This window comes from Nerophis ophidion, linkage group LG11 (genome assembly GCF_033978795.1).
Source record: "Nerophis ophidion isolate RoL-2023_Sa linkage group LG11, RoL_Noph_v1.0, whole genome shotgun sequence".
Taxonomy (NCBI): domain Eukaryota; kingdom Metazoa; phylum Chordata; class Actinopteri; order Syngnathiformes; family Syngnathidae; genus Nerophis; species Nerophis ophidion.
Genome location: NC_084621.1, coordinates 29,341,972 through 29,466,162, shown reverse-complemented (window position 1 = coordinate 29,466,162; position 124,191 = coordinate 29,341,972). Strand labels below are relative to the sequence as shown.

Genomic DNA, 124,191 nt, shown 5'->3' with positions numbered 1-124,191 from the left:
ATTAAAATAAATACTAACCAAATATGCTGTATAAGAAGTGACTTATAAAACCGATGTAAAATGCATTTAAGTATAGTTATGTTGTGCTAAAATAAATAAATAAATTATGAATATGTTTCTGAACTTAACTGTTAATCAGTGGTGTGCTGTCAGGGCAAGCAATGCCTTCTCTGCTGGCCTAACATAACCAGATATCATCGTAGTTAAAGATAACTTGTTTTGTAATTTACTTTCCCTAAATATGTACAAGTATTCATATTCTCTTCATGTCATATGCTCGTTTCAGTGCTGTTGTTTTTAGTTTGTTTGTATTTAATCAGAATTCAGCTAGCTTATGTTGCCATGCTGTACGAAATCTGCCTGAGTTCTTCAGAATCAACAAAGTGGGCGTCCCTGCACTGTAGGTGAATGGGGACATACAGTTGATAGACAGTAGCAATAGCCAATTAGATCGTGAGTTATTGTCAGTAAGGGTTTCTTGATGGCCTCGCTTTGAACTGACATTTATGCGTCCTGTGATTGGATACTCATTGGGACCGTTAGCTGATGTATTTCAGAACACATGGAGTTGAGCAGGGGAAGCACGGTGGAAGAGGGGTTAGTGCGTCTGCCTCACAATACGAAGGTCCTGAGTAGTCCTGAGTTCAATCCCAGGCTCGGGATCTTTCTGTGTGGAGTTTGCATGTCTTCCCCGTGACTGCGTGGGTTCCCTCTGGGTACTCCGGCTTCCTCCCACTTCTAAAGACATGCACCTGGGGATAGGTTGATTGGCAATACTAAATTGACCCTAGTGTGTGAATGTTGTCCGTCTATCTGTGTTGGCCCTGCGATGAGGTGGCGAATATTCCAGGGTGTACGCCGCCTTCCGCCCGATTGTAGCTGAGATAGGCACAAGCGCCCCCCGCAACCCCAAAGGGAATAAGCGGTAGAAAATGGATAGATGGAGTTGAGCAACAGTTTGACAGCCAATTGGATTACAAGGTGTTGACCATAGCCTATGTCAGTAACCTGATGTTAACGAGACTGTGATTGGATACACACTTGTCATTCCAAAGTGAGTATCCATTCGCAAGTTTCATTTTAGCATCTTAGCCAGACCGGGATAGCAGAGAAAGAGAATAAAATGTTGATTAAGTGGCAGATATATATTTGCAAGGCCATTTTCAAGAAGGATATTTAAAGAGAAACTACATCTTGTGAGGCGATGTCGGCCAACCTCGGAAGCTGGCTCAGCTGTTCTGGCGATGAAATGGAGAAATGCCCGCCATTTCCACTTGAATAAGCTGCCGACGAGGGGTACCACTGGCTTTTATGGCTCAAATAAGTCCTACAAATTGTAAGTACAAATATTTAATTTTTTCACTTTTAATGTTTTTTTAATTTTTAGTTTTGACAGTACCACATAGGATATGTTTTAATTTATGCGCCAGAAAATAACTCATTTTGTATACGATTGATGTGATTAAATGCCCAGTGTTCCTCTATAGTATTTCTCCAGCAGTGGCCATGTGGTGACATCAATTATGGTATTTTTAAAGGTAATCATTGAAGTCGGACATCACTGAAGGCCTAAGTAGGAAACACACGGCCTGCCACTGCTGCTAATACAATTGAGGTGCAAATGAAAATACAGCTTCATCACTTTAGTCATAATTTTTGCAATTAATCAAGAAACTTCTATGACTGTAGCTGTAGAGGTCTTTTGATTGTTCGACATTGTAATGACTGCCACAAGTGGTGGAAAAGTGTACTACAATCCAGGTACTGCTGTGGCCTAAATGGACCACATCTGAATTTTTTTTTTTTTTTCGTGGCTCTCTTGGAGGTGCTCGTGACCCAAAAATGGTCCCTATAGTTACGAGACACTGCATCACAGTACACTCGGTAGAACACAAATATTTAATCTGTTTCAAAGTACATGGAAATAGTATTTAAAAATACTAACTACAGGTGGCAACCAACACTGTCAGGTGTCAATTAAAAACTACATATCAAACAAAATGTTGGTTCCTGGTTCATCCAATTGCGGCCCGCGAGACGATATTTTGCGGCCCCCACCTTTTAATATAAAAGTTTAATGTTAGTGCGGCCGCAAGTTTTGTATGAATGGTGCTTGACAGCGTTATGTTATTTGGGTCCAAAATGGCTCTTTCAACGTTCTGGGTTGCCTACCCCTGCATTAGTGGAAAAGCGGCAAATGAGTGAAAGCGACAGAGACGTTGCCATCGAGACGAGGGTTTTCTTATGTGCCTGGTTGCAGTCGCACTACGACACTAGTCTGTCAGTAATAACAGTCCCCAATAACCTGGACCAATTCAAATAGTTTTTGTTTTTTTTTACATATATTTTACACACACACTACATATATTTCGATATGACGCCGGATCACACTCCGGGAGACAGGAGCCGTCACTTTTTTGCGCTCGCTATCCTGGTATTATTTATTATCCGCCAACCGCCGTGTTTCTGTAGGGAGGAAAAGCGGAAAGACACACGTTGCGGGAATAACATTATTCTCTGTGCTTTGGCTGAATACAAATATATTCCACAAACATGTCTTTTTCAAAGCCTGCAGTGAAGAGAAAGGTTTGTGACGAGCAAAGCCAATTCCAGGAAAAGTGGGAGATGCAATATTTATTTACACAGAGAAAGTTGCGGTGCACAAGGGATACAATTTGAAACGTCATTATACAACTAGACATGCTGAGGAGTATGCAAACATTTTTTAAAGAACTCTTTTCTTGTGGCCCAGCCTCAACCCAGACTCTGCATCCAGTGTCCCTCTGGTGAAGTGAGTTTGAGACCTGCTTTAATGGGAATGTGGGACGACAAACCAAATTTTATTCGTCTTCACTCTGTAAAAGTTTATCGCAAAAAAGCCAGCTTAACCTTTTTTTTTCTTTTTTTTACGAGTGCTTAAAAACCCAGGAAAAAAAATCAGCTACCGGAGGGCATTAAAGGAACATTCCAACAATTACCCATGTCAAAGTCCTTGCCTTTGAAAGCACTCGCATCAAGATCTGCGTTGATCTCCCAATCTAGAAGACGTGGACCAGGCAGAGAAGTGACAGCTTCTGGCTTGGAAAAACTTTTTCATTTCAGGAATTTAGAGAAAAAAAAAATCCCAGTTCTCCTTTAGTCACACATGTAAACACGTGTTCATGATGTACGATGGCCATTTTTGCGGCGTCAGGCCTGCAGAAGTTGTCCAGCGAACACGGGGTTCCGCTCTCGTATCAAGGCGGACGTCATCTCTGCGACCTTTGACACAGACCTCTCCCAACACTCGGGGTCCTGAACAAAAAGCAGTCAAAGAAACAATATTATGACGCATGAAGTTGACGGCATTGGTAGTCTCCCTTGTAAGGAAGGCAGAGTCCTCCATGGGTCTTACTGAGGTTTGACACTTCATTCTACAAAACAGGACTAAGTCCAAACAGCAACGTTGGAGGGAAGCCCGAGCAATCGAAAGGTCGGGCGATTCAGTCTCTCTAGCTTTTGTAGGTTTACTGCGCTTTTGGAAGGAATCTAAACTAATGCACAGCCATTCTCACTCCAGGCCTGACCCCATTATTATATACTAAGCTGACCATATTCTGAAATTCCAAAAAGAGGACACATGTGGTGGGCAGCACGCCAAGCAACGCTAGGTGAAAATTTGCCAATGATACTCGAATTCGCATTATAAATAATATATTTATTTAAATAAAGCATTTTTTCTCCTCTGTTGACTGCTGTGTTGGCGCTAGAGATTTTTAAAATGGGATCCCAGGGACCCCATCAAGTCATAAAAATGGGGTTCCACAATACATTTTTGGGGTCCCACTTTTTGTAAGCACTTTGAAAACAAATTATAAAGATTCATTATCCTGTTGTACCTCACATTCTATACCGTGTTTTGGAAAAAGGTTGTCATAAACGTTAATTCATTAAAAAAAATAAAAAAAATAAAACGTGTATACATATGTAATTGTATTCATTTATAAACATTCATTCACTTTCTTCTTTCCTTCATGGATCTAAACTTTACCGCTGCTGGTAGTTTTTTCTATTTTTTTATTTAATAAGTTGTAGTTGTATTTATTTCAGTATTAAAAGTGTAAAAAGTGTTTTGCTTGGGTCATGAAATGATGATAATGGTGTGCCAGGGCATACATACATTTTATATTTAACGCTTAAATCTCTGGAGTCTACATCAACTTCACATCTATCCCTCATTTCAAAATGTTTTCGTTTTTATTTGTTTGTTTTTCCACCATTTTTTGTCAACACTGTTTTTAATGGCAAACACACAAAATAGGCACAATCTTCAACCACAAATATTTTTCTTAGTGGAATATTTGATGTGAAGTAATGGGAACCTTGGATAGGTCAATAATTCATAATATTGATTTTCCATCCATCCATCTTCTTCCGCTTATCCGAGGTCGGGTCGCGGGGGCAACACCCAAAGCAGGGAAACCCAGACTTCCCTTTCCCCAGCCACTTCGTCTAGCTCTTCCCGGGGGATCCCGAGGCGTTCCCAGGCCAGCCGAAAGACATAGTCTTCCCAACGTGTCCTGGGTCTTCTCCGTGGCCTCCTACCGGTTGGACGTGCCCTAAACACCTCCCTAGAGAGGCGTTCGGGTGGCATCCTGACCAGATGCCCAAACCACCTCATCTGGCTCCTCTCGATGTGGAGGAGCAGCGGCTTTACTTTGAGCTCCTCCCGGATGGCAGAGCTTCTCACCCTATCTCTAAGGGAGAGCCCCGCCACACGGCTGAGGAAACTCATTTCGGCCGCTTGTACCCGAGATCTTATCCTTTCGGTCATGACCCAAAGCTCATGACCATAGGTGAGGATGGGAACGTAGATTGACCGGTAAATTGAGAGCTTTGCCTTCCGGCTCAGCTCCTTCTTCACCACAACGGATCGGTACAACGTCCGCATTACTGAAGACGCCGCACCGATCCGCCTGTCGATCTCACGATCCACTCTTCCCCCACTCGTGAACAAGACTCCTAGGTATTTGAACTCCTCCACTTGGGGCAGGGGCTCCTTCCCAACCCGGAGATGGCACTCCACCCTTTTCCGGGCGAGAACCATGGACTCGGACTTGGAGGTGCTGATTCTCATTCCGGTCGCTTCACACTCGGCTGCAAACCGATCCAGTGAGCGCTGAAGATACCGGTCAGATGAAGCCATCAGGACCACATCATCTGCAAAAAGCAGAGACCTAATCCTGCGGTCACCAAACCGGAACCCCTCAACGCCTTGACTGCGCCTAGAAATTCTGTACATAAAAGTTATGAACAGAATCGGTGACAAAGGACAGCCTTGGCGGAGTCCAACCCTCACTGGAAATGTGTTCGACTTACTGCCGGCAATGCGGACCAAGCTCTGGCACTGATCGTACAGGGAGCGGACCGCCACAATAACATAGTCCGATACCCCATACTCTCTGAGCACTCCCCACAGGACTTCCCGAGGGTCACGGTCGAATGCCTTCTCCAAGTCCACAAAGCACATGTAGACTGGTTGGGCAAACTCCCATGCACCCTCAAGAACCCTGCCGAGAGTATAGAGCTGGTCCACAGTTCCACGACCAGGACGAAAACCACACTGTTCCTCCTGAATCCGAGGTTCGACTATCCGGCGTAGCTTCCTCTCCAGTACACCTGAATAAACCTTACCGGGAAGGCTGAGGAGTGGGATCCCACGATAGTTGGAACACACCCTCCGGTCCCCCTTCTTAAAGAGAGGAACCACCACCCCGGTCTGCCAATCCAGAGGTACCGCCCCCGATGTCCACGCGATGCTGCAGAGTCTTGTCAACCAAGACAGCCCCACAGCATCCAGAGCCTCAAGGAACTCTGGGCGGATCTCGTCCACCCCCGGGGCCTTGCCACCGAGGAGCTTTTTAACTACCTCAGCGACCTCAGCCCCAGAAATAGGAGAGTCCACCACAGATTCCCCAGGCACTGATTCCTCATAGGAAGACGTGTTGGTGGGATTGAGGAGGTCTTCGAAGTATTCCTTCCACCTATCCACAACATCCGCAGTTGAGATCAGCAGAACACCATCCGCACCATACACGGTGTTGATAGTGCACTGCTTCCCCTTCCTGAGGCGGTGGACGGTGGTCCAGAATCGCTTCGAAGCTGTCCGGAAGTCGTTTTCCATGGCTTCCCCGAACTCCTCCCATGTCCGAGTTTTTGCCTCAGCGACCGCTGAAGCCGCACACCGCTTGGCCTGTCGGTACCTGTCCACTACCTCCGGAGTCCTATGAGCCAAAAGGACCCGATAGGACTCCTTCTTCAGCTTGACGGCATCCCTCACCGCAAGGTAGATGGTGCCCCGACAGGCACCAACTACCTTGCGGCCACAGCTCCGATCAGCCGCTTCGACAATAGAGGTGCGGAACATGGTCCACTCGGACTCAATGTCCAGCACCTCCCTCGTGACATGTTCGAAGTTCTTCCGGAGGTGGGAATTGAAACTTTCTCTGACAGGAGACTCTGCCAGACGTTCCCAGCAGACCCTCACAATGCTTTTGGGCCTGCCAGGTCGGTCGATTTTGATTATTGATTTTGATTCAATATTATGTTTTGAGCAATGACAGTTAAAAAAAACAGCTTTGTTTTATTAGTCAACATTGCAACTTTTTCTAAATTACATTTCACCTTTAAGCTTTTTTATTTCACTTTTGTTATGTTTTAGTTTATTTTAATAGTATTTTTAGAATGTGCTGTGGGCCTTTAAAACATTAGCTGTGGGCCGCAAATGGCCTCTTTGGCACACTTTTGACACCCCTGCTATAGATAATAAAAAATGTATCTGATAAATCTATCGCGTTCATCATAATACACAGTCACCATCTCTGTTTCAGTAAACAAAGACGGTGATGACGTCACTGTCAGCGAGGCTAACTTGTCAGCCACTTCTTCAAAAGACTCCTTTTGAACACTCCTCACACATTAACACTTCAAAAGGCAAACAACTGCCCTGTTTTTTTGACCTGCAAAGTATGTTTTTGAGGTGGAGGAGTCTGCTCGGGTGCTGGTTAGCTTGAAGCTAACAGCTAGCCTGTCTTCATCCTCGAATGATGTGGATCCAGCGGGAGATAAAAGTGAAGTTTCCATGGACTCACAAATACTAAAATAACTCATTTACTTACTTGAGTTAAAAATGTTGACTTTACACTCACCTTAGTGTTTACCAAGAAGTCTATTTCCTTTTCCCGGCAAAACTCAAACCAACGCTTCCTGTCAATGGCGTCACTTCCCTAACTTCCCCGTAAGTCCCGCCTCCCAGCCAAAGCCATTGGCTAACACCCCGTAGCCAGCCACTACAATATTTACAGCTAGAATTCACCAACTCGAGTATTTCAAATATATATATATATATATATATATATATATATATATATATATACACAGTAACTTAACCTTGGACCTACATTGAAAATACACGCAACCCTAATTCAAAATGCCGGATATTTGATGCATTTAAAAAAAAACGACCGCAAAAGAGAACATGTCCGGGGAAAAAAGGACGTATGGTCAGCCTATCATATACCCTATTTTCTGTACTATAAGCCGCTAAATTTTTATTCCAACGCTTTGAACCCTGTGGCTTGATGGAATTTTTTATTTAGTAACAGCCATAATGTTTTGTATTCCAAAAAACTGTTATTGTTTGTGCTATGGCGCCATCTTTTGGACGAGTTACAAGTTGAACGTCTACAGCATTTCCTTCTGTTTAGTGCCTTGAAGCGGAAGTGCAAGTGCCGTCTCTAGTGTGTCTACTTGTATGGATTCTTCATTCATTACCCAAAGCAACGTTCGTATGTTTTACAATATAACTAAAACAATGCATACTTACTAAACAGTGACATGTTTGATAATAGAGTTTTCATGCATGTTTGGACGTGCGATCGTACTGTAAAATCAAGCTAGCGCCGTTATCATTAGCTAATATGCTAACACGTTTCAGAGTGTTAGTATTTTATAACTTACAACGGCAAGATTTTTGTCTTGTTTGAGTTTTCGTAATTTCTCCAAAACGTCACCGTGGGGAGCTGATTGGAGAGCTAGCTTCCGCAGCTAGTGGGTCTATTACGATGACTTCTGTTTTGTTTGATCAGCCGTTTTGCTGCCGTGTTGCAGACACTGTTTGGTAACAATTAAGGTATGTAAACAAATCTTTCTGTGTTAAAAAAAATTATTTCACAACGTATATATTTGCGTCTTATAGTCCGGTGTGGCTAATATATGGAAGATACTGTTTTCTTCTAAAATGTAGTGGGTGTGGTTTATATGCCGGTGCGCTCTGTAGTCTGGAAAATCCGGTATGTGTGTGAGAGTGCATAAATAACATTCATCGTGTTCGTATTCTTCTAACACAACAAAGGTTAATTCTAAGACGTTGCCAACAACAACTGGGAACCTCTATCTTCGTTTATGCGCGACTCCCGTGTTCCATTCTCGTTCTTCTAACACACGAGAACAATTTCCCAAAAAGAATGCGAGGAAATTAAAGCAATTTCTCACCCTCCCAAATTAGCGCTGACGCGACGTCCTGTGAAGTTCAGATCTGAGAGAAAGCCACCAATTGTTGACTTTCTCTTAAGTCTGCTGTAGTTCTTTTGGTTCTCCTCGTGAACTTTGAGAGCGTTTCACTCCCCCAACATTCCTCGCAGGACACAAACTCCCTGCTTTGATTTACTTGGACCTGCTTTCCATCTTCCCACAGACAACGCTCAGAGTTGACCACGTTTCAACCTTCTTCAGCGCCACGCCTCTAAAGTCCACTCTCATGGGGCTTTGCTTCTTTTTACGCTTGCGTGCCACTCACCACTGCTGCGGAACCCAGGCTCCCGTCTCGTCTAATCTAATCTATTGTAAAATAAAGTAAAGCGGGCCTTCTGGTGTACGTGAGGATGTGAGAGGGACGAGCGTGGAATCGGGCCTGACCGTAACTAATGTCGCGTGGCCACCCGAAACCCTCCTCAAGTTCTCCGCGCTAATCACAACCAGCATGGAGGAGAGGTCACATGACACTTGGATGAATAGGTGAAAGAAAGAAGGGACTGATGGATGTGTGGATGAGGGTACTCATGGTTTAAGGATTGGATTTACTGACTGATGAGTATGTCTTGATGAATGGCTGAATGAAAGCATTGCTTGATCGGTGGATGAATGGCTGAACCATGGTCGATTGACCCATAGATGACTGGATCAATCAACTGATGAATGAGTGGATCGCTAGGTGAATGCAATGACGGATGAAGAGATTGTTATATAGTAGAATGAATGACTGAATGTTTGAATTGATGTATGCACAACTGAATGAGTGGATGAATAGACTGTTCGACAGTAGAATGGGTTAATTCACTGATGAATGACTGAATGTTTAAACTGATGAACGTGCAAATGAATGAGTGGATGAATAAAATGTTGCGTAGAAGAATAAATTAATTCACTGATGTATGTACAACTGAATGAGTGGATGAATGGACTGCGAGATAGTTGAATGGATTAATTCACTGATGGATGACTGAATGTTTGAGCTGATGAATGCACAAATGAATGAGTGGATGAATGGACTGTTGCATAGTAAAATTGATTACTTCACTGATGGATGCACAACTGAATGAGTGGATGAATGGACTCCATATTAGTTGAATGGATTAATTCACTGATGGATGACTGAATGCTTGAACTGATGAATGCGCAAGTGGATGAATAGACTGTTGCGTAGAAGAATAACTTAATTCACTGATGTATGCACAACTGAATGAGTGGATGAATGGACTGCGAGATAGTTGAATGGATTAATTCACTGATGGATGACGGAATGTTTGAACTGATGAATGCACGGATTAATGATTGGATGAATGGACTGTTGCATAGTAGAAAGGATTACTTCACTGATGTATGCACAACTGAATGAGTGGATGAATGGACTGCGAAATAGTTGAATGGATTTTTTCACTGATGGATGACTGAAAATTTGAACTGATGAATGCATAAATGAACTAGTGGATGAATGGATTGCTGCATAGTAGAATAGATTACTTCACTGATGTATGCACAGCTAAATGAGTGGATGAATAGACTCCAAGATAGTTGAATGGATTAATTCAATGATGGATGACTGAATGCTTGAACTGATGAATGTGCAAATGAGTGGATGAATAGACTGTTTGACAGTAGAATGAGTGGATGAATGGACTGTTGCATAGTAGAATGGATTACTTCACTGATGTATGCACAACTGAATGAGTGGATGAATGGACTGCGAGATATCTGAATGGATTAATTCACTGATGGATGACTGAATATTTGAACTGATGAATGCATAAATGAACGAGTGGATGAATGGACTGGTGTATAGTAGAATAGATTACTTCACTGATGTATACACAACGGAATGAGTGGATGAATAGACTCCAAGATAGTTGAATGGTTTAATTCACTGATGGATGACTGACTGCTTGAACTGATGAATGTGCAAATGAGTGGATGAATAGACTGTTTGACAGTAGAATGAGTGGATGAATGGACTGTTGCATAGTAGAATGGATTACTTCACTGATGTATGCACAACTGAATGAGTGGATGAATGGACTGCGAAATATTTGAATGGATTAATTCACTGATGGATGACTGAATAAATGAACGAATGGATGAATGGACTGTTGCATGGTAGAATAGATTACTTCACTGATGTATGCACAACTGAATGAGTGGATGAATAGACTCCAAGATAGTTGAATGGTTTAATTCACTGATGGATGACTGAATGCTTGAACTGATGAATGTGCAAATGAGTGGATGAATAGACTGTTTGACAATAGAATGGGTTAATTCACTGATGAATGTGCAAATGAATGAGTGTATTAATGGACTGTTGCATAGTAGAATGGATTACTTCACTGATGTATGCACAACTGAATGAGTGGATGAATGGACTGCGAGATAGTTGAATGGATTAATTCACTGATGGATGACTGAATATTTGAACTGATGAATGCATACATGAACGAGTGGATGAATGGACTGCTGCATAGTAGAATAGATTACTTCACTGATGTATGCACAACTGAATGAGTGGATGAATAGACTCCAAGATAGTTGAATGGATTAATTTACTGATGGATGACTGAATGCTTGAACTGATGAATGTGCAAATGAGTGGATGAATAGACTGTTGCATAGAAGAATGGATTAATTCACTGATGTATGCACAACTGAATGAGTGGATGAATGGACTGCGAGATAGTTGAATGGATTAATTCACTGATGGATGACTGAATATTTGAACTGATGAATGCACGAATGAATGAGTGGATGAATGGACTTCTAGATAGTTGAATGGATTAATTCACTGATGGATGACTTAATGTTTGAACTGATGAATTTGCAAATGAGTGGATGAATAGACTGACAGTAGAATGTGTTAATTCACTGATGGATGACTGAATTGTTGAACTGATGGATGCAGCAATGAATGAGTGGATGAATGGACTGTTGCATAGTAGACATGATTACTTCACTGATGTATGCACAACTGAATGAGTGGATGAATGGACTACAAGATAGTTGAATAGATTAATTCACTGATGGATGACTGATGCTTGAACTGATGAATGCACAAATGAATGAGTGGGTGAATAGACTGACAGTAGAATAGGTTAATTCATTAATGGATAACTGAATGTTTAAACTGATGAATGTGCAAATGAATGAGTGGATGAATAGACTGTTAGATGGTAGAGTGGATTAATTCACTGATGGATGACTGAATGTATAAACTGATGAATGCACAAATCAATAAGTGGAAGAATAGGTTTCCATAGTAGAAATTACTAATTGATGGGTGACTGAGTGCTTGAACTGATGAATGCATAAATGACAGAGTGGAAGAAAAGAATGTAGTAGAAGTGATTGATTCAATGATTGATGACTGAATGTATGAAGTGATGGATGCATAAATGAATGAGTAGATTAATGGACTGCTGGATAAGAGAAATGATTAATTAATTGATGGATGACTGAATGTATGAACTGATTAGTGCACAAATGAATGTGTATGGATGGAAGGACTGTTTGGTAATAGAATGGATTATTTATGGATGACTGAATGTATGAACTGATGGATGCGCAAATGAATGAGTGGATGAATAGATTGTTGGGTGGTAGAATGAACTAATTCACTGATAGATGACTGAATGTATGAACTGATTAGTGTACAAATGAATGTGTATGGATGAAAGGACTGTTTGGTAATATAATTGATTATTTATGGATGACTGAATGTATGAACTGATGGATGCGCAAATGAATGAGTGGATGAATAGACTGGTGGTAGAATGGACTAATTCACTGATAGATGACTGAATGTATGAACTGATTAGTGTACAAATGAATGTATATGGATGAAAAGACTGTTTGTAATAGTATGGATTAATTAGGGATGAATGAATGTATGAACTGATGGATGCACAAATGAATTAGTGGATGAAAGGACTGTTGGCTAGTATAATGGATTATTTATGGATGACTGATGAACTGATGAAGTGGAAGAAAAGAACAGTGGGTTGTAGAATGGATTAATTATGGAAGACAGTATGAACTGGTGAATGCACAAATGAATAAGTGGATAAATTGACTGCTGGATAGTAGAAATTAAAAATTCATTGATGGATGACTGGATATATAAACTAATTAGTGCACAAATGAGTAGACGATGTTGTGATGAAACATCTACTTGATGTAGATCACCCAAAGATGACGTAAAAGTTGCAAACAGGTCACATTTTAACAAATCAGACTCCAAAAGGATGTGGACTACCTCTGATTTGGCCTGAACCTGATGCCAAAAGATCAGATTCGGAGCGTTCAGACTGTCAAAAAAATATCCGATCTGTGTCACTTGAGGGCAAGAACATCAGATTTGGTGTAAACGCCGCCTTGTTTCCTACGGAGGGGCAACGTGATCCCTGGTGGATTAACGTGTCTCCAGGTTGTCATCAGAGTTGATGGCCTTTAGCAAAAGCGTTTTTCCACAAATCCGTGCTAACGTGAGGAAATGATTAAACCAGTTTGCAAGCAGAAATGCACCCAGCTGGCAAAGTTGAGTCTTCGAGAGGAAAAACCGTGGCACACAAGCTTGTGGAGATCACCTGTTTAAAACCACAGGTTCCTCCTCGTAAGACTGAACCAAAGTGTCGTCAGCTGGTTGCCATTTGCTTTTATTAACCACTTTCCACCACAAATCTTCACTTCATGGACCTTCAAGCCAAAAGTGTTTACAGTTATTTACTTTAATAGAAATATTGTCATTGCAGATTTGGGATGCAACAATATGAACATTTCATATAACGGTTATCGTGTGCGTAAAAAATTTCACAGATGAATTGATTTACATGAAAGCAGTGTGATCAGACAGTTCTTGTCAAGACGATACTGCTGATACAAGATCATGTTCCTGTGATAAATGCTAAGAAAAATATGGATTGTTAAAAACGGCGAAAATGCACTCGATCCTGGTTAACTTACAAACCCCGTTTCCATATGAGTTGGGAAATTGTGTTAGATGTAAATATAAACGGAATACAATGATTTGCAAATCATTTTCAAACCACATTCAGTTGAATGCACTACAAAGACAAGATATTTGATGTTAAAACTCATAAACTTTTTTTTTTTTTTGCAAATAATAATTAACTTAGAATTTCTTGGCTGCAACACGTGCCAAAGTAGTTGGCAAAGGGCATGTTCGCCACTGTGAGTGTTTTTAAAAGAAAAGACGATGTAACAAACGTTTTGGGAACTGAGGAAACTAATTGTTGAAGCTTTGAAAGTGGAATTATTTCTCATTCTTGTTTTATGTAGAACTTTAGTCGTTTAACAGTCCGGGGTCTCCGTTGTCGTATTTTACGCTTTATAATGCGCCACACATTTTTGATGGGAGACAGGCGGGCCAGGAAAGTACCTGCACCCTTGTACTACGAAACCACACTGTTGTAACACGTGGCTTGGCATTGTCTTGCTGAAATAAGCAGGAGCATTCATGATAATGTTGCTTGGATGACAACATATGTTGCTCCAAAACCTGTATGGACCATTCAGCAGTAATGGTGCCTTCACAGATGTGGAAGTTGCCCATGCCTTGGGCACTAATACACCCCCATACCATCACAGATGATGGCTTTTGAACTTTGCGCCTATAACAATCCGGATGGTTATTTTCCTTTTTGTTCCGGAGGACACCACGTCCACAGTTTCCAAATATTATTTGAAATGTGGACTCATCAGACCACAGAACACTTTTTCCATTTTGCATCAGTCCATCTTAGTTGAGCTCGGGCCCAGCGATGCCAGTGGCGATCCTTGGTGTTGTTGATGAATGGGTGTTGCTTTGCATAGTAGAGTTTTAACTTGCACTAGCAACCAACTATAGTTACTGACAGTGATTTTATGAAGTGTTCCTGAGCCCATGTGGTGATATCCTTTACACAATGATGTCGGTTTTTGATGCAGTACCACCTGAGGGATCAAAGGTTTGTAATACCATCGCTTACATGCAGTGATTTCTCCAGATTCTCTGAACCTTTTGATTTTACGGACCGTAAATGGTAAAATCCCTAAATTCCTTGCAATAGCTCGTTGAGAAATGTTGTTTTAAAACTGTTCGACAATTTGCTTACAAATTGGTGACCCTCGCCCCATCCTTTTTTGTGAATTACTTAGCATTTCATGGAACCTGCTTTCATACCCAATAATCAATCAATCAATCAAAGTTTACTTATATAGCCCTAAATCACTAGTGTCTCAAAGGGCTGCACAAACCACATAAACCATAATGGCACCCACCTGCTCCCAATTAGCCTGCACACCTGTGGGATGTTCCAAATAAGTGTTTGAGTATTTCTCAACTTTATCAGTATTTATTGCCACATTTCCCAACTTCTTTGTCACGTGTTGCTGGCATCAAATTCTAAAGTTAATGATTATTTGCAAAAAAAACAAAAAATGTTTATCAGTTTGAACATCAAATGCTGTCTTTGTAGCATATGCAACTGAATATGGGTTGAAAATGATTTGCAAATCATTGTATTACTTTTATATTTACATATAACACAATTTCCCAACTCATATGGAAACAGAGTTTGTATTAATACCAAGTAGGGCTGGGCGATATGGCCTTTTATTAATATCTCAATATTTTTAGGCCATGTCACGACACATGATATATATATTTCTATATTTTGCCTTAGCCTTGAATGATAATAATCAATCAATCAATCAATCAATCAAAGTTTACTTATATAGCCCTAAATCACTAGTGTCTCAAAGGGCTGCACAAACCACATAAACCATAATGGCACCCACCTGCTCCCAATTAGCCTGCACACCTGTGGGATGTTCCAAATAAGTGTTTGAGTATTTCTCAACTTTATCAGTATTTATTGCCACATTTCCCAACTTCTTTGTCACGTGTTGCTGGCATCAAATTCTAAAGTTAATGATTATTTGCAAAAAAAACAAAAAATGTTTATCAGTTTGAACATTAAATGCTGTCTTTGTAGCATATGCAACTGAATATGGGTTGAAAATGATTTGCAAATTATTGTATTACTTTTATATTTACATATAACACAATTTCCCAACTCATATGGAAACAGAGTTTGTATTAATACCAAGTAGGGCTGGGCGATATGGCCTTTTATTAATATCTCAATATTTTTAGGCCATGTCACGACACATGATATATATATTTCTATATTTTGCCTTAGCCTTGAATAAACACTTGATGATTAGAATCACACCAGTATGATGATTCTATGTGTCTACATTAAAACATTCTTGTTCATACTGCATTAATATATCAATCAATCAATCAATGTTTACTTATATAGCCCTAAATCACTAGTGTCTCAAAGGGCTGTACAAACCATTACGACATCCTCGATAGGCCCACATAAGGGCAAGGAAAACTCACACCCAGTGGGACGTCGGTGACAATGACTATGAGAACCTTGGAGAGGAAGAAAGCAATGGATGTCGAGCAGGTCTAACATGATACTGTGAAAGTTCAATCCATAATGGATCCAACACAGCCGCGTGAGTCCAGTCCAAAGCGGATCCAACACAGCAGCGAGAGTCCCGTTCACAGCAGAGCCAGCAGGAAACCACCCCAAGCGGAGGCGGATCAGCAGCGCAGAGATGTCCCCAGCCGATACACAGGCAAGCAGTACATGGCCACCGGATCGGACCGGACCCCCTCCACAAGGGAGAGTGGGACATAGGAGAAAAAGAAAAGAAACGGCAGATCAACTGGTCTAAAAAAGGAGTCTATTTAAAGGCTAGAGTATACAAATGAGTTTTAAGGTGAGACTTAAATGCTTCTACTGAGGTGGCATCTCAAACTGTTACCGGGAGAGCTCTATAGCCCGCAGACTTTTTTTGGGCTTTGGGAATCACTAATAAGCCGGAGTCCTTTGAACGCAGATTTCTTGCCGGGACATATGGTACAATACAATCGGCAAGATAGGATGGAGCTAGACCGTGTAGTATTTCATACGTAAGTAGTAAAACCTTAAAGTCACATCTTTAGTGCACAGGAAGCCAGTGCAGGTGAGCCAGTATAGGCGTAATATGATCAAACTTTCTTGTTCTTGTCAAAAGTCTAGCAGCCGCATTTTGTACCAACTGTAATCTTTTAATGCTAGACATGGGGAGACCCGAAAATAATACGTTGCAGTAATCGAGGCGAGACGTAACAAGCGCATGGATAATGATCTCGGCGTCTTAAGTGGACAGAATGGAGCGAATTTTAGCGATATTACGGAGATGAAAGAAGGCCGTTTTAGTAGCACTTTTAATGTGTGGCTCAAAGGAGAGAGTTGGGTCGAAGATAATACCCAGATTCTTTACCGAGTCACCTTGTTTAATTGTTTGGTTGTCAAATGTTAAAGTTGTATTATTAAATCGAGGTCGGTGTCTAGCAGGACCGATAATCAGCATTTCCGTTTTTTTGGCGTTGAGTTGCAAAAAGTTAGCGGACATCCATTGTTTAATTTCCTTAAGACACGCCTCCAGCTGACTACAATCCGGCGTGTTGGTCAGCTTTAGGGGCATGTAGAGTTGGGTGTCATCAGCATAACAGTGAAAGCTAACACCGTATTTGCGTATGATGTCACCTAGCGGCAGCATGTATATGCTGAAGAGTGCAGGGCCAAGGACTGAACCCTGGGGAACTCCACACGTTACCTTAACGTAGTCCGAGGTCACATTGTTATGGGAGACGCACTGCATCCTATCAGTAAGATAAGAGTTAAACCAAGACAGGGCTAAGTCTGACATACCAATTCATGTTTTGATACGTTCTAATAAAATATTATGATCGACGGTATCGAAAGCAGCGCTAAGATCGAGGAGAAGCAACATAGATGACTCATCGGAATCCATCGTTAGCAATAGATCTTTAGTCATTTTTGCGAGGGCTGTCTCCGTAGAGTGATTTGCCCTGAAACCGGATTGAAAGGTTTCACGTAGATTGTTAGACGCTAAGGGTTCATTTAACTGCTTCGCAACAATTTTTTCGAGGATTTTTGAAATAAAGGGAAGGTAGTTTACCATAAGGTCAGGATCGAGGTTAGGTCTTTTAAGGAGAGGATGAATAACCGCTTTTTTGAAAGCTAGGGGAACAGTGCCAGAGGAAAGTGATAAGTTAATATATTTAGCACTGATGGACCTAATAATACAAAAAGCTCCTTGATAAGTTTCCCAGGAAGAGGGTCAAGTAAACATGTTGTTTGTTTTATTCCATTTACACGTTGTAACAATTCCTCTCATGTTATTTCCTCAAAACGAGAGAAACTATTTTGGAGGGCAGTATCTGCCGTATATACAATCGTATCTGTGTTAATAGAACCCAGTTGTAGCTGGGACGCATTGTCTTTAATCTCCTTTCTAATGACTTCAATTTTCTTATTAAAGAATTGCATAAAGTCATCAGCTGAGTGGGTGGAGCTAATGGAAGGGGTCCCTTGTTGGGTTAGCGATGCTACCATACTAAACAAAAATTTAGGATCGTTTTTATTACAGTGGATGAGATTTGAGTAATATTTAGCTTTAGCTAAGGTAAGCATCCGTTTATAAGTTATTAAACTATCACTCCATGCTTGATGGTGTACCGCAAGTTTAGTCGTGCGCCATTTGCGTTTCAGCTTTCTACATAATAATTTCTGAGCTCTAGTTTCTTCTGTAAACTACGGGGTACGCTTTTTTGGAGCCTTTTTTAACTTTAGCGGTGCTGTGTTATCAATGGTTTCGCGCAGGGCGTTCGCGCAGGACGTCGTTAAAGTTGTTAGTGAGGTTATCAATAGAGCACACATACTTTGGGAATGGGGCCATTACCGAGGGCAGTAGGTCAGCAAGAGTTGTCGTCCTGGCCGTATTAATGTTGCGGCTGCTATAGCAGTTATTATTATTATTAGTTTGACGAACATGCGTCTGAACCTCGAATTTTATAAGGTAATGATCGGACAATACTTTAGTATACGAGAATATCGTAACTTCGGAAACGGTGATACCCCTGACAAGCACTAGGTCTATCGTATTACCGTTGCGATGCGTGGGTTCATTTATTATTTGTGTAAGACCACAGCTATCAATTATACACTTGAGCGCTACGCACGGTGGGTCTGATGGGGTATTCATATGGATATTAAAGTCCCCCATTATAATTATATTATCGGCGTGCGTCACTAGATCAGCAACAAACTCTGACAATTGATTGATAAAGTCCGAATAGGGCCCTGGGGGGCGGTAGATAACAGCCAAGTGTAGAGGCAGCGGTGTGGCAGACCTCATAGTAAGCACCTCAAAGGATTTATATTTTTTATTTATGTTTGGACTAAGGTTAAAGTTTTCGTTGTATATTAGTGCGACCCCCCCCCCCCCTTTTAAGGGGACGGGCAATATGCGCATGTGTAAAGTTAGGAGGACATGCCTCATTTAGCGCAAAAAAGTCGTTTGGTTTAAGCCAGGTTTCGCTGAGACCGATGATTGTTGTCTCTGATGATATCATTAACTGACAACGTTTTGGGATACAATGATCTTATGTTTAAGAAACCTATATTATAGGTAGTGGGCTGTTTTAGGGATTTTTTTTATCAAATTATCCGTAGTAGCAGTATTAATATTGTTGTGTTTATTATGCCCAGTGCATTTAGTATAATTACGACCAAATCTAGGAATTGATACGACGGGAATTTTTCGATTGTTTGTTTGTTCCTTTGATAAACTGCACGCATCATAGTTTGCCAACTCAGTAGAACGCATGTTCCGATTGTTTGTTCGTTGCTTTGATAAACTGCACCCATCATAGTTTGCCACCTCAGTAGAACACATGTCCAACTCTGAAACAATCAAAGCAGAAAAAACTTGTTCTAATTCAACTGACTCCTTACCCAGACCAGTAGTCTCGCATCTTCCATTTAAATCCGTCTTCAGGATGGAGGGAAGTGGTGTTCTGTGGGGATTAGCCTTTAGCTTTGTTTTTAGCCCTGCTCGGCATCCGCGTTTCCGATCACACCGCTGGCGTCTGCTCCGTAGATGGCCCCCGCTGCTACTATACTCCCCTGCTTCAAAGGCCGCTGGATGTAGCCGCCGAAATAGTCCCGTGCTAGTTAGCAGGTCTAGCAAGCACGCGTCTATCAGTCCAAAACGGCCGATCTGTCCACATCCAGAAGTGTCTGGCGGTCGTAAGTGATCACGAAGTGACCACGATGTGAGCCAGCCATGAAGTTTGCAGAATTGTCCGGTATTACTGGCAAATTTTGCATCTTTAGCAAGAGCTCCGCGATGCTGCAGCCCGTCCGCCATCTTGGAAAAGGTACTTTTAAACTTTCATGCAGAGAGGGAAATCCCAACTAAGTCCATCCATCCATTTGTACTGCTTATTCCCTTTTGGGGTCGCGGGGGGGGGGGGGGGCGCCTATTTCACCTACAATCGGGCGGAAGGCAGTGTACACCCTGGACAAGTCGCCACCTCATCGCAGGGCCAACACAGATAGACAGACCACATTCACACTCACATTCACACACTAGGGTCAATTTAGTGTTGCCAATCAACCTATCCCCAGGTGCATGTCTTTGGAAGTGGGAGGAAGCCGGAATACCCGGAGGGAACCCACGCATTCAAGGGGAGGACATGCAAACTCCACACAGAAAGATCCTGAGCCTGGGATTGAACCCAGGACTGCAGGGCCTTCGTATTGTGAGGCAGACGCACTAACCCCTCTTCCACCGTGAAGCCCTCACCCCCAACTAAGTCAATTGACCAAAACTGTATTTATTAAACAGTTATTAAGCAGTAGCACAGACATTAATGTAATTTCCAAAACAGAAAGTGCAAGATTATCAGACATTTTAAAACAAGCTATAAGTGCATGATGTCACTAAGATGACATATCAAAACAACACTAAATTAAAGTGTACTTTTTGTACAGAACGCAACTGCAATAGTAAAAACAAATAAAGTGCACTTGTGCATGATGTCACACAAGATATTTCAATAACTGTCGAATAAAAATGAACTGCATATTAGGTTCCTGCGGACGTTATCTCCTTCAGTTGTTGACTTTTTTTTTTTTCATACGGTGTTGATCTGGACATAGTTGCTTCGGCATTTTGTTGGTGTGGCACAGAACTGAGATGTTGACATGCGAGTTTCATGCACTCCTCATTCTCTAGCGGGTGACTTTCCAAATGATGCTACATTAGCAGTGCTGCTACTTTTTGTAGCAACGCTTTTGCCGCATCAATTTTGGACATATTCCTGCTTGAAGCCAAACCACCGCCAGACGCTGTTGTTCTTGGAAACTAATTATTCCTCCACTTGTTACCAGATTGGCGCCTTCTCTCTCTCGTATTACCACCCGCACCACTACGCTAGCATTACAGTTAATGTTACCATGTCGCCACCTGTCTGCTCCGCGGGAGCGTGTGACATTGCACACGTGACAGCATGTGACGTATTTAAGAAGGTGGGCTTTGTTTACGTTTCTGTGAGAAGGAGAGACAAGAAAGAGTGGGAAACGCATGCAGTGTAATCCCGGCAGCTAAAAGCAACTACGTGAGAACGTACAGTATACCGTATTTTTCGGAGTATAACTCACTCCAGAGTACAAGTCGCACCTGCCTAAAATGCCTAATTAAGAAGGAAAAAAAACATAAGTCGCACCTAAGTATAAGTCGCATTTTTTGTGGAAATTTATTTGATAAAATCCAACACCAAGAATAGACATTTGAAAGACAATTTAAAATAATCAAAGAATAGTGAACAGGCTGAATAAGTGTACGTTATATGACGCATGAATGACCAACTGAGAACTTGCCTGGTATGTTAACATAAATCATTCATTCATCATTCAAATAACTATAACATATAGAACATGCTATACGTTTACCAAACAATCTGTCACTCCTAATCGATAAATCCCATGAAATCTTATACGTCTAGTCTCTTACGTGAATGAGCTAAATAATATTATTTGATATTTTACGGTAATGTGATAATTTCACACATAAGTTGCTCCTGAGTATAAGTCGCACCCCCGGCCAAACTATGAAAAAAAAAAAGCGACTTATAGTCCGAAAAATACGGTACTAGAATATCACAATCGAGTAATTTTCTATATCGCACAGAGACAAACTCGCGATATATTGAGTATATCGATATATTGAGTATATCGATATATCGAGTATATCGATATATCGCCCAGCCCTAATACCAAGTCAATGGAGCACAAGATTTTAGGTGTGACCTTTTTGTTAAAAATGTCAGAATTTTCTTAATATTTACCCCATTTTAGAAAAAGGTTGCCACCATTGGAAAACTTTCTACACAAAGAGACAGAAAACAAGGTTTCACAGTTAAGGTGGATTTTTAATTGACTAAATTAATGAATTCAGCCGTCGAAGTGACGAAAAATTTGAGTAAACATGGCTGGTCGCACTCGACTTGTGTATCACATCACAACGACCTGGAAATCAATGTAAAAGATGCTTGGCAGACTCACCAATTCATGTACAACTTATAATAGTTTCCAATGAACATTTTGCTCTCCTTTTAGACGTTTTGTCAAGTGTAAACTTGGAAAATGTGTTCAGAGATTTGTGGCACGTGTACTCTTTTCCTCCGAACGTCTGGTGTTCTACGTCATCAGTGTTGACGACGTGAACGCAGTTGAACCTTAAATGCAGCGGCTCGGTCGCCATTCCGATTGTGCGATCGAGCGTGAGAGGCGCTGAGTGACCGCTGCGGAGATCCAGTTGGTAACAAATACACACATACCTACACTAAAATAATCCATATCAAGGTATTGTCAAATGTATCGTATTTTCCAGACCATAGGGCGCACCGGATTATAAGGTGCACTGCCGATGAATGGTCTATTTTTTATCTTTTTGGTGTTGGTGCTCGCGGGGTGTATAACATAGTCAGGAAGTGTCATGGATGCAAAGGATTCTGGGTATTTTTTGTGTGCGTTTATGTTGTGTTACTGTGAGGATTTTCTCCCGAAATGTGTTTGTCATTCTTCTTTTGTGTGGGTTCACAATGTGGCGCATATTAGTAGGAGTGTTAAAGTTGTTTATATCACAACCGTGATATGTACTCTGTGTCACCCAGTATGCCTTGCAATCTCATACATGTGCCGATAGAAGCAGCAAAATGCATTTGTCCGGTCGGTACGCAAATAGCATTCCGTGAATGGCGGGCGCGATGACGTTCAAGAGGATGCAAATTGCATTCCGTGAATGGCGGGCGCGATGACGTTCAAGAGGACATTAAGAGTAATATCATCACGGCACGCCCTTAATATTGTAGTCCGAGTGAAAATTGGAGAACGTTGACTCCGGGTGATATCCGGGAGAGGCCTTGAATTCCGGAATCTCCCCGCAACAATCTGGGGGGTCGCCGATTGTGCAGCTGAGCCGCATCAGAGTTGCCAAAGAGCCGCATGCGGCTCCGGAGCCGCGGGTTGCCGACCCCTGACATAGGTAATTAAGCCGCCATTTTCTCAAACACATTACAAACACCGCGTCTCAGCTCTGTTATTTTCCGTTTTTTCGACTATTTTCTGGAACCTTGGAGACATCATGCCTCGTCGGTGTCCGAGGGTGTAACAACATTAACAGGGAGGGATTCAAGTGGCACCACTGGCCCAAAGATGCGAAAGTGGCAAGAAATTGGACGAAATTTGTTCAAAATGCGAGGGTGTGTAGAAAGCCGACAAAATGGTCAGTCGTTTGTTCCGCACACTTTACCGATGAAAGCTATGCTACTACAGAGATGGCAAGATTGTGTGGATATCCTGCGACACTCAAAGCAGATGCATTTCCAACGATAAAGTAAAAAAAAAATCTGCCGCCAGACCCCCATTGAATGTGCCGGGGTGTCTGCACATTTTACCGGCGGTGCTAAGGCAGACATGGTACAGAGATGTATGGATAACCTGCAGATAAATTTCCAACGATAAAGTCAACTAAATCACAAAGGTGAGTTTTGTTGATGTTGTTGACTTATGTGCTAATCAGACATATTTAGTCGCGGCATGACTGCCAGCTAATCGATGCTAACATGCTATTTAGGCTAGCTGTATGTACATTTGAAACTATATTTTCATCCAGCGTTTCCCTCCACCCACATTTAATGGCAACGAAACACTTACCAATCGATGGATTTAAGTTGATCCAGTGTCACAAGATGCGAAACTTCCGATCGTTGGTCTGCACATTTTACCGGCGATGTTAAGGCAAACATGGCCGAACAGCATCAATAGCTATTCGCTCAAAAGCTTCAGTTTCTTCTTCAATTTTGTTTTCGTTATCTGGCTCCATACTCCAACCATCCGTTTCAATACATGCGTAATCTGTTGAATCGCTTAAGCCGCTGAAATCCGAGTCTGAATCCGAGCTAATGTCGCTATATCTTGCTGTGCTATCCTTATTGGCATCACTGGATGACGTCACAGGAAAATGGACGATGGCTTCACGGCTAGCGAAGATCAGGCACTAAATAAAGCAATAAAGCTTTTTTAGGGATATTCCAGGATGGGTAAAATTTTGAAAAAAACTTCAAAAAATAAGATAAGCCACTGGAAACTGATTTTTATTGGTTTTAACCCTTCTGAAATTGTGATAATGTTCCCCTTTAACTAACAAATATTCTGGGGGAAACACTGCTTTGTATTGTGTTCAAGTGTACTAACCCTAACTAAAATATGGACTTTTGTTGAGGCTGGAACCAATTATTCATGTTTACATTGCTTCTTAAGGAAACATTTGCTTCACTGTACTAAGTTTTTTTTATTTACAAACCATGTTCAAGAACCAATTAAGTTTGGAAATGGATTATGGACTAATTCAATCTTGATCTTTTTTCTTTTACAAACGTTCCTTATAAATACCAACAAGCGTAATATTTTTAAATGTAGTCTGCAAATGATGGAAAAATCACTGAGATAAAAGTCCTTCAAGCCTGCTTTCCATTGAAAGTTGCGTGCCAAGGCGCCAGGCTCTCATCCAAGAGTGAAATGAGGTGACAGCTTTTTGTGAGTATAAATAAAAGTCGTAGAAAATACCAAAGTGACTGGGCAGCGGCTGAAAGCAAAATATATTCCGTACACTTAAACACAAGCAAGCGCCTCGTTATTCCTGCTACGATCACGAGTTGCGGCTAAGAAACTTCGATCAAGAGCTGCTATTTTTGCCGCCGAGGCGTGAGGCGACAGGTCTTTGAGTAGCAGAGCTGGACCACACAGCAGGCCGTGCCCCGTCTGTTCCCGCCCTTAAATGCCGCCGATGCAATCAACCTTTCCATGAAAGAGGAGCAGCTCTCCTGCCACACAAGAAGGAGCCGCTTTGAAGTGGAAAGGTCTCTTGGAGTAATTAGGAGCTCCACTAGTGACAATTTTCATGCCTCCGTCGAGGCATTCCACTCCCTCCCCCTCCATGACACGCTGGGAGTCCTAATTGAATCCTACTTGACTTCTAAACGCTATTTGGTGACGTCGTTGGGCTCTTCCTCGGTGGAAGGAAGCATTACCAATACACACATTTCATACAAACGGTGGAAAGGTGACGGGCGCGAGAGAAAGAGTGACGACAAGTGAAACTCATCTAACAGCTGTGTTTGTTGACAGTGGAAGTCATGGCTTTTGGTTCTAATATTAGACACAAATCTGTTTGTACTGTTCGATGCGCGTAACCCAGGGTTGTCCAGAGTGCGTCCCGGGAGCCGTTCGCTACCCACACCTCATTTTTTTAACAGCCCACAAAAAAGCCGAATAAAAGAGTATAAATGTGAAACGTAACGAGAAAAAGTTGCAATGTTGACTCTAATGCAGGCTTTTGTTTTCATTGCTCAAAAAATAATAAGGAATCAAAATCAATGTTATGAATTATTGACCGATGAAAGGCTCCAATGACTTCTAATTAATTATTCCACTGTGAAATATTTTTTGTGAAAATATTTTTCTTTTTGTGTGTTTGCCATAGGGTTGTACGGGATACCGGTATTAGTATAGTGCCGGGATACTAATGAATCATATTCAGTATTATACCGCCTCTAAAAAGTACTGTATCTAGTCAATACTACTATGATTACGTCAAGATTTTTTGGCATCATAACATCTTCTTTTGTTTTTCAAAAATGTATATTATGTTTATAAACACATGAAGACTTTGAGTATGATCAATGTATGATCCTGTAACGACTTGGTATCGGATTGATATCCAAATGTGTGGTATCATCCAAAACTAATGTAAAGCATCCAAACAACAGAAGAAAAAGTGATTACATTTTAACAGAAGTGTAGATAGAACATGTTAAAAATAGAAAATATTAGCAGAAAATAAACAGGTAGATTAATCATTCATTTTCTACCAATTGACCAATATTGACAAAAAATAGAATGGAAAATGACACAATATGTTACTGCATATGTCAGCAGACTAATTAGGAGCCTTTGTTTACTTACTTAGTAATAAAAGAAAACTTGTATGTTCAGTATTTTATTTAAGGACAAAATTGCAATAAGAAACATATGTTTGATGTACCGTAAGAGTTTTTGCTAAAATAAAGCCAATAATGCAATGTTTTGTGGTTCCCTTTATTTAGAAAAGTATCAAAGTACAAAATATTGGTATCGGGACCACACTAGTTTGCCATTAAAAACAGTTTTCGGTTTAAAAAGGGCATTAAAAAAAACACACAAATTGGCGTGGCGCAGTGGGGAGAGTGGTCGTGCGGAACCCGAGGGTCCCTGGTTCAATCCCCAGCTAGCACCAACCTCGTCACGTCCGTTGTGTACTTAGCAAGACACTTCCCCCTTGCTCTGATGGGTGCTGGTTAGCGCCTTGCATGGCAGCTCCCTCCATCAGTGTGTGAATGTGTCTGTGAATGGGTAAATGTGGAAGTAGTGTCAAAGCGCTTTACAAGTACAACCCATTTATCATTTATTTAAAAAATAAATAAATAAATAAAAAATGAAAAACGCTTGTAATTGACAGAGCTGAAGTTGATTTAGAAATTAATTGGTTGAAGGTAAAAAAAAAAAAAAAGGTCTAATGTATTACCTATTTTTAGCACTTTATGAGAAGGGCTCTTTTGCTGGGATTATTTTTTTATTTGCTCAAAAAGTAATAATATAGCAAAATGTTTTTATAAAATATTGACCTTTTGAAATATTTTTTTTCAAGGGACAATATTGACTGTTTTGTGTGTGTACCATGCAAAAAAAAAAGTCTCCTTTTACTTAAATGGCATCAAATAAACACACAAAAAACGAAATACTTCAGATCGATCTGAAGTTGATCTAAATATTTATAAATTCAAAGTAAATTTATTTTTAACACTTTAATGACTGGAAGCCTGAGCCCGGATTAAAAAAATTATTTATTTTTTTATTTTTTACTGTCATTGCTAAAAATAATAATAAATCAGAATCAATGTTATGAATTATTGACCTATTTAAAGCTCCGATTATTTCAGATCAAATTTTCCACTTTAAAAATGTTTTGGGGAAAATATTGCATACTTTGTGTTTTTGCCGTAAAAACATGATTTTCTTCAACAAAAAGGGCATTATAGCTAAATAAATAATTATATCTAAATAAATAAATAAAAAAACTTCAAACTTTTTATCGAAAAATAGATCTGAAGTTGATCAAAGATTCAAGCATGAAAAAAAACACTATTACATGACAATGTGCCCACGACCAAACATGAGGGAAGCCCTAAAGTTTAAAAAAACAACTAGAAATGGTATTTGTTTTGAAAATTAAAAATATAAAAATGGCCGCCACACGCTTTAATTCTAAGTGTGCGTTCCTCAGTGGCAAATGTTTGGACACCCTTGATGTAAACCACTGGATTATTCAGGATACATGTGACAATTACACCTTTTGGACACATAACATGGCTATTGTGAAGGTGGATGCTGTATTTTGCACATCTCACAGATGAACTTCCTGCAGGAAAAGTGGTCATTTAAACCCATGCAAAGTACAGTAACACCTTTGCCATTCATTGCAATGGTTGAAACGGCTTGAAAGGGGTCATAATATGATTTTTTTTTTTTACATTTAAAGCACTTCCATGTGTTCTACATAACATGTAATGGTGGCTCTTTGCTTGAATGTTGCATAGATTATGTTTTACAGACCGTCTTCAGGCCGTTTTGTGGGCGGTCTTATTTACGTGCCAAAGCCCCCTCTTTTTGATTGATTGATTGATACTTTTATTAGTATATTGCACAGTTCAGTACATATTCCGTACAACTGACCACTAAATGGTAACACCAGAATAAGTTTTTCATCTTTTTCAACCACGTTAATCAATTCTGCATCCTGTCCCGGTCAGCCATGTTGTAGTTTGTAGCGCTTCCATAACGAACCTACTGACATAAGTTACAAATATACGCTACTCTGTATTAGAAATAGCAACAGGAAAGAAAAGAATGAAATGTCAAAAGCGCAGTATTTTAGCATGCATGTGCATGTACGAGCCAGTCTGCCCCATAACAAGAGGATATATAAAAATGAGGAACTTATAAACTACAACGTCCGACTACAATTTGAAAAAGAAATGGTGGACTCGAACAGAGGTCTTTGGGTAAACTTCTACCATTTATGGAGGTATTGTCACGGCGCATGCACAATCCTGCGTGTAGTCTGCCGCAAGCTCTGCCGACAACTCTCGCTCTGCACGCATCGTGACCACACGCCTGCAAGACTGCAGACAATCGTCAATCAGCGCACTTGGTCCTGATTAGGGCAGGCAGCAAAAAGACAAGCGGACCCGAAGATCCAATGTCGGAACGTAGTTCAGTCTTGCAGTAAGCATCTCGTCTCTGGCTTCCCTCCTGCGCACTTGCTCTCTCAGTGCTTTCTCCGTTTCCATGCCTTATGTCGTTTGTGTTTCCAGTAGTGCTTCCCCTGTTTCCAGTGATAGAGCTGTGCGCCTTGACTGCTCTCGATCCTCGACCCCTGCTTGGACACGGACCTCGTTATTCTCTCCAGCCCCCGACCGTTTGCCTGCCCACGGACTGCCTTCTCGCCTAGCCCATTCATCCGCAGTGCGCTTTGTAATCCGGTGCACCCTGTGGCTGTTGATCAAGTATGCCTCGCATTCACTTGTGTGTGTACGTGTGTGCATGCTGTTTGTAAGGAGGGAAAACAGACGTGACGACAGGAAGTAGAGGACATTAAAGGCAGTGCCTTTAAGGCACACCCCCAATATTGTTCTCCGGGTAGAAATCGAAGAAATTTGGGAGAATGGTTGACCCGGGAGATTTTCGGGAGGGGCATTGAAATCCGGGAGTCTCCCGGGAAAATCTGGAGGGTTCACAAGTATGCCTTAGTAGCTCACGTTTAAGTATTCTGAGCAGGGCTACAACTAACGATTATTTTGATAGGCAATTAGTCAACAATTATCTTAACAATTATCGGATAATGAAACGTCAACATATTTGAATGGCTTTTATTTTTGCATCGCCTTCTAATTCAGCTTAAGTTATTTTAGGCGTGTGCTTACTAAAAACAAAGATGGCTAATTCATTCATAAATATGTATTTTTACTGTAACTGTGCTGCTAATTTAGCTGTCACAAAATCACTAATAAAATACAAGAAAGAAAGGAAAGGCTAATTGCAAAAAAAAAAACTATTAACCTTGTTTGTGTATTAAAAAAACAAAGAACAAAACACAAACTCTAACTTCCCCAAAATGAAAAAACATTTTTTTGTGATGTTTGAAAATCTGCACACCGGTACATTGATTATTCATTAACTCTTGGCAGTTTTAGCAATCTAATGTGTAAAATTGTATCTTTAACTATCAAAATGTTGGCTATAAATTAGATTGTACAAACCCCGTTTCCATATGAATTGGGAAATTGTGTCAAATATAAATATAAATGGAATACAAAGATTTGCAAATCCTTTTCAACCAATATTCAATTGAATGCACTACAAAGACAAGATATTTGATGTTCAAACTCATAAACTTTATTTTTTTTTTGCAAATAATTAACTTAGAATTTCATTGCTGCAACACGTGCCCAAGTAGTTGGGAAAGGGCATGTTCACCACTGTGTTACATCATCTTTTCTTTTAACAACACTCAATATAACGTTTGGGAACTGAGGAAACTAATTGTTGAAGCTTTGAAAGTGGAATTCTTTCCCATTCTTGTTTTATGTAGAGCTTCAGTCGTTCAACAGTCCGGGGTCTCCGCTGTCATATTTTACGCTTCATAATGCGCCACACATTTTTTCCATAGGAGACAGGCCAGGAAAGTACCCGCACACTGTGGTAACACGTGCTGAATGTGGCTTGGCATTGTCTTGCTGAAATAAGCAGGGGCGTCCATGAAAAAGACAGCGCTTAAATGGCGCCTTCACAGATGTGTAAGTTAACCATGCCTTGGGCACCAATGCACCCCCATACTATCACAGATCCTGGCTTTTGAACTTTGAGTCGATAACAGTCTGGATGGTTCGCTTCCCTTTTGGTAAGGATGAAACCTTGTCGAATATTTTCAAAAACAATTTGAAATGTGGACTCGTCAGACCACAGAACACTTTTCCACTTTGCATCAGTCCATCTTCGATGATCTCGGGCCCAGAGAAACCGGCGGCGTTTCTGGATGATGTTGATAAATGGCTTTCGCTTTGCATAGTAGAGCTTTAACTTGCACTTACAGATGTAGCGACAAATTGTATTTAGTGACAGTGGTTTTCTGAAGTGTTCCTGAGCCCATGTGGTGATATCCTTTAGAGATTGATGTCAGTGTTTGATACAGTGCCGTCTGAGAGATCGAAGGTCACAGTCATTCAATGTTGGTTTCTGGCCATGCCGCTTACGTGGAGTGATTTCTCCAAATTCTCTGAACCTTTTGATGATATTATGGATCGTAGATGTTGAAATCCCTAAATTTCTTGCAGTTGCACTTTGACAAACGTTGTTCTTAAACTGTTTGACTATTTGCTCACGCAGTTGTGGACAAAGGGATGTACCTCGCCCCATCCTTTCTTGTGAAAGACTGAGCATTTTTTGGGAAGCTGTTTTTATACCCAATCATGCCACCCACCTGTTCCCAATTAGCCTGCACACCTGTGGAATGTTCCAAATAAGTATTTGATGAGCATTTCACAATTTTATTAGTATTTATTGCCACCTTTTCCAACTTCTTTGTCACGTGTTGCTGGAATCAAATTCTAAAGTTAATGATTATTTGCACAAAAAAAAAAGTTGATCAGTTTGAACATCAAATATGTTGTCTTTGTAGTATATTCAACTGAATGAGTTGAAAATGATTGGCAAATCTTTGTATTCAGTTTATATTTACATCTACCACAATTTCCCAACTCGTATGGACACGGGGTTTGTATGTTTAATAAAATACCTCCGCATTGATGCCTTATGTATGTTTTCCTGTGAGTGTTTGTTATTGTGCCTTTTTTTTACAGCATTGCAAATTGGTGCTGCTTTAAGTACTTGAATTGATGACAAAGTTTACCATGAATTGATTGATGTGGACCCCGACTTAAACAAGTTGAAAAACTCTTTCGGGTGTTACCATTTAGTGGTCAATTCTACGGAATATTTACTATACTGTGCAATCTATTAATAAAAGTTACATTTAATCAAAAATCTGGCTGACTTTGGCTAAAGTGATAGTAAAATTACAGTATTTTTCACACAACTTCATCTCACTCTTGTTAGTTTGCCGGTAAGGTACAAGCGAACACTCTTACCAAGGTTGTCCGACATCATGCCTCCGCTTTAAATGCTGGCGTATCACAGATGTGCTGCCATAGAAACAAGGTCCGCTTTGCAAAATGAGCCAGGGACTCATGTTTTTAAAAAGAATAAGAGGAACTTTAAATATACCTTCGAATGTTCTCATTCATCCAGGTCCTTGTCATCTCGGAGCGTTAGTGTTTTCCCTAAACCAATATTTTGGTAGTGGAAACACAAAAAGTTGCATTATTGGCCTTATTTTAACAAAACAATCTTAGGGTACGTTAAACATATGTTTCTTAATGCAAGTTTGTCTTTAAATAAAATAGTGAACATACTAGACAACTTGTCTTTTAATAGTAAGTAAGCAAACAAAGACTCCTAATTTAGCGGCTGACATATGCAGTAACATATTGTGTCATTTTCCATTCTATTATTTTGTCAAAATTAATAAGGACAAGTGGTGGAAAATTAATTAATCTGCTTGTTTATTTACTGTTATATGCTTACTATGTTTAACCTGTTCTATCTACACTTCTGTTAAAATGTAATAATCACTTATTCTTCTGTTGTTTGATACTTTACATTATATACATTTACCATTTAGAGGCGGTATAGTATACCGAATATGATTCATTAGTATCGCGGTACTATACTAATACCCGTATACCGTACAAACCTACAGGGCGTTTAATTGTTTGCACCTGGACTGTTTGGTTTGTTTTGGAAGACGTTTCGCTGCTCATCCGAGTAGGCTTCATCAGTTCATGCTCACAAACTTAGAATGGTCAGATCTAGTAAGAAACGGTTGGTACCAAAACCCCAACTATTTATATTCCAAAAACCAGGAGTGTGCGCCTGGGCAAGGATGGTTTTGCCCGATCGTAGTGAGAAAAACAAATGTTTTTATGCAAATGAGCAATCCTAACTGCCAAAGACAGAAAGTGAAATTTCCCCTCATTAGCATTGAAGTATTGTGTGGCGGGACGATCGATGTGGATCGACTACTACCAGTCCAAAATAGTCGGACCCCCCCGCGTTAGCATTCCATTCAGTTGTATACAAATGGCACACTGTGACCAGAATGTTTCTAACTCCTGTTATTTGTTGGAGGCTAAATTGCAGAGTATTTTAGGAATGGTTGAAAGGACAGTGTTGTATGTGGGAGACAGGTGGTGTCGCACACCACCTCCGCTGTTCAGGGATGGTTTTTCAACCTTGACATAGATGGTTTTTGAAGTATAAATATTTGGGGTTTTGGCACCAAGAATTTGGACAAGATCCGAACAATCTAAGGCCACGTCCACACGAACACGGATACATAATCAACGCATACTTATCCCTCTGCGTTAAGGCTTCTTGTCCACACACAAACACATACTTTTGTCTTTAAAAGTGCAGACTTTTACAAACGCTGGTCAAAATGTAGAGATCCAAAACTCTCCGCTGAGCGTATGCGGGTACACGGCACAAAACAGAGACTTGGGATGACGTCACGGTTGTACGCTGTCATTTCCAAGCTCAACAACACTGACTTGCTGCCTTTAAACACATAAGAGGATTTAATGTATCTTTGAACGTAAACATGCTGTTTTTTTTCACTCAACATTAATAAAAAAGACACATCAAAATGGCCGTTGCGATGCTCCCGTCGGCGCAAATGACAGTTGTTTTGGATACGATCGCTGTGGAACCTCGTCCTGATGGGACAACTTGACAAGCAAGACTTTTTGCTCTGTGTCATAAGAAAGTTGCAACGTTATCTTATGTTTTAGTCCTTGTTTAACGACAAATCATAAAGTTACCTTACGTGTCTTGCTTCCAGGTAAAAAAAAAAGATTTATAACAGCAAAACAAAGTCAAACATTTGAAAATGAATTAATGCACTCAGTACTTGGTTGGGAATCCTTTTGCATGGATTACTGCATCAATGTGGTGTTATAGATGTCCAGGATGCTTCAATAGCGGCTTTCAGCTCATTTGCATTATTGGGTCTGATGTCTTTCAGCTTCTTCTTCACAATACGCCACACATTCTCTATGGGGTTCAGGTCTGGGGAGTTGGCAGGCCAATCGAGGACAGTAATGCCATGGTCAGTACACCAGTTACTGGTGGTTTTGGCACAGTGGGCAGGTGCCAGATCATGCTGGACAATGAAATCCTGTATACACATGTACAATATCACTGTATCCATAATTAAATGGTTTATAATTCCCTTAAAAGGCTGAGTTGGCCACATGCGTGGACAGCACCTTTTAGCTCTTATTTACAAAATTGGGGTCTTATGGCCCTTATGGCCCTTATGTAGACACTTATACTGCTATCCGGTGGTGTCAGAAGAGTGTAACATGCAAAGGAATTTGGAAAAAAAAGTTTAAAAATGAGAATTAGCATGTCACTAAACATGAAGTACACGTTTCTCATCATATAAAAAGATGATTCTTAGTTTTTATTCTAATTAGGGTCCAATAAGCCCATATAGCAAAAAAAAAAGGCTTGGGCCTTATAAGAGGTTTACATGCAAATGGGTTTCACTTGCTCGTTAGTGAGTGCTGATTTTAGAAATAATGTGCACATGTAATACATCACCGTGTTGCTGACCACGTTATAATTCTATGAGTGTTGGGTTTCAGCAGCACGAGCGTGCATTCACTCTTTATTAATGTTCCCAGGGCTCTGTGTATGTGCAGGCTGGTTTTAAAGATAATGTACATGTCATTATCTAGTATATCAAAATAAACACAATAGGAGGTGTAATGCTGCACCAAGTCAGCTATTGCTGCTTTTTTCAGGCTTCTGATTGGACAAAATGTGCATGACAGCAGGTGTACGTGTTTGTGTGTAGACATAGACATTTTTGGCACTACACTTATGTGGATGGAGATTGTTTTAACCCCAAATATGTGATTTTGGAACTTTCTGTATTCATGTGGATATGGCCGGAGTCAATAAGCACGAACTGATAAAGCCTAATCAGATGAGTGAACAAACCAAGCAGTCCAGTTGCGAACAATTAAACACCCTCAGAACACACTTTTAAATGTTTTTTTTGCAAGTGGCAGCGCAGAACCGTTTTCGCCCCGAAAAACAAGAGCGATGACCCCAAGACTCTTGCCGGCAAATATAATTGTTGACAATCGTTGCACCTTTAATTGTGCGTTACGAGCTCGGTTGTGGAACACGATGTGCTCGTAGGTAGAGGGACAGCCCAGAAAGTCTGCGCTTTAGAAGCACGTGTCGCTCCCAGTCTGCCTCACTTCATCTGAAAAGGAACCGCAGTAACGTGAACACGTCCGCTTACGTTTTGCGGCCGCGAACGCTCATCAAAACTTTCCAGCCGTTAAAGAAAGCAAACCTCGGCGGTGGTGATAATAGCTCTTCAGACCTAACTGTGAGAACAATTGCTAGAAATACACACTCACACATACAGTACACTTAAATGCACACGCGGAGCTCTTTCAACGCTTGTTTGCAAAATATTCCAACCTAGCAGTTTGTTCATCACATCGCACGTACGCCGTCTTTCCACAAGGCCAAAAGCTACTGCGAGGAGAAGTTTCACTGGAAAGCATGAGTTAAGAGGAAGCCTCCAACAAGCTGTGCTGACAGACAACTTTGATGCCTGCTCAGAGACGGACATACCTTGCAACAACAAGCCGAACGCGGAGTTGAGGTGCAATAAACGCAAGCGGCCATGAGTTGGAATTTATGAAGTGGGACGACAGAATTCATACTTATCGCACTTTATTACTTACATAAGAAAAAAGAACAAATGCAGCCATTGGCTTTCGATAAAAACATAAGACTTTTATTAATATTATTCGGCCCCTCCAGGATTCTTCAGGATTTTATTAAAATTGTTGCAGCCTAAAATGGCTGAATTCATAGCAGCTTTTTTATTTAGAAAATTGCTGACTTTTTTTCCAATAACATTGAATCAAGTTGTGATGTTATGAATTTGTTACCAATGTTTTAGGTGTTGCTTGTAAACTTCATCTCAGAAAGCACAGGATTTCAACAAAAATTGGAAAACAAATACCGTATTTTTCGAAATATAAGTCGATCCGGAGTATAAGTCGCACCTGCCGGAGTATAAGTCGCATTTTTGGGGGAAATTTATTTGATAAAACCCAACACCAAGAATAGACATTTGAAAGGCAATTTAAACATAAATAAAGAATAGTGAACAACAGGCTGAATAAGTGTACGTTATATGACGCATAAATAACCAACTGAGAAGGTGCCTGGTATGTTAACGTAACATATTATAGTAAGAGTCATTCAAATAACTATAACATATAGAACATGCTATACGTTTACCAAATAATCCGTCACTCCCAATCGCTAAATCCCATGAAATCTTATACGTCTAATCTCCTACGTGAATGAGCTAAATAATATTATTTGATATTTTACGGTAATGTGTTAATAATTTCACACATAAGTCGCTCCTTAGTATAAGCCGCACCCCTGGCCAAACTATGAAAATTTTTTTGACTTATAGTCTGAAAAATATGGTACTGTATTGATGTTTTACTCATTTTGTCCCACACGAACTTGGGAGTAGACACTTGATGGCAGTATGGTTGTCTCGATACCAATACTTTAGTACCGGTACCAAAATATATTTTGATACTTTTCTATACTTTTCTATACTTTTATAAACCATTTTTTTACCAAAAAATGTTAGGGTACATTAAGCATATGTTTCTTATTGCAATCGTAGAACAATTTTGTCAGTACTAGACAAATTGTATTTTAGTAGTAAGTAAATGAACAAAGGCTCCTAATTAGTCTGCTGATGTATGCAGTAACATATTGTGTCATTTCTCATTCTATTATTTTGTCAGAATTATGAGGGACACGCGGTAGAAAATTAAATATAAATCAACCTGTTCATTTACTGTTAATATCTGGTTATTTTCCGTTTCAGCATGTATTATCTCCACTTCTGTTAAATGTAATAAACATGTATTCTTTGTTGTTTGGATACTTTACATAAGTTTTTGGTGATACCACAAATTTAGGTATCCTATCTGATACCAAGTAGTTACAGAATTATACGTTGGTCATATTCAAAGTCCTCATTTGTCCAGGGATGTATTTTTTGAGTTAATGAAGATATTATACATTTTAAAAGAAAAAGGAATTTGTGATGATAAAAAATATAGATGTAATCATAGTAGTATTGACTAGATATGCTCTTGTACTTACTATCATTACAGTGGATGTCAGGTGTCGATCCACCCATGGCATTTGTTTACATTGTGACGCTGGTGAGCTAGTGTTCTACAGTGTGTAGTGAACCATGTTTAGCTCTTCCTCGTCCAGCAGGGATGATACTTTTAAGAAACATACTTTATTTGTCACAATGGAGGCGAGGATTAGTGATTTAGAAGTATCTAAAAAACTGCTAATTGCGGATGGACACTAGCCACTAGCTAGCTAGCCATGTCTTAAAGCACCTCTTCCTGAGGGCGTTTCAATGTTATCCCTTCACCTTTATCGTTAGTTTTAAAGCCAAAATGCATTCGTTCTCTCTTTTCTGTCTACACACTGTCTGCTTGTGAGTACTCTGTGATTGTGTGCTGCCGAACATCCTCTTTTGCTCGTAAAAACAGCAATGTCACAACGCGCCATAATGTCTGTAAAAAAAAAAAAAAAAAAAAAATATATATATATATATATATATATATATATATATATATATATATGGCGAACTGGTACTTTTCAGTATAGTACCGTTTTTGTAAACTGTTGAGAGTGATTTATAGCGCACATTTTTGTTGGTAAATGAGAGACAATGAGAGATTATCATCACACTTCAACATATCTGCACATGAAAATTGGTTCCTAATCGTCTTACCCTGCATACATAGTTGAAATTAATAAACACATGTAAGTTGGAAGTAAGGCCACTTGTGTGTTTAATATTAACAAGACTTAGTGCTGTAGTAGAGGAAGCTCTGAGCTTCGTAGGAGGTCGACAATTGTGCCGCCTGAGCAAAAAAGTGTTCTCATATTGGTAGACATTGTTGTTCCTGCTTTGTCTAAACAAAACAACAAACATAAATTTTGATTAGAATTTTCAAATTCCTGGAGTAACTGATTAGCACAAACGTCTGTGTACCTGGGCCGATATTCGATAAGTCAATTAATGGAACGATAAACGAAGATGAACTCGATGAATCTACATGTACATGCGTTGTTACGGGCTGCAAGAGCCGTCTTTATTTGCATCAGTTTCAGCAGCTGCGGCCGTTTGTACTACACGCACATAAACATTAATAATGATAACCGCTTTTAAACTCCCGATGGTTATTATCGTATTAAATTAAAATTATCGAAAAACCGTGATTGAAAAGCACTCTTTGATAAAAGTATGGACTGAATAGCGTTTGCTTGCTCGCTCGCTTAAATGCTAACATGAAAACAAGAGACATTAACGTCTTTCTCCATTGAGAAACATCATACCCCAATCTAAGGCACAGTATTCACATTGAACATAAAGGCTGCACTGTCTATACACAAAGTTATCGATACAAACTCCACATTGTCGAGTTGACGGATAAGTGTTCAACAGTAAGTGAACTTGCGTCAAATCACCTAAACTGGAAGTAAAGCAAAGTCATCACCCAATTTGCATTTATTAAAAAAAACATTCAAATCTATTTACAAATAAAAATGGAAGAAAATAAACATAATTACAAAACGCCAGAATCATATTTGATGTTTCCTCAGCCAAGAAAGTGTTTATTTATTTATTTTTATTTTTTTTTAAAAATACAACTTGGTGAAAAGATTTTAGTGTGTGTATAAGTACTAGAGATGCGCGTATAGGCAATTATATCATCCGCAACCGCATCACTAAAGTCGCCATACACCCGAACCCACATTTTAGCAGAACCGCAACCGCCCGACACCCGCCCGTTGATGTATATCCGGAGTCTGCGACCTTTACCACTAAAAGAGCAAGTTTGACCCGTGTCACAAAGTAAAGAAGGCAATTGGAAACGCCAACGTTCTCGCGAATATCCAATGTTGATCGTTCAGATAACGGGAATAAGGGCGTCCTGTGAAGCCATTGCCTTTGACACCTTCAACAACATGTACAAACCGTTTGCCAGTCCAGCAACATGCTGTATGCAACTTACGCAAACACACATACAAGATTGAAGGGCATACTGGGTGATACAGAGTACACTAATGGTTGTGATATAAACAATTTTAACACTCTTACTAATATGCGCCACACAGTGAAGCCACACCAATTAAGAACGACAAACACATTTCGGGAGAACATCCTCACAGTAACACAACATAAACGCAACACAACAAATACTCAGAATCCTTTGAATCCATGACACTGCCTGAATATACTTTACACCCCCGCGCCCCCAACCCGCCCACCTTACCGGCGCACGGGGTTTGCTGCTAGTGGGGTGTATAATTTAGTCAGGTTTGGTCATGGATGCAAAGGATTCTGGGTATGTGTTGTGTTGCGTTTATGTTGTGTTACTGTGAGGATGTTCTCCCGAAATGTGTTTGTCATTCTTGTTTAGTGTGGCTTCACAGCGTGGCGCATATTAGTAAGAGTGTTAAAATTGTTTATATCACAACCATTAGTGTACTCTGTATCACCCAGTATGCCTTGCAGTCGAGTGCGGGTGTCAGTGGAAGCCACACACAACATATTGCTGGATTTGCAAGTAAATTGTACATGTTGTAGAAGGCGTCAAAGGCAAAGGCGTCATAGCCCGCCCTAATATTTATTAACTGGGTGACCGCCGGCAGACATACTTGAGAATGTTTACGCCAACTAATGTCTTCTTCGCTTGTGACACGGGTCCAAAATGGCTCTTCGAACGGTAAAAGTTACCGTTCTCTGAACCATGTATATCATATATTTCCAAATGGATCAACCGCCACCCACCCGAATCTATTTAAAATCTATTTTTTTGTCATGTCACCCGCCCGACCAGCGGTTTATCCGCGGACTCCGCGGATGAGACCGCAAACCGCGCATCTCTAATAAGTAATTTTTGAGCACATTCAGCAATACAGTGATACTATTGCTAACCATTACAGAGAGTATATTTTATCATTTGTTTTATTTAACTTGGATATTTCAAAGTTTACAATTCAATTAGTTTATTGTATTTGAAAGGGTATACGTGCATTATCATTATTTATCATTACATCAGTGGTTGATTTGCTCTCAAAATAATATCTTTTATCTGCAATAATTTGTAGGTCAGCATATCGTGCAGCACAATTAGTTATCGGCCCAGGCCTGAACGGCAAAAATCACTTTGGTCCAGGCTTTGTTTTCTTGCATAACACATTGGATTCTCATAAAACATCCAAGCAAAGAAACTGTGCTTTCATCTGCTGTCCAAAGACCATAACAAGACGACACGTGCTAAGAAATATTGATACATGGACTACACTGACTGGAAAGTCTGCAAGGAATTGGTTCCAAGGACAAGGTGACAAATCACAGCTCACCAGGAACCAAAATATGGAAACTGAAATGATCCGCGTGTTTATTTGTGTGATAGCTCTTGACTGGATGCTGTCCAAAAGCCAGGGAGTCGTCGCAGTTGTCCAGTGTTTGGCCAAAGCCCTTGCACTTGTGCAACATGTGCTGAGTATCAGCCTCCATTTTCCAGACTATTCCATGAGAGCGAAAACTCCAGATGTGTGAAACCGGACTCCGGGAATGACAAAAACCCAAACTTTGCTCAGCTTGCTGGATTAAAAACGACCGGCAAGTCATCTTCCAAGATGGAAGTTACGTTAGGGAAGAATTTGCTCATGTGGAAGATTGTTGGTTTGTAAACAACTCAATCACAGCCAGTGAGAGGAAAACGTTGCATGCTTGTTTTGCCGCTCACGTTGAAGAGTTTATGACCACCCAGCTTCTGCAGAGATTATGTGCTAATTTCATCGTAGGTTGTTTTCATGGAGCTCACCTTCTTCCCAGGGTTCTTGTACTTACATTTACATAAACCCGGAGGGGGAAATCACTTTTACGTCTATTCAGACCAAAGAAAATGCAACCAGATGCCTTGAATGCCACCTTAAAGTAGCAGTAGAGTGGAAAAATAAGTTGCCTTTATATTGAAGCAATTATCACATATATCTGATTTATGACACCAAAAGACTTCCAAAGTTGGTGAATAAATAGATATGATCAAAATAGTATCAATCTCAGAGATTCCTGAGCCATATTGAGTGATAATGACGAAGCCAATAACGCGTTTCGCGACGTAGCGTTGGGAACCACAGATCCCTTCCCCATCAACAACATCCTCAGACTTTGTAAGCGGCAACAATGATTAATTTGGGGAAAATAATGACTTATATTTTTGATCCCGGACACAAAGAGTATGAGCAATAAGTTTTAAAAGCCGACTGCTAAACAGATGTCGCTTCATTGTGACATAATAGCATTCGCATCGCTGCTCCTCTTGCCTAAACGCCGCACTGAGTTGCAGAATTGGGAGACGATCGGGAGCACCAAAACAAGCTTGCTAGTTATCTAACCATCTAGCTCTCTTACTTATTGTCTCCTGCGTTGATGGCTGTCGACTTAGCTACTAATCATATTTGGATGATTACAATCCGAACACTGAGTTCCCAACCAGTTGTAATTCGAGAGTATTTATTAGTAGTAGAAGGGATATTATTGACATGATGAATGTAAACAGACGTTACAACAAAGGAAGTATATTACCAAAGGGGGCGTGGTTACAGGATAATCTAGCATGCATGTTTTATAATTTCCCAATATATTTTGAATGATAATAAAGTTAGTAAATTATCTACTAAAACAAAAAAAAATAGGTGGTACATATGAGTGTCAAAAAGACAAGAGAGGTCAATAGATGATAATCAGTCTAAAGGTATAATATGGTGCAGAATTGTTGTCTTGATTAAAAAAAAAAAAATGTGTGGTTTGCATGGTGAGAGAAATGTTCTTTTTTTTTTCTCTCAATTTTCGTCTTTTTTTCCTCAAAGTGTGCTCACATCCCAAATGCATTGTATTGTGTTAGATCAACAAATTAGCATACAGGGTACACCGTCAGTGGCAGAGGCGTTAGTGCGTCTGCCTCACAATACGAAGGTCCTGAGTAGTCCTGGGCTCGGGATCTTTCTGTGTGGAGTTTGCATGTTCTCCCCGTGACTGCGTGGGTTCCCTCCGGGTACTCCGGCATCCTCCCACTTCCTAAAACATGCAGCTGGGGATAGGTTGATTGGCAACATTCAATTGGCCCTAGTGTGTGAATGTGAGTGTGAATGTTGTCTGTCTTTCTGTGTTGGCCCTGCAATGAGGTGGCGACTTGTCCAGGGTGTAAGCGCCTTCCGCCCGATTGTAGCTGAGATAGGCACCAGTGCCCTCTGCGACCCCAAAGGGAATAAGCGGCAGAAAATGGATGGATGGTTGGTACACCGTCAACAATATCACTATGCGGTAGGGCTGGGCGATATCGACGAAAAATTATATCTAGATATATTTTTGCTTAAAGTCGATATTCGATACATAGCTTGACATTTTTCGGTGAAAGTATACATCAAAACATATTCATTTTTGAGCGAGATTCACTGAAATTGAAGTGAATGACAACTAGAGATGCGCGGTTTGCGGTCTCATCCGCGGAGTCCGCGGATAAACCTCGGGTCGGGCGGTTGACATGAGAAAAAAATTGATTTTAATTAGATTTTGGCGGGTGGCGGTTGAACCATTCGAAAATATTATATATACTGGGATCGGTATCCTTTGCCATTCAAAGAGCCATTTAAGACCGGTGTCATAAAGAGAAGAAGACAATAGGAGACGCTATTGTTCTCTTGAATAACTGCCGGCAGTCAACCAGATAATAAGTGTTAGGGCGTGCTATGAAGCCATTGGCTTTGTCGCCTTCTACAACATGTACGTTCTGCTTGTCAGTCTAGCATCATGTTGTGTGTGGCTTCCGCAGACACACGCACACGACTGCAAGGCATACTGGGTGACACAGAGTATACTAATGGTTGTAATATAAACAATTTTAACACTCTTAGTAATATGCGCCACGCTGTGAAGCCACACCAATTAAGAACGACAAACACATTTCGGGAGAACATCCTCACAGTAACACAACATAAACGCAACACAACAAATACCCAGAATCCTTTGTATTCATGACTATTCCTGACTATTTTACACACCCCGCGAGCAGCAAACCCCCCTCCCCCCCAAGATGTACCACGGATACAAACGATTCTGGGTATTTGTTGTGTTGCGTTTATGTTGTGTTACTGAGAGGATGTTCTCCCGAAATGTGTTTGTCAATCTTGCATTGTGTGGCTTCACAGCGTGGCGCACATTAGTAAGTGTTAAAGTTGTTTATATCACAACCATCGGTGTACTCTGTATCACCCAGCATGCCTTTCAATCTTGTATGTGTAATTGCGGAAGCTGCACACAACATGTTCCCGGACCAACAATCGGTTTGTACATGTTGTTGAAGGTGTCTAAGGCAATGGCTTCACAGCACGGCCATATTCTTGTCATCAGAATGAACGCTATTGGATAGTCGCGAGAACGTTAGCGGCTCCAATTGTCCTCATTACTCTGTGAAACAGGTTTAAATAGTTTTGTGTGTGGTAAAGGCGGCCAACCTCTGATGTATTTCAGCGGGCGGTTGGTGAGCGGGTACGGTCCTGATAAAAAGTTGGTTCAGGTGGACGGCGGGTGAATGACGACTTTGGTGATGCGGTTGCGGATGATATAATTGCCTATTCGCGCATCTCTAATGACAACTGTACTGTAATAAAGCACAGAAAATAAACTGTTTAAGTAACACAGAAGTACATAACAAATGAAACAGAAAAATATTATTTGTACGTTAAATAAATAACATAGCTGTGCAAATAATACAAGTATCAAACTCCAATAAAAAATTTATTTGCAGGCAGGCACTTTTTAATTCCCAGTTGACGATGTAATGGACTGTCACACACGTACAGTTCTGTGGTCCGACGAGAAGTGGTCCGCGCAAAGTAAGTGATTTTACTTAATTGTGTGGTTATGATCTTCTTCGCTTTGTCGTACATTTTACTTGAAAATTCTCTCTTCTCCGACTCTTTTGTCGTCATTTGAGATGTCTGTTGTGATTTCACTTCCTGGTTCGAACACCAGCCCTACCTTGCCTCAGATTGGCCTTTCCGTAATGTTTTGCCCTACTCTTAACCAATCGTGACCCATCATTTCAAACCAACCAACCAATCATGGATTTTCTTGTACGTAAACCAACCAATCATTGATCTTTCCCATATATTTTGCACCCTGCCCGTGGAGTTGCACTAGTCCAGTTCTTTCTCTTTTTTCTTTCTCTTTCTCTACCACCTCCTCTTCTCTTCTCTTCTCTTCTCTTCTCTTTTCTCTCTCTCTTCTTTTGTAGCATATATTTTCAAGTATTTTTTATAAATCATATATATATTTTCATGAATGAGTACATCCCTTCGGCCACTGTGTTCAATGGAGAAGTCTGATCTACAAAATTTGCAGGCAGCATACCCCTTTCCCTTCGAGCTGTCCTGTTTGAACTGAAATTATTTTTTCCAATCATTTTGGAACTTGTAATGTACTTCTTCTTCTTACTCGTCGTCGCCATGTCTCTTCTTCGTTCTTCTGCTTCGTCTCTGTTATGATTTTGGACATTACTACTTGCCGTAGTTTTGAAGCAATGCATGTTGGGAATCTGGATGTTGTGTGTCAGTGTATTAACGCGCCGGCTGGAATAAGCACACGCTGAAAAATAACTCCTTGCCTGCCTACTTTATGGGTTATAGATAAACCTATGGATAACAGAGACATATATAATAGTCTCCTTTTCAGGTGAGAGAGGACGCTTGTTGTCCGAGTGGAAGTCAGGAGAAATTCGAGAGAAAGGTTGCTCCGGGAGATTTTCAAGAGGGGCACTGAAATTCGGGAGTCTCTCGGGAAAATCGGGACGGTTGGCAAGTATGGTAGCGGGTGGTGTCACTGCTGATTGCACAGTCAGGCTTCATATTTGCTTGTGTTTTGTTGTGGGTCAGTGCAGTGGGGGGGGAGACGACAAGTACCGTTTGAAAAGGGTGAAGGGAGGGGTTTAATAGCCCTTGGACTATTGCGGGGGAGAACAAGAAACACAACAAATAAGAAGTGTTTGGTCATTGTAACGTGAAAAAAATTATATGGATATTTTCTTAATTCATATCTTGTTTAAAAATATATCGATATATCTTACAAACTCAATATATTGCCCAGCACTACTACACTGTATGAAGGCCTTCAAAGGGAACCTTGTGGCTTTCTGCAAAATAAACTTTCAAGCTATTCGGTTCCACCAGTTTATTCAGCACGGGGACAACCGTCAGGATTTATCCTGGAGAAAAAGGTCGGGAGTGTGCTGAAACCGCAGAGACGGCACTTGTCCCTAATCTCCCTTGACCTAGGGTGCAACTCCAAGGGTGTCACAGCAAGAGCTTCACCGGACGGTGTACGGTTTCCCCTGTCTACCTTTCAGACCTTGATGTGAACAGGTCTGGGAGAATAGACCACTGGGGTCGCTTTCACTGCCTCCCCTACCCAACTCCCTCATCTCCATTCTCTCCCTCTCTTTTCGTCCTGGCTGGCTAATCTCCTCTCAGGTTTAGGATTCCTGGGACGGGCTCTTTGAGTAGGAGGAAATATGGTGTTGGGTAAACATCAGGGCTCTCAGTGCAGGGATTACAGCAGCCATACATCACCGTGACAACTCGCTTTTCAGCGGATGACAAACGGCCAGGACCGTGCATGGCGAGGGATCCAATGACACTTCCTATCGCCATAGTGCATACCAACGCCGTCTACACAACACGGTGTCAGTTTGGTGGTGGGGGGAGTTAACTTTGGTAGGTTTGTGGTTGTCACACCTGATGTGTGCGAGCGCCTTCAGAGGGACAACCACGCAAAGAGGAAAGTACTGCACCCCAATTGTTCAAAGATGTCCGACCATTGACCGCCTCGTTGGACAACATCTGCTTTATTTTAGGCATGTAACGGCAGGGCTGTACGGTGCGACAAATTTACTCGCAAATGCGCCTTAAAATAGACCTGTCGCCCATGAGCGAATTGGGATTTCAACCCTGTCAAAGCATTTTCATCCAAATTTGATCAAACTAGAGTCACATTTTTGTCCATCTATATAGCATGTTTGAAATAAACTTAAACCAATGGACAAGTGATTAACACGGAAGTGTCACTGATTACGCTGTGCGCGTACCTCTCTCCGTGCCCCGCTCCTCCTATTTCACACACTCGGCCTACCAACATGGAAGACCCTGGACAGGGTCTTAGTTGGAGGACCTGGTCAGACAACCTTTTTTTCACCACCTTAAAACTTGACACAAACTGCACATGGCGCTAGTAACTATGCAGTTCGGAGGGAACGTTGAACAACAAATCAACAAGTAAAGTGCCAAACATCCAAACAATACCCCGTCTGTTGTCAAGTACATACAGCCATGGAAGCACATTCAATCTGTTCGTTAATCAGAGGTAGCGCAATCCAGTGAAAAGTTCAAAAGAGCATCCGTCGGGGCCAACAAATTGCCGCTGCTAGCCTGCTAAGCTAACAAAAACAGCTCAGGCTAAAATGGCTGTGAGACTCACACACACACTGCTCTCGTATGAAAATGATCTCAACTGCATAATGCCAGATATTTGAAGTACTTTCTTTAGTAATTAATTATGGGTTAGTGGTTAATGATTAATTAATGTTGAATGGGTTAGTTTATGGGCCAAACTATATTGGAATATGAGTTTTGATCCATGTCGCCCAGCCCTACACTTGTGTTAGCTTAGATGAGGGATGTTAATTGTGTTTGAGCGTTCCAGTAAGCTTTATGATGCCTTTGTGTTTACATGTATTAGTGTACATGTGTGCCTTGTTCGAGTGTTAATAATGAAACTAGTATTGTTTTGCATTGCTACTAAATTGTTTCTGTGCTACACAAAAATGTCTGCTACTAATTTTTGTTCATTTAGTAGCACCGGTGCTAATAGTGAAAAAGCTAAGCATGCAGCCCTGAAACGGTATCAAAATCAAAATCTCACGGTACGATATGATCATGGTATAAAGCCCACGGTATGATATTATTGTGGTATATGTCCAAAAAAAAAAAAGGGACTTAAAAATGTTAAGTGCAAAATAAAGTGTCAGGAATGTTTAGGATGAACACACTCACTGTAATTGAACACGAACATAATACTCAGATCTTATCATGTTTATTACTCCAAACAAGTGTATATAAATCCATCCATCCATTTTCTACCGCTTATTCCCTTTAGGGGTCGCGGGGGGCGCTGGCGCCTATCTCAGCTACAATCGGGCGGAAGGCGGGGTACACCCTGGACAAGTCGCCACCTCATCGCAGGGTCAACACAGATAGACAGACAACATTCACACTCACATTCACACACTAGGGCCACTTTAGTGTTGCCAATCAATCTATCCCCAGGTGCATGTCTTTGGAAGTGGGAGGAAGCCGGTGTACCCGGAGGGAACCCACGCATTCACGGGGCTGACATGCAAACTCCACACAGAAAGATCCCGAGTCCGGGATTGAACCCTGACTACTCAGGACCTTCGTATTGTGAGGCAGACGCACTAACCCCTCTGCCACCGTGAAGAGGGGTTATCAAGGTTATCAGACTATTTAACGTTTATTAATGTGAATACATCACACATTGATTATTGGCCTCGCTGGCATAAACCATATTTTCCGAGTGATGGTTAATCAAGTATAGCTTCTCATATTACTTGTGTTTCCTGCAGTGCAGTGTCACCAAACTTAGCGCATTTTCTACTTAAAACACGGATAACAAATCCATTTTAACCACGAGGTGATTCAATGTTATTGAAAAAAACAAACAAAAAAACCCCCCAAAAAAACCAAAGGTTAAAACATCCCGTCATCCCGCTTTATGTGTCGTCTTGGAAACGCTCCAGACGAAGGCTTTGCCTTGCAGTACGCCGACCAAATAGATTATGCTTTGGCCAGGTTTTGTTTGTCTGTCTGTTAGCAACATAACTCAAAAAGGTATGCAAAGATTTAATTTAAAACTTAAGGAAAATGGCGTAAAAAAAACCCCTCCTTAACAACCTGCCACACACGGACCTCGCATACTTGCGCTACGCAGGGAATTTTGTGAGATGTACAGTAGTTTACTTCCAGACCGACTGACCAAATTTCCATTTCATACTGCTACATGTCACGGCATTATTGTGATGATTTTGATACCAAAATACCGCGGTATTTATAAGTCCGTTACACCCCTACTTTATTTGTCTCGAAATGTTATTGTCTACAACAAATTATTGTCCCCAACCTCAAGTAAGAACAAATACAACCTCTAAAGCCACACAATCTATTGCAGGATACGAGTCACTTTCCAATGTCCTCTTTTTCAAACTATTTCTTTCAAAAGAATCTAAAGAAACACTCTGCCAGGCCCTGTCTCCCAATGGTAAAATAAAATCCTGAATCCAGACAGTAACCTGGATCACTCCCAAAATGGAATCACTTGTTCCCTATCCAACTTCTCACATTTCCTGCAAGTTTAATCAAAATCCGCCTGTAACCCCAGCGGATACATACAGAATTAATCGAAGCATAAATACAATTTTTATGTCCGTGCATGTTTGTTTTGCTCATCTGTTCACTCTTAGCTCGGGCCACAGCACCTGGGTACGTTTGTTCTGTAGCCGAATTAAATGAACACTCCACTCTCCCTGTCTCTGTGGGTGTAGGCAGGGATGCTAGCACACACTAGAGATCGACAGATTATCGGCGCCGATATTTGGCATTTTGAGGTACAGTACCGGCCAAACGTTTCAACACACCTTCTCATTCAATGCGTTTTCTTTATTTTCATGACTATTTACATTGTAGATTGTCAGTGAAGGCATTAAAACTATGAATGAACACGTGGAGTTATGCACTTAACAAAAAAAGGTGAAATAATTAAAAAAATATATATTCTAGTTTTGATTGATGATAAATTTAACTGGAAATCTCATTAAAAATATACAACATGAAGTAGCAAGAAACACGTCAATAATGAATAAAGCTAAGCCTTCCGCCCGATTGTAGCTGAGATAGGCACTAACGCCCCCTGCGACCCCAAAGGGAATAAACGGTAGAAAATGGATGGATGGATGTTCTAGACCAAAAATAACTTCATATTCTTTACTGCTCGCTAGTGTTACCATATCTGAGTTACTGTGTAGACATATGGGGAAATAATTACAAAAGCACACTTCATTCACTAACAGTCTTACAAAAAAGATCAGTTAGACTAATACATAATGTTGGATATAGAGAACATACAAATCCTTTATTTATTGAATAAAAAATACAAAAATTCCACAACATAGTGAATTTGCAAACAGCTAAAATTATACACAAAACAAACTATAACCTGCTACCCAAGAATATACAATTATTCTCAACAAAAGAGGACAAATATAATCTTAGTGAAAAATGTAATTTAAAATATTTGTACGCAAGTACAACACTTAAGACCTTCAGTATATCAGTATGTTGACTTAAATTATGGAATGGATTAAGCAAAGCAATCAAACCATGTACTAATATGATCCACTTAAAGAAACTCTTCAAACTTAGTGTTTACAAAGAAGAATTATGATAAACATTCTGAATTTATTCATCCATCCATTCTTTCATTCTCAAAATATTCTTACTTATCTCATCGTACGGAATATAATTTACTTCATCAATTATTTATTTATTTATTTTAATTTTGATACTTATGGGGTATATTGTGAATAAATTGAGAACAGGAATTGAACACAAGTTTTAGCAACTGTTCAGTAAAAGAAAAGGGGTAGGATTAAATAAGCTCTGCTTCTTCCTACTCCTTTTCGAACATGTTGAAAAGAGAAACTGGAAATTGTGATGTATCATGTATTCTTGCATGTTCGAAATAAACTCCAACTCAACTCAACTCAACTCAACACAACAGTTTTCATAATGTGCCAGACATTTTCAATGAGAGACAGGTCTGGACTACAGGCAGGCCAGTCTAGTACCCGCACTCTTTTACTATGAAGCCATGCTGTTGTAAAATGTGGCTTGGCATTGTCTTGATAACATTGCTTGGATGGCAACATACTGTAAATTCCTCCAAAAATAAATGTTTTTGTCTAATCTTGAATGGGATTGTGCTGAAAATCTAATTTCCCCTCTTGGATTAATAAAGTACTATCTAATCTAACCTAATCTAATGTACCTTTCAGCATTAAAGGCCTACTGAAACCCACTACTACCAACCACGCAGTCTGATAGTTTATATATCAATGATGAAATATTAACATTGCAACCCATGCCAATACGGCCGGTATAGTTTACCAAATTCCATTTTTAATTTCCCGCGTAGTTTCCTGTTGAAAGCGTCGCGGAATGATGACGCGTATGATGATGCGTGTTTGTGACGTTATTGGTTGGAGGGGACATATTAGCCCAGCACCACTTACGGCTAAAAGTCATCTCTTTTCATCGCACAATTACACAGTATTCTGGACATCTGTGTTGCTGAATCTTTTGCAATTTGTTCAATTAATAATGGAGAAGTCAAAGTAGAAAGAAGGAGGTGGGAAGCTTTTAGCCTTTAGCCACACAAACACACGGTAATTCCTTGTTTAAAACTCCCAGAGGTGAAGCTTTACTATGGATCAGAGCGGTCAAGCGAACATGGATCCCGACCACTTGTCAACCGGCAGTTTTTGGTGAGAAAATTGTGGTAATAAGTCTCCTCTTACCGGAGATCAGCGGAGCTTCTGTCCTGCTGCAGCTTTGTGACTTCCCTCAACACTTCCCTCAACACACCTGTCAACACACCCGTGGCCACACTCCTCTGACTATCAGGTACTATTTAACTCACTAAAACACTAGCAACACAATAGGCAGATAAGGGATTTCCCAGAATTATCCTAGTAAATGTGTTTAAAAACATCTGAATCGCTCTCACTGCAATCGCCTTTTTTTTTTTTAACTTTTTTTTTTTTTCCTAGTCCTTCACTCTAAATTTCCTCTTCCACAAATCTTTCATCCTCGCTCAAATTAATGGGGAAATTGTCGCTTTCTCGGTCCGAATAGCTCTCGCTGCTGGAGGCTCACATTATAAACAATGTGAGGATGTGAGGAGCCCTACAACCAGAGACGTCACGCGCACATCGTCTGCTACTTCTGGTAAAGGCAAGGCTTTTTTATTAGCGACCAAAAGTTGTGAACTTTATTGTCGATGTTCTCCACTAAATCCTTTCAGCAAAAATATGACAATATCGCAAAATGATCAAGTATGACACATAGAAGGGACCTGCTATCCCCATTTAAATAAGATCTCATTTCAGTAGGCCTTAAATGGTGACTTCACTGTGTAAGTTACCAATGCCTTGGGCACTAATACACCCACATACCATCACAGATGCTGGCTTTTGAACTTTGCGCTTATAACAATCTATATGGTTCTTTTCCTCCTTGTTCCGGAGGACACAATGTCCACAGTTTCCAAAAAAAAATAGAAATGTGGACTCTTCAGACCCCAGAACTGTTTTACACTTTGCATCAGGCAAAGCTGGCGTCGTTTCTGGGTGTTGTTGATAAATGGCTTTCACTTTGCATAGTAGAGTTTTAACTTGCACTTACAGATGTAGCGACAAACTGTAGTTACTGACAGTGTTTTTCTGAAGTGTTCCTGAGCCTATGTGGTGATATCTTTTACACACTGATGTCGGTTTTTGATGCAGTACCGTCAGAGGGATCGAAGGTCACAGGCATTTAATGTTGGTTTTCAGCCTCGCTGCTTACGTAATATGAAGGTGATTAACGCGTGTCCTTTCAACATTATTAGGTGTCGTGAAAAGAAGTGGAGTGCTAATATTATCGAACTTTCTAACAAAGATGCGTGCGGTGACGCTGGAGTCTTTGAATGCGAGTCATGTAACGTCATGTCTCGTCAAAATAGGAACATAGAGTGCAGATGTCCACCAAGGCCAATGTAACAATCGTGTAGCTGTAGTTTCTGATCAAACATGAAAAGCAACCACGTCCATTTTGGCAAAAGCATCTTGGCAGACGCGTTAAATGAAAAATAAATGTGGTCTTTTGTGGTTAGTGCTGATTGTTTTAAGTAACTCAAAGTGAAAACAACATTCTTTGCTGGAACATCTGGAAGAAATCATCTTTTGACGTCATCATAAAACAGCAATGTATCCAAGTGTGTCGTTTGTTTAATCTGCTAGTGTTTTGCCACAGTGACTTATCTTCATCCTCTCCCTTCCCTTCCCCCCGTGAAGCATTGGTACTAATTATCAGCATTAGTCTCCATAATTGAGACGAGGAGCATCATGTCCAACGTCTGATCAAACTCAGATGTGACCACAGAGAAGGGAGACCACGTTTTTGTCTTATCATTCCTTTTGAATGGAGGAGAAACCTCCTTGAACGTCTCCTTCCTCGACGCCAAATGTGTTAACCTTTGACTTATGGAGACGTGCTTCGGCTAGGCTGCCTCATGTCCACACCACTGTCGAAGGTAAATCAACATGAACGCCACCAAAGCGGACAGATATCCTTTGATATTTCTCACTTGCTTGGATGAGTAATTCCATTTCACAATCCTGCTATTACCCAGCAATGACTTGCAGGTCGGCCGCATCCAACCGTCCATCCCAGACAGTCCAACCTACAGTACTCATGCGCGGGTCAAAGTGCTCTAAAGTGAAAGCAATTCAACATCCCCCTCCGCCCTTTGAACTTCACTTCAGCACACCGAACCCAAATGGAGGGAGGTTAAGAGTTTACAATGGTTTGGAAGCGCCAACGCATCTAATGGAGAGTTGGGACGTTGATAAAAGACAGCAGGCATTAAAGCGTGACAAGGCACAGAAACAAGACATGTTTTGTTTGGCTCCTTCTAAAGGATGCATTCCATGGCAACAACGAGCTTGCTCACATGAAAGAAGCGGCGCAGACTAAAGAGCTTACCTTTGACTGCTGCAGATGGACGCCGTACAAGAGAATGTTCCGCAGTTTGGCTGCAGAAGCCAATTCCATGATGGCTGCTGGCTCTGAAGCTCCTCCATCCAAAGTGCTTACATTGACCTATCAGAGGAAACAATATTTTGCAGTCGCACTCAATATATAAGTACAGAGACTGAAGCCCTAAATTTGATTTTTTTGCCCTCAAGTGACACAGATCATAATTTTCTGCCAGTCTACAAGCTCCAAAGTGCTTCGAAACTAATCTCTTGACATCAGATTCAGGCCACATCAGGCAGTCGTCCTGAATCCGATCTTTTCAAATGTGACAGCAGTCTGAACTCAAAGCGACCTGAATGTGATTTTTTTTCGTCAGCTTTGGGTGAGCTACATCACTCGTGTGAGCCGGACAAGGCAGTCGCCAGCAGAAGTGGATACTTCATTACAACATCCGGTTCCGGTTTTTGTATTTAAGACTGAATTTTCGGTGCATCACTTGTCAATAGTGCACAAATAATAGGCCATATGTACACCTGAATGTCCCCAACACGGTGTAGCAATACACAAAAGCACATAAAAGGCTCATCCATTATATACCCTTCAATAATAATAATTTTTCAATCATATCATATGCACAAAACCCAAAACCAGTGAAGTTGGCGGCGTTTGTGGGTGTTGTTGATAAATGGCTTTCAATCATGGTCAAATTTGAGATCAGACTCCCGGGATCACCCGGGAAGAGCTGGACAAAGTAGCTGAGGAGAGGGAAGTCTGCGCTTCTCTGCTTAGGCTGCTGTCCCCGCGACCCAACTTCAGATAAGCGGCAGAAGATTGATGGATGGACGAGTCTTCTAGCCAACAAAGTACACACCCCGTTTCCATATGAGTTGGGAAATTGTGTTAGATATAAATATAAACGTCAATAATATCATCAAAAGGTTCAGAGAATCTGGAGAAATCACTCCACGTAAGCGGCATGGCCGGAAACCAACATTGAATGACCGTGACCTTCGATCCCTCATATGGCACTGTATCAAAAACCGACATCAATCTCTAAAGGATATCACCACATGGGTTCAGGAACACTTCAGAAAACCACTGTCACTAAATACAGTTTGTCGCTACATCTGTAAGTGCAAGCTAAAGCTCTACTATGCAAAACAAAAGCCAACAACAACTAGAAACGCTGCCGGCTTCTCTGGGCCCAAGATCATCTAAGATGGACTGATGCAAAGTGGAAAAGTGTTCTGTGGTCTGACGAGTCCACATTTCAAATTGATTTTGGAAATATTCGACATCGTGTCATTCGGACCAAAGAGGAAGCGAACCATCCAGACTGTTATCGACGCAAAGTTCAAAAGCCAGCATCTGTGATGGTATGGGGGTGCATTAGTGCCCAAGGCATGGGTAACTTAGACATCTGTGAAGGCACAGTTAATGCTGAAAGGTACATACAGGTTTTGGAACAACATATGCTGCCATCTAAGCGCCGTCTTTTTCATGGACTCCCCTGCTTATTTCAGCAAGACAATGCCAAGCCACATTCAGCACGTGTTACAACAGCTTGGCTTCGCAAAAAAAGAGTGCGGGTACTTTCCTGCCCCGCCTGCAGTCCAGACCGATCTCCCATCGAAAATGTGTGACGCATTATGAAGCGTAAAATACGACAGCGGATTGTTGAACGACTGAAGCTCTACATAAAACAAGAATGGGAAATAATTCTACTTTCAAAGCTTCAACAAAAAGTTTCCTCACTTCCCAAATGTTTATTGAGTTTTGGTAGAAGAAAAGGTGATGTAACAGAGTGGTGAACATGCCCTTTCCCAACTACTTTGGCACGTGTTGCAGCCATGAAATTCTAAGTTAATTATTATTTGCAAAAAAAACTAAAGTTTATGAGTTTGAACATCAAATATCTTGTCTTTGTAGTGCGTTCAACTGAATATGGGTTGAAAGGGATTTGCAAATCATTGTATTCTGTTTTTATTTACATCCAACACAATTTCCCAACTCATATGGAAACGGCATTGTAGTAAATGCTACCAAATTTTTCTTGGATTTGTTAAGAGACACCTCCGATTTTCTTCCCGAGGAGATAGAGTAAAATCTAGGCTGGTATCGCCGATATCAATCCGATAATGTGCAGATATAGCTAATGTGTGTGGTGAAATGTAAAAAGTAGTGTATCTCAAGTGTTGCTGTTCTTGGGGAACCATTTTCAAATGATGTAAAATCACAGGGCGAGACATTTGATGTTGTTATTCGGCAATGAGCGCGTAACCTTATTTATGTACAGTATTCAGCTTTGTATGTACAGTAGTGTCTCCATGTAGCCTACGATAAAAGGATACACACACTTGCTGTTTCAGAATACTGCGACTCATTTTATTGCCAGTAATTTTCTGACATAAACAAATAAACTGAATCACTGAATAGATCACAATGTGCCGCTGTGCTTGCGCATTGCGTACTTACCAAGGAGGAAGAAAAAGTAGTTCCCAACAATTCCGCTTCATTCAGACAAGATCTCAATGATTTAGTTACTTTAATCTGTGTTCCTGTATTGATATACATTATCTCAAACAACTTCGGGCTCCAGTACTCTGGAATGCCCTCCCGGTAACAGTTCGAGATGCTACCTCAGTAGAAGCATTTAAGTCTCACCTTAAAACTCATCTGCATACTCTAGCCTTTAAATAGACCTCCTTTTTAGACCAGTTGATCTGCCGCTTCTTTTCTTTCTCCTATGTCCCCCCCTCCCTTGTGGAGGGGGTCCGGTCCGATGACCATGGATGAAGTACTGGCTGTCCAGAGTCGAGACCCAGGATGGACCGCTCGTCGGGACCAAGGATGGACCGCTCGCCTGTATCGGTTGGGGACATCTCCACGCTGCTGATCCGCCTCCGCTTGAGATGGTCTCCTGTGGACGGGACTCTCGCTGTTGTCTTGGATCCGCTTGAACTGAACTCTCGCGGCTGTGTTGGAGCCACTATGGATTGAACTTTCACAGTATCATGTTAGACCCGCTCGACATCCATTGCTTTCGGTCCCCTAGAGGGAGGGGGTTGCCCACATCTGAGGTCCTCTCCAAGGTTTCTCATAGTCAGCATTGTCACTGGCGTCCCACTGGATGTGAATTCTCCCTGCCCACTGGGTGTGAGTTTTCCTTGCCCTTTTGTGGGTTCTTCCGAGGATGTTGTAGTCGTAATGATTTGTGCAGTCCTTTGAGACATTTGTGATTTGTGGCTATATAAATAAACATTGATTGATTGATTGAACTAAAAGTATCAAAAATATCGATATTTTGATTTGAAAATCGATATTAGAGCATAAAGTTCTGGTAACGGCAGTGTTGATATTTCGGTATTGAACCGCACATACTACGTAATTATCATACTCGCTTCAATTGTGCTATTTCCAGAACAATACATCCATAGGGGTGGGTACCAAATCCAGTACTTTTTTAGCACCGACAGAATCCCGCTGGTCCGAGTCACGTAAAATCCAATGGTGCTACAGTATGTTACGAAACCTCAGTTGTACGTATGTGACGTCGCGCCTGGCACTTGGCAATCACTCCAGCAGCACTGAGAGCGGACTCAGCCAAACTACCTCTCGGTAATGTTGCCAACAAAGTAGTTCCAACATAAGTAAAGTAAGGCTCCACTTTACACAAATGCACTAGCTCAATGCTAATTTACATTGGCTTTTCTATTGACACGCTACTGATTAGCATTAGCAATTTTACCTTTTTAATTTCAACACCTTTTGAATTTGAACAAAAATATGAAAACTACTAATAAGATGCACGGTACAATCAAACAGCAGGTGTGTAATTAGTACAACACTTACAGTTTTAACACTTTCTATGACGCAACAGACAGCAAAGACTGAAATGACCAACACACCATAAACTATACACTATTGCCATCTAATGTCTTAAACTTGCAACTGTAACTGCAACTTTGTGTCATACCTGTAAATAGCCATATTGAATCAATAAACAACAACTGAAACTCAGTTATCATAATCAGCTATTTTTTAAATGATGAAATACAAAAATGTGATTTTATTTTCAAAAATAATTAATAAATATAAACACACTTGAACCGTACCGTACTGAAAATTAGTACAGTTGAGTACAGGTATCGATTCCCAGGGAACAGAAATCGCTATCATGTCAGTTCAAATGTGAACGGTACCAATTCCTATATATCAGGGATTCTACAACTGTGTGTACTCCTAGTGGTACCCGGGCTCCATCTAGTGGTACGCCAAAGCATTACTTGATTAAAGTACAATGTTGTATTGCCCTAAATTCAAAGAAATTGTTACTGTTCAAATTGTGTGTAGTGTTACAGTGGCCAAACATATGAAATATACTTGTCAAATAAAACCTCTGCCGTGTTTTTTAATGAATACTTAAGCCTACTACACTACTGTCATTTTAATGTTGGTCTGTATGGTGGTACCATGGTAGCCATGTTTTTTTAGGTAGTACTTGATGGAAAACGTTTGAGGACCACTGCTATACAATCAATGGTCCTAATATGCAGGAATTCACAACTTTGGTTGATACAGATAGTTATCCGATACGATATCAGCAAAAATCAAATATAATTTTACTATTTTGTAGTGTGGAATGTTAGTAAAGGTTTCATCAAGTCAAATGAGTCAAACAGAGAACAATGATAGGTGTGAAAAACACAAACACATCTATTTATTATTAACTGTCTGGAATTGACTAAAGCAGGCTTTTAAGGCCTACTGATATGAGGTTTTCTTATTCAAACGGGGATAGCAGGTCCATTCTATGTGTCATACTTGATCATTTCGCGATATTGCCATAATTTTGCTGAAAGGATTTAGTAGAGATCATCGACATAAAGTTTGCAACTTTTGGTCGCTAATAAAAAAGCCTTGCCTGTACCGGAAGTAGCAGACAATGTGCGCGTGACGTCAACGGTTGTAGAGCTGCAGGAGGAAGAAAGCTACACTCATGTCTACGGTAAGAGCCAAAATTTTCTCACCGAAACCTGCCGGTTGACATGTGGTTGGGAACCATGTTCGCTTGACCGCTCTGTTCCATAGTAAAGCTTCACCTTCGGAAATGTAAACAAGGAAACACCGGCTGTGTTTGTGTTGCTAAAGGCAGCTGCAATACACCGCTTCCCACCTACATCTTTCTTCTTTGACTTCTCCATTATTAATTGAACAAATTGCAAAAGATTCAGCAACACAGATGTCCAAATTACTGTGTAATTATGTGATTAAAGCAAACTACTTATAGATTGGATCGGGCTGGAAGAACATGTCCGCTACAACCGGTGACGTCACGCGCACGCGTCATCATAGGCGTCATCATAGGCGTCATCATTCCGCGACGTTTTCAACAGGATACTCCGCGAGAAATTTAAAATTGCAATTTAGTAAACTAAACCGGCCGTATTGGCATGTGTTGCAATGTTAATATTTAATCATTGATATATAAACTATCAGACTGCATGGTCGGTAGTAGTGGGTTTCAGTAGGCCTTTAAAGGGGACCTAGGATGAAATGTGTCTTTTCTGACAGTCGAATACTCTTGTTAAATAATGCAAAAGTATTTAATTATAAGGGTCATGCATTTTGGCGTAATCTTGCATGCAGTTTTGGATGCTTTTTTTCCGCTAGGTTTTGCAGTTGTGACGTCACGAGGTGGATGTCTTTATTTGGACATAAAGTCAAATTCTCCTCACCCACAGCTTCAGACTAAGAGGAAACAGAAAAAATATAACATATTATTTACCCTGCTTTTAACTTTAACTTTAAACTTTGTTGCACTTTGATATACAGTTAGATTGAAAGTGCATTAGAAATTCACTTAATTATTTTATATAATCTTCACATGCATAAAATAACAGCAATGTGCATCTTGCAGCAACGTACTGTAAATTATGCCAAAAACGTTTTTTTTATGCAGCTGGTATGCAGTACCTAATAAATATACAGTTTAGAAGTTTATTTTCAACTGTGTCTGGTAAGAAATAGCGGTGGCGACATCAAAATACAGTACAGGCCAAAAGTTTGGGCACACCTTCTCCTCATTCAATGCGTTTTTTTTCTTTTCATGACTATTTACATTGTAGATTATCACTGAAGACATTACAACTATTAATAAGCACATGTGGAGTTATGTATGCTTTGCACACTCTTGGTATTCTCTTGATGAGCTTCAAGCACACCTGTGAAGTAAAAACCATTTCAGGTGACTACCTCTTGAAGCTCCACGAAAGAATGCCAAGAGTGTGGGAAAAAGTAATCAGAGCAAAGGGTGGTTATTTTGAAGGAACTTGAATATGAAACATATTTTCAGTTATTTCACCTTTTCTTGTTAAGTACGTAAATCCATATGTGTTAATTCATAGTTTTGACGGCTTCAGTGACAATCTACAATGTAAACAGTTGTGAAAATAAAGAAAACGCATTGAATTAAGTGTGTCCAAACTTTTCGTCTGAACTGTATATATTTAAACAGTGTACATTTTTTTAAAGATACATTTTAAGAGGGTCAGACATAGTTTCAATCGCAATAACGCTTCCACAAACGGTCATCTTGCAGACAGACTTAAAAAAATGGGTTAAAAGAACGACTGTGTACACAAAGCGTATCCAAACCATGCATCACACACCACAAAAAAAGGTTTCAAATACAAAAAAAAAAAAATTTTTCTTTGGTCAGAATAATTAATTAGATTAAGATCATGACCCAGTAAGTTAAATATTGTGGACACGTTTGTTACTGGATACTTTCTAATACGCTTCTGCCTTGGCAACTTTGTATTGTAAATAATATGCAACTATAATTATTTGAAACTTGTTTATATTGACAAGTGTGCTGTTTTCTACTGCAATATTGTTCTACAAAGAACACTTAATATGTATGCCGAGATTGTGTGCTATCGTGTGCTTAGCTGTTGTGCAGCTTATAGCATACCATGTTTATATTTTTGTAAATGACTTGACTAAAATACAAGAAAATACCAACTTGTTTATTGCAGGACAATTAGATGTTAACTGGCTGTCTGGCTTTGCACAAGTAAACGTGCAGCAGGACTGTTCGTATTGGAGTGCTTGTGTTGAACATTAGACACACGAGCCAATTACAATCCCATATTAGTTTTTTTTACTGTATATCACACTGATATCTTTTATTAGTAATGGGACACCCCCATCCAAAACATAGTTATTTTATGTTGTTTTAAATAAACAGTAATATACAAAATGTTAAATAGTTACCTAATAGATTATTGATCATTCTGAGGTTGGACTCGTCGTTTGTTGTCCCTGAATCTTTATTTATTTATTTGTCCAAGCGTGACATTTTGGTCATTTATCTGCTTCTAACTATGTGGGAACATTTTGGAGAAAGCCCTTATCTGTTCCAACTATGGAAAAGAAGAGCCACATCTCTGGTATCTTAGTACTCTTGTCCATAAGGTGCACAAACTACATTGCTTGAGGCATCGGCAGATCTTTCTTTTCCCCCCATAAGATCTAATTTTCCCAGACAAAACATTGTTCGTCTGCTTTTTCCACCACCAATGTTCTCCTCTGATTGCTCCCATGTGACCAAAGCTGTGATAAGTAACACACAAGGTAAGGCAAACACTAAACAGGATGTCTCACAAGCGTGAAGTTCAGAGGCCTTTAGAACTTTCTGTGAAGACAACTTCCTAAGCGGACTTCACACTCATGGAACCAATCAATCGGGGACATTTATGGGGGATTTTTTTGGGGCATTCAGAAAAGTCCTCACCCAAACGACGACCACCGGATAGAGAAGAGATTGATTGGCAGCCTCTACGGCCTGAAATGTGGTCTCAATTGTATCCAGGGCGGAGTCATTAATCTGGAATCAAAAATACAGATATCATCATAATAAAGACCAGACCAGTGTGATAAGCAGCCCCGTCAAAATGATGTTTCGTCAACTCACAGAAAACTGGATGAAGTTCCAGCTCTTAAACAGATACCTGACGTTGTCTCCTGTCAGATCTGGGATGATGTCCAGCTCCTGGAAGACAGAGACACTATTCAGGGTTCTAATGGAGCTCAAGCATAACATTTGAAGAGTTTTGTGAAGACAACACGGCGTCTCTCTGTAGTCTCTTTGATGGGTCATTTTTATTTTTCTGTGTTTTTCACATGACAAACTGTTTGGCGACACACTAGGATGCAAAGGCCACTTTCTCTCTTGAGGTTTGCTGCAGAGTAGAGGCGAGAGAGACTGTGGGGTATTGGTTGATTTCAGTCACTTGACTTTTGAACAGAAGTAAACCAAGTGGTGGGCCACCAAACCAAAAATGGCAGACTGCGAACTATTTTAATATCCAAGAGGCCCAGATCTTACTGCTAAAAGCAGATACTGGCAAAAAATCTAACTATGCGATAGAATAGATCCCTATACTTTATGAAAAAATGATTTGTCAAGTGATATCAAAGATTATTAGTCAGTCGTGTTCTCAGACATATCGAACTATTGTGGTCCAGACGTCATTCAACGCGACAAAACAGATGAAAACTTGGAAAAGCATGGAGGTCTACAACTTCTTTGTGTGTGGCTGGGTCAAGGAAATTGGCATCAAGACTCTCTCGGATAAATATGCATTGTTTTTGCTCGGGTAAAGTTGCATTTCATGATTTTACTTCTCGTCTACTGATGATTGTTGCTGTTGCACACTCCGTTTACGAGTATGCGTGTTCCCCCCCATATTTATCAAGATTTAACTATAAATGTCAACATTGTGTATGTGCTGAAATATGAATTTATGATAGATGCCTTTGGTAAAAACTTAACCCTTTTAGGTTTTGCTCACATTTGATTTCTTTTATTTAGACTAGCCAATTTGGTGCTTCACAAAACACTCGCAGCAAAAGTGTGTTTAAGAAGTACAAATAATATCAACATAATACTTAAATGGGAAATAATAAACGTTAAAAGTACATCAAACTAACCTTTAACGAAGGGATCACAGCAAACTCATGCATTCTTCGACTTTGCTCCTTTGGACTGCAGTGTGAACTGCATGCTTTTCTCGCTGTTCTGTAAAATTGTGCACTCTTCCTCCCTTTTTGATTACTTCTCGAGGAACTCTGAAGAAACGTTTATTCTTTTTGCGATTTGAACGATCCGTACAGCCGAAACGACGCACGCAAACGGTATTTTTTCTTCGAGAAAGGCTAAACGGCGCCTAGTACCAGTTGAGAACTTAGCTAGCCTGACCACCACACGTAGTCATTCGGCGGGACGTGACGTCAGTAACATCCCAGCAATACGTTATCAAAAAGAAGATTTGTTGAGTTGAGCGATCACCAGGATTATCCGCCGGTTGCATTGCCAGACATGTCGAATTATCTAAATGCGTATTAAGAACTCCAAAACAAAAATAAAACACAAATAATATCAAGGTAATACTCAAATGGGAAATACTAAACATTAAAATGATATCAAACAAAACTTTAACGAAGTGATCACTGCGAACTTGTGCGTTTTTCGACTTTTCTTGTCGTCTTTTGAAAAATCTTGCACTCTTTCACCCTTCTTGATTAATCAATCAATCAATATTTATTCATATAGCCCTAAATCACAAGTCTCTCAAAGGGCTGCACAAGCCACAACGACATCTGCGGTACAGAGCCCACATACAGGCAAGGAAAAACTCACCCCAGTGGGACGTCGATGTGAATGACTATGAGAAACCATTAAATCTGAAGAAACTTTTATCTTGATCTAAAACAAGCATAGGGCATTTTTCTCAGAGAAAGGCAAAATGCCGCCCAGAACACAATACATATACGCTCGCTACCCCACCACTTTGAGTCTTGCATATTTAATGAGCCAAACATGATGTCAGATGAATACAACCTATTGACAATATAGAATCTTTGACTTTTTTAAGTCTTTTAATCTGCTACATAGTAAGTTTTTGAACACATCGCCAATAGTTTCAGTTCGTGGTCTCTCCAGTCATTGGGCCTTGGCCTATGAAGATTGATGTTTGGTGAAGTCTATTCCTTCATTTTCACACTCGCAACAAGCGAACAGACAAAAGCACTCAGTGTCTGGCATGGAGATCCACTTGCTCTCACTGGTTACAAGTGTTAAATATGGAATGGAAAGCACATGTCAAAGGTCTAATTAGTCTTGAAAGATAACAGCCCCGGGCTTCAGATGGGGAAGAAAAAAAATCATTTCAGTCTGAAATGATTACGGATTTGAAGGGAAAGGAATGGACTAGATTTGAAGCAGGTTGCCCATGAAATCCCAGCGTGGAAATGTTTGTTTAAATTTAGGCATAGCGGCTTTGAGCGCCGAGGACGGATTGACGACTTAAGCTAGCGCAGAAGACAAACGTGGGTTCAGTCTTCCTTCTCTCAAGTCCTCACATTCACTCTGTAACCAATGAAGTCATCGAGCAGGGGTGTTCAAACTGTTTTCCAACAAGTGCGGGGGGCTATTTTATTTTTCACGTTTGTTTATTAAAACGTATCTAGGTCAGTTTGGTGTAATTCAAGAAAGAAATATGTTATCAAACTACCGTAAATACTTTCTAGAATTAGGAACATTTCTTGTAACTATTCAACATTAAAAACTTTCTCATTCACAATCCACATGTAAGAAACAAACATGTTTTTAAAAAAAATATATGTTTTAAGACAAATGTTTTTCTTTTTTTTATGCATTTTAAGACGTAAAATACGGCAAATAAGAGGTGGCTAACAATGTCGCTAATGGGAGTACTCTATTCCACCCATAAAGCCCTCTAAAAAAACATCTAAAAACTGCCCACAATACTCCATTTATATATCGTGACCTGAATATTAACCAAATATTAGGGATATTGTTATTATAAGCATTCACGCAGACAATCTATTTTTTAGCCACGCCTTGATCACATGGAGCTAACAAGCCAATGCTGCTATATTGACATATTGAGCCCAGCAGGTACAAGACAAAACTTGTTGAATTAGGTCCTGACATTAAGCAACTCTAACATATCGTTGAAACAACTTGCTTTTTGACAACGTTTATTCAATGTCAGGTTGAGACGTTGATTTGACCATTGAAATTTCGTAATTTCCCAACCAACAAGGTGGATCCAACGTTGGAAATCAACGTTGGCTCAATTGACAAATACAACTATTTTGCAAAGTTGTTTCAAAGTCCGTTTTAAAGGACATATTTGTATAATCAACGTTGTATCAATGTCTTGTGCCTGCTGGGAGCCGGTGAGCTGCTGCATCGCCTCTGAGTTGGTGAAAGTTAATTCTAGATTATAAATTATGTGGACATAACCCGGCCTGGATAGTCGAATGATGTGGTCATTATGCAAGAAAGTGGTCAAATTTGACATTCAACTTATACCCATGGATAGCGTGAAAGATATAAAAAGACGCTCGTTTGCGGCACTTTTTTTTATTAACTTCTGGTGAGGATTATGATTAATTCTTCATTCAAACGGGACAATATAAACATCCCATCAGTTGGCATCTTGGTAAAAGCAGACATTGTACAGTGAATGATTGTTTTATTATGTTTGTAGTTTGTATTTCTTGTTCAGCACTTAGCAATACCGCCGGCGTATGTTTAAAATACGTAAATACTATGTTATTATGAATCAACCTGTTACTACATTACAGTTACAGTATGTGCATAAAACGATGATGGAGGCTTTTGGATGTTTTTAGAGCACTATTTATGGGCTCTGCTGTTAGTTGACTTTTGCTTGCTTTTATTTACAAATTAGAATGCATAAAAAAAAAACCTTGTCTTTCATAAAGATCGTTAATGATAGATAAAATCCCCCAAAAAGTGCCTTCAAGTCTTTTATCCATGTAGCCCACAGCTAAAACCGCCACTGCTAACATGGAGTATTTGTAAAACCGAATCTAAACTTGATACTCGAAGTAACTTCCAGCTTCAATCATCATGATGAAGTGCTTGTGACACTTTTCCAAAAGTAGACGTTAATTCTTTCGCATTTTCCACTCGCGTTTCACCTCGCCCAAAAACAAAGTCCCCCCCAAAAAACATCGATCTCATTCCAAAAACACCCACGGGACAAACTCGCAGCCCCACCAGGCACCTGAACGTTGACGGGAATGTCTCCGATCGGACGTCGCCGACCTCGAGCCACCTCTGTGATCCGCCCGCCTGACACAAGAGGATGATGGAGTACTTGGAGCTGGTTGAAAGGCGGGCGGACGCATGTTTTGTTCCCGTAACGCTCCCCTGCTCCTGTATGCACATCCAGGGAATACATCGTGAGGATAATCCAGGAAATATGGCTGACATGAGGCCATGTGTGTGTGATTTGTACGCATCAACACGTCCAGCAGGCGATGGGACGGAATTATGAGGACTTAACCGGGCGGTCACGACATCTTGAACACACTCCTGAGCACTACGGAGGTGCTGAAATAAAGGAGTTGAAGACAAAGCTACAGGAGAAGATGTGAAGCTGTCTGATGGTCCACAGATGCTCTTCACCATTGTGCACTAACATGAAGCAAGAGGCAACAAGGGAATCAGACTTGTCAAGAGTAGGAATACAGAGTTCAATGGCGGTTTTGGAAAAAAACAAAGTGTGCGGATACAAAGCTACACACTCAATGAATCAAATAAACTTTTGTGGTTCTGCAAATATGACCGCCATCTGGTCTCCTGCATGCTGAGGAGTGGAAGATGAAGATGGAGGTCGAGAGATGTTACACAGACTTTATTATTTGTTTGGCCACAGACGGATCATTTTCACCACCGGACCACCCAGATGCCCGACTCACAATGTGGAGGGATGGGAAGCCTGGATGGTAATCCATCTTGTTATGCTAATCACAAACCTTTTAATCGGAACTCTGGCTGTCACAACGTACCATTTGCAGGACGAAAAAGGCCTTTTGGAGGGTGTCAGCCAGTATCCTCGCATGCTCACATCCGCCTGTGATCATGCAGAGCGACTGCGACAGAGTGTCTGGAAGAAAAGGACACTACAACATCAGCATAGAACTGACTGAAGGACGTTGACCTCTGTCAAATACAACTAAAGATTGTCTTAGAAGAATCTGATTCATTAGATTTTGCCCAGAGTCAATGATCAGTCAAACATTTAAAAAAAATGTCATAAACAGATGTTGATATGTAGTTCTGCAGATTTACTTACTCTTGATTTTAATCAATAATTACAGTTCTAAAATAAATAAAAATTAATTCTCAAACATATTTGGTGGTCTTATCAAACTTACAAAGCACTCACTCTCTGTCTCACCACCCTTCTCTCAACTAACTGGCTGCTAAGCTAACGAAGCTAAGCTAGTTGCGGTCCAAAGCAACTACGCTCCGAAGGCGTCTGCTCCCTTACGCTGCTGCTACTTCGCCTACAGCTCCGAAGACATCAAGAACTTGACTCGGTGAAATAAACAATGTGAGCATGGCTCCCTGCTTTTCGTGCACCATTCTCATGGATAGGTTGGCCCTACTAGAGGACCGTGTCCGCCAGTTAGAGCAGAGTAATTTTGTAACTTTAGGCGCCGCGGACACATTTGCTAGCGCTAGCTGTTGCGACCTGATTAGCCCAGTTTGTATCCGCCCAAAGCGGCCCACAAGACACGGTAAACCGGTTGAGACACATAATAGATTTAGCACTTTAGCTACGGACACCACACCTTAGTCATAAATGACCCCATCACCCGGAACATACAGTTTAGTTAACCAGCCATAATTAGGTGTACTTGTAATGAAAATTGCACTAATTTTGTTTGATTACAAAAAAGAGGAATGTTTTTAATTGTACGTCAACATGGACGAAGATTTAACATTTAAATTGACATTGAAGCTAGTCTTAGGGAGACTAAGGAGGAAACACGTACGACAGGCTAATCGCACCACTAACAACAGAAATATAGTTGTACACGTCTGATCCAATGAAACTAGGATGAGACATTCAGACATTACAAAAAAGAACATAGCTCAGATTTGTAATCTTACTCGAAAGCTGTCTCGGCACGAGTACCCCCTGCCTGCGAGAGGCAGCGATGAGAGGTGTACTAGATTAGTCTCGCTTAACAAGTGGCTGCCTAGTTTTTGTAAGGAACAGGTACTAACCTTTATTGATAATTGGCACTCTTTCTGGGGCAAACTGGGCTGAGGAGGGACGGCCTTCATCCTAACCAGGAAGGCGCCATCACTCTTTCCAGAAATATTGACTATTATTTGAGTCAAGCTTGACAAATTACACTAGAGCAAGCTTGGACACAGACAATTACAGTGTCTGTTAGTTCGGGTGAGGATTCAGTTAAGCTGGAACTAACCAGGGCCATGCTTGAAAATTCCTGTAAACAGCATTTCTCGTAGAATAATACACATTTTTTCTGTTGTGAGTGTGCCATAGGTGAGCATGTGAGTAGGAAAATTATGACGTATTAAATCTCAAGCAAATAATCTCAATATTAATATCAGTACTACGGATACCATTAACAAAAATGCCTCAAAACAGCCCAATACCTGTAATATGGGCTTTTTAAACATCAGACCATTGTCTCCCAAAAAGCTATTAGGTAATGAGGTCATTAGAGACAATAATCTTAACGTCATTGGTCTCAGTGAAACTTGCCTAAAACAAGATTAATTTTTCCCGCCTAACGAGACATCTCCTCCTAATTGTATGAGTGCACATATTGCTCGTCCCCTTGAAAGGGGTGGAGGTGTCGCACTGATATCCAGTGAAAACCTTAACCGTAGCCTTAATCTACGTAATAAATATAAATCATTTGAGGTGTTTATTATGAGGTCTGTCAAACCTCTACCTCTCTATGTGGCTGTTATTTACCGTGCTCCTGCGCCCTATTCAGACTTTATCTGTGAATTTTCAGAGTTTGTCACTCATCCAGTAACACACGCAGATAATATAATTATAATATGGATTTTAATGTCCGTATGAATACTGCGTCAAACCCTCCATGCGTGGCGCTCCAAACTATAATTGATAGCTGTGGTCTTACACAATATTAAATGAACCCACATATCGGAACGGTAATACGATAGATCTAGTCCTTATTCGAGGGTGTCACCACCTCCAAAGTTAAAATACTCCCGTGCACTAAAGTAATATCCGATCATTACCTTATAAAATGTTAAGTTCTGACTCATTGTCAACGAGCTACCAATAACCAATGCTTTAGCACCCGCATTAATGCTGTCACAAATATGACTCTTGCTGGCCGACTGTCCTCGATAATGGCACCATTCCCAAATTATGAGGCCTCTATCGATAACCTCACTAACAACTTTAATGATGCCCTGCGCAATGCCATTGATAGTACAACACCGCTATAGCTAAAAAATCACCGTAAAAGCCGTACCGCCTGGTTTACAGAAAAAAACACAGCTCTTAAACTATCATTTAAAAAGCTGGAATGCAAATGGTATGCAACTAAACTTTAAGTTTTCCATCAGGCATGGAGTAGACCTTCGTATTGTGAGACAGATGCACTAACCGGCCCTCTTCAACCGTGCTGCCCTATATTGGGACCATCAGTGCTAAATATTATTAACTTATCACTTTCCTCTGGTACTGTTCCCCAGCTTTCAAAAAAGCGTTTTTTCATCCGCTGCTCAAAAGACCTAACCTCGAACCTGGCCTCATGGTAAACTACCGGCCAGTTCCCACCTTCCCTTTCTTTCAAAAACCTCAAAAAAATTGTTGCACAGCAGCTATCTGAACACTAAGCATGTAACAATCTCTGTGAACCCCTTCAGTCCGATTTCAGAGCAAATCACTCTACGGAGACAACCCGTGCAAAAAAGACTAATAATCTTTTGCTAACTCGAGATGCTGATGCGCCATCCAAGTTGCTGCGACTTGATCTTAACGCTGCTTTTGATACCGTCGATCATAACATTCTATTAGAACGTATGAAAACACGTATTGGTATGTCAGACTTAGCCTTTTCTTGGTTTAACTCCTATCTTATTGACAGGATGCAGTGCATCTCCCATAACAATGTGACCTCGGAGTATGTTAAGGTAATGTGCGGTGTTCCACAGGGTTTCGGTTCTTGGCCCTGCATCTTCAGTATCTACATGCTGCTGCTAAGTGACATAATTTTTTGCTATGAAAAAAATATATATAATAATAATATACATGAGTTTTCACGTATTAGAGCTAAAAGCCTCTCTCTTGTCCCACTCTCCCTTGTGGAGGGGGTCCGGTCCGATCCGGTGGCCATGTACTGCTCGCCTGTGTATCGGCTGGGGACATCTCTGCGCTGCTGATCCGCCTCCGCTTGGGATGTTTTCCTGCTGACTCCGCTGTGAACGGGACTCTCGCTGCTGTGTTGGATCCGCTTTGGACTGGACTCTTGCGACTGTGTTGGATCCATTATGGATTGAACTTTCACAGTATCATGTTAGACCCGCTCGACATCCATTGCTTTCCAGCTCTCCAAGGTTCTCATAGTCATCATTGTCACCGACGTCCCACTGGGTGTGAGTTTTCCTTGCCCTTATGTGGGCCTACCGAGGATGTCGTAGTGGTTTGTGCAGCCCTTTGAGACACTAGTGATTTAGGGCTATATAAGTAAACATTGATTGATCTTCAATTATCGCCTGCTTCCAATTAACATCCTATTTACGTTTTAAGTAAATCCATCCGTCCATCCATTTTCTACTGCTTATTCCCTTTCGGGGTCGCGGGGGGGCGCTGGTGCCTATCTCAGCTACAATCGGGCGGAAGGTGTGATACACCCTGGACAAGTCGCCACCTCATCGCAGGGCCAACACAGATAGACAGACAACATTCCCACTCACATTCACACACTAGGGCCAATTTAGTGTTGCCAATCAACCTATCCCCAGGTGCATGTCTTTGGAAGTGGGAGGAACCCACGCAGTCACGGGGAGGATATGCTAACTCCACACAGAAAGATCCCGAGCCCGGGATTAAACCCAGACTACTCAAGACCTTCGTATTGTGAGGCAGACGCACTAACCCCTCTTTCACCGTGCTGCCTCGATTTTAGTAAATAAAGGCCTAATTTATGTTAGTTTAGTAACAACCTATAATCATCATACAGTAATATTGTCCATGGCCCAAAACAGAACCGACCATATGATATCTCATTTTAAATGCTGGTATACTTTCATATGCATATGCCAGCCCACCCGTGTGCACTCGCAGTCAGAGACAGACCCCCAAAGTAGTGGAAGGATCCAAACTTCATCACGCTGACAGACGTGAGAACTTGGCCGTCTTCAACAATGCATTCATTCAGTGTGGGGCGATGGGAATTACTGCCGCACTCAGGTTGTCACCATCAAACAGGTGATTGTTGGTGCAGGTGCTGGCAGGGTGATTTATACGGGTTGGGTTTATTTCCATTTGTCTGATTGTCTCCTGTCTCAACCTGCTCTCTTGAACTCAAACTGGCTGAACAAAAGATTCTCTCTCTGTTTGCCCCTTTGAGACGATTCAACGCTTACACAAAGATAGCAAACGCTACTGATGTCAGAGTGTGTGTTTTGGAAGGAACATTATTGTCATTGCACTTGAAAAGTACAACAAAATTTCCTTTTCAGTTCAAACCCGTCCAAGAACAGAGAGTATACACGTTAGACCAGGGGTGTCCAAACTTTACCACAGAGGCCCACACACTGAAAAATGTAAATATACGGGGGGAAATGTGTGTATATATATATATGTATATACATATATGTATATATATGTATATATATATGTATGTATATATAGGGACGGCGTGGCGCAGTGGGAGAGTGGCCGTGCGCAACCCGAGGGTCACTGGTTCAAATCCCACCTAGAACCAACCTCGTCACGTCCGTTGTGTCCTGAGCAAGACACTTCACCCTTGCTCCTGATGGGTGCTGGTTGGCGCCTTGCATGGCAGCTCCCTCCATCAGTGTGTGAATGTGTGTGTGAATGGGTAAATGTGGAAGTAGTGTCAAAGCGCTTTGAGTACCTTGAAGGTAGAAAAGCGCTATACAAGTACAACCCATTTATCATTTATTTATATATATATATATGTATATATATATATATATATATATATGTATATATGTATATATATATGTATATATATATATATGTATATATACATACATAAATATATATACATACATATATATGTATATATATATGTATGTATATACTGTATGTATATATATGTATATATATATGTATATATATATATGTATATATATGTGTATATATATGTGTATATATGTATATACATATATAGGAGTGTATATATATATATATGTGTATATATATATATATATATATATATATATATATATATATATGTATATACATATATATACATATACACACATATATATATATATATATATTAGGGGTGTAACGGTACGTGTATTCGTATTGAACCGTTTCGGTACGGAGGTTTCGGTTCAGTTCGGAGCTGTACCGAACGAGTACACATGCTAGCAGCTAGCAGGCTAGGAAAACATGTATATATGCCAGAACTGGAAAACTTTCCAGCCTCGTTAAAGATCTCCCGTTTGGGAACACTTTGGCTGTGCGATACAACAATGGAGGACGGAGGTTTGCTAAGATTGTTCAGCAGCTGCTTCTGACATCGCGTCAAAAATGTGTTGCACCTTTCCTGGTTCCAGCTCCCATAGTGTCTCCCTTGTGCGCACAACCCTTCACTCTACCCGCAGTGGGTCTCCACAGCTCCGGACTCCAGGGTAAATGAAGAGTCCGGCAATTAATTGTAAATCGTGGCTTTATTGAGGTCTTGCACACATCCAATCCAACAAAACACCAGTCACTCCCGCACCCACGCTACACTCCCTCACCAGGCTCGCTTGCCCACTATGACGTCACATCCATCCATCCATCCATTTTCTACCGCTTATTCCCTTTTGGGGTCGCGGGGGGCGCTGGCGACTATCTCAGCTACAATCGGGCGGAAGGCAGGGTACACCCTGGACAAGTCGCCACCTCATCGCAGGGCCAACACAGATAGACAGACAACATTCACACTCACATTCACACACTAGGGCCAATTTAGTGTTGCCAATCAGAGGGGTTAGTGCGTCTGCCTCACAATACGAAGGTCCTGCAGTCCTGGGTTCAAATCCAGGCTCGGGATCTTTCTGTGTGGAGTTTGCATGTTCTCCCCGTGAATGCGTGGGTTCCCTCCGGGTACTCCGGCTTCCTCCCACTTCCAAAGACATGCACGTCACATGCTGTCCTATATTAAAGGGCCACACACACTACTCTCATAACACAGTGTTTCTCAACCGTTTTTCAGTGATGTACCCTCCGTGAACATTTGTTTAATTCAAGTACACCCTAATCAGAGCAAAGCATTTTTGGTTGAAAAAAAAAAGATAAAGAAGTAAAATACATGTCATCAGTTTCTGATTTATTAAATTGTATAACAGTGCAAAATGTTGCTCATTTGTAGTTGTCTTTCTTGAACTATTTGGAAAGAAAGATATACAAATAACTAAAAACTTGTTGAAAAATAAACAAGTGATTCAATTATAAATATTTCTACACATAGAAGTAATTATCAACTTAAAGTGCCCTCTTTGGGGATTTTAACAGAGATCCATCTGGATTCATCAACTTCATTGTAAACATTTCTTCACAAAAAAAAAAAACTTTAACATCAATATTTATGTAAAATGTCTACAAAAAACGGCGGGCGGTGTTGATGAACGTGGACCCCGACTTAAACAAGGTGAAAAACTTATTGGGGTGTTAGCATTTAGTGGTCAATTGTACGGAATATGTACTGTACTGTGCAATCTACTAATAAAAGTCTCAATCAATCAATCAACAAAAGCACTTTATATGTAGAAACGTTTTGTTAAGAAACCATTCTGAGCCTTATCTTATTTAGTTTTTATCTTATGTTTGTTATATATGTATTAACCCTGGCAATGGACCTTGTGTGTATATGTATGTTATGCTATTGTTTACAAATTTGGTAAATAAATAACCAAAAAATGTATATTTTCTTTGTTATCTACTGTACCGAAAATGAACCGAACCGTGACGTCTGAACTGAGGTACGTACCGAACGGAAATGTTTGTGTACCGTTACACCCCTAATATATATATATATATATATATATATATATATATATATATATATATATATATATATATATATATATATATATATATATATATATATATATATGTGTATATGTATATGTATATGTGTATGTATATACATATACATATTGAAACCTTTACTTTTATATACATATTGCGCTCTACCACGGTATCGAGCACTATTCTCTAGATAATCCAATCAAGACATATTTATATATATATATATATATATATATGTCTTGATTGGATTATCCAGAGAATAGTGCTCGATACCGTGGTAGAGCGCAATATGTTATCTCTAGATAATCCAATCAAGACATATTTATATATATATATATATGTCTTGATTGGATTATCCAGAGAATAGTGCTCGATACCGTGGTAGAGCGCAATATGTAGGTGTGGGAAAAATTACAAGACTACTTTGTCTTGTAATTTTTCCCACACCTACATATATATATATATATATATATATATATATATATATATATATATATATATATATATATATATATATATATATATATATATATATATATATATATGTACAAAACCCGTTTCCATATAAGTTGGGAAATTGTGTTAGATGTAAATATAAACGGAATACAATGATTTGCAAATCGTTTTCAACCCATATTCAATTGAATGCACTACAAAGACAAGATATTTATGTATTTAAAAAACTTTTTTTTTTAAATATTATTTTTAGAATGTATATATATATATATATATATATATATATATATATATATATATATATATATATATATATGTGTATATGTATATGTATATGTGTATGTATATACATATACATATTGAAACCTTTACTTTTATATACATATTGCGCTCTACCACGGTATCGAGCACTATTCTCTAGATAATCCAATCAAGACATATTTATATATATATATATATATATATATATGTCTTGATTGGATTATCCAGAGAATAGTGCTCGATACCGTGGTAGAGCGCAATATGTTATCTCTAGATAATCCAATCAAGACATATTTATATATATATATATATGTCTTGATTGGATTATCCAGAGAATAGTGCTCGATACCGTGGTAGAGCGCAATATGTAGGTGTGGGAAAAATTACAAGACTACTTTGTCTTGTAATTTTTCCCACACCTACATATATATATATATATATATATATATATATATATATATATATATATATATATATATATATATATATATAATATATATATATATATATATATATATATGTACAAAACCCGTTTCCATATAAGTTGGGAAATTGTGTTAGATGTAAATATAAACGGAATACAATGATTTGCAAATCGTTTTCAACCCATATTCAATTGAATGCACTACAAAGACAAGATATTTATGTATTTAAAAAACTTTTTTTTTTAAATATTATTTTTATAAAAAACTTTTTTTTTTAAATATTATTTTTAGAATGTGCCACGGGCTGTTAAATTAGCTGCGGGCCGCACTTTGGACATAACCAGAAGACTGATGTGTCGCCCCGTAAAAAAGGTAAGAAAAAGGAAAACATGGTTGGGGGGCAGGAGAAAAAAAACCCCAAGCTCCTTGGAGGATTTTTTATTTTTTTTTATAAATGGAATGGAACCTTATTCCCATTTATTACCATTAATGAGCTCACCTTTGACGATGGACTCCGCGGCAGCCAAGTCCCGTTTGTATGTAACCTGAAGGGCACACCATTAAACTCGTATTTACGTGGGAATCAGTGGGAGGAACAAGTGGTGAGCTCACCTTCCATAGTGTTGGCGGACCCTCAACAAGCTTAGCGTTGGTGCTGCAGTACTGCAGGACCAGATGGAGACACTCAGTACCAAAGTCAAAGTCGGCCTCGGTGCACTGAGGAGGGAATGGGACAGTTAGCATTTCTTTAGTGTTCCGTAACGGCAAAAGATTGAAGTGGATGCTGGAGCCAGCAACTGGTCTAAGGCCAAAACTCTGGCACATTTTCTCAAATTTCGTATTTGTAACCACTTAAAACGTAAATGTTCCACTTCTTCTTGCAGGTTCTTGCATCCAGGGATTGCTCATAGTTTGGCCAACTTTATTCTCGTTTTGCTAAACTAGCCAAAGAATAATAGCTAACTGATTAAATTACAAAGCACTTCATTAAAAAAACAGCAAAAAAATGTTCACTGATATTTCAGCTAGCCTTCATCAACTGACTCACATCATGCCGTTAACGGCACCATATCTGTCACTTTCGCCAACGCCCGGGACATTTTATCACGTGACTCTGGGCATGGAACACATGTAAGGCTGAGCGGCCATCGCGATTCCCAACACAGGAAGTAGACGTAGTGTGCACTCTACCCTCTCATAGGCTTGATGGATGACATCATACGCAAAGCCCTGAGGCATCTCGCTGGCTCTGTACTTTGCTCGCTCTAGGGAGTGGTCCAGGTAGCCCTCTGATGTCGTAGCGATCACCGTGGAAACAAGAGGTCGGATGGCCCCCGCCGCCTGAGTGACAAAAACATTGATTAAAGGGGACCTATTATGCACAACCAACTTTCTAACCAAATGGTACCGGTTTTTGTGTACTTGGGATCTGCATACGTCCTGAAAATGAAAATCAAACAGAGGCATGGGGCAGATATTTATAAAACAATCTTGCCTTCCATCACACTTCCTCCAAACGAGCCGTTTGGGATTTACCCCATTGTGACGTTTTTCCCCAAGTGTGATGTCAGTGGATATCTCCATATATGGTAGATATTTAACCGCGCGAGTCCGCCATTGTAGTCCAAGGCTTTAGTCAATATTGGGCTGGATGATTGTGGCAAAAACAATAACCGTGATTATTTTGATTGATATTGAAATCACGATTAATAACACGACTATCCATTAATATGAAAACAGAAGTATTTATTGTACCACCAAATTTTACTTTGAATATAATGTGAAAGAACAAAGGATATCAATTAGCAATGCTAATAATAGAAACAAAAATACATGTAAATAACAATAGCAATATAAAAAAAAAATTGTTTTCTTGTTTGAATTTTTCGCAATTCCGTTACTCTTTAATTCTGATTGTTACTTTTTACACTTATTTTACCACCATAGAGTGTGTGCTTATATTGTCATTATTAACATTTAATAACATGGTGCAATACATATTTGGAAAATTTTGACCAGTATTTTAAATCAAAGTACAAGAATTGAGTACATTTATCAACAACAATCAATCTTTAGGGGCATTATGCTTGTGTAAGGTAATTTTTTGAAACCTTTACTTTGTTTCCGCAGTCAGACCAGATGTTGCATCGCTCTTTATTGTGAAGGAGATAAGTGTGATGGTGTTCTAAGCTTGCCGAGTTTGGAGATGACTTGAGGCTGTTAAAAAATTTAAAAAGGGAGCCTCTCAAGTTGTGACCGCAGTCCTGTTTCTACATTGATCTTAAATCAATGATGTCGTTCACAACAACACAAGCAGATGAAATGTGTTGTGGGTGTTAGGATCGTTCTTGCTAGCTTTAGCTTTGCGGTTTAGTCGCTGTTATAAGTTGCCGTCCCCACATTGTTTCGTGTTTCAGGGATGAATGAGTAGTATCGGAAACATTATTCTTCCAAATGAATGTTTCATTTTGTCACAATGACAACATTTCACTTACATTTATGTAAATTTAGGTGATATTCTGTGTTTAACAGCGGGTTCCTTTTTATTGTCCAATTTTGTGATTCCTTCCACGGTTACGTGAATGCGGAAATACCTTCCTTCTTTTACTTGAGTTTAGTGATTATTGATTAGGCATACTAAGGATGTGTCAAAAAAATTTGCAACCATGGTGACCTCAAACTTCTACTAGACTAGACGTGGGTTTTTTTTTTTCACTAAACGCTCCTCAGCGGTTTCATCCTCACAAGCTCAGAAATTTGAATGCACGTTGCGGGGCCCATTAATTGTTTTTTTAAATCATAAATTTTTTATGATTGTTCGAAGCCATAATAGAAATCAAAATCAAAATTTGATTAACCCTTGTATGCACAACATAGCAATACCTACACTCTTCCGAAATCAAAATCAAAGCGTTTTTATTTATTATTTTCATTCATTTTCAGAAATTGCAGTTCTTGTATGTATCACTACACCCTCTTCTACAAGTGGGGTCAAAAATGACCCCAAGCGGTTCCTTTGGAATTTTCTATGAACCATTCATTTTTAGCAACTCTGACTGTCCCAAATGCACATCTGATGTCATATCTTACATCTGATGCAACTGTGACTGTCATCACTGTCCCACTTTACATCTGATGTCATATCTTACAACTGATGCAAACTTTGACGTCAATACTGTCCCACTTGCAGATCTGGTGTCATCTCTTATGTACATCTGATGCAACTTTGAATATCAATATTGTCCCACTTACACATCTGATGTCGGCAGTCTCGTCACCCAAGAAGGGGCAATATCTGATCCACTAAGGACTGAAGGATGTCAGAAAGATAATGGGGTAATTCTAAACACTGTAAAATCTGGAACTCTTTACATTGTTATGGCGACATAGATGTAAAATCCATGGCAGGTGCATTATACATGTTGGTTTTATTCAACCTCTAAGTTTTTTGTTGTGTCTTTCAATATTAATTTGAGTCAAATGTGTTGTAAACTCTGAACATTGGAAGCTAACATGGTGCATTCATTTTATCTGCTGCTTCTCCTGCCAACATGGCCACCAAACACAACGAGAAACTTGACTTCCCTGCTAACATGCATCCTCCTCTGTTGCCATTTTTAATATAAAGTAGCATATAGTTTTAATTTAATCTGTGAGTAGACTCGCTATGGAAGCACTAAAAAACACTGTTGAAGTGGAGACACGTGAAGTGAAGTGAATTATATTTATATAATACTTTTCTCTAGAGCAGGTGTCACCAACACGGTGCCCGCGGGCACCAGGTAGCCCGTAAGGACCAGATGAGTAGCCCGCTGTCCTGTTCTAAAAATAGCTCAAATAGCAGCACTTACCAGTGAGTTGCCTCTATTTTTTTAAATGTAATTTATTTACTAGCAAGCTGGTCTCGCTTTTCTCGACATTTTTAATTCTAAGAGAGACAGAATTTGAAAATCCAAGAAAATATTTTAAAGACTTGGTCTTCACTTGTTTACATAAATTCATTTATGTTTTTACTCTGCTTCTTATAACTTTCAGAAAGATAATTTTAGAGAAAAAATACAACCTTAAAAATGATTTTAGGATTTTAAACACATATACCTTTTTACTTTTTAAATTTCTTCCTCTTATTTACAAACAATTTAAGTCAATGTTTAAGTTTTTTTTTTTTATTGTAAAGAATAATAAATAAATTAAAATTTAATTCTTCATTTTAGCTTCTGTTTTTTCGACAAAGAATATTTGAGAAATATTTCTTCAAACTTATTATGATTAAAATTCAAAAAAATTATTTTGGCCAATCTAGAAAATCTGTACAATCAAATTTAAATCTTATTTCAAAGTCTTTTGAATGTCTTTTAAAATTTTTGTTCTGGAAAATCTAGAAGAAATAATGATGTATCTATGTTAGAAATATAGCTTGGGCGGATTGGATTTTAACCTATTTAAAACATGTCATCAAAATTCTAAAATTAATCTTAATCAGGAAAAATTACTAATGATGTTCCATAAATTATTTTTTTAATTTTTTCAAAAAGATTCAAATTAGCTAGTTTTTCTCTTCATTTTTTTTCAGTTGAATTTTGCATTTTAAAGAGTCGAAATTGAAAATAAACTGTTTCAAAATTAGATTTTCATTTTTTTCCCTGTTTTCTCTTCTTTCAAACCGTTCAATTAAGTTTTTTTTTATTTTTATCATTTATTCTAAAAAAAAAACCTTCCGTAAAAGGAAAAAAAATGTACGACGGAATGACAAACAGAAATTCCCATTTATATATATATATATATATATATATATATATATATATATATATATATATATATATATATATATATATATATATATATATATATATATATATATATATAGATTCATTTATCAAAGGTAAATTGAGCAAATTGGCTATTTCTGGCAATTTATTTAAGTGTGTATCAATCTGGTAGACCTTCGCATTAATCAGTACCCAAGAAGTAGCCCTTGGTTTCAAAAAGGTTGGTGACCCCCTGCTCTAGAGTCTTAAAGCGCTTTACATAGTGAAACCCATTAGCTACATCTTTAAGCTACATTTAAACCAGTGTGTGTGGCACTTGGAGCAGGTGGGTAAAGTGTCTTGTCCAAAGACACGACAGCAGTGACGAGGATGATGGAGCGGGTATTGAACCTGGAACCCACAAGTTGCTGGCACGGCTGCTCTACCCCCTCAATAAATAAGGCCGCCCAGAAAACAGCGCATCCCGAAGAGATGGTCAGAAAGGGGCTTGAAGATGGTCCGTAAAAAATAATCTCTGCAACATTTTGACCAAATAACCACCATTACATGTTATGCAGGCCACAAGGAAGTGTTTTAAATGTAGAAAAAAATTCAGAATATGACCCCTTGTGAGACGCTGTCTGCGCTCCCACGGTTGGTGTTGTAAAGCAGTGTTGACATGACGAGCGGCAAAGTTGGAGCACGCAGAGGCTTACTTCATGTAGTTCACGAAGACATGTCGGCAAATGAAAGCAGAGCAAATGCGTGTTTATGCGTGTTGCACATGCTGTTCAAATCTGCTGCTGCTTCTCTATCACGAGCGCCGAGTAAAATAATGAAGACCAGACACAATCCGAAATGTTGGCTCACACAACCTGGTGAATGTCTACAAAACAAAATCTTTCCCATCCCGGAGAGACTTTGGGATGTTTGTTGAAATCTTTCCAATAGTAGCTTCAATTTCATCATTATATGACTGTCTTGATTTTTGTACGTGATGGAAGTGGATATTTATGAGCTATTACGTGATGATCCAAATGAGAATTATTAGGCCGTGGAGATCTACACTGCAATCTTGCATTATACTGCTAAAGAGCTGCATGCGGCTCCAGAGCCGCGGGTTGCCGACCCCTGATTTAAATCAACAATATGATTTCCCTGTGTGGCTACAAGACAGATTAAAAATGTAATATTTTTATTTATCCATTTTTTTAATGAATTAACAATGGCTATGAATTTGAAAAACAATATTTTTTTCAACACCCAAAATATTTGTATGTATATTTTTAATGATTAGATAAAAACAAGAAAGCTGTTGTATTGGATTCCATTATATTGTGCACACTTTTTCACACTTTTTTTTTTTACTTATGTGAGTCAAACTTGAGTCTAATTTGATGCATTTTTGTACTAAAACAAATTCATGTAAAATAAATTGTTCAGTAATTTTTTTGCGCAAAATAATACAGGCGTCATATTAAAATTTTCAATGTGGTCTACATGACATGTAACAATGGTTCTTCGGTCTAAAAGTTGCATATATAATGTTTAAAGACCATCTTCGAGCCACTTTCTGTTCGTCTCTTCAGGATGCGCGGTTTTGTGGGCGGTCTTATTATCGTGCCTCCACTTTGACAGCGTTTTCTCCCCGTCATCTTTGTTGTAGTTTTTAGTGCTTCCATAGAGAATCTACTGACAGATTACATATGAACTATGCACTAATTTGTATTAGAAATGGCAAAGCACAGGATAAATGTGCATGAAGAGTCAGTCTGGTCCACAATAAGAGGACAGAGAAAAAGAAGGAACTTACTGACTACAGTGCGGACTCACGCAAAGCACTTTGGCGAGGAATCCGTTTACAGTAACATTTCATATGAAGCGCCCTGTCATTCATTCGTTGACATTTTGCATGCGCTTTCATATGGTGGAACCGTATGCACAGCATGTGATCTGCGTGTAGGGAGGGGCAGCCTTGGGTGTACCTAATATTGTGTCCAAATTCCAACTCGCCTGTTTTGTTTTCTGCTATGCCGTAAAGAAAGTAAAAAAGCGCCACGCTGAACTAACACTGAAGTGTTGCGCACCACCAAGTTTTCAAACTTCAGTTTGGGCCTGATTGATGTTTGCTTTTTGCTTGAATACACCATCTTTGTTCTTTTTTTGTGAAACGCACATAAAAGGGATCGGTCCTGAGCAAACATTTAATTTACGCATTCTTCTCCTTCCAAGTATCAGGAACTTCTGGCAATTCAAAATGGTTTCCTCTCATTTTTTATGACTCCTAACACGAGTGATACTTCCTGCTTTTCATGTGCTTCTGGAAAAAGCGAGGCCACAGACAGCCCAAACACATTACACAAATATTGCTATTATTATACTGACTCCTTGTCCCCGGGCAGCCATTGTGATCTTGTACAGGAGGTCCTCTTCCACAAAGGGCCGCACGGCATCGTGGATAATGACGACCTTTGGCCTTCCCGCTGTCGACCTCTCGTCTTCCTTCAGCGCCAGGACACCGTTACGTATGGACCTGTGACGCGTCGAGCCACCTGGCACCACTCGGACCTTGGTGTGGCGAAAGCGCTGAATGATGCCCGCCATTAAGTCCATGCTTTCTTTGGCAACGACCACCACAATGGTCTGGATCCATGACACCCTGGGAGGAAACGCGGTCACTTGTGGTTCATGAGGTGAAGACATATATATATATATATATATATATATATATATATATATATATATATATATAAACCCTGTTTCCATATGAATTGGGAAATTGTGTTAGATGTAAATATAAACGGAATACAATGATTTGCAAATTCTTTTCAACCCCTATTCAATTGAATGCTGTACAAAGACAAGATATTTGATGTTCAAACTCATAAACTTTAATTTTTTTTTTTCAAATAAATAACTTAAAATTTCATGGCTGCAACACGTGCCAAAGTAGTTGGGAAATGGCATGTTCACCACTGTGTTACATCACCTATTCTTTTAACAACACTCAATAAATGTTTGGGAACTGAGGAAACTAAATGTTGAAGCTTTGAAAGTGGAATTCATTTGCATTCTTTTTTTATGTAGAGCTTCAGTCGTTCAACAGTCCGGGGTCTCCACTGTCGTATTTTATGCTTCATAATGCGCCACACATTTTCAATGGGAGACAGGTCTGGACTGTAGGTGGGCCAACAAAGTACCCGCACTCTTTTTTTACGAAGCCACGCTGTTGTAACACGTGCTGAATGTGGCTTGGCATTATCTTGCTGAAATAAGCAGGGGCGTGCATGAAAAAGACGGCGTTTAGATGGCAGCATATGTTGTTACAAAACCTGTATGTACCTTTCAGCATTATTGGTGCCTTCACAGATGTGTAAGTTAATGCAACCCCATACCATCACAGATGCTGGCTTTTGAACTTTGCGTCGATAACAGTTCTAGATGGTTCGCTTCCCCTTTGGTCCGGTAGACACGATGTCGAACATTTCCAAAAACAATTTGAAATGTGGACTCGTCAGACCACAGAACACTTTTCCATTTTGCATAAGTCCATCTTAGATGATCTTGGGCCCAGAGAAGCCGGTGGCGTTTCTGGATGCTGTTGATAAATAAATGGGTTGTACTTGTATAGCGCTTTTCTACCTTCAAGGTACTCAAAGCGCTTTGACACTACTTCCACATTTACCCATTCACACACACATTCACACACTGATGGAGGGAGCTGCCATGCAAGGCGCCAACCAGCACCCATCAGGAGCAAGGGTGAAGTGTCTTGCTCAGGACACAACGGACGTGACGAGGTTGGTACTAGGTGGGATTTGAACCAGGGACGCTCGGGTTGCGCACGGCCACTCTCCCCACTGTGCCACGCCGTCCCTAATGGCTTTCGCTTTTCATAGTAGAGCTTTAACTTGCACTTACAGATGAAGCGACGAACAGTATTTAGTGACAGTGGTTTTCTGAAGTGTTCCTGAGCCCATTTGGTGATATCCTTTTTGAGATTGATGTCGGTTTTTGATACAGTGCCGTCTGAGGGATCGAAGGTCACGGTCATTCAATGTTGGTTTCCGGCCATGCCGCTTACGTGGAGTGATTTCTCCAGATTCTCTGAACCTTTTGATGATATTATGTACCGTAGATGTTGAAATCCCCAAATTTCTTGCAATTGCACTTTGAGAAACGTTGTTCTTAAACTGTTTGACTATTTGACCACACAGTTGAGGACAAAGAGGTAATATTTGACCACACAGTTGAGGACAAAGGGGTGTACCTCGCCCCATCCTTTCTTGTGAAAGACTGAGCATTTTTTGGGAAGCTGTTTTTATACCCAATCATGGCACCCACCTGTTCCCAATTAGCCTGCACACCTGTGGGATGTTCCAAATAAGTGTTTTGTGAGAATTCCTCAACTTTTAGTATTTACTGCCACCTTTCCCCACTTCTTTGTCACGTGTTGCTGGCATCAAATTCTAAAGTTACTGATTATTTGCAAAAAAAAAATGTTTATCAGTTTGAACATCAAATATGTTGTCTTTGTAGCATAGTCAACTGAGTATGGGTTGAAAATGATTCTCATTGTATTCTGTTTATATTTACATCTAACACAATTTCCCAACTCATATACAAACAGGGTTTGTGTATATATATATATATATATATATATATATATATATATATATATATATATATATATATATATATACTCATACTGTATACAAACACATATATGCAAATGTACATACAGTATATACTGTATATATACATACAATAAGTATATACATATATACATAAACACATATATACAGTATATATATATATTCACACACACACATCTATAAACATACATACACACAAGTATATATATATATATATACTCTGTGTGTGTGTGTGTATGTATATGTATATATATATATATATACACACATATATACATATATATATATATATATATATATATACATGAAAAATTGTGTTAGATGTAAATATAAACGGAATACAATGATTTGCAAATCATTTTCAACCCATATTCAGTTAAATATGCTACAAAGACAACATATTTGATGTTCAAACTGATAAACATTTTTTTTGCAAATAATCATTAACGTTATAAAGAACTTGGGAAAGGTGGCAATAATTACTGATAAAGTTGAGGAATGCTCATCAAACACGTATTTGGAACATCCCACAGGTGTGCAGGCTAATTGGAAACAGGTGGGTGCCATGATTGGGTATAAAAACAGCTTCCCAAAAAATGCTTCACAAGGAAGGATGGGGCGAGGTACACCCCTTTGTCCACAACTGCGAGAGCAATTAGTCAAACAGTTTAAGAAAAACGTTTCTCAAAGTGCAATTGCAAGAAATTTAGGGATTTCAACATCTATATCATCAAAAGGTTCAGAGAATCTGGAGAAATCACTCCACGTAAGCGGCATGGCCGGAAACCAACATTGAATGACAGTGACCTTCGATCCCACAGACGGCACTGTACCAAAAACCGACATCAATCTCTAAAGGATATCACCACATGGGCTCAGGAACTTTTCAGAAAACCACTGTAACTAAATACAGTTCGACGCTACAACTGTAAGTGCAAGTTAAAGCTCTATTATGCAAAGCGAAAGCCTTTTATCAACAACATCCAGAAACGCCACAGAGTCCACATTTCATTTTTTTGGAAATATTCGACATTGTGTCATCCGGACCAAAGGGGAAGCGAACCATCCAGACTGTTATCAACGCAAAGTTCAAAAGCCAGCATCTGTGATGGTTTGGGGGTGCATTAGTGCCCAAGGCATGGGTAACTTACACATCTGTGAAGGCAGCATTAATGCTGAAAGGTACATACAGGTTTTGGAACAACATATGCTGCCATCTAAGCGCCGTCTTTTTCATGGAGGCCCCTGCTTATTTGAGCGAGACAATGCCAAGCCACATTCAGCACGTCTTACAACAACGTGGCTTCATAAAAAAAGAGTGCGAGTACTTTCCTGGCTCGTCTGTAGTCCAGACTTGTCTCCCATCGAAAATGTGTGGCGCATTATGAAGCGTAAATACCCCTAACCCCGGACTGTTGAACGACTGAAGCTCTACATAAAACAAGAATGGGAAATAATTCCACTTTCAAAGCTTCAATAATTAGTTTCCTCACTTCCCAAACATTTATTGAGTGTTTTTAGAAGAAAAGGTGATGTATCACAGTGGTGAACATGCCCTTTCCCAACTACTTTGGCACGTGTTGCAGCCATGAAATTCTAAGTTAATTATTATTTGCAAAAAAAAATTACGTTAATGAGTTTGAACATCAAATATCTTGTCTTTGTAGTGCATGTAATTGAAGATGGGTTGAAAAGGATTTGCAAATCATTGTATTCTGTTTTTTTTTTTACCTCTAACACAATTTCCCAACTCAAATGGAAACGGGTTTTGTATATACATATACATTCATACTGTGTATATATATATATATATATATATATATATATATATACAAACACATGTATATTCAGTATATATACATGTATCTACATCCATCCATTTTCTACCGCTTATCCCGTTAGGGGTCGCGGGGGGTGCTGGAGCCTATCTCAGCTGCAGTGTGTATATATATATATATATATATATATATATATATATATATATATATATATATATATATATATATATATATATATATATATATAAACACATTTTTACACCGTATTTTTCAGACTATAAGTTGCAGTTTTTTTTCATAGTTTGGCCAGGGGTGCGACTTATACTCAGGAGCGACTTATGTGTGAAATTATCAGAGGTGGGTAGAGTAGCCAGAAATTGTACTCAAGTAAGAGTACTTTTACTTTAGAGATTTTTTACTCAAGTAAAAGTAAGGAGTAGTCACCCAATTATTTACTTGAGTAAAAGTAAAAAGTATGTTGTGAAAAAACTGCTCAAGTACTGATTAACTGATGAGTAACCTGATTACGGCAACAAATATTGCACAAAAACATAAAAATAGCAATGAGCAAATTCAGAGCCATGAATATCTCTTTAGCAACTAAAACAATAATATATTTAAAATAATAGTACATTAAAATAAAAAAATTAAGGCACATTGAGCCACAATAACTTAACAGCACCATAGGCTCAATAGGCATTCATTGATTGATTGTTTGATTGATTGAAACTTGTATTAGTAGATTTCACAGTATAGTACATATTCCGTACAATTGACCAGTAAATGGTAACACCCCAATAAGTTTTTCAACGTTAATCAATTACTTAATAAATGACCAAGTCGAGGTGATCTACCTCATATATACCTAGACATACACACACATATCATATACATACATACATACATACATACATATATATATATATATATATATATATATATATATATATATATATACATACATATATATATATATATATATATATATATATATATATATATATATATATACATACATATATATATATATATATATATATATATATATATATATATATATATATATATATATATATATATATATATATATATATATACATATATATATATATATATATATATATATATACACACACATTTATATGTACAGTATATAATTTATATTTATTTATTTTGCCGTTTTTGTTCACATGTTGAAGGTGTTTTAATGAATATACATGCATGTTTAACATATAGATTCCTATCTTTCATGAAGACAAGAATATAAGATGGTGTATTACCTGATTCTGATGACTTGCATTTTAGTGCTGATAACGTCCACTTTTTCAAATGGAGGAGAAAAAAAGTTCCTCCTTTCCGTCTAATACCACATGAAAGTCGTTGGTTTTTGGCATCTTATTTGTCCAGTTTCCATATTCGTTTTTATACACTTTACAAGAAATACATTGGCGGCAAGCTTGCTAGCTTGTTTGCGCTGGCTTTTGAAGACTCTTATTTTGTTAGCGCAGGCGCGATGGAGCAGCACTTTTATTGTGAAGACAGGAACTGTGCGATCAGTCTTTAGGCTTTTGACGGGAAGTACGGTTGAAATAAAAAGTGTCTTTTTTCCTTCACACTTTTGATTGCTTGCTTGATTGATACTTTTATTAGTAGATTGCACAGTACAGTACATATTCCGTACAATTGACCACTAAATGGTAACACTCCAATACGTTTTTCAACTTGTTTAAGTCGGGTCATGTGACCGCCTGGCTCTGTTTGATTGGTCCAACGTCACCAGTGACTGCATGTGATTGGTGAAACGCAGGCATGCGCAGATCCTATTTTGAAGCTCTGTCATAAACCAAAACAAACATTAATAGATCGCTAAAAAAAAAAGTAGCAAGTTGAATGTAGATAAATGGAGCGTAGTAAAAGTAGCGTTTCTTCTCTATAAATATACTCAAGTAAAAGTAAAAGTATGTTGCATGAAAACTACTCGTAGAAGTACAATTTATCCCAAAAGTTACTCAAGTAAATGTAACGGAGTAAATGTAACGCGTTACTACCCACCAGGGGCGTTGCCAGACATATTTCACTGGGGCACGTGCCCCACTGTTGATCTGCAGTGCCCCAGTAAAAATTTCACCAATAAAAAAAAATGCTTCAGAGTTTTAAGTCTACATAACATAGACAACAGCGCACATACTACTTAATATGGTAATTGATTGCTACTGTATTCACTCCACGAAACAGTGAGCACATGGCTACTTAATATGGTAATTTATTCACGTGTGGATCGAGACTTCGGTTGAGAGAGAGAGAGAGGGGGGGGGGGGGGGGGGGGGGGGGGGTGAGAATCACTGCGTGAGGTATGTTGAATTACAATATTTAGATTTTGATTTGACTCAAACTGTAACTCCTAGATGGATTTAAGAAAGTTATTCGCCCGCAGCAGAGAAGAAGCGATGAATGAGAGATGTAAGTGAAGTCCTAGCTAGCTAGGCAACATCATTGTCTTAAGTTGATGCTAAGTTAGCTAACGTTATTCCTTGTATCAAGACAAACATATTCATTTTCTGTACGAGCTGTCGGGGGAATTTCCAATGAACATGAAACATCATGTTGGTTATTGTCTGCTGGTTCTGCATCAATGATGATTTGGAGTAAGCATGTGTGAGTTGAGTGCTTCTCAAATGCTTTATCTTCAGGAAGAAAAATGTTTTTCCATATCATCAAGTCGTGAGCCAAATTTTTAAAACATTCAAGTTTATTTCACAGAAAAATAGCACAGTAGACTTGTCTTGTTAATCGGTGTGACTTTGACTAAAATAATCTTGTTTTGTCACCTGAAAAATGGCTACACCAGTGACTGCATGTGATTGGTGAAACGCATGTGATTGGTGAAACGCAGGCATGCGCAGATCCTACTTTGAAGCTCTGTCATAAACCAAAACAAACATTAATAGATCGCTAAAAAAAAAAGTAGCAAATTGAATGTAGATAAATGGAGCGTAGTAAAAGTAGCGTTTCTTCTCTATAAATATACTCAAGTAAAAGTAAAAGTATGTTGCATGAAAACTACTCGTAGAAGTACAATTTATGGTTTTGTGTCAAGAAAAAATAGTAACATTTCTGTATTTGTTTTCAGAAAGATGGCTGAAAATATCGGGGTTTGTTGCCCCATTTAGATTTAAAAAATATATATTTCCATGTCTGTCCTGAGTCCTCCTCCAACTTGTTAGTCGGTTTGCCTTTTGCTAAAATACTCACTAATAGTCATTAGAAAAATGGCTAAAAATATCTGGTTTTGTTGCCACAATTTGATTTTTTTCTCCCTAAACTTTTTTTTTTTCATGCACACATGTGACTGCGACTCACTGAAAATGACACACAATCCACGTTTATGTCACGACCCACCAGTTACTGTAATATTTCCATGTCTGTCCAGAGTGATTGACCACTTTGCAAAAATGAAAAGGAGACGTTACAGTTTACTTCTCAGAAAATGTTTCCCTGAACAGACGCACAACAGTTGTTCATTTATTCTACTACTGTGGCTTTATTGTTTTGCGTATATTTTATAGTTTTGTGTATCTGAAATAGGACTAGCCACATTGCCATAAATGGAAATTAAATGATATAAAAGAACCCAGAGATGTAGGGGTGCTTTATTTTTTGTTTTACTTTTGTAGATGTTAAATTTGCAGATGATTACTGCAATATATATTTCAAAAAGATTCATTGCTCTTCCTTTTTGCTTTTACCAGTAGCACTTTAGAAGTCTGGAGTAAAAAAGTGCACAAGTAGGTCAAATGCATTAGTTAATTTCAGGTGGTTAATCAAAGATCCATACAACATCATCTGATATGATTTCATAGTTTAAAGCACTACTTATGTATTTTTTTTATGATAAATAAGTGCTAAAAATGTTTTTGCTTGCGCGCTTTGCACGCTCAGGTGAAGTATTTGTGCCCCAGTACAGTATTAGGTCTAGTGACGCCCCTGCTACCCACCTCTGGAAATTATCAACACATTACCGTAAAATATCAAATAATGTTATTTAGCTCATCCACGTAAGAGACTAGACGTATAAGATTTCATGGGATTTAGCAATTAGGAACTACAGATTGTTTGGTAAACGTATAGCTAAAAATGCTTGAGATAACCTATCCTTGTGGGTTTTACTCGAAACATACGGTATGCTTTTTTAAGGCTTGCAAACACAAACATATTGCTGGGTATTGTGGCCAAACAGTTACATTTTTGTTTCAGCTGACCACAGAACTTTCTTCCAGAAGGTTATATCTTTGTCCATGTGATGATGTCAGATGAAATAAAAATTGAGCTTTTTGGCCACAATACCCAGCAACATGTTTGGAGGAGAAAAGGTGAGGCCCTTAATCTCAGGAACATCAGGCCTACTGTCAAGCATGGTGGTGGTAGTATCCTGCTCTGGGCCTGTTTTGCTGCCAATTGAACTGGTGCTTTAAATGAGACAATAAAAAAGGAGGATTACCTCCTAATTATTCAGGAAAACCTAAAATCATCAGCCCAGAGGTTGGGTCTTTGGCGCAGTTGGGTGTTCCAACAGGACAATGACCCCAAACACACGTCAACAGTGGTAAAGGAATGGCTAAATCAGGCTAGAATTAAGGTTTTAAAATGTCTTTCCCAAATTCCTGACAAAAATGTGTGGACAAAGCTAAAGAAACAAGTCAATGTCAGAAAACCAACAAATTTAGCTGAACTGCACCAATTTTGTAAAGAGGAGTGGTTCAACCAGAAGCTTGCCAGAAGCTTGTGGATGGCTACAAAAAGTGCCTTATTGCAATGAAACTTGCCAAAGGACATGTAACCAAATATTAACATTGCTGTATGCATACTTTAGACCCAGCAGATTTGGTCACATTTTCAGGAGACCCAAAACAAATTCATAAAAGAACAAAACTTCATGAATGTTTTTTGTGACCAACAAGTATGTGCTCCACACTTTATCACAAAAAAATAAAAGTTGTAGAAATTATTGGAAACTCAAGACAGCCATGACATTATGTTAATTACAAGTGTATGTAAACTTTTGATCGCGACTGTATGTGTGAAGTCCAAGTGTCCATGCACACTCTCAAATGCGACTATTGGCCATAAGCTGTATGCCTTCCGTAAACTCGTGGGGTTCTTATTTAATTTTAGCGTGGATAAATAAATTATTTTTTTGGTTGACCTATGACATCACTCTAGGCATCGCGGATCCTTAAAACTTATTTTATGTAATGTCCGCTGTAATTTTGGCACAGATTACAAATATTATGATTGGCTATAAGGGCTTCGAATCTTTGGGTGTCCCACGATTCGATTCAATATCGATTCTTGGGGTCACGATTCGATTATATATCGATTTTTTTCGATTCGATTCGATTCTCGATTCAAAAACGATATTTTTCCGATTCAAAACGATTCTGTATTCATTCAATACATAGGATTTCAGCAGGATCTACCCCAGTCTGCTGACATGCTAGCAGAGTAGTAGATTTTTTTTTTTAAAAAGCTTGTACAATTGTAAAGGACAATTATTTTATCAACTGATTGCAATAATGTAAATTTGTTTTAACTATTAAACGAACCAAAAATATGACTTATTTTATCTTTGTGAAAATATTGGACACAGTGTGTCGTCAAGCTTATGAGATGCGATGCAAGTGTAAGCCACACTATTGTTCTTTTTTTTAAATTTTTATAAATGTCTAATGATAATGTCAATGAGGGATTTTTTAATCACTGCTATACTGAAATTATAACTAATATTGATACTGTTGTTGATAATATTCATTTTTGTTTCACTACTTTTGGTTTGTTCTGTGTCGTGTTTGTGTCTCCTCTCAATTGCTCTGTTTATTGCAGTTCTGAGTGTTGCTGGGTCAGGTTTGGTATTGGAATTGGATTGCATTGTTACGGTATTGCTGTGTAGTGGTTTGTTGGATTGATAAAAAAAAAATAATAATAATAATAATAATAATCGATTTTTAAAAAATGAGAATCGATTCTGAAGCGCACAACGTATTTGAATCGATTTTTTCCCACACCCATATTGGCTATGCTTATGTTAAATAGCAGACAGCATCAAGAAATTGTCTTTGATTGCGCTAAGTACAGGACGACACTGTTAAAAATTTATCAGGGCGGAAGCAGGTCCGACACAAAGAAAGACCAGCGGAAGAGGGTTTTTTCGAAGGAATTTTCGGATGAAAATCGTACAAAAAAACTTTTTGAATGTGTCAAAGTTCATTCAAAAGTACGAAGTTCGAAGTGTCCTCTCCGGCCGCATAATTGTGTTAGTACGACTTTTCCAAAACAAAACACAATCGGATTAAGGTTTTGCTGTGGGTTGAAGGAGCCCTATTTAGAGTCAAATTATTTGAGAAATCTGACTTACAAACCCCGTTTCCATATGAGTTGGGAAATTGTTTTAGATTTGCAAATCATTTTCAACCCATATTCAGTTGAATATGCTACAAAGACAACATATTTGATGTTCAAACTGATAAACATTTTTATTTTTTTTAAATAATAATTAACTTTAGAATTTGATGCCAGCAACACGTGACAAAGAAGTAGGGAAAGGTCGCAATAAATACTGATAAGGTAGGGGAATACTCATCAAACACTTATATGGAACATCCCACAGGTGTTCAGGCTAATTGGGAACAATTGGGTGCCATGATTGGGTATAAAAGCAGCTTCCATGAAATGCTAAGTAATTCACAAACAAGGATGGGGTGAGGGTCACCACTTTGTAAGCAAATTGTCGAACAGTTTTAGAACAACATTTTTGAACAAGCTATTGCAAAGAATTTTGGGATTTTACCATCTACGCTCCGTAAAATCATCAACAAGTTCAGAGAATCTGGAGAAATCACTGCACGTAAGCGATGATATTACGGACTTTTGATCCCTCAGGCGGTACTGCACAAAAAAAACGACATAGGTGTGTAAAGGATATCACCACATGGGCTCAGGAACACTTCGTAAAACCACTGTCAGTAACTACAGTTGGTCGCTACATCTGTAAGTGCAAGTTAAAACTCTACTATGCAAAGCCAAACCCATTTATCAACAACACCAAGGAATGCTGCTGGCTTCGGTGGTCCCGAGCTCACCTAAGATGGAGTGATACAAAGTGGAAAGGTATTCTGCAGTCTGACGAGTCCACATTTCAAATTATATTTGGAAACGGATGACGTGGTGTCCTCCAGAACAAAGAGGAGAATAACCATTCGGATTGTTATAGGCGCAAAGTTCAAAAGCCAGCATCTGTGATGGTAAGAGGGTGTATTAGTGCCCAAGGCATGGGTAACTTACACATCTGTGAAGGCACCATTAATGCTGAAAGGTCCATACAGATTTTGGAGCAACATAAGTTGTCATCCAAGCAACGTTATCATGGACGCCCCTGCTTATTTCAGCAAGACAATGCCAAGCCATGTGTTATTACAGCGTGGTTTCGTAGTAAAAGAGTGCGGGTACTTTCCTTGCCCGCCTGCAGTCCAGACCTGTCTCCCATCGAAAATGTGTGCCGCATTATGAAGCCTAAAATACGACAGCTCGCCCCATCCTTTTTTGTTCCTTAGTATTTCATGGAAGCTGCTTTTATACCCAATCATGGCACCCACCTCTTCCCAATTAGCCTGCACACCTGTGGGATGTTCCAAATAAGTGTTTGATGAGAATTTCTCAACTTTATCAGTATTTATTAGGGATGTCCCGATCCGATATTGATATCGGAAATCGGTCCGATATTAGCCAAAAAAGTGAATATCGTATTTTATCGGACTGAATCTAAAAACTCCGATATAAGCGCTCCGATATAAGCTGTCCATTTGCCGCTGCAGCACTTCTATAATAGGTGACTGGTTTGATCAAACTCCAACACAGTAGGTGGCGGCAATGCCCCTTAATTAACGTTGGTGGCGGCCGCGGAAGAAGAGCATCTCTGATCCAGCATGCACAGCCCACGTGATCACAACAACGACAACGCGTGTGTTCAGCAAAGTGTAGTGATGTCGGCTGTGTGGAAGTATTTTAACTCACAGCATGCCGAAATGCTTATCTTCTTAAAAAAAAATCTCCACATTATGCTCAGACTGCAGAAAGTGGAGAAGGAGGAGGAAGAGTAGTAAGGGTAGTCAGCACTGACTGATTATTATTTGTTTTATGCTCTAGTTATTAGAGTGATATGTTTATTGTGTTTACACTATTTTTCAGTGAAGACTAAGAGTAATTACTACATTGTTTTGGGCATAGTCAGTCAGTGAAACTGGAGCTGTGAACTCTTAATTTAGAGCAGTTGGACAGTGGACAATATTGTGTTGTTTTTGTGGTTTTTGTCCCTGCCCACAGTTGTTTCCAACATATGCTGACAGTAAAAAAATAACTGAAGTGAACTTGAATTGTTTGCACTTTAAAACGTTTTTTGTTTCTTTTATTGGATTTATTTAGGTTATTTTTCAGGGTCTTCTAATTTATTTTTAATTTATTCTTTTCAATTGTATAATTATGTTGGTATTAGTGGTTATTTTGCACTTTAAATATAACATTTTGTTTTTATTTGATTTGTTGAGGTAATACTCTTATGTTGAAGGTTAAAATTTATGTAACCTATTGGTTAATAATAAATGGGTCAGTTTTTCCTATACCTAGTCATGCTGACTATTGTTTTCTGTTTTAACACTACAACCAACATCAGTAACAGTAACATCACTTTATCAAGCCTTTTCTAACATTCTACAAAACAAAATAAGGAATAAATATATGTATGATTCGTGCCTATATCGTATCGTATTGATATCGGTATCGGCAAATACTCAAGGCTACAATATCGGTATCGTATCGGAAGTGAAAAAGTTGTATCGGGACATCCCTAGTATTTATTGCCACATTTCCCAACTTCTTTGTCACGTGTTGCTGGCATCAAATTCTAACGTTCATGATTATTTGAAAAAAACAACTGTTTATCAGTTTGAACATCAAATATGTAGTCTTTGTAGCATATTCAACTGAATATGGGTTAAAATGATTTGCAAATCATTGCATTCCGTTTATATTTACATCTAACACAATTTCCCAATTCATATGGAAACGGGGTTTGTATTTAGTGTATGGACACATACTGATTGATTATAATGTGGAACTCTGCTTCGTAAACTTTTTGGTTAACGAATCACGTTCAAGAGCCAATTCGGGTTGTAAACCGGGGCTCCACTGTAGTATAAACATATGCGTGTAGATTGTCAGTCATCGGGTCATATAATCCAGAAATATTTAATTGAAGTAACTCTGAAACATATTTAACAACCAGGAAGAGTACAGTTGCCTCTATTCAACCTTTGTGGATATTGTACAACTCCTTTCACACAATTAAAAAAGACCAAAAGAAATTAGGTCGACCTTATTTTTTTTCCAACGAGTTGGCAACCATAAATAGTATGTATTGCAGGAAATGGTGGGAGGTGCTACTGCAGGGCGCTACAGACGTTTAAGCTTGTTCATTCAGAACATTTAGTTAGCAGAGAAAGTGAAACTATTAAGATATAATTGTTTAACACTGGGAAGTAGTGAACCACACACTGACGTCATACAATTGTTTAGCACTGGGAGGTGGAGAACCACACACTGACGTCATACAATTGTTTAGCACTGGGAGGTAGAGACCCACACACATACGTCATACAAATGTTTAGCACTAGAAGGTAAAGGACCACACACACTGACGTCAATGACTGAGCTGTAAGCCCTGCTGCTAACGTCTGAATAACTTTCCCAGAAGTTTTCCAAAATAAAAAGCATATCCATACCTCTCAAAAGTCTGAATGGTGTAGCTTATAAGCGGCCGGCTCAATAACAGGCAGAACTGTTTGGGCGTTAGCAACCCGGTCCTCTCTCCGCTGCCCCCGGCAGGAAGAATCACACACACCGGGAAGTCTACGTCGCCTTTACCCGGCGCAAGGCCGCTCTTGCCAGTCTGACGGTTTAGGAAAGTCCCTGGTTGCCTGGGCCTGTCTGGTTCATCGCTCGACATGACGCTGGGCTTCATCTCTATCAGCTCCTGCATGGACTGTCACAGTACTCCATTCCCGATCATTCCAATTCAATAGAAAAGGTATGTAAATTGCTGTTAGTCAACCTAAATGATGCTAAAACTTTTTTTTTATTTCAGCTCAACACCGAGCTTCCGCCAATAAACTTCAAAATAAAACAATGATCGATTATTTATATATGGTCTACTAGGACTAAAAAAATAACCATATTGCTTTATTAAGATAGTACAAGCAAATGCTGTTTCGGAATTGGTGAGAATATTGATGTAATAATGGTAAAACATTCTATTTCCAGTTTCAGTCGAGTGAATTTCTCGAACTTGACGCATAATGCCCTACCTGGTCGATGGTCTCGCGTGATTTGAATCGATTCTGTAATACTTAAAGGCTGCATTATCTAATCTCGCGAGATATTACAACGCTTGACTTGTTTACAGTTGCTGCTTTTAGACTTAATTTGACTTTGTAAAGTCATATTTTGAAGAAAGAAAGGTTGTTTGTGGTTAAACAAACAGGTCAACTTTTATTTTGTGGGTTTCTAAAATGTTTATTTCCAAAGTTTACTCACACAATAGAATATATTACATTATCCATTTTATACATTGTCATAGAAAAAAAATGCAAGTAAAAATTATTTGACATATGTGCACATATTTACAAAATGTTTTAAAGTTTTTTGGAGGCATGTAGTTAGATGTTGGTCCCACAGTCATCTCTATTGTACATATAATAACAGCAATACACATATGGTTACATACTGTACAGAGGACAATGCATGGCTTACATCCTGTGTCATGAAATCTGTGTACCTCTTTTTTATTCATATTTACATGTTTCACAATTGCCTTAAAAGGCATGTGATGCTCCATCAAAGTGAGACACCATCTTAACCAAATATACAAAGTCCAGTCCACTGAGAGAGGTTGTAATCCAAATAAGCAAAGCCTTAAAAAGACCCTCACGGTTCCGTCTGGGGCCAGTTCTCGTTTAATCGCTTCTTCCCCAGCTGCTTCCTGCTCTTGGCCTTGTGCTTGTGCAGGAGCCGCGGCGGCGACAGAACCATGGGCTCGAACTTGTGGCCTGACTCGTTGTGCTGCCTGGAGTATCTCTTGCACTTACAGGAAGTGACCACGGTGATTTTGTACGTTCTGGTGCTGCCATTTTGGCACTGCAGCCGGATGCGCTGAGTGCGGGTCTTGTCGTTGACGCAGCGCCAGTCCTGGCCACCGCTGCGGCTTGGGCTAGTGCTTCGGCGAGCCCAGAACTTTCTGCTGTAGGGGCCGCCGATCCAGTTTTGGAGCATCTGAGCCGGGAGACACTGACCGGCACACACCAGCTCCTTAATGGGGTTGATGCTGGTGCAGTGGCCATCAGAGATGTACTTAGTGGACCTCAACTCTCTGCAACCAATCTGGCTTACCTCTGTGGAAATGACATCAATCAATCAATCAATCACAATTTATTTGTATACCCCCTAATCCCAAGTGCCTGAAATGGTTTCACTACATAGTTGTTGGGTTTTTTTTTTTGCACCATGACTAGAGAAGGTGGTTTGCATCTTGTGATATGCCTAATGGTGACAAAATAGCAACATAAAAAATGTTAGACATGCGCCCCATTTATTTGGACCATTTTTAAACCTTTAAGGCAGGGGTGTCCAAACTGTCTGGAGTGAGAGCCACACACAGGAAAATGAATATATGCTAGTGCCACTTTTCATTAGTTATGCTTTATTAAACACGCTAAAATAACTAGTGTCGGTCAAGATATGTTAAACTGTTGAATATAGTCCAATGATAATTATTTTAGTGTTGTATATTGTTCAAACATTCAATGTTTTTTTAATAGCAATAATGTTTTAGTGTAAAATTGTTATAGTTATATAGTTAATCGAGGTGAAAAACAAATCGAGTCACATTTGAATCGCTATTATTTATCCCAATCCTAAATCAATTCATAATTTTCAAAAATGTATTAAATCATTTTTTTATTCCCTCTATGTATTCATTTGTTATGTTTTCAATAATAATCAATTGATAATAATACTTTTTTAGGCTGTCTCCAGGAAACCACAGGAGCTTTTTGAACCTGTAACCAGTTGTGAAAATATGTCTTTATAAATACTATACCAAATAATAAAGGGTGTAAAAAAAAAAAGGATGGTTCTCTTGCCATATTTGACTTAATAAATGTTTGGGTATAATGTTTATTTTTTTAACAAAACCAGTTTTATTTTAAGTAATATAGACATTTTTAGAGCTGTTTTTCTATTTTATGGAGGAATGTAGTTAATCATAGAACTGTCATCCAGTGTTAGTAAAGTAATAGTGATTTTAAATCTAGAATAGTTTTGAATATATTCTGAATCGAATCAATACCCCCAAGAATGGAGTTGAATCATGTGGTGCCCAAAGATTCACAGCCCTACAAATAATACAATGGAAGAATCGGTTTGAATGGTGGGGCAATCTTTCTGTGTGGAGTTTGCATGTTCTTCCCGTGACTGCGTGGGTTCCCTCCGGGTACTCTGGCTTCCTCCCACCTCCAAAGACATGCACCTGGGGATAGGTTGATTGGCAACACTAAATTGGCCCTAGTGTGTGAATGTGAGTGGGAATATTGTCTGCCTATTTGTGTTGGCCCTGCGATGAGGTGGCAACTTGTCCAGGGTGTACGCCGCCTTCTGCCCGATTTCAGCTGAGATAAGCACTATATATATATATATATATATATATATATATATATATATATATATATATATATATATATATATATATATATATATATATATATATATATATATATCCATTTTCTATCACTTGTCCATTTCGGGGTGGCGGGGGGTGCTGGTGGCGTACACCCTGGACAAGTCGCCACCTCATCACAGAGCCATCATAGACAGACAACAATCAACCTACCCCCAGGTGTGTGTTTTCTATATGCATATGTATATATACTGTATATATATATACGTTCTGCCCGTTTCCATATGAGTTGGGAAATTGTGTTAGATTTAAATATAAAACGTAATACAATGATTTGCAAATCCTTTTCAACCCATATTCAATTGAATGCACTACAAAGACAAGATATTTGATGTCCAAACTCATAAACTTTATTTTTTTAGCAAATAATAATTAACTTAGAATTTCATGGCTGCAACACGTGCCAAAGTAGTTGGGAAAGTGCATGTTCACTATGTGTTACATCACCTTTTCTTTTAACAACACTCAATAAACGTTTGGGAACTGAGGAAACTAATTGTTGAAGCTTTGAAAGTGGAATTCTTTCCCATTCTTGTTTTATGTAGAGCTTCAGTTGTTCAACAGTCCGGGGTCTCGGCTGTCGTATTTTATGCTTCATAATGTGCCACACATTTTTGATACGAGACAGGTCTGGACCGCAGGCGGGCCAGGAAATTACCCGCACTCTATTTTTACGAAGCCACGCTGTTGTAACACATGCTGAATGTGGCTTGGCATTGTCTTGCTGAAATAAGCTGGGGCGTCCATGAAAAAGACAGCGCTTAGATGGCAGAATATGTTGTTCCAAAACCTGCATGTACCTTTCAGCGTTAATGGTGCCTTTACAAATGTGTAAGTTACCCATGCCTTGGGCATTAATGCACCCCCATACCATCACAGATGCTGGTTTTTGAACTTTGCGTCGATTACAGTCTGGATGATTCGCTTCCCCTTTGGTCCGGATGACACAATGTTGAATATTTCCAAAAACTATTTGAAATTTGGACTCGTCAGACCACAGAACACTTTTCCCCTTTGCATCAGTCCATCTTAGATGATCTCTGGTCACAGAGAAGCCGGTGGCATTTCTGGATGTTGTTGATAAATGGCTTTCACTTTGCATAGTAAAGCTTTAACTTGCACTTACAGATGTAGCGACCAACTGTATTTAGTGACAGTGGTTTTCTGAAGTTTTCCTGAGCCCATGTGGTGAGATCCTTTAGAGCAGTGGTTCTCAAATGGAGGTACGCGTACCCCTGGAGGTACTTGAAGGTATGCCAAGGGGTACGTGAGAATTTTTTAAAGTATTCTAAAAATAGCATCGATTCAAAAATCCTTTATAAATATATTTATTGAATAATACTTAAACAAAATGTGAATATAAGTTCATAAACTGTGAAAAGAAATGCAACAATGCAATATTCAGTGTTGACAGCTAGATTTTTTTGTGGACATGTTCCATAAATATTGATGTTAAAGATTTCTTTTTTGTGAAGAAATGTTTAGAATTAAGTCCATGAATCCAGATGGATCTCTATTACAATCCCCAAAGAGGGCACTTTAAGTTGATGATTACTACGGAGCGGCATGGCGTAGTGGGTAGAGCGGCTGTGCCAGAAACCTGAGGGTTGCAGGTTCGCTTCCCACCTATGAACATCCAAATCGCTGCCATTGTGTCCTTGGGCAGGACACTTCACCCTTTGCCCCCGGTGCCGCTCACACTGGTGAATGAATGATGAATGAATGTTTGGTGGTGGTCGGAGGGGCCGTAGGCGCAAACTGGCAGCCACGCTTCTGTCAGTCTACCCCAGAGCAGCTGTGGCTACATATGTAGCTTACCACCACCAGGTGTGAATGAATGATGGGTTCCCACTTCTCTGTGAGCGCTTTGAGTATCTAACAATAGAAAAGCGCAATATAAATCTAATCTATTATTATTATTATTACTTCTATGTGTAGAAATCTTTATTTATAATTGAATCACTTGTTTCTTTTTCAACAAGTTTTTAGTAATTTTTATATCTTTTTTTTCACATAGTTCAAGAAAGACCACTACAAATGAGCAATATTTTGCACTGATATACAATTCAATAAATCAGAAACTGATGACATAGTGCTGTATTTTACTTCTTCATCTCTTTTTTTCAACCAAAAATGCTTTGTTCTGATTAGGGGGTACTTGAATTAAAAAAATTCACAGGGGGTACATCACTGAAAAAAGGTTGAGAACCACTGCTTTAGAGATTGATGTCGGTTTTTGATACGGTGCCGTCTGAGGGATCGAAGTTCAGGGTCATTTAATGTTAGTTTCTGGCCATGCCGCTTACGTGGAGTGATTTCTCCAGATTCTCTGAACCTTTTGATGATATTTTGGACTGTAGATGTTGAAATCCCTAAATTTCTTGCAATTGCACTTTGAGAAACGTTGTTCTTAAACTGTTTGACTATTTGCTCACGCAGTTGTGGACAAAGGGGTGTACCCCGCCCCATCCTTTCTTGTGAAAGACTGAGCATTTTTTGGGAAGCTGTTTTTATACCCAATCATGGCACCTACCTGTTCCCAATTAGCCTGCACGCCTGTGGGATGTTCCAAATACTTGTTTGATGAGCATTATTTAACTTTATCAATATTTACTGCCACCTTTCCCAACTTCTCTGCCATGTGTTGCTGGCATCAGATTCTAAAGTTAATGATTATTTGCAAAAAAAAACAAAAAACTTTTATCAGTTTGAACAGAAAATATGTTGTCTTTGTAGCATATTCCACTGAATATGGGTTGAAAATGATTTGCAAATAAATCATTGTATTCCGTTTATATTTACATCCAACACAATTTCCTAACTAATATGGAAACGGGGTTTGTATATATATATATATATATATATATATATATATATATATATATATATATATATATATATATATATATATATATATATATATATATATATATATATATATATATATATATATGTATATATGTATATATAAGGATGTCATAGCTTGTGCAGCCCTTTGAGGCATTTGTGATTAAGGGCTATATGAGTAAACTTTGATTAATTGATGATTGATTAATGTATATATATATATATATATATTTATATATATCGATTTAGATTCAGAATGAACAATAATCGCGATTTGGATCAATTTTTTTGTGCACTCCTACTGCAAATAGCCTCCGCGCTGCATTTTGGACACACCTGCTTTAGGCCATTTTGTCCAGTGTTTGGATGAGGTAGCGGAGGGCTGCAGGTTGAAAACACTACAAAAAATGGCACGTTTGACACTTTTCTGCTAATGTGCCACACTGTGTGAGAAAACAGGGAACACAAAGTACAAATTAAACTTACGGCAAATAATCGCACTCCAAGCTACTGTTTAGAACTATTCCACGTTCAAAACAAACACCATACTGTAGAAATAGGCTTCACACATGCTAAAGCTGCAGAAGCTTTCAGAATATCACCCCCACTATCTCTGCATAGTGCTCCTAAAAGACCAATCTCTCTCAAATGTTCTTCTTGAAAAAGTTGATGTAGTAAAGACTAAATGGAGGATTACGTCTACACTGCAGCTATGAGTGTGACTATTTTGCTGCAGGCTGAATATTGCGCCTCAATTGCAGGGCTGTAACTGAAACTCCCATCCCTTCATAACATCACACACCTCAGTGACAATGGCTTTCTCTCACCGTGACACCGTTTGATGAATGTCCTCATTATTATTATTACTGTATATGACATGAGCTTTTTAAAGTTACTTTAAAGTACTGTTTGCAGTCTGCACATGCGCTTTGCATTCATCAACAGACACTTTATTAGGTCCACTCAGGGCCGCCCTATATACGTAGATCACGTGCGAGGCCTCATTTTGTGCAAAATGACCGGGGCGCTCATGAAATTTCCCCGCAATTGTATTCTTAGACACTTCCTGCTCAGTCACTGATAGGAATATGAAAACACATTTTCCTCAACATCACTGTCTTCCATGGCTTTACCATGAATTGATTAACGTGGACCCCGACTTAAACAAGTTGAAAAACTTATTCGGGTGTTACCATTTAGTGGTCAATTGTACGGAATATGTACTGAACTGTGCAATCTACTAATAAAAATATCAACCAATCAACAATGGCGCACAGTGTTAAAGTCAGAGTTGTGTCAGTAAGGTATGCAAATGTGCTTTAATTATGTTATTTTGTACTTTTTTTTTTTAATTATTACTAGCCGGGTAAACAACATTTGATTGTATGCTTTTAAGCCTGCATTGTCACTTTATATTTTCATATGTTTCTAATTCCTTGACTGCATATTTGCTACATGAGAGGGTCAAAATGAAACAAAAATAGCTATTAGATTGGTGTGGCACACCAACTTAGCAATAAGTAGAATTTTGTTTTCAAGCAATTAATAGCTAAAAAGGTATTATTATATTTGCAAAGGCAGACTTTTTAATGGCTTACAACTATAAGGTGTCCAAAGTGCGGCCCACAGCTAATTTTTTAACGGTCTGTGACACATTCTAAATATACTATTCCTGAAATACATAAGTAGTGGAATACAAACGCAAAGAGGTGTACTGTAACGTGAAAACTGTCATTTCTCAACAAAAAAAAAAAAAGAATCAAAATTAATGTCGCTGTGCATTATTGACTTATTCAAGGCTCTAATTAATGACGTCACATCAAATATTTTACTTTGAAATGCATTTTGGGGAAATGTTGCATATTTTGTGTGCCATATCAAAACCAAGGTTTTCTTTGCCATGAAACATAAAGAAAACCCCAACAACTTTATAATCGACGGATATATCTGAAGTTTGATGCAGTTTCAAGAATTGAAAGTAAAGAAAAACCTGTCATTGCTCAAAAAATAATAATGAATCAAAATCAATGTTATTATGAATTATTGCCCTTTTCAAGGCTCCAATTACTTCACATCAAATATTCCACTTTGAAATATGTTCTGGGGAACATTTAGCATATTTCAGTGTTTCCAATATCAAAACTAAGGTTTTCAAAGAGCATAAAACGTAAAAAAAAACAAAAACAACAACAACTTTATTATCGGCGGATGGATCGGAAGACCTTTAGTGCATTTTTTTTTTAAACCTGTCTTTGCTAAAAAAAAAAAAATGTAGTAATGAATCAAAATCAATGTTGTTATGATTGACCTTTTCAAGGCTTCAAATACTTCACATCAAATATTTCGCTTTAAAAACAATTCTGAGAGAAATACTGCATATTTCAGTGTTTTTGCAAGCGGTTTATCTTTGGCATAAAGCAGGGGGTCAAACTCATTTTGTCTCAGGGGCCGCATGGAGGAAAATCTATTTCCATGTGGGCCGGAAGGGTAAAATCATGGCATAATAACTTAAAAATACAATTATGACAACTTCAGATTGTTTTCTTTGTTTTACTTTGACCCAAAATAGAACAAGCACATTCTGAAAATGTACACATCACAAATTATCCTCTTGACAAAACACTTCAAGTTTGTTGAAAATTCTGAGGAAAAAATCGGTGAAGTTTCAAAAACACCATGAAGAACACAACTAACTTAATCTCAGTGTATCTACAGAGCTATTAAACTTTAGGTCCCAGTCAATCCAGGATTAAACAAAAAACTAATTAAAGCAAAAATAAAAAATGACTACCAACTACCTCATTTGTCATTTCCACATATTATCTATCCTGTGCTAACCCAAAAAACCATACAAACTGACATAGAAATTCAAGAGGGTTGAGTTACTCCCTGCCTTCTAGGCATCACTTTGTATCGATATAATAATAAAAGCTTTGCAATGTGTGATTTCAATTTCAATTTCAACAAACCAAAAATAAAAACCTAAAAGACTGACAGTATTGCAATAAATCTCACATTTTTCACTTTCTTTAAATTTTAAACATGTTTTTATTTGTTTTACAATGGGTTGAGGGGAAGGAGTTGCAGCCCCGCTTTATCGTGTACCTGTTGCTTGGAATACTTGCTTGCCCCTGGTATAAACTATTCGCTTGCCTAACAGAATTTCTATCACGACATCCAGTGGACACACTTAGAACAGCAGTTTATTTAATTTAAAAATGCAGTTACATTTTTCACACAGCAAACTCATCTCGCGGGCCGGATTGAACCTGTTCGGGCGGGATTGAACCTGTTCGGGCCGTATGTTTGACATCCCTGGCATAAAGCATTAACAAAATCTAACTTCCTATCGACACACAAGGAGTGAAAGTAAAAAAAATAACATGAACTTTTAAAACTTTTATGACTGAGACCCTTTCTGGTCCACTTTAATATTGACGAAACCTGAAGGGATCCCTAAGGGTTAAAAAAAAAATCTATATACTTAGTCGGTTTTAAAGTCGAAAAATGTTAAAATGGCCCCCGCATGCTTGGAAAAAGTTTGGACACCCCTAATTTATATAGCGCAAACCTCGGCAAATTAAGGCCGGGGGGCTACATGCGGCCCGTTAAGGTTTTCAATCTGGCCCGCCGGAAATTCCCAAATCATTTTTTTAGATATTTAGGATCGAAATTGTAGCTGCCATTATGATGTGCAGTGATGTTTTCAAATGGCCGTAAGTCTTCAACTATACTAAGTATTTTAATGGGTTGAATCTGTACTTTTGCATGATATACTAGTTACTATGGTAATCAAATTCAGTGGTCCCCAACCACCGGGACGCGGCTGGCCCGATTGGTACTGGGCCGCAGAAGAATTTTTAATGAATTTTTATTTAAAAAAAAACAAAACATTTTTTTTATTTTTTTTTATTTATTAAATCAACATAAAAAACACAATATACACTTACAATTAGTGCACCAAGCACAAAAACCTCCCTTTTTCATGACAAAAACGTCCCTTTTTCATTACAAAGAAGAAAAAAAAAATAATTAAAAAAAGGACATCCCCCTATCCCCCCACCCGGGCTGCGGGACAAATTATTAAGCGTTGACAGGTCCGCGGATACAAAAAGGTTGGGGACCACTGATCTAATTAGTTACTATGGTCAACTAATTAGTTACTATGGTAATCTAAGTCTCAGCAGGTCAGACGAGGCACCAAGCAGTGTAGTGTTTCCAGAGCCTGAAATGTGGGTGTAAGGGGCAGACTCGGAAGGAGATTTTTACACCAAAGTTCAAAAGATTAGTGATATATCAGATTGTTTTTTTTGTTTTTTTACCCTTCGCGTTCATATTTCACTGCGTTTGTTGCATTTTTGTTGCGTTTCGCTTGATTGTAAAATATGTGGCTAGAGAGTGGGTGTGATGTTCACATGTTGTCATTATTCAGTGTTTTATGGTTCATAGTTAATATCGTAAATCCCACATTATTGACATGTACTTTCTGGGTGTCTCCTTCAGTAGAAAATTTTAAATTCAATTCCGTTTGTCATAATGTTTTTAGCATTCAATCAGACATTATTGCAAGGTTTTCTATTAGTGTTCTTAAAAATAGATATACCGGCCCCAGACGCATTAGTTTCTCTAAAGTTGGCCCCCGAGTCAAAATAATTGCCCAGGCCTGATATAGAGGCTTTTGATAATGCGTCCTTTTGAGCATTCTTGCTGCAGTACAGTTATAACACATAACTCATGAGTTGACCTCAAAACTGTATTGAATTATTCAGGGACCACTAATAAATGCATTGAAGTTATTGTAGTAATAAGTCATTCACTGCAGTTTGCTGCGTTATATTTAAAAAAATAAAACGATATTGATAGCCTCCATCTAAATAAATAGCAGGGCTGGCCATAACTTCACCAAACAAACCTATAATCAATTTATTGAACAGCCTCAGAAAAAAGTCACCATGCAGAGACGTTCCCACTTCAAAGTCCACACCCACGCTGGCTCCCCTGCCTGCTCTTTTTCTTACCGCTTCTGTCGCGCTCTGTCCCGGCCGCTGCGCTCCCGCCGGACCGTGCGCGGTTCAGTGACACGTTGCTCCGCTGCACCTCCAGCATCGGCGCGCTCACACGCGGCGAAACGAGGATCTCGGTGGCCTCATTCTTGAAGGCTTGGCTGCTGCTCCTCAACAGAATGCAAAGCAAAACCAAAGATTGGCACGACTCTTGGTGCATGGTGGTTGTCGCGGATGAGGATGAGGGTGAGGAGGAGAGAAAGGGATGCTTCATGTGATGCTGCTCTGCTGCTTTTATGGAGGAGGTTTAGGTGCATGTGTCAAACCACGCCCACTTTTATTTGATGCTGATGGGATTAGTTTAGTGCGGGGGTCGGCAACCCGCGGCCCTAGAGCCGCAAGTGCTGCCCTAGTGGCTCTCTGGAGCTTTAAAGGCCTACTGAAACCCATACTACCCACCACGCAGTCTGTTAGTTTATTTATCTAATAAAATATTTACATTGCAACACATGCCAATACGGCCTTTTTAGTTTACTAAATTAAAATGTTAACTTTCCCGGGAGTTTCGTCTTCCAAACGTCGTGCAATGATGACGTGTACGCAATACGTCACGGGTTTTTAGGAAGTATGAGCGCCGCACACACACACAGCTAAATGTCGTCTGCTTTGATGGCATAATTATACAGTTTTTTGGACATCTGTGTTGCTGAATATTTTGCGATTTGTTCAATTAATATTGGAGAAGTCACAGTAGAAAGATGGAGTTGGGAAGCTTTAGCCATTAGCCACACAAACACACGGTGATTCCTTGTTTAAAATTCCTGGAGGTGAAACTTTCCTATGGATCAGAGCGCGGTCAAGAGAACGTGGATCCCGACCACATGTCAACCAGCAGGTTTCGGTGAGAAAATTGTTGTTGAAAAGTCAGTTCTTACCGGTGAAAAGCTGAGCTTGTGCCGTCCATAGCTGCCGTCGACTCCCCTGAGACACTGCGAGTCAAGACACCCGTGGAGACATACTCTCCCGTCCAAAAGCAAAACCTAGTAACTCACTTCTAGCTGATTTTGAGAAAACAAAGGAAAACCAATCTATCTTGATGCTGTCCTACAAAGATTTACAAAGTCATCAAACATATAGATATTTTCTTGAGCTTTCATTTTCTTGCTGATTGAGCTATGGATTGAATCTGCTCTCATGAACGTGTGCCCTTTCTCCAGATATTTTATCACAATCTTGGGTGGGCCCCATTCTGCGTTTGCACATTGGGCAAGAGCCGTGTACAGCGTCCAGTTTTTATTTTGACCTCCACAGTTATCTGCCCAAAAGAGTATGCAAGGGGAAGAATCAAGAACAATACATTTAATGAAGGTGCTTGCAACGTCCTGGGCCAATCTTCCAAATATCCCCTCGTGCCATAATATCACATAATCAGGTTGACCGTCGGCCCCCATTCGTGGAAATGTCTCATTAAAGACAATAAGGCGACTGACGAAGCTCCAATTGGTCGCTTGAGATACTAGGTTTTTCTGTTGTATCTACGCGGTTATGTTGTAGTTGCTGGGTCCTGCCATGCGCGTAACAGCTTACTTACGGAACAAATTACAATATCGCATACACTAATGTAAAGCATATCACCTAGGAACTCCAAAATTATTATCAGCTCAGTTTTGACCAAAATTGAGTTACTGGGTTTTGCCTTTGGACGGGAGCCCTTCCGACTATCAGGAAATATTAAACTCACTAAAACACTAGCAACACAATGGAAAGATAAAGGATTTGCCAGAATTAACCTAGTAAATGTGTCTAAAAACATCGGAATCCGTCCCAATGCAATCGCGTTTTTTTTTGTTTTTTTCTAGTCCATCGCTATCAATATCCTCAAACACGAATCTTTCATCCTCACTCAAATTAATGGAGAAATTGTCGTTTTCTCGGTCCGAATAGCACTTTTTGTTGGAGGCTCCCATTAAAAACAATGTGAATATGTGAGGAGCCATCAAACATGTGATGTCATCGTCTGCGACTTCCGGTAGAGGCAAGGCATTTCTCTTAGCACCGAAAGTTGCAAACTTTATCGTGGATGTTCTCTACTAAATCCTTTCAGTAAAAATATGGCAATATCACGAAATGATCAAGTATGACACATAGAATGGACCTGCTATCCCCGTTTGAATAAGAAAATCTCATTTCAGTAGGCCTTTAACAAAAATGTATGAAAAATGGAAAAAGATGAGGGGGAAACATATGTATTTTTTGTGTTAATATGATTTCTGTAGCAGGACAAAAATGACACAAACCTCCTTAATTGGTATAAAACATTAAACATGCTTCACTGATTCGAGTATTTGTTGAGCGTCGTTTTGTCCTACTAATTTTGGCGGTCCTTGAATTCACTGTAGTTTGTTTACATGTATATAACTTTCTCCGACTTTCTAAGATGTGTGTTATGCCACTTCTTTTTCTGTCTAATTTTGTCCACCAAACTTTTAACGTTGTGCATGAATGCACAAAGGTAAGTTTTGTTGATGTTATTGACTTGTCTGGAGTGCTAATTAGACATATTTGGTCACTGCATGACTGCAAGCTAATCCGATGCTAACATGCTGTTTAGGCTAGCTGTGTGTACATATTGCATCATTATGCCTCATTTGTAGCTATATTTAAGGCTTGTTTAGTTTCCTTTAAGTCTTCTTAATTCAATTTATATTTTATGACACACTATCTGTATATAATATGGCTTTAAATTTTTTGCGGCTCCAGAAGGATTTGTTTTTGTATTTTTGGTCCAATATGGCTCTTTCAACATTTTGGGTTGCCGACCCCTGGTTTAATGAGTACTTTGCACATTTTTTATTTCACTCGTGAATACTGAGAGTGTAACATTGTTTCGCCTTTACTTAGTACTTGCCCTTACAGGCCTATACTGAAATGAGATGTTCTCATTTAAACGGGGATAGCAGGTCCATTCTATGTGTCATACTTGATCATTTGGCGATATTGCCATATTTTTGCTGAAAGGATTTAGTAGAGAACGTCGACGTTAAAGTTTGCAACTTTTGGTGCTGATAAAAAAGCCTTGCGTTTACCGGAAGTCGCAGACGATGACGTCACAAGGGTGAGGGCTCCTCACATCCTCACATTGTTTTTAATGGGAGCCTCTAGCAGCAAGAGCTCTTCGGACCGAGAAAACGTCAATTTCCCCATTAATTTGAGCGAGGATGAAAGATTCGTGGATAATAATATTGATAGGGACGGCGTGGCGCAGTGGGAGAGTGGCCGTGCGCAACCTGAGGGTTCCTGGTTCAATTCCCACCTAGTACCAACCTCGTCACGTCAGTTGTGTCCTGAGCAAGACACTTCACCCTTGCTCCTGATGGGTGCTGGTTAGCGCCTTGCATGGCAGCTCCCTCCATCAGTGTGTGAATGTGTGTGTGTATGGGTAAATGTTGAAGTAGTGTCAAAGCGCTTTGAGTACCTTGAAGGTAGAAAAGCGCTATACAAGTACAACCCATTTATTTATTTATTTATAGCGAAGGACTAGAAAAAAAATAAAAATTAAAGTAAAAAAAAAAAAAGCAATTGCATTGGGACGGATTCAGATGTTTTTAGACACATCAGTAGAAGCATTTATGTCTCATCTTTAAACTCATTTGTATACTCTAGCCTTTAAATAGACTCCCCTTTTCGACCAGTTGATCTGCCGTTTCTTTTCTTTTTCTCCTATGTCCCACTCTCCCTTGTAGAGGGGGTCCGGTCCGATCCGGTGGCCATGTACTGCTCGCCTGTGTATCGGCTGGGGACATCTCTGCGCTGCTGATCCGCCTCCGCTTGGGATGTTTTCCTGCTGGCTCCGCTGTGAACGGGACTCTCGCTGCTGTGTTGGATCCGCTTTGGACTGGACTCTTGCGACTGTGTTGGATCCATTATGGATTGAACTTTCACAGTATCATGTTAGACCCGCTCGACATCCATTGCTTTCCTCCTCTCCAAGGTTCTCATAGTCATCATTGTCACCGACGTCCCACTGGGTGTGAGTTTTCCTTGCCCTTATGTGGGCCTACCGAGGATGTCGTAGTGGTTTGTGCAGCCCTTTGAGACACTAGTGATTTAGGGCTATATAAGTAAACATTGATTGATTGATTTACTAGGATAATTCTGGGAAATCCCTTATCTTTCTATTGTCTTGCTAGTGTTTTAGTGAGATTAAATAGTACCTGATAGACGGAAGGGTGCGTCCACGGGTGTCTTGAGACCAGTGTCTGAGGAAAGTCGACGGCAGATACAAGGACGGTGCAAACTCCACAGATCTCCGGTAAGAGGCGACTTTTTACCACCATTTTCTCACCGAAAACAGCTGGTTGACATTTGGTCGGGATCCATGTTCGCTTGACCGCTCTGATCCATAGTAAAGCTTCACCTCCGGGAATTTTAAACAAGGAATCACTGTGTGTTTGTGTGGCTAAAGGCTAAAGTTTCCCAACTCCATCTTTCTACTTTGACGTCTCCATTATTAATTGAACAAATTGCAAAAGATTCAGCAACACAGATGTCCAGAATACTGTTTAATTGTGCGATGAAAAGAGACGACTTTTAGCCGCAAATAGTGCTCCGCTAATATTTCCTGACAGTCCCTGACGTCACGCGACGTTTTCAACAAGAAACTCCGCGGAAAATTTTAAATTGCAATTTAGTAAACTAAACAGGCCGTATTGGCATGGCTTGCAATGTTAATATTTCATCATCGATATAAAAACTATCAGACTGCGTGGTCGGTAGTAGTGGGTTTCAGTAGGCCTTTAAAACAATTACCAGGATTTTACAGCATTACTGTATTTTTCCCACATTGTAATCCATCCATCCATCCATCCATCCATCCATCTATTCATCCATCCATCCATCCATTTACTACCGCTTGTCCCTATAGGGGTCACGGGGGGTGCTGGAGCCTATCTCAGTTGCATTCGGGCGGAGGGCAAATACACCCTGAATAAGTCGCCACATCATCGCAGGGCCAACACAGACAACAATCACACTCACATTCACACACTAGGGCCAATTTAGTTTTGCCAATCAACCTATCCCCAGGTGCATGTTTTTGGAGGTCGGAGGAAGCCGGAGTACCCGGAGGGATCCCACGCAGTCACGGGGAGAACATACAAACTCCACACAGAATGCTCCCGAGCCCGGGATCGAACCCAGGACTTTCGTATTGTGAGGCACATGCACTAACCCCTGCTGCCTCCACAGTATTACACTGTATTCAAAATCTACTGTGACTATACAACGAAATACTGTAAAAATACCTCATATTTCACAGCAATTCATTGTTACCTATTAATAAATAATGTATTATTACAACAAATGTATTGTAAATTCTAACTTTTCAAATTTTGCCCTATCATTCACAACCTTTAAAGTACCAATGATTGTCTCACACACACTAGGTGTGGTGAGATTGTCCTCTACATTTGACCCAACACTAACCCCCTGGGAGGTGAGGGGAGCAGTGAGCAGTAGCGGTGGCCGCGCCCGGGAATCATTTTTGGTGATTCAACCCCCAATTCCAACCCCTTGATGCTGAGTGCCAAGTGGAGAGGTAATGGGTACTAGTTTTATAGTCTTTGGTATGACTCGGCCGAGGTTTGAACTCACGACCTACCGATCTCAGGGCGGACACTCTAACCACAAGGTTAGAGTTAGGTTAGTCACTGAGCAGGTAAAACAAGCGCTCATATGTTTTTCTTTTTAATGCATTCTAACTCACAAATAAACCCTAGCAAAAGTCAGCTAAAAATGGAGCTAATAGGAGTGTATTCTGCCTATAAAGTGCTGGATTTTTTTATTTATTATACATGCTGTAAGTATATAATATGTAATGTATTATCAGGTACATTCATAACAATATGTAATATTTACGTATTATGCTCATTTTAAGCATACGGCGATGTATTAGTTTCACAGATGCATCACAACGTTGGCGTTTCCCTTCAACAACAACGCTACTTTCTTTGCAAACTTTGTGATAGATAACGACGACTAATTTGGGATAAATGATGATCATGAACCTTATATTTTTAAGCCTGAATTTAAGGAGGATGATTTCCAAGATTTAAAAGCTTTGTGGTAAACATACCCAGCATAAGGGAACCATTAAGCATCATGTAGAAGTATTGCCAAAGTGCTGAACAAAAAATACAAACTACAAACATAATAACACTATCACTTACTGTACAATGTCTGCTCTCACTGAGATGCCGGTTTCGATGAAGAAATAATCACGATCCTCGCAAAAGGTTAAAAAAAAAGGTGTTCATAAAAAAGCGTCTTTCCGTGTCTTTTTCGCCGTCTCCGGGTACAAATTGGCTGTCAAAGTTGACCAACGTCTCAGTTTATGTCCACAACCTTCTACTATCCAGGGCGGAGGGGTTATTTATTACCTAGAATTAACTTTCACCAACTCAGAGGCCATGCAGCAGCTCACCGGCTTTTTATGTCAATATAGCAGCATAAGCTGGCTAGATCTCTTTGATCACCGCAGGGCTAAATATAGATTGTCTACCTTAGCACTTATGATAAAAATCGCTAATACCTGGGTAAAATGCTGGCCACAAGATATAAAAGGAGTTGTCACACCAAATTTCTTCCCACCTACTAAACCCCCCCCCCCCCCCCCCCCATTTACTTCCAAGGTCATGATTAATACAGACGTTTTGTTAACGCCATATTATAAAAATATAACATTATATTATAAAAATACAGACATTTTGTTAACGCTATATTATAGAAAAAATTAAAAAAACAATTTACAAACACAAGCTATGGAATGACGCATTTACCCGGGTCACGTTTCCTCTTTTGTCATCCCATAGCTTGTGTCTGTAAATTGTTTTTTTACATTTTTTTATAATATAGCGTTAACCAAACGTCTGTATTTTTATAATATAGCGTTATATTTTTATAATATAGCGTTAACAAAACGTCTGTATTAATCATGACCCCGGAAGTAAATGGCGGGGAAGGTTTTTGTAGGGAGAAGAAATTTGGCGTGACAGAGTATTGTTGGCATTTTTTAGGGCGTTATAGGCGCCATAGACTATTTCCAAATAGCTGTATTGTTAGCCAACCTTTTATTAGGGTTTCTTTACAAATAGAAGGCTTAAAAAAAGACAAACATGTATGTTTTTATTTTTCATAAGGGTTGTAAATGATAACATTCTGAAAAAAGTAGTTTTCTTTTAGACTACTTTACACACCCTTGCACAGCAGGTGGCAGTATGATGTTACAACTAGAGCATTAGTAACCATGTGATGTTACAGCATCCATCCATCCATCCATCCTTCTTATTCCGCTTATCCAAGGTCGGGTCGCGGGGGCAGCAGCATAAGCAGGGAAGCTCAGACTTCCCTATCTCCAGCCACATCGTCCAGGTCTTCCCGGGAAATCCCGAGGCGTTCCCAGGCACGCCGGGAGACATAGTCTTCCCAACGTGTGCTGGGTCTTCACCGAGTCCACCTACCGGTCGGACGTGCCCTAACCTCTGCGTTCGGGTGGCATCCTGACCAGATGCCCGAACCACCTCATCTGGCTCCTCTCGAGGAGGAGGAGCAGCAGCTTTACTTTGAGCTCCCCCCGGATGGCAGAGCTTCTCACCCTATCTCTAAGTGAGAGCCCCGCCACCCGGCGGAGGAAACTCATTTCGGCCGCTTGTACCCGTGATCTGGTCCTTTCTGTCATAACCCAAAGCTCATGACCATAAGTGAGGACGGGAACGTAGATCGACCGGTAAATTGAGAGCTTTGCCTTCCGGCTGAGCTCCTTCTTCACCACATTGGATCAATACAGCGTCCGCATTGCTGAAAACGCCGCACCGATCCGCCTGTCGATCTCACAATCCACTTTTCCCTCACTCGTGAACAAGACTCTGAGGTACTTGAACTCCTCCACTTGGGGAAAGGTCTCCTCACCAACCCAGAGATGGCACTCCATTTATGGACTCGGACTTGGAGGTGGTGGTTCTCATCCCAGTCGCTTCACACTCGGCTGCCAACAGCATATAATGCTAATTTTGTTGTAATTAGCTACAAAATTATAACATGCAAATTATGGCATTAGGTTGTAACTTTATTGTAATGTGAAGTGAATTATATTTATATAGCGCTTTTCTCTAGTGACTCAAAGCGCTTTACATAGTGACACCCAATCGATCTACCTTTTTCCGCTTATCCGAGGTCGGGTCGCGGGGGCAGCAGCCTAAGCAGGGAAGCCCAGACTTCCCTTTCCCTAGCCACTTCGTCTAGCTCTTCCCGGGGGATCCCGAGGCGTTCCCAGGCCAGCCGGGAGACATAGTCTTCCCAACGTGTGCTGGGTCTTCCCCGTGGCCTCCTACCGGTTGGACGTGCCCTAAACACCTCCCTAGGGACGCGTTCGGGTGGCATCCTGACCAGATGCCCGAACCACCTCATCTGGCTCCTCTCGATGTGGAGGAGCAGCGGCTTTACTTTGAGTTCCTCCCGGATGGCAGAGCTTCTCACCCTATCTCTAAGGGAGAGCCCCGCCACACGGCAGAGGAAACTCATTTCGGCCGCTTGTACCCGTGACCTTATCCTTTCGGTCATGACCCATAGCTCATGACCATAGGTGAGGATGGGAACGTAGATCGACCGGTAAATTGAGAGCTTTGCCTTCCGGCTCAGCTCCTTCTTCACCACAACGGATCGGTACAACGTCCGCATTACTGAAGACGCCGCACCGATCCGCCTGTCGATCTCACGATCCACTCTTCCTTCACTCGTGAACAAGACTCCTAGGTACTTGAACTCCTCCACTTGAGACAGGGTCTCCTCCCCAACCCGGAGATGGCATTCCACCCTTTTCCGGGCGAGAACCATGGACTCGGACTTGGAGGTGCTGATTCTCATTCCGGTCGCTTCACACTCGGCTGCAAACCGATCCAGTGAGAGCTGAAGATCCCGGTCAGATGAAGCCATCAGGACCACATCATCTGCATAAAGCAGAGACCTAATCCTGCGGTCACCAAACCGGAACCCCTCAACGCCTTGACTGCGCCTAGAAATTATGTCCATAAAAGTTATGAACAGAATCGGTGACAAAGGACAGCCTTGGCGGAGTCCAACCCTCACTGGAAATGTGTTCGACTTACTGCCGGCAATGCGGCCCAAGCTCTGGCACTGATCGTACAGGGAGCGGACCGCCACAATAAGACAGTGCGATACCCCATACTCTCTGAGCACTCCCCGCAGGACTTCCCGAGGGACACGGTCGAATGCCTTCTCCAAGTCCACAAAGCACATGTAGACTGGTTGGGCAAACTCCCATGCACCCTCAAGAACCCTGCCGAGAGTATAGAGCTGGTCCACAGTTCCACGACCAGGACGAAAACCACACTGTTCCTCCTGAATCCGAGGTTCGACTATCCGGCGTAGCCTCCTCTCCAGTACACCTGAATAGACCTTACCAGGAAGGCTGAGGAGTGTGATCCCACGATAGTTGGAACACACCCTCCAGTTCTCCTTATTAAAGAGAGGAACCACCACCCCGGTCTGCCAATCCAGAGGTACCGCCCCCGATGTCCACGCGATGCTGCAGAGTCTTGTCAACCAAGACAGCCCCACAGCATCCAGAGCCTTAAGGAACTCCGGGCGGATCTCGTCCACCCCCGGGGCCTGGCCACAGAGGAGCTTTTTAACTACCTCAGCGACCTCAGCCCCAGAAATAGGAGAGTCCACCACAGATTCTCCAGGCACTGCTTCCTCATAGGAAGACGTGTTGGTGGGATTGAGGAGGTCTTCGAAGTATTCCTTCCACCTATCCACAACATCCGCAGTTGAGGTCAGCAGAACACCATCCGCACCATACACGGTGTTGATAGTGCACTGCTTACCCTTCCTGAGGCGGCGGACGGTGGTCCAGAATCGCTTCGAAGCCGTCCAGAAGTCGTTTTCCATGGCTCCCCCGAACTCCTCCCATGTCCGAGTTTTTGCCACAGCGACCGCTGAAGCCGCACACCGCTTGGCCTGTCGGTACCTGTCCACTGCCTCCGGAGTCCTATGAGCCAAAAGGACCTGATAGGACTCCTTCTTCAGCTTGACGGCATCCCTCACCACTGGTGTTCACCAAGGGGTTTTAGGATTGCCGCCCCGACAGGCACCAACTACCTTGCGGCCACAGCTCCGATCAGCCGCCTCGACAATAGAGATGCGGAACATGGTCCACTCGGACTCAATGTCCAGCACGTCCCTCGTGACATGTTCGAAGTTCTTCCGGAGGTGGGAATTGAAACTTACTCTGACAGGAGACTCTGCCAGATGTTCCAAGCAGACCCTCACAATGCGTTTGGGCCTGCCAGGTCGGTCCGGTATCCTCCCCCACCATTGCAGCCAACTCACCACCAGGTGGTGATCGGTAGAAAGCTCCGCCCCTCTCTTCACCCGAGTGTCCAAAACATAAGGCCGCAAATCCGATGAGACAACTACAAAGTCGATCATGGAACTGCGGCCTAGGGTGTCCCGGTGCCAAGTGCACATATGGACACCCTTATGTTTGAACATGGTGTTTGTAATGGACAAATTGTGACGAGCACAAAAGTCCAATAACAAAACACCACTCGGGTTCAGATCCGGGCGGCCATTCTTCCCAATGACGCCTCTCCAGGTTTCACTGTCGTTGCCAACATGAGCGTTGAAGTCCCCCAGTAGGACAAGGGAATCACCCAGGGGAGCACTTTCCAGCACTCCCTCGAGTGTACCCAAAAAGGGTGGGTACTCTGAACTGCTGTTTGGTGCGTAAGCACAAACAACAGTCAGGACCCGTCCCCCCACCCGAAGGCGGAGGGAGGCTGCCCTTTCGTCCACTGGGTTGAACTCCAACGTGCAGGCTTTAAGCCGGGGGGGCGACCAGAATTGCCACCCCAGCCCGTCGCCTCTCACTGTCGGCAACGCCAGAGTGGAAGAGGGTCCAGTCCCTCTCGAGAGAAGTGGTTCTAGAGCCCTTGCTGTGCGTCGAAGTGAGTCCGACTATATCCAGCCGGAACTTCTCCACTTCGCGCACTTCCTCAGGCTCTTTCCCCCCCCAGTGAGGTGACGTTCCACGTCCCAAGAGCTAGCTTCTGTAGCCGAGGATTGGACCGCCAAGTGCCCTGCCTTCGGCTGCCGCCCAGCTCACATTGCACCCGACCTCTATGGCCCCTGCTATGGGTGGTGAGCCCATTGGAGGGGTGACCCACGTTGCCTCTTCGGGCTGTGCCCGGCCGGGCCCCACGGGAACTCGCCATCGTGCCCCACCTCCGGCCCTGGCTCCAGAGGGGGGCCCCGGTGACCCGCGTCCGGGCGAGGGAAATCTGGGTCCATGTTTTGTCTTCTTCATAGAGGTCTTCGAGCTGCTCTTTGTCTGATCCCTCACCTAGAACCTGTTTGCCTTGGGAGACCCTACCAGGGGGCATAAAGCCCCCGGACAACATAGCTCCTAGGATCATTGGGACACGCAAACTCCTCTACCACGATAAGGTGGCAGCTCAGAGAGGAGGTGACACCCAATATATAAGTTACATTTAAAGCAGTGTCGGTGGCACTGGGAGCAGGTAGGTAAAGTGTTTTGCCAAAGGACACAACGGCAGTGACTAGGATTTCGGAAGCGGGAAACGAACCAGGAACCCTCAAGTTGGTGCTCGAGCCTATCTGAGCTTCATTCAGGAGGAAAGCGGTGTACACCCTGGACAAGTTGCTAATGCAGTTCTTAACTCGATATTTGATACAACAGGCTATTACAATATATATTTTTTGTCATTAAAAAGCCTTTTCAAATTAAATTCTACACTAGTCAAACCAAAATATCTTCTTGACAGTTTTACTTCTGATTCCGAAGAAAGTTTTCCATCTGTTTGTTGGTAACCATAGATAATAATCAACTGAGAGGGCAATTGTGTAGGAAGCAGTCTCTCCAGTTTTTTGATATTTTTACTTGAAATGGTAGATTTTTCTGGTCATGCAGGCTGACCTTTGTTTTGTTAGACCTCGGTTTAAGAACCTAAAATGTTGAAAGAGCCATTTTGGTCGAAAAATACCCCCCCCCAAGAAAAATCTGTATTGAGCCGCAAAAAATTAAAAGCTTTAGATAAGTTTTATAATGAAGGCAACACATGATGTAAGTGTCTATATTAGCTATATTAGCTTACTATCAAAATTAATATGTGTTGCTGGCTGACGCAAATCTCTGTTGAAAGAAATGTTGAAATTTTGATATTTTTCTGCACATTATTGGAAAACATTAGTACAACGGAGGCTTCTCACAGGGTGAGAACTCCTGGAAGTGTGTCCTAGTTTAAGGAAACGGCAGGCTGTCTTTTTCTAATGGATTTATTACAATCTTTGCAAGCTGTGTAACGTTTGCTGTGGTCTGGAACAACATGGCACATAAACAACTATCAGAAATGCAGCCAATATTACATACAGATAATGTGTCACGAGACATGTAAATAAAAAATTAAATACACAGAGGACATAAGTAAAGGAAATTAAATGAGCTGAGATATACCTACCAACAAGGCATAATGATGCAATATGTACATACAACTAGCCTAAATAGCATGTTAGCATTGATTAGCTTGCAGTCATACACTAACCAAATATTCCTGATTAGCACTCCACACAGGTCAATAACATCAACAAAGCTAAACTTTGTGCATTCATGCACGGCATGAAACATTTGGTGGACAAAATCAAACAAAGGAGGAGTGGCATAAAACAAGTCTTTCTTGGCAGTGTCGGAGAAAGTTATACATTTAAACAACAACACACAACTAGAGTGAGTTCAGGGTACGCCGAAATTAGTAGGAAAAAATGATGCTCACCAAATACTCGCATCAGGGAAGCATGTTTGTTACAAACAGTGGGTTTTCTAACAATTAAAAAGGTCGGTGTCGTGTTTGTCCTCCAACAGAAACCCTATTAAAACAAAAAATATATTTTTTCCCCATTTTCATACATTTTTGAAAAAGCTCCAGAGAGCCACTAGGGCGGCTTGCCGACCCCCGGGTTTGGCATTTGTGTTGCGTTTGTGTGCTGCTGGGACAAATCCGATTGGCAAAAGTGTTGATGTTTTGCCAAAATGTGTATTTGTGGGGATTGTGCAGAAAAAAAGGGACGGCGTGGCGCAGTGGGAGAGTGGCCGTGCGCAACCCGAGCGTCCCTGGTTCAATTCCCACCTAGTACCAACCTCGTCACTTCCGTTGTGTCCTGAGCAAGACACTTCACCCTTGCTCCTGATGGGTGCTGGTTGGCGCCTTGCATGGCAGCTCCCTCCATCAGTGTGTGAATGTGTGTGTGAATGGGTAAATGTGGAAGTAGTGTCAAAGCGCTTTGAGTACCTTGAAGGTAGAAAAGCGCTATACAAGTACAACCCATTTAAATTGCAAGGCCGTGCATTATTTGCGAGGATTACTCAAATTTGCGCTATCACAAAATCGCAGAGGGACTGATTAATATCATGAATCGGCCCTCTGAGGGCTGCCTTTGACTGCAGTGTGGCCCCAGATGAAAATAAGCTTGACAGCTCTGTTTTAGAGAAATCCTTTCCCTCTCAGTGAACCGCAGCTCCCCAGTGCCGGCAGCACTCGTGCAGCCCTAGACTCTGATGTTACCAGGCAAGACGCAATGATTGTGTTCCTGACTTTTGTTGCCAGCTTTTTACAATAATGGCTGTGTAAATTGTAAAACTATCCCGCTGTACAAGCTGTACACTGGCTACTCTGAAATATGTCCAAGTTTAATTTCTGCCTTGAAAGGATGTTGTGTTGGATACTTTCTGTGATGTCCTAAGCATACATCCTTGCTGTGCAAAGTATTGCATTGAATTGTGAGTAAAAAGCTGGTTTTGCATTCATGTGTACTGACTTTTAATGGAGCAGTTCCCAGAGAATGAGGTGACAAAGTCACCATGTTGAGTTTGACACTTGTACAAATTGCATTTTTGTCTTTGATTCTTTGCTTTTAAATCTTCCCAAGTGAACCCAATCTGTCACTCAAATTTCACTTATGGTGTCCTCTCGCATTTGTTTTGTTTTTGTCCTCCACCAAAACAAGAACGCCGAGCTTCCCTTGCACTTTACTTCCGAGAGAAAATATAAAAGAACAAGACAACATGGTCAGAGTTGACTGTTTACACTTAAAACCCCCAACGCCACTCCTTGGTAGGGGTCCATTGACTGATGACGGGTGAACATGATAGGTCTTGGCTTTTGTGTTTCTCCCTCTTTAAGGATAGATAATAGATGGCTCCAAGCTGTAACATGATCAGGATCTTAAATGCCAATGGAATATTTTTTATTTTTTTATTTTTTTATAAATTAATAAAAACATGATGCATTTTTAAAAATAGTCTTTTATCACATGGTGAAAATCACATATTAGATCTATACAGATCATATACAAAAATTTAAATATTTAGTCAGCCAACGATTGTGCAAGTTCTCCCTGTTAAAATGATGACAGAGGTCTGTAGTTTTCATCATAGGTACACTTCAACTGTGAAAGACAGAATGTGAAAAAAATCCAGGAATTCACATTGTAAGAATTTTAAAGAATTTTTTTGTAAATTATGGCGGAAAATAAGTATTTGGTCACTTCAAACAAGGAACCTCTCTGGCTCTCACAGACCTGTAACTTCTTCTTTAAGAAGCTCTTTTATCCTCCACTCGTTGCCTGTATTAATGGCACTTGTTTGAACTCGTTATCCGTATAAAAGACACCTGTCCACAGCCTCAAACAGTCAGACTCCAAACTCCACTATGGCCAAGACCAAAGAGCTGTCGAAGGACACCAGGAAAATAATTGTAGACCTGCACCAGACTGGGAAGAGTGAATCTACAATAGGCAAGCAGCTTGGTGTGAAATATCAACTGTGGGAGCAATTATTAGAAAATGGAAGACATACAAGACCACTGATGATATCCCTCGATCTGGGGCTTCATGCAAGATCTCATCCCGTGGGGTCAAAATGATCATGAGAACGGTGAGCAAAAATCCCAGAACCACACAGGAGGACCCGGTGAATGACCTGCAGAGAGTTAAGACCAGAGTAACAAAGGTTACCATCAGTAACAAACCACGCCGACAGGGATTCAAATCCTGCAGTGCCAGACATGTCCCCCTGCTTAAGCCAGTGCATGTCCAGGCCCGTCTGAAGTTTGCCAGAGAGCACATGGGAGAATGTCATGTGGTCAGATGAAACCAAAATATAACTTTTTGGCATAAACTCAACTCGTCGTGTTTGGAGGAAGAAGACTACTGAGTTGCATCCCAAGAACACCATACCTACTGTGAAGCATGAGGGTGGAAACATCATGCTTTGGGGCTGTTTTTCACTTAAGGTACAGGACGATTGATCCGTGTTAAGGAAAGAATGAATGGGGTCATGTATCGTGAGATTTTGAGCCAAATCCTCCTTCCATCAGTGAGAGCTTTGAAGGGTGGACCAAATACTTATTTTCCAACATAATTTACAAATGAATTCTTAAAAATTCCTACAATGTGAATTCCTGGATTTTTTCTTCACATTCTGTCGCTCACATTTGAAGTGTACCAATGATGAAAATTACAGACCTTTGTCATCATTTTAAGTGAGAGAACTTGCACAATCGGTGGCTGACTAAATACTTTTTTTTGCCCCAGTGTGTGTATATATATATATATATATATATATATATATATATATATATATATATATATATATATATATATATATATATATATAATATGTGTGTGTATGTACCCATGTGCTTGTCTTTGGAGGTGGGAGGAAGCCGGAGTACCTGGAGGAAACCCACGTATGTATATATTTATATATGTATGTATGTATGTGTGTGTATATATATATATATATATATATATATATATATATGTATGTATGTATGTATGTGTATGTATCAGAATCAGACATACTTTATTAATCCCTGAGGGGAAATTAAAATTTTCAGCACAATCCCATTCAAGATCAGTCAAACATTACTGGGAGACAGAACAGGATTGCTGACCGGTCTGCAAACTTCCGGCGCCCCTTACAAAAAAGGTGACATACAGTTGAAGAAGTGGGGGGGAATGGGAGAAAAAAAAATAAAAGATTAAAATAAAATAAAATAAAAAAATCGGTCTAAGCCTGGGCCACTGGAGAGGGGATCCAGACTGATGCCAAGGGAACAAAAACAACTCATAGAAAGCGCCCATCCCTCTTACATGTGTGTAAGAGGGAAACATCAAAGAACACAAAGGACATGAAAGACATTAAAGTAGCGGAGTTGATGCCACTTCTACATACAGCTATGAATAAAAATGAAAAGAAACATATACACTGTGGTGGCCTCTACGGTGTTCCACGCCGTCGTCTGCTGGGGTGGAGAGAGCATGGCCAGAGACAGGAGCAGACCCAACAAAGCAACCAAGATATATATATGTACGTATATATATGTGTGTTTGTATATGAATAGAATAGAATAGAATATAGAGTACTTTATTGATCCCTGGGAGAAATTCAGCACCACAGTTCGCTCACAATAGACAATAATAATAATAATAATAATAATAAATAAATAACATATATAAATAATATATGAATAGTATATATATATATATATATACATATATATATATATATATATATATATATACATATATATATATATATATATATATATAAGGGACGGCGTGGCGCAGTGGGAGAGTGGCCGTGCGCAATCCGAGGGTCCCTGGTTCAATCCCCACCTAGTACCAATCTCGTCACGTCCGTTGTGTCCTGAGCAAGACACTTCACCCTTGCTCCTGATGAGTGCTGGTTAGTGCCTTGCATGGCAGCTCCCTCCATCAGTGTGTGAATGTGTGTGTGAATGGGTAAATGTGGAAGTAGTGTTAAAGCGCTTTGAGTACCTTGAAGGTAGAAAAGCGCTATAAAAGTACAACCCATTTATCATTTATATATGTATGTATGTGTATTTTGTATATATATATGTATATATGTGTATGTATGTATGTGTATATATATATTTTTATATATATATATATATATATGTGTGTGTGTGTAATTTGTGTATGTATATACATATGTTCGCATTTATATGTGTGTATAAATATGTATGTATGTATATATATGTATCCATATTAGGAGTGTGGGAAAAATCGATTCGAATATGAATCGCGATTCTCACGTTGTGCGATTCGGAATCGATTCTCTTATTTTTTTAAATCTATTTTTTTTTTATCAATAAAACAAACCAATACACAGCATTACCATAACAATGCAATCCAATTAAAAACCCAAACCTGACCCAGCAACACTCAGAACTGCAATATACAGAGCAATTGAGAAGAGACACAAACATGACACAGAATAAACCAAAAGTAGTGAAACGAAAGCCTTCACGGTGGCAGAGGGGTTAGTGCGTCTGCCTCACAATACAAATTTCTTGCAGTTCTGGGTTCAAATCCAGGCTCGGGATCTTTCTGTGTGGAGTTTGCATGTTCTCCCCGTGAATGCGTGGGTTCCCTCCGGGTACTCCGGCTTCCTCCCACCTCCAAAGACATGCACCTGGGGATAGGTTAATTGGCAACACTAAATTGGCCCTAGAGTGTGAATGTTGTCTGTCTATCTGTGTTGGCCCTGCGATGAGGGGCGACTTGTCCAGGGTGTACCCTGCCTTCCGCCCGATTGTAGCTGAGATAGGCGCCAGCGCCCCCCGCGACCCCGAAAGGGAATAAGCGGTAGAAAATGGATGGATGGATGGATGGATAGTGAAACGAAAATGAATATTATCAACAACAGTATTAATATTAGTTATAATTTCAACATAGCAGTGATTAAAAATCCCTCATTGACATTATCATGAGAAATTTATATATATATATAAAAAAAAAAACAATAGTGTCACAGTGGCTTGCATCGCATCTCATAAGCTTGACAACACACTGTGACCAATGTTTTCACAAAAACTAAATAAGTCATATTTTTGGTTCGTTTAATAGTTCAAACAAATTTACATTATTGCAATCAGTTGATAAAAAATTCTCCCTTACAATTACAAAATCTTTTTAAAAAAAAACTACTTCTCTGCTAGCATGTCAGCAGACTGGGGTAGATCCTGCTGAAAACCTATGTATTGAATGAATACAGAATCATTTTGAATCGGAAAAATATCGTTTTTGAATCGAGAATCCTGTTGAATTGAAAAAATCGATATATTATCGAATCGCGACCCCAAGAATCGATATTGAATCGAATCGTGGGACACCCAAAGATTCGCAGCCCTAATACGTATATATATATATATATATATATATTTAAATATATGTATGTATATATGTGTTTGTATATACATATATATACATATATACATGTGTGTGTATATATATATATATATATATATATATATATATTTATATATATATATATTTAAATATATATATATACATATATACATGTGTGTGTGTGTGTGTATATATATATATATATATATATATATATATATATACATATATATATATATACATATATACATGTGTGTGTGTGTGTGTGTATATATATATATATATACACACATGCATATATACACATGCATATATATCAAATCAAGTCAAATCAACTTTATTTATATA

The 124,191-nt window shown here is 39.8% G+C and overlaps 2 protein-coding genes across 4 annotated transcripts; both read right to left on the bottom strand.

Moving 5' to 3' along the window:
• Positions 1-2,619: 2,619 nt before the first annotated feature.
• On the bottom strand, positions 2,620-95,246 carry crppa (CDP-L-ribitol pyrophosphorylase A). 3 transcript variants are annotated; one of them, XM_061915530.1, is made up of 11 exons: positions 94,680-95,244; positions 80,802-81,075; positions 74,860-75,009; positions 74,281-74,385; positions 74,168-74,213; positions 65,298-65,395; positions 60,361-60,438; positions 60,181-60,273; positions 52,389-52,505; positions 31,458-31,513; positions 26,235-26,458 (listed from the first exon to the last, which is right to left on the bottom strand). In XM_061915530.1, the coding sequence occupies exons 1-10, from the start codon at positions 94,934-94,936 to the stop codon at positions 31,502-31,504; spliced, it is 1,230 nt and encodes a 409-aa protein (XP_061771514.1). In that variant the 5' UTR covers positions 94,937-95,244; the 3' UTR covers positions 26,235-26,458; positions 31,458-31,501. The 3 variants fall into 3 exon arrangements, with proteins under 3 accessions (XP_061771513.1, XP_061771515.1, XP_061771514.1); XM_061915529.1 differs by lacking the exons at positions 26,235-26,458; positions 31,458-31,513 and adding an exon at positions 2,620-3,294 and having other exon boundaries at positions 94,680-95,237; XM_061915531.1 differs by lacking the exons at positions 26,235-26,458; positions 31,458-31,513; positions 52,389-52,505 and adding an exon at positions 2,620-3,294 and having other exon boundaries at positions 94,680-95,246.
• A 197-nt stretch (positions 95,247-95,443) lies between these two features.
• On the bottom strand, positions 95,444-105,833 carry sostdc1a (sclerostin domain containing 1a). The gene is made up of 2 exons (XM_061915533.1): positions 105,553-105,833; positions 95,444-96,344 (listed from the first exon to the last, which is right to left on the bottom strand). The coding sequence occupies exons 1-2, from the start codon at positions 105,809-105,811 to the stop codon at positions 95,881-95,883; spliced, it is 723 nt and encodes a 240-aa protein (XP_061771517.1). The 5' UTR covers positions 105,812-105,833; the 3' UTR covers positions 95,444-95,880.
• Positions 105,834-124,191: the final 18,358 nt, after the last annotated feature.

Excerpts from the sequence above, each read along its gene's own strand:
- crppa (XM_061915529.1), bottom strand. The coding sequence starts at position 94,936 with ATGCAGGAGCTGATAGAGATGAAGCCCAGCGTCATGTCGAGCGATGAA. Across the intron at positions 75,010-80,801 it reads TGGCTGCCCGGGGACAAGGA|GCGGCGGGGGCCATCCGACC; the intron begins GTCAGTATAATA and ends TTTGTCACTCAG. Across the intron at positions 52,506-60,180 it reads ATCCGGTGGTCGTCGTTTGG|GTCAATGTAAGCACTTTGGA; the intron begins GTGAGGACTTTT and ends TTCCTCTGATAG.
- sostdc1a (XM_061915533.1), bottom strand. The coding sequence starts at position 105,811 with ATGAAGCATCCCTTTCTCTCCTCCTCACCCTCATCCTCATCCGCGACA. Across the intron at positions 96,345-105,552 it reads GACAGAGCGCGACAGAAGCG|AGGTAAGCCAGATTGGTTGC; the intron begins GTAAGAAAAAGA and ends TCATTTCCACAG.